This window comes from Rousettus aegyptiacus, unplaced genomic scaffold (assembly GCF_014176215.1).
Source record: "Rousettus aegyptiacus isolate mRouAeg1 unplaced genomic scaffold, mRouAeg1.p scaffold_m13_p_3, whole genome shotgun sequence".
Lineage (NCBI taxonomy): Eukaryota > Metazoa > Chordata > Mammalia > Chiroptera > Pteropodidae > Rousettus > Rousettus aegyptiacus.
This window is the reverse complement of record NW_023416306.1, coordinates 70,891,999-71,008,679: the sequence shown is the minus strand read 5'-3', so window position 1 is coordinate 71,008,679 and position 116,681 is coordinate 70,891,999. Positions and strand designations below refer to the sequence as shown.

Below are 116,681 nucleotides of genomic sequence, written 5' to 3'. Positions count from 1 at the left end.
GTTCAGGAAGGACTTCTGTGAATACATGGCACTTTGAGCTAAAACTTAAATGAAAAGTAAGAGCCAACCTTCAAAGATCAGGCTCTCCCTCCATTCCCGGGAAATAGCTAGTACAGATGTCCTGAAATGAAAAAGAGCCATGAGCTCGAAGAATAAACAGCATAACAAAGTAGAGGGACCAGCCTGTAGAAAACAAGGGAAGGAAGAATAAAGTGTGATGGTTATGTAGGGAGTAGCCAAATCCTCTTGGTGAGGAGTTTGGATTTAGCCTACGAGCTACCAAAGCCACAGAAGATGCTTAGACAATGAAGTCATATAATCTGAATTACGCTTTTAGAAGCTCACTTTGGATGCTGAAAGATGATCTTTAGTGGGTGGAGATGGAGAGTGGGCTTGACAACTGAAGCGGGGAGGAGTGAGACTATGGCAGTCATCCAAGAAGAGTGTCCCAGCGTTCAGTCCTTGGCCGTCTTCTCTTCTCTACTCATGCTCACTTGTTTAGAGACTTACCGAGTCTCCTGACTTTAAAGACTCTGTATACTGAGGACTCCCAAATGTACAACTTCAATGGTAACTCAGGCTGGTCATCTGGACTTGCATATTCAACTGCCTACTTGATCCCTCCACTTGAATGCTTAATAGGCATTTCAAGATTCATATGTCTAAAACTTGTTTCTGATATTATCTCCAGTTGTCAAAACCTACTCTTCTTGAAGACTTTCCTATCTCAGGAAATGACAACTCTTATCTTCTAGTTGTTTGGGCTAAAAACCTTGAAGATATCCTTGGTTCCTCTCTTTCTCTCGCATCCTATGCCAGTCTGCTTCCTGTTGGATTTGTTTCCAGTTTTAAATTATGCTGAAAAATATTGCTTCAGATTATCATATTTGTAATCTGCCACATATGTGCAAGTTCTTCTTAATGTCTTTCAATTAATTTTTATAGTGTCTTCAAAAATTTTTGCACTTAAAAAAATTTATATTGGTGTAGCCACTATAGAAAACAGTCTGGAGATTTCTTGAAAAATTAAAATTGGATATACCTTTTGACCCAGCTATTGAATTTCTGGGTATTTACCTAAAGAAAACCAAAACAATAATTCATAAAGATCCATGCACCCCAATATTCATAGCAGCACAATTTACAATAGTCAAGATATAGAAGCAATCTTAATGCTCATCAACAGACAATTGAATAAAGAAGCTATAGTTCATATATGCAATGGAATATTACCCAATGAAATATTACTCAATGGAATATTACCCAATGAAATCCTCTGTTTGCAATGGCATGGATGGACCTAGAGGTTATTGCATTGAGTGAAATAAGTCAGACAGAGAAAGATAAATACCGTATGATTTCACTTATATGTGGAATCTAAGGAACAAAAAGAACAAACTAATCAAAAATAGATTCACAAATATAGAGGATAATCTGTTGACGGACAGAGAGGGAAGTTGGGAGCCTGGGAGGATGGTGTGAAGGGTTAAAGAAGTACAAATTAGTAGTTGATAGATGGTCACAGGGATGGAGAACACAGCACAGGGAATGCAGTTAGGATTAATATATTGGCTAGGTGGAGAGCCAGGGGAAAGAAGGAGCAATTAAGGGGATCATTTTATAAGCTATATAAATGTCTAACCAATGTACTGTATACTAGAAATGAATAAATTTAAATTTAAAAATATATATTTATATTAAGAAAAATATCAAAAACATATAAAAATAGAGAGACTGATTTAATGAACTCATTTACACATTATATGGGTAACTGTAAGGACAGTTAATAATGAAATTTACTGTCATTTAATGTCCATTCTTACTTTGCACACACTCACTTTCCTTACCCCCTCCACCCCTAAAGTGACAAGAACTCTTTTTCTTAACTGAGGTAACGTTGATTTATAACATTACATAATTCTCAGATGTACAACGTTATAACTCAACATCTGTATACACTACAGCATACTCACCACCAAAGGTCTAGTTTCCATTTGTCACCATGCAATTGACTCCCTTAACCCATTTCACTTTTCTTCCCTACCCTTTCCCCTCTGGTAACCACCAGTCTGTTCTCTGCATCTATGAATTTATTTCGTTTTGTTTTTTTATTCATTTGCTTTTTTGTTTCATATTTCACATGTGAATTAAATCATACAGTATTTGTCTTTCTCCATCTGACTTATTTACCTAATACCTTCTAAATGTATCCATGTTGTTACAAATGTTAAGACTTGATCTTTTATGGCTAAGTAATATTCCATTGTACATATGTATCACATCTTCTTTATCCATTCATCTATTGATGGACATATAGGTTGTTTCCATGTTTGGGCTATTGTAAATAGTGTTGCAATTAACATAAGGGTACATATATCTTTTTAAATTAGTGTTTTCAGATTCTTTGAATAAATATCCAGAAGTGGAATAACTGAATCATATGGTAGTCCTAGTCTTAATTATTTGAGGAACCTCTGTACTATTTTCCAACCAACCACACCTTCTTCAACACCTGTAATTTCTCATCTTTTTGATAATATCCATTCTAATCAGTGTGAAGTGATATCTCCTTGTGACTTCAATTTGCATTTCCCTAATAATTAGTGACGCTGAACATCTTTTCCTGTGCTTGTTGACCATCTGTATGTCTTCTTTGGAAAAAATGTCTAATCAAATCCTTTATGGTACTGTTAATGGATTCGTTAGCAGAAAGTGTTGCATTTGCCCATTCATGTCAGGGATCAGTTAGGTTTTCAGCATATCCAGGAAGTAAACCTAGCCTGAAATAAAGAGTTTTCTAAATACCTTTATTTCAGGCCAGGTGAGATCTTTTCGTAACTTAGATAATCATGAGAATGTGGGGGTGCAAATGTGTAAGACTTATGTAGGTATTTGTGTCTAATTGAGCAAGTACAGTTATAATCAGAGAATAGTAAAAACATGGCACTGGGTGTTTTGACCATAAAGGCTGAACTAGGTAAGGGACTTCCAAGGGCAGAGAATGGCCAATCATAGTTTGTGGGGACATTGAGATAGAAAAGAAATTGGTCGCAGAGAGTACCAGGGGAGTCTCAGTACTATGGATAGATCAGAATCTCTGATGACAAATCCAGCAGACCAAAAGGCTACCACCCTTAACAATAGCCTGGGAAATATGACTAAGCACATTATCTTTCCAGGCCAATGTCAGAGTAAAGGAAAGAAAGAAAGAAATAGTTTCATGTTTAGTTTAAGTACGACATCTTGATCCAACATCTTGAGATGATGTCAGCTACCTCCCTTTCTCCTCAGTTTGATTCAAAGGTCTCCAGCATTTGCACTGGACCAGATGTCAGGTGGAGCCTTCTTCAGCTGTAAGATGTGTACCAAAGGCTCAATGCCTTTTATTTTTGCAGTAGCGTCCATTCAGAAGCTCTTAGTAAGGTCCGCTCCAATGAGGTTTGAGGGCTGTCTTCCTTTGATGACATTTCCAATATACCCAGTCACCAGGTTCCAGACTGTGACCAAATGGATCCTTTGAATTAAGATCCAGGAAAACTTCCCTAACCTGTCAATCATCAGCTTTAGTGCAACACATGAAAGACTTACAGTAACTGACTGCACCAGTATGAGATAGCAAGGGATTCACAGAAAGTCGTATACTAATATACATTAGTCTGCTGCTGCCTATCTCATGTGAAGGGGTTTTATGTTTCACAAAGGGGTTACTACAAACAGGCAGCAAGACCAGAGGCAACACCTGAGGCGTAGGGAGCCCAGTAGTTTCAGCAACCTTAGAGATTTTAAGTTTGAGAATCCCATAAGTTCTAACCTGGCCTGATGATTGAGAGTGATAGGAGTAAGGGTTATTCCAAGAAGTTTGTAAGGTTTTCATTAAAGCTTGTATGATTTGCCCAGTGAAGTGGATGCCTTGATCTCTGGAAACTGTGGAGGTACGCCCCAAGTGGGAGGCACATTTTCCATCAGTTTCTTGCCACTCTAAGTGCATCAGCCTTGCAGAAAGGGAAGGCTTCAACCCATCCAGAAAACATACATAAAATCACAAGGACATACTGATAACTCATACTAAATAGCAGTTGAATGAAGTCCAGCTGCAGGTGTTTAAAGGATCCAGAGAGAGGAGGTTTGAGACCTCTGGAAACAAAAATAGTTTTTCCAGGATTGTGGACCTGGCAGGTCACAACTTTGTGGTTAACTGTGCTTGCAGTTTTATAGAAATCTCCCTACCAATGTTTATTTATAATTTGAGTCATCTAAATTCCACCATGGTGGGTGAAGGAATCCAAAAATCAAAAGATGGGGTTTGCCAGGGAGCCTAAAAGAACCAACCAGCCATATAGGATTTCCCACAGCCCTGATTGTTCATTTAATTTACAATTACTGTTTACTCATCTGACTTCTCTGATTCAGGAGCAGACTGTTGCCATGTTACAAGGACATCAGTATGGCCAAAGTCTGGCAACAAAGGGTCATCTTTTTGCGGAAGCAGAATAGACTTCACCTACATGTGTCACAAACTTAACAGATTCTGTTGCTGCTGCCTTTGCATGAAAGTCAACTAGTATATTTCCCTGACACTCCAGTCCTTTTAGCGTGAGCCTCAATTTTGATGACAGCAATTTCAGAAGGTAAGAAAATAGCAGTAAGACCGTTGTTATTACTTGTTGCCCATTTTTGACTGGGGTCCTTGTAGACATAACAAAGCTCTTTTGTTTCCATAACATTCCCAAATCATGAAGGGCCTCAAAGGTACAACAGCTATCAGTGTAAATATTAACAATTTGTCATTTTGATAACTGGCATGTTCTGGGAAGGGCATGCAGCTCTGATTGTCAGTCTGATTTAGTTTATGGGAGGTTTCCTCTTCTGAGTAGTTCATAAAGGGTAGCAACAGTTAACTAGCTTGAAAATTCTCTTTTTCATTTTTCCAGTATGAACCATCAACAAACAAAATTAGATCACGATGTGTTAAAGCAGTGTCTTGTAAATCAGGACACAGTGTCACAAAACAGGCAGGGATAGTAACGTAGCAGGATTAAGAACATTGCAACATGTAAGATGAAGAGGTGATGGAATTAGAAGGATGTCATAGGTTAGTCTGCTTGCAGAGAAATGCTGAGTCGATTCAGGGTTAAGAAGACTTTAGACAACATGTGGATTTTGTAAGTACACGTTATTTCCTAAGGTTAAGTCCGCAAAGGCTTCCACTAACTTTGCAGCCCTGACTTTACCTTAAAGCAGCTGGGACAGGCACCAGCAACTGAATCCAGTTGTGTGCTCTAATAGGCAATGGCCTTGTTTATTGCGTGTTCTGGCATGAGCATTACCAGGGTTTGTTTATCTCTTTCATGTACAAATAAGGTGAAAGGTTTTGAATAGTTAGGTAACCCTAGGGCAGGCAGTTCTTACAGCACTTGTTTTAGTCTTCTAAAAGCCTGCTCATGTTTATCTTCATAAGGAAGGGGTACAGGGATTAAAATTTTAGTGAGTTCATAGAGTTTATAAAGAAACTTAATTTAATACAGTATTTTTTTCTGATTCAAGCTGGGTTTTGCCCAGATAATGGCACTGCGGCTCACTTGCTTCTTCTCCCGCCCCCCCCCCCCATCCTTATGCTCTGTAGTCCTGCTCCTTTAATCATTAAGCCTTAGGACATAAGATGAACCCAACCTCAGGTCTATAATCATGAGGTTGAGGTTGGACTTTAGACTAAGGGTAACATCTTGGCTTTAGATGTGTTTCAGCTCCAAGCCCATCAAGGCAAAACAACAACCTCACCAGCCATGGGACCAGACAGGATAGCATTGTGGCTGATCAGAACTGACACAACGATCAATTACCTCCGCCACCTCCAATCCTTCAATCAGTAGCACCCACCACCCTAACTCCCTTGGTTTCCATGATGACTTAATTTTTTCCTATATAATCTGTACTCCCAAGATACCTGGGAAGCCAGGCTTTTGAGCAATAGCTTGCCTCTGTCTCCAGGACTTGCAACTCTCTAATAAACCTTAAAGCGTTCTTTGCTGCAAAACCTGCACGTATCTCTTCTTTGGCTTAGACACGCATAGGCAGACAGACTCCTTTTTCTGTAGTGATAACAAAATCAATAGAGAAAAATTAGGAACCCATAATATGTAATAAACAGGTAGGCATAAAAATCCATGAAGCTGTTACTTAGTTGTGGGTCTAGGGAATTCTTAAATTAGCTTAATTCTTTTTGGCGATAGCTGAATACATACCTTCAATACTTAGATTATGACCCAGGTAATGAGCAGTGTCTAGAGATAATTGTAATTTCTCTTTAGAGACTTTGTGTCCCTTTCAGCAAACTGTCGTAGCAAATAAATTGAATCCTTAATGGATGCTTCTTTGGTAACTGAGCACAGCAAGAGCTTGTCAATTTATTGTAAAAGGGTCCATTTCCCAGGGAATAGGAGGGAGCTTAAATCTTGGTGGAGTACTTAAGGGAAATAAAAAAATATTTCAGTGAAGTGAACCCTGAGGCATGACAGTTTTCTTAAACATCATGTGTACGTACATGAAACTAGAGGACTAGCTTACTACCCACCTAGACTGCATAGTGCAGCCCATTACTCTCAAGCTACAAGCCTGTACAGCATGTTACTGTGTAAAACAACACGAGATTAAATCAAGCACAAGAGAAAATGATGCAACCAAGAGATGTATGAGGTTACAGCCAGCATAATATAACTGTTTTATAGCAAATTATTTTTAATAAGAAGAGAACACTCTAAAATAATGATAAAAAGTATAGTAAATATATAACATTGTCATTTCTTATCATCAAGAATTATGTACTGTACGTGACTGTGTATGTGCACGGTTGGTTTGCTTACGCCAGCATCACCACAAATGAGTGAGTGATGCTTTGCACTAAGATGCACAACAGCTGTGGTGTCATTATAAGCTTGCGGGACCACCATCGTATATCTGGCTGAGCATTGACTGAAACATTGTTATGCAGCACATGACTGTAAAGGCAAATAGACATTGGTTTTGGGGTCTACATGGATACCGAGAAAGAGTACAGAGAGGTCTTCAACTGAGAACCAACCTGAGTCCAGTGGAACTCGCGACAAAAAGATATTTGGGGGATGTGGTTCCATAGTGTAGCAGTTAGCATGTCTGCTTTACACACAGAAGGTCCTGGGTTGGCATCCTAGTGGAGGCACAGTCCATAGTCTATGGCCATGCCACCCTGAACAAGCCCGATGTCTGATCTTGGAGGCTAAGCAGGGTGGGACCTGGTTAGTACTTGGATGGGAGACCACCTAGGAAGACCAGGTGCTGTAGGCATTAATAATAATAATAGTGATAATAATAATAATAATAATAATAATAATGTATTTGGGTTTGGAACAACTGGGAAACGGGGAACAACTATCTTATTGACAGCACTTCAGTCCTGGGCAAGCTGCCATCCTTACCCATTTGGAAATAGGTTTCCATATTGTCAGGATCAGCCTGTTATAGGAGCTGATTAGCCCCTGGGTGATTAGGTCTACTATGGGTATGAGGTGCTACAGAAGATTGTGTGGTGTTTTAGAGTGTATTTCATTACACAGAAATTTTCTTGAGGTTAGAGGATGACCTAATGTCAATCTAACACATTCTGAGATGGAGACTCTGGGGAAATAAATTCCAGGCTGAATTTCTGGCCTTTCCTGAAACTCTGTGCTGTTCTACAAATAATATCACTGTTATGTAAGTGGTATAAGTCAAGGCAGGAACATGTAGACCAGGGGAAGAAGTATGTTTTGTGTTTTGATTACCTTTCTTTTGGCAAAAACTTGTTCCCATCCTTGCTGGGCCATAAATAGAGTCCCTTTGGTGTGTGCTGGAAGGGATGGGGGAGGGGGAAGCCATTCTGCTTGATTGCGTTTTAGCTTGGGGCCTGTTCCAAATGCCCCACTAGTTACAGAGGAGCCACTGTGGGAAAGCAGTGTGGGTAGGCTGGGCTGACAAAAACGAGGTGTTCCAGCCCCCATGCTGTCTCACATGAGATTTGTAGCCAGGGCCCGTTCTTCTTAGTGCAGTGACTGGATTGCAGATCTGATTAGACCTCTCTGGATAACAGGGTGTGGAGTCCTGAGTTAGAGGCAAGTCTGAATTGAGGCAAGACATTTTGCCTGGTTGAAGGTACGTGTATTATATAAAGCAGAAATATGAAATTGGTATCATTTTTAAAATTCTCCCTTTAAACTATGCCTTAGATAGAAGCAGTCACCAAAATCAACATTAAAAACAATTAATTCCTGTCAGTGATTTCTTTCCTTCTCATGCCGTCATCTCCATGGCACAGGCTCCAGAGAAAGACATTCTGGATGTGCATTTGACTCTGTCACGTGACTTGGACGAGCTAAACTTTCTGTCCCTCAAGTTATTCTTATAAAATGGGATTAATAAATACTTCTTCCTTTGCAGGACTATTGTGAAGACTAAGGAAATAACACCAATAAAAATGCAGGTGACTAAACAGTGTGGTCCCAATTGTTCTTTTAGATGTGGTGGTTAGTAGAAAAAAGCTCATAAGGATATGCACCAATATGTTAGTGACGCTTTTATATTGAGGTGGTAGGATTTATGTGTTATTTTTAAACTTACATCTTTGTGCTCTCATATTTTTTAAATTTCCACAATGAACATGTATTACTTTTGTAACTAAAAATCATAAACATCTTCTCAAGGTTGAGCTGCAGAGAGACGTATTCCAACCCGCTCATGTGTTTGCTGCCAGGATTGTCTCCCACACACAGCTGCTCCGTGCTACACAGACCTCTTCATAAAGCAGCTCACGAATGGCCACTTGCTTCATCAGATTGGGCAAGTGAGAAGAGTCAGAGATAAAGACAGAAGCCACACTCTTTTGAAACTGAATCTTGGAAGGAACAGCCCATCATTTTTGGTATATTCCATGCATGAAATGCAAGCCTGCATTCTAGGTCCAGCCCACATTCAAAAGGAGAATATAACACAGGATATAAATATAAGAGTGTAGGAACCTGTGAGATCCATTTCAGAAGTGACCTACCACAGGTACTACTACATGATGCAGTTTAAATAAATGCAAGTATAGGCAAACCTAATTTTCGGTAACATAAATCAGAACAGTAGTTTCTTGGTAGAGGTGCAAAGATTGACTGGTAAGGGTCATAAGGAACTTTTCCAGATTGACAAGATTTTCTATATTTTGGTAAGTATGTGTGTTCATGGAATTTTGTCTTTATCAAAACTCATTGCACAGTACACTTAAGGTTCTATAATCTACTGCATGTAAATTATATCTCAATTTTAAACAAATTTTATCCTGTAGTTATTTTTTGGGGGAGGGGGGATAGATAATTTTACCTTACATGTTACCAGAAATTGGAAGTAGCAATTCACTTGTGTGTTTGGTTTTAAACCAAGATTCCCACCTTTACTTTTCACCACCAAAAAATGTGTTCAATTCACATAATATACTAAAAAATTATATACCAATATCTGAGTATGAATTTGAAAAATCTTTTAAATAAATTTGTATTTTCCTACTCACAAGAGTACCTCAGTACATTTGAAAATTAAATTCTTCAATGTGAAATTAAATTCTTCAATGTGGAAACATGCAATTTTTTCCAGTCTGTTAGCTATTTTCTTCCCCATTCAAAAAATGCACATAAATGAGTACCGTTATTATAGCAATAAACATTAACTCCAACGTAAAACTTCTGAATACACTTTTTAATCTTTTTTAAAAAATATTATATTTTTTATAAAAACAACTTTATAAGTTGGAAAACCATCATAAGTATACTTAAATCAACATATTTTAAATGTTTAACTATTTTATTTTTTATTGAGGTATAACTGATATATAACATTAGTTTCAGGTATACGACATAATGATTTGATATTTGTATACACAGAGAAATGATCAACACAAGTTGTCAACATCTATCACCATACATAGTTATAAATTTTAAAAAATTTTTTCTTATGAGGGTTTTTAAGATCTACTCTTAGAAACTTTCAAATATACAATATAATATTTTAACTCTAGTGTTAACCTAAAATTAAAAAGCCAAAATGAGAGGCAACAAGTGTTTGAGATCAAAGAACTGCAATTTTGGAAGCACAGAAGCCCAAATCGTGTCCTGAATACAGGGTGAGGGACAAGGGGTTTTTAGGAGAAAAGGAAAGGAATACTTAGATGAAAAGAAGAAAAAATTCCTATTGGTGCTGACAAGCTGAGCTACTCTTGTCTATATTTGGTTGGTTACTGATTCTATCTTCAGATATAGGGTCCATAATCATCAGTCCTTGTGGTCAGGATGTCTCCTTTCCTGCTGGCTTTACAAACAATTGTTTTGAAGACCATGTTGCTTTGGCCCAATCAAAACAGTCCAAAGTTTCAAGGAGTAAGATGTGCAAGGTAGTTCCTCTGGAATAGCAGCTCGTACTCCATTTGGAAATAGGTCCATTGATGTCCTTTTTTACATTAGTCTTACATCACATCGCCATGACTTATTTTATGGCTGGCAGTTTGTACTTTTTTGACACCATTCACCCATTTCACCCACCCCCCTGGCAACCACCAATCCATTTCATATAAATACATTATTCTTAAAATTTACTAAATAGTTAACAATAACAACAACAAATGTCCTTGCCATAGATATCTAGCAATTCTGCATATTATGGAGACAAGCAGTTTGAGAAGTGGGCTTCTGGAACTGGGATCAAAATCTCAACTGCCTACAGTAAAGGCAGACAAGTAATATAAATTAATGAAGTAGGCCAGGCACCTTATGCTGTATTCGCTCAACACAGACACAAGGTAGGTAGAATTCTAATTTCTGCAAACAAATACTCTTGAAGCATTGGCTCTCTTGGGTTAGCTTTTATTTTCCTGCTTTCCTCTTAACTCTATTTTAAGAAAAACAACACTATAAGGACACTGATAGAGACTGACACTCAGCCACACCATCAGGAACACAACAGAGAATGGTGGAGAGCATGGCAAAATGGCAACTGTCCACCCAACCTCGGCTCCAGCTATTGTCCTGTGGAAATTCTGGCCCAGTCAGCAAGTGGTGATTTCTTTTAAGTGATGCTAGAAATCCAGTTTTTAATGCGATATTTCTCAATTTTTATTTTAAAATTTTATTAAAATGACAGACTGGAATATAAAGTACAAACTCAAAAAACACTTTAACACTGTATAAACTAAATAGAACACATCTGTGGAATAAAGTTGGCTCATAAACTAAAAGTGTAAGGTCTCAGATTAGAGAGATGAATTAATTTAGTTAATTGCAACATACCCATGTTTGGCAGTGGTAGGAGAAAGGATTGGAACTGTATAAAGAAACAGTGAATAGAGCTCAGTAACTAAGTCCACAAAGTAATCTTTCCCCATCATCACTTGTGGAGGGTAGGAGAGAATGGAGACCAGTAGAAATTCGAAATAGCTGGTAGCCCTTTGAAAAGCCACATTATATTTGGTAAGGCCTAGCCTAGATATGGGCCCAAAAGGAGCCCCAGATTCAGGACACAATGTCAAAGACAGAGGTCAAAGAACATCTTGGGGTAATAAACATGAGCAGAAAATTAAATACAGAGGTCATAAAACTAGTATGGAAATGTGTGAAATAATATTTAACCTCATACATTAGAAATACAAATTAAATGAAAGAATATTACATATGCATCCATTAGTAAACAGAGCTTCAAGTTGTTACTCAGAACTTGTAAAGATTCAATGGAACTGACATTCTCTTTCATACTGTAGTGATGGTAGATTAAGCTAGAAAAACTTTGTTGAAATGTACTGTATACGAAATACGTTAGCGGTTGCCTAGGGTGTAGGAATGGAGATTGACTATAAATGAGAGGGATCTTTTGGGGGTGATGGAAATGTTCTAAAACTGGATTGTGGTGATGGTTGCACAACTTTATAAATTTACCAAAAAATCACTATATCATACACTTACAACTGGTAAATTTTATGGCATTTAAATAATTCCTCAATAAATCTTTTAATTGGCAGGGCTAGAATGTGAACCTAGGCTGTCTGATTGCAGCAACATCTTCAGGTGGGTCCCTAGATAAAATATGCAAGTACTGGACCATTCCATTTGAAATGACACACGTGGTAACACTATCCATCCCAGCTCCTCAAGCCGGTACCCTCAATTTGAGATGAGAATGCATGAACAACTCAGTCTAAAAGAATTGTCCTAAATGAAAATCCCCAAGCCTCTGGGGAGTTTCTTTAAAATGGAATGCTCACCCTCAAGTAATTTTCAGAATCTCTAAAAAGCCAAATTTTCAGAATAGTTTTCCATCACGACGCCAGAAGGGCAAAGAGAGAGCACAGAGTGGCGTCTGGGGAGGAGAGGTACCGAAACGTGGAGCTTCTGCTGTTCTCTCTCCATGGAGTCAGAGCCCATGCTTCCCCAGCATGGAGGAATAACATGCATGAAGCTCACCCAAGCCTCGGTGTTCAGAGTTATTATTATATTCTAGGTTTTTGTATCATAGCTCCATTATATAGGCATGATTGATTGCCCATACGGTGACCTCAGACTCCAGCTCCGCCAAGCATCACTCACAGCTGCCACCTTAAACCGCATTATTAACCTCTCTGGTGTGGCCAGCCCCGCTCAGGCAAGGCCAGCCCTCATTTGAAATTACATTGTTAGACTATCCAGTAGGACCCAAAGTGCCGAGGCAAACAATGATATTTCTATAAGGCATAACACTCCAAAGGTTTAGGATTATCTCCCTGCCAAGGGCAAAGCTAGACATCTTTTTGGATAAGGTTAAAGCCTTTACTGCACAAACTGCTTCTTCTCGGCAAACTCTGTAAGCCACTACTCTGGGTGTTAGGTGGGCTGGTAGCCTCCGGTCTCGTTAGCTTGCCTCTCCCTGGCATGGAACCTCTGCCTTATAGACTTGGGGCAAGGGTGATTGGGAACCCAGTATTCCTGGCCTACTGCCTCTGGGATAGAGCTTCCATTCTATAGGAAGGGGCTTGGTAGAAGCCCTGTCCTTCAGCTGCACTCAGTAGTAACTGAGCCTCTTCAACTTGGAGATGGGAAATGCTGGTGGCCCCCCCTCCTGGTCAGATACCCTTGATAGGGAGCCAAGGAGAGAATGGGCCCATCTTCCTGGCCACACCCACCTTGGAGGGAGCTTCCACCAAGCTGAGCTGATGAAGGGCAGAGGGAGGAAGTGGGTCAAGGCTCCGATGCCACCTACTCTCACTATTCTTACCAAGTCATATGAGGTTTTCTTGAATCAATGTTTCTTCATTTGCTACATGACGTTAGGACAATTTCTAGAGACCCTAAATGGGTGTCTTTTTTATTATTGTTCTCTTGTTTTGCTTGTTTCACTGGAGAGCAAGCCCACAGAGCTCCTCATGCTGCCACTCACCTTTTCACAGACTTTTAACATTACACTCCAGGTAAGCAGTCACAGAATTCCGAGGCATTAAGGATCCACATCTCTGTTCTGATCATTGAATGAGGATATGCAGGGAAGCCTGGTTGCTCTGTCCTATTGCCCCTCTGGCCTTCCAGCTGTGGACAGCTGACCACCACTGGCCGGAGGACGACCCCCTCCCACCAGGTGGCAGATGCAAAAAAATGCCCCTGGGCTCATCTACACCCATTCAGGCAGCAACCCTCCACTGGTACTAAGGCGAAAAATGCAACAATTCCTGAGAAAACATATCAACTTGGAATGTTCTCTTTCCCTCTGAGGCAGGGGTCCTTACTTTTTCCAGTGCCGCAGACCAGGATGGCAGACAATGGATGGCTATAGTGTCCTTCTCTGGATCATTTTTAAATGCATAAAATAAAATACATAAAATTATAATAGAAATTACAAAAAAGTTATTTCCCAAATATTATGTACTAAAAATATGCTTCTTTATGAACATATTAAATAACAAAAACTAGGGCATAAATGATTTTTCTGCAAAAAGTGTAAGGTGATATGAAAATATCTCAACTTCTATTGATAACAAAGTGACAAGTACAGCTAGTACTACTGTGGTTTTGCCTACATTCAAATGAAAAGAAATGCTGAATTTTGGTTAGAGAAAATTAAGATGCCTTGCTTCCCTACCCAAGTTTACCAGCCCCTTAAATTCTGTGAATCCAAGTTAAGAACCCCTGGTACTAAAAGTAAATCTGGACCAATAGCCTGGGGCAGTGCTTCTCGAATCACCTGGGTTAAAATGCAGATTCTCATTCAGTGTGTGCACCCTGATAGTCTGTATTTCTAACAAGCCCCCAGGTAATGCTGGGGCTCTGGTCCAGGCAGCACACACTGTGGAGAAAGGATCTTAGGATCATGGTGGGAAACGTCAACCTGGGTGTAGGTGAGGGTTGGAAGGCACAGATGGTGTTTCCCAACCCTGAAAGTCCCCAGGCTTGGGGTCTACATCTGGGTTCACCCTAAAGGGCATGCTGTCTTCTTTCAGGTGTTTCAGTGTCTGATGACAGAAAGGAAATGTGGAGATTCTAAGCTGTTGGATGCCCTTGGTTCTCCAAAAACTACTGGGGAGTAGCACCTGCTGGTCAGCTAAGCTGCTGACCGTTGGCAAGTTGCAACACAAATACACATATCCATTCATGGAACACAAAAATGACTCAATAGTTTGAGTTGAAATGACTTAAAAGTTGAAATAATCATGCAAAAGGAGAAAAGTAACTAAGGACTCAGAAATGATTGACATATGTACCTTTGTCATTTTCCTGAGGGCACAGAAAATGAATATAAATACGGATAATGAAAAACATAATATATAGTTACATATAATACATATTATTGTATAATATCTATAAACTTAGTCTCTAAACTAGGTTTATTCTTTAAACAAACACAACTTTCACAAAACTCCTGTGCCCCTGTACTTGAGATATATTTAATATGTAGAAAAAACATTAAAACAGCAGGAAAAAAAAATACAAGTTAACAAATGATTCACTGTTATTGGTAGTACAATAGCCAGGAGTAAGCAAAATATCAAGGATATTAAACTAATTTTCTTTTCCCACCCAGAGTGCATTTTAAGATTTTATCAGTAAGAAAAAAAGAAATCTGGAGACTTGGGGCATTGGGCTACATTTCTTCTTCATCCTCTTTGGAGCTCATTGATCCATTTTGTACCACCTCTCCACATCCAACATCCTCACCTAAACTTAATCAAAAGCTAGACTGGAGCTCCCATCAGGCTCACACATCGGGAATCCGGTTCTATAGAGGTACAGCAGAAACTGCAAGTTTCGACCCAGCTACAAGAGCTGCTGGGCCACTCTTAGGGTGTCCTCTGCTGGCCACAGATGGAAGCAGGCGAAGTCTTCCCACATTTAAGAAATGAAGAAAGGTATTGGGGTGATTGCAAAAGAAAAAAAATTTAAATAAGAACTCCCAACCCCAAGCACCCTAGCCATGAAAACAGGATTGACCATATTACAACTTTAGAAAAATACAAAAGCATCTTCAAGAATTTTGAAAATAAAAATTAGAAAAAAAATTTTTAGAAGAAAGCAACAGCTTGTTCTTGTTTTGTCACTGAAAAAATGAGGAGTTAATGTTTACATTTTTCAAATAGCATTTTTGGTCTCTGGATTTCAGCAATGATGTTGACAATGCAAGAGATAGTAGTTACATAGCTTGGGAGCTCCAAGATCATACTCCAGAAACCTTTTAAAAGTAAAAAGTAAACTGAAACAATAAAGAACTCCTACAGCTCAACAGCAACAACAAAGACAAACAATCCAATTCAAAAACAGGCAAAGGACTTGATTGACATTTCTCTGGAAGACACACAAATGGCCAAAAAGCGCATGAAAAGATGCTCAACATCACTAGTCATTAGTGAAATGCAAACCAAAACTATAATGAGATATCACCTCGCAGCCATTAGGATGGCTAATACAAAAGAAAACAGAAAATAACGCGTGTTCAAATGTGGAAAAATTGGAAACCTTGCGCACTGTTGTGCAAGAAACATAAAATGGCTGGGAATGTGGGATGGTGCAGCCACGGTACACGTGTTACTGTGGAAAAGAGTAATGAAACCTAAACGATGGGGTTTGGAGAGCTTCCAGGTCCACGAGCACATTGATAGGTTGGGAGAGCGACACAGCTCGAGGGCATGGAAGCGCCAAACCACTTCCCACACAGCTTGTCCTGTGCATCTCTTCCCTTTGTTTTTTTTTTTTCTGAGTTATAATAATAATAATAAACTGAAAATAAACTGGTAATAGAAAATGAAGTACTTCCCTGATTTCTGTGACCTCTTCTAGCAAATTACTGAACCCAAGGAAGGGGAAACCCCTGATTTATGGCTAGTTGGTCAGAAGCACCAGTCACAACCTGAGACTTGGGAGTGGCATCTGAAGTGGGGGGCAATCTTGGAGGACTGAGCCCTTAATCTGTGGGGCCCACTATGGGTAATATCAGAATTAAATTGTAGGACATCCAATTGGTGTCCAGAGAGTTGGAGAACTGCTTAATGTGAAAAGGATCCAACACATTTGGTGTCAGAAATGCTCTGTGTATAGAGGAAACCAGCTTTATATTAATATTCAAAAGGAATTGAAAGCAGGGTCTCAAAGACACAGTTGTGAGCTCATGTTCGTAGCATTATTCACAAGTAGCCAAGAAGTGGAAGCAACCCAAATGTCCATGGGCAGAATGTCCACTGAATGGATAAAAAAAATGTGGTATATCCATATGATGGTGTATTATTCTGCCTTAACGGAGAAAACTCTGACACATGCTACAACATGGGTGAACCTTGAGAACATTATCCTAAGTGAAATAAACCAGCCACATAAAGACTGTGATTTCACATATATGAAGTATCCAGAACAGTCAAAATTTGTAGAGACAGAAAGTAGAATGGTGGTTGCCAGGGGCTGTGGGAAGAGTTATTGTTTAATAGATACAGAATTTCAGTTTTGCAAGATGAAAAAGTTCTAGAAATTGGTTACACACAGTGTGAATGTGTTTAACACTATAGAACTGTACACGCAGAAATGTTTAAGGTGGTAAATTTTATGTGTATTTTACAATAAAATTTTTTTTTGATTAAGTAAATTGAAACAACACAATCACTCCTTCATTTGCTGCCCTGCCCACATCTGGCTCAGCTTCTATAAACTCAGAAAGTTCGAGCTGGCAGGTATTTGAAGATCTAGTTCAATTTTACAGGTTAAAATAATGGAAGCCACAATGCAAGGTGACCTGTGAAGGTCTTGGTGGGTTAGCAGTGATGATAAGACTAGAAAGAAGGGCTCCTGTATCTCAAACTGGGGCCCTACCCTGCACCACAGCCCCGATGGGGACAGCCCACTTCCGGATGGAGAGAGTAATAATAACTCTCATCCACTCGGGCTCCTTCCCCCACACTATGGGTCTGGGAGGTCAGGCAGGCCTAAGAGGAACTACACCTTTGGCAACAGTCCACATGATCTGAATTTCTGAATTTCATAACCCTCTGAACAAGCCTGAAGGAGAAGAGAAAAATGACCTACTTAAATGCTGACAGGGCATACTGAGTCTTGTATGTTCCACGAGTCGTGCTGCGATTTTTCCCAACACGAACCTTAAAAGGAATATCACCCTTCGAGGAAGAGTGAAAAACTGACATACTGCTTTTCCACCTGTCTACAATAATATTAGAATAGGAGGCATACGTATAAAGTATTTTTTATTTTACTTTGGTGATTGGGAAAAGATATCAACATATAAGATCAAATCAAAGCTAATAGTAACTACTGGCAGTTAATAGGCTAATTTTATGAAAATAGAGACATATCTGTTTAAACTGGAAAAACATGTTCTCACTGGCACTTTGCTTTGGCTGGGATCTTTGAAATTAAGGCGAAGGTGTGAATAAGAAAATAATCACCCTCACATCACTGACCTTATACCTCCTCTGAAGCACACACGGCACCAGTGAACACAGCACAGACGTGTGGAGGAGCAAATGACCACGTGAGACCTCTGGTAACAATTCCTTCAACCAGTGGCTAATTTTGAGAAGCTGCTTTCGGCTGGTAAGGCTTCGCCTGGACACATTTCTAAGGTCGATAATGGCTCATTGTGCAGTGGCTTGTGAGGTAGATTCTCTTTCCATGGAGCAGACACTCCTGTTCATGCTTTAATGAGGGAGTGGCCTAAGTCCCAAAAGTCCAGCTTCACATTCCTCCATCTGAGAACATCCTCCCTAACCCCCAGACTGCAAGTCAGTCTGCAATTCTGCGCCAGAGTCTAACTCTTCAAATCTGAAGGGATGTTTTCTTCGTCCACGGGTTGTTTAGGTTTTAACTGGCTGCTTAGAGTTAAAAAGGAGTATCTCAAGCCCCCTGCCATGCTGAAAGGAAAGGGAAAAAAAAGAGTGAAAATAAAGAAATCCCATACGTGGAACCTCCAGCAGTTGCAGCCATCTTTATAAGCAGTAAGCTTAATTTGAAGGGAATTATTGAGTCCCCTGTTTTCTCCTCAAGTCTGTGGATTACTCTGTGAGAATTACTCCTCTTATTATGCAAATCTTTAGGGGCAGAAAAAAGAGTAGAGCAACTCTAATATAAACTTGGAGACAAAAATAAACACTTGATTATTACTGAATAAACTATATGTTATTACTGTCCCACGTCTGGGACCCCAAAATGCTTTTTAAAAGTATCTTAGTCACTCCTCTCAATATCCTTAGCATACAGTGCTTTGATGGAGCACAAGTTTAATGAGGTCCCCTTCCCAAATGGAAGACATAACTTAAGGGACTTTTCTGTGAGGAGGACACATGAATTAGGTTCAGATCATAGCCTCTTGAATTTTCGTTACTCTCATCCCCACGATCTACATAAGGGAGTATGTCATAAAAATGCATGAACTGAATGATTTAAGTAAAATTATCTTAGAAACTCTAACATCAAAACACCTGCTCTTTCACTTAATCAGACTTTTAAAAATTCATACGTTGCTAAAATGAATTCATTTAAAAATTCTACTTACCAAATATTTAACCCTACAAAGTTTAACACAGAGAAAATGTAGTCTCCGCCAACTAACATCCCAATATAGGCAATGGATACATTCTACAGAAAAAGAGAGAGGATTAGTCATTTTAAAAGTAAAGGATTTAGGGGGAAATACATGTATATGGTGAAATCTGAAACTAAGTATTTTAGTTATTTTGCACAGTCTTGTACATACTAAGTGTTCACAAGATGTTGAATGAATGAATAAAAAACCATTACCAAGGCTTTGTAAGAAATGAAGTAAACTATGACATGATAATCATAGAAAACTGCATTACTCATGCCCCCTTCCAATTCATACATAAGAAAAAGATGTAAGAGCTGGACTAAAATCAGCTTTCCATCCCATCTCTTTACCAACATTGGGCAGCGAATTTTAATCATATTAATCCTAAACTTCAACAGATTAGAGACATCTAAAAAAATCTAAGCAGTATTCTGTCCGGTGTATTCTAGGAGGCCTCAGGGCAGCCAACAGATAAGCCTACTGTGGAAGCATGCAGTATTTCTCACCCATTCCAAGTTCATGTGAATAGCTGTAGAATAGAACTCAGAACACCTTTACCTTTCTATTCACTTGTGTATATTTAAATGCACACGCACATACACACACACACACACACACACACACACACACAAATACCCACACACCAATCCAGGAGTTTATTGCTTTATAACTGAGTATTTACTTAGATTAAAACAGTTCTTCACAAGGATTCCCTTTCTTAGTTGGCAGATTCTCCCAGAAAACCAAATCGTAGATCACAAGGTATCTTGGTGAGTGCAGAAATTTGGAATTTATTCCAGCTTTTTTACTTCATGTTCCCAGACCATCCCCTCCCACCACTCCCAATTTAAAAGTCATAATTTGTCTCTCCTTTTTAAATTAGCTAGTCCTCCCTCCGTTTTATGGATTAGGAGATTAGGAAATGCAAAAAGGGATCACCCAGGTGCAGCTGAAATGCCACAAGCCTCCATTTCTACTACCACTGATAACAATAAAATCAAACTCTGATTGGATTCACAGTCAAGAACACAATTTGACTGAGCATCCCAAGGCTTCACTCGCTTACCTTGATGGCTCCAACCACTGCTGTCGTCAGGGCTGAGTTGTAATAGCTGCACAGCACCGTGGAGTACATCAACAGAAATCTGGGTGAGGAAGCAAACACTTGAGTGCATGCCTTATGGTGCTGATAACAAACTTTTAAGAAAACTCAGAGAGTGATCCACACACAAGTACTTTTAACAAATAAAAAAGAAAAACATAGATTTTATAACCTGTATGTTATAAATCTCCTTTCTAACTCCAACTTTTTACAGGAAAATGATCCGGTCGCGCATTTGCCAAACTTTCTACTTCAGGTGTACTTTTCATTTTGTCTGTCCCTTTTCCATCCATATTTCCTCAAAATGGGGTAAGGACAATGAGATTTTTTAAATGATGTGAAAAATTTTGTTTAATAACAATGTTACAACACTGGTTTGTAATCCTCTCTGTGCATGAGAATCACTTCGTGCACTTTTAACACACACTGTCTGGCAGAGGTTCTCATTCAACTGGTGTGAGGTGGGGCCCCAACCATGTGCAGTACCAAACCTCCACTGATGATTCTAATGTACAGCCAGTGCTGAGAACCCCTGGTGTTAAAAAGGACAATCAGCTGAGCAATTGCTGGCTTTGGACAAAGGAGACTGAAATGAATGAATTCCCTACCCTGTTACCAAAGTCAATTCAACAGGCATTCAATGCTAATCAGCATTTTGACATTTACTTGTCAATAAAATGACTGCAGAATTGTAACCAAGCACCAGACACGAAAATATGCATATCCAGGAAAAGAATATAAAATCCAATCAAAGGTAAAGAAATACATTCCCTTCAATCAAGAAGTAAAGAAAATTAGAAGATTCAAGATGACATAGAAGATAGAGGCTGTACATGCCTCCTCTAGCAACCACACCAAAATTATAACAAAACTACAGAGCAACCAGTACATGGAATCACCAGAGGTCTGTCTGAAAAGAAGCCCTACAACTGGCTCACCTCAAATAACAGGTCACCTCAAAATAGTAGGAGGTGTGGAGACGCAAAACAGCCTGGTCCCACAACTGCAAGTGGCGATCAAGAATCAAGAGGGCTATCTTGGCTAGAGAGTTCCCTACCCAACCTGAGGAGTGTGGGGTCCCAATGAGTCCTGGCTGCACACTGGGCTCCCCAGCACAGGATTTCAGTGCTGGGAAGAGAAGTCCCCATTACCTCTGGCTGCAAAACCAGCAGAGGTGCAGCTAAGTGAGACGGAGGACTACAGGAAGTAGAGACTTTCCTCTTAAGGGGCCCACGCCCAGCACTACTCATTAGTGGACTTGCTCGCTCTGAGCTCCAGCTCCGGGGCAGCTGTTTATGGGGTGCTCAGGACACACAGGGTGGCACTGAGGTATCGGGCCCTGTTAAAGTGAATCCTGCTCTAGAGGGTCAGTCCTAACAACCAATAAGCCCAAGGGTCAATTCCTTCCATTGAAGTACAATCAGCAATCAAGCCTCAACTACATCAGAAGGGCACATTCAACTCACACAAGGACACACTTTAAGCACCTTGCTCAAGTGACCAGGGAAGACTGTGCTACTGGGCCCCACAGGACACCTACTACATAAGGCCATTCTACTAAGACTTGGAGATGTAGGAGTCCTACCTAATACACAGAAACAGACACAAGGAGGCAGTCAAAATGGGGAGACAAGCATGTCCCATATGAAAGAACAGAACAAAGCTTCAGGAAAAGAATTCACCAAAATGGAGACAAGCAACATATCAGCTGTGGAGTTCAAAACACTGGTTATAAGGATGCTCAAGTAACTTAGGGGAAGAATAGATGAACTCAGTGAGAACTTTAACAGAGAGTTAAAAAACATAAAAATGGAGATGGAAAACATAATAGAGAGCCAGTCAGAAACGAAGACTACAATATCTGAGATGAAGAGTTTATTAGAGATAATCAACAGAGTGGATGAAATATAGGATCAAATAGACATAGTAGATGGGGTAGCAGAGGATACCCAATCAGAACAGCAACAAAAAAACTCCAAAAGAATGAAGATAGTTTAAGAAGCCTCTGGGACAACATCGAGCGTAACTTCATAGTGGTACCAGAAGGAGAAGAGAGCATGCAAGGAACTGAAAACCTATTTGAAGAAATAATGACAGAAAACTTCCTTAATCTGGTGAAGGAAATAGGCAGACAAGCCCAAGACAAACACAGAGTCCCAAACAAGATGAAGCCAAAAAGGCCCACACCAAGACACATCATAATTGAAATACCAAAGGCTAAATTCAAAGAGAGAATCTTTAAGGCAGCAAGAGAAAAGCAGTTAGTAACATACAAAGAAGCACCCATAAGACTGTCAGCCTATTTCCAATGGAAACATTATAGGCCAGAAGGGCTTGGCACAAAATATTTAAAGAAAACCCAGGACCTACAACCAAGATTACTTTACCCAGCAAAGTTATCACTTAGCATCAAAGGACAGATAAAGATCTTCCCAGGCAAGAAAAAGTTAAAGGAGATCATTATCACCAAACCAATATTACAGGAAATGTTGGAGGGACTTCGTTTAGATGAAAAAAAAAAAAAGTATGTATCAAAAGTCTAAACAAAGAATGGCAATAACTACATATCTGTCAACAGGTACTTCAACTTAAAAAGAATTAAGTGCTTGAGTGAAAAGAGAGGGTGGCTGAATGGATAAGAAAACAAGACCCTTATATACGCTGCCTACAAGAGACTCACTACAGCTGAAAAGACACAGAGATTAAATGTACGGGGATGGAAAAAGATATATCATGATACTCAGATAATATCTAGACAGTACTGTGCTGAGTGGAGTAAGTCAAATAGCGGAAGACAAATGTCATATGACTGCATGTATATGTAGAATCTAAAGAACAAAATAAACAAACAAACAGAAATAAACAAACAGAGACAAACTCATAGATACAGAGAACATTTTGAGGGTGGAAGGGGGATTGGAGGAGTTGGTGAAAAAGAGGGAGGGGATTAAGAAGTACAAATTGGTAGTTACAAAATAGTCACAGAGATAGAAAGTATAGCAAAAGGAATATAGTCAATAATATTGTAATGGTGTCAGAGAGGCACTCGATTTATTGGGGTGATCATTTTGTTAGTTATATAGATGTCTAATCACTCTGTTGTACACCTGAAACAAATATAGTATTGTATACCAACTATAACTGAAAAAAAAATATTATTAAAAAAAAAAAAAGGAGAAATGAAGAAAATCAGCTTCAACCTAAGTGTGGAGCAAAATGCCATCCACCTAAATCGGGGGATTAAATATTGAAAGAGATAATACTCAAAACTGGTTGAGAATGAAACTGGAAAAATAGAGAGAGCATAAGATGTGTTAGATTTTAAAGCTAGATCCTAGTTAGAAGGCAGGAGCTTGGATGCTCACTGACAGAGCAGAGGGTACCAGACTCCAAGAAAGGGCTCGGCCTGTGCACCTGGCCTTTGGTAGACAAACCCTGCAAGAATCTAGCACTCAGTCTGCGGTCTGGGCCCAAATCTCACATTGTTAGTGACAGAATCAGAATTGTAAATCAAGACAGTTACCGCTTTTGGCCTGAGAGTGTTTATTACTGTGAATGATAAAGAAAAAAAGTAGAGTTAAAATACGTCAAGGTTTACCCTAAAGTTGAGGAATAAACTAAATTACAATCTTAAATTCTGTAGTCTTCTGAATAATGTGTCTTTGTTATTAAGGTAATTACAACAATCTGATAAGCTAGAGAAGCCAACATGTTGGTCTTTGTGGTTTTAATTTGAAATGTGCAATTGGTATTAGACTTGCAATTTTCATCTGAAAGGAGTAAGGTGAGTAAGTTGGTACACAGTACTTGAATGTTTAAAAGAAGCTAATTTATCGCATTTCCAAGTTTGGTTTATTAGATTTCAAAGAGTTGCTTAAGTGTGTAAAGCAACATGGCCCATTAGCTTTGCTCTGGCCTCATTAGGGCTTGGAATTACTGGGGGAAAAATCATGTAAATCACACTTGTAAATGCAGTCTAACATGTTTAAAATTTTTTTAATTCACTAGATTGTAAATGAGACTAATTTACAGTAAATTGCTTAGGAGACTTTAATCAGTTAAACTTGAGTTAACAAACCATTAATCAAATAATGAAAGTAAACATTCTCATGCTTATACAAAAATTACTAGCTTTATAAATAGAGCAACAATATTTATAGATCAGGACTTACAAAAATTTAAGTTTTTTAAATTTTTACAATTTTAATAAATTCAACATTAATTTAGAGCCCCAAGGAACTATAAATAATCCTACTCATGCATAAAATAAAAAGATTAAAAAACTCAGCATGCTATTACTAAGTGCCAGCTTTGTTGGGCCTGGGTACATTACCCACAGCATCAACCCTGTTGGAGCCCAGAGTATACTACAATAATAGTGATTATTGCTCAGAGAAGAGGACTAACACAATTTAGGGACACAAAAAAGCTTCCGGCAGGCTTCCTAACCTGGAGTAGAGCCCTAAACCTAAGACCATCATGGATGTTTTTTATTTTTGCTTAAAAAATCCTAGTCCAGGGTTCCAATTGTGCAACATTTTATCCTATGTTTTAGTAAAAAACACCTTAGTCTGCATTCAGAATTTGCAGATCCTTTGCGTTTAAGATCATATATCCATCTACCATGAGTGTGGGCGACTAGGATACTCACCCACCAGATGGGAGTCCTGGGGAAATCTGCATTAGCAGCAGTCCTCAGTAACACACAGATGACTAGACAAGAAGTCTAGGTATCTATCTGTTTGTTACCTAGGTAACAGTCTAGACAGAAAGGCTGTACTTCTTAGTATAACGACTAGGTATCCCCAAAGAGGGTGACTATAAAATCACTAAGATCAAAGTAGAATTAAACTTTTCTTCTAAAAACATAATGTATTTTTACATGCAAACAAGTACCTATACAGTCCTTTGGTGAAAACCAAGTTTCTCTATTAACTCAGTACAAAGAAAACCACACTACTTTTAATACTAAAAATATCAACCTTCACATGACAGTTTTGATTTTAGCATCTGTGGATTAATAAAATGCGAATATATTGAAAAGCACTGCAAATGCTCAGTTGCTTTTTGCCATTCTGCATATTTTAATTTATATATCATCTGATACATTTGAAAATTAATAGCACATACATGTGATACACATTTGTTCAGATAGCAGATACCAGCTACATATTTTGGCTTATAGAGCCCAAGGGGTAGAGGTACCTATGTGGATACCCCTGGACCAGAAACCCTGCTCAAAGGTTTCTTTTTATTTCTGAAAATGGCACACAAAATTTACTCGATTTCCCCACGTATGTCTGGCACACTCATGACAGTCACAATCAGAACTCAAATGACCTCATTTACAACCTGTTCTTGGTTACCTTTTCATACACAAACATATACAGAAATCCAAATAATAAAAGGCCACTTTTACACTCCTTCCACCAACCACACGGTATCCAGCACTTTACTCTTTTTTCATTTCAGGTTTCAAAGAATTTTGAGAATTCTCATTTTGCCCATCTCTGGTAAGAACTCACTCTAACCCCAGGCCTCAGTGGTGTGCAAGGATGCCAAAGTCATGGGATAAATATGGTCAACGTTACTAAAACATCAATTTTATACTAAGGCTTGGTTTGCTAGGAAATTATGGGAATATCCTATGCCCAGCAATTCACAGAATCTTGTTTTCTCATGTATGCTACAACTCAGCAGTATTGGTGAAAGTTCAAAGAATAGAACTTTTTTTTTTTTTATCCTGTGAGTGGGGAAATTTGATACTTTTGTGTTTTTATTAAGAATTATAGTACTGCTTCCGTGGGATTAGAGGGCCTGCTACTGGGCCAGAAACAGCTTTGGATAATCATCTCCGGGCCTGGAGGTTGGTGCCAGCCACTGATATGAATTAACCAGAACCTGTCATTTCTCAGCAAGATTAAAAAGACCTACAAAGCTAGCTTTTTAAAATCCAGCTGGTCAACTTAAATTCCTGTCTACATTTTACCTTTGTCTGCATTAAATTATCTTAACTCCCACAATTCAGTTTACCTTCCTGACAAAATTTCACTCTATCATATGCTTTATTTATGAACTCCTGATTACAAATAGCATTTCTTAAAGCTGAGTCCTTCACCAAAACGCAAAAAAAAAAAAAAAAAAAAAAAAATTAAAAGTCTCTTTTTTCACCATTCCATTGGCTTTTAACATACATTTTTAAAGTATACATAATAGAAGAAAACTGTTGAAGCCATCTCTATAGGCAGAACCAAGTATGTCTGGGGTAGAAAGAGCACAGCCAAACTGACCTTCAGAAATATAAATATTAATTATAACAACAATAATAGTCAACACTTACTGAGCATTTTCTATGGGTCTAGCACTTATCTAAGTGCTCTTTACTCAAAATGATAATGCTTTCAGCATGTTTACTGACTTAATTACAATTACTATGCTTTTAGGACATTTTTATTTGCAAAGCGACTACTGATAAAATAATATATTAAGAACTCCTATCAAGAGAATATTTGCCTTCTAAGATGAAGATTATTAAACAGAAAAAAATGTATGGATTCGAACACAGATGAGGTCAAGCTTTTCATCGGCAAGCCCCAGAGAGTAACAGCTCACATCCAGCTGCTGCTGCCCACCACATCGCTCACTAGGAGAGCTGGTATCAGAGGGTTTACTTCTTGATTGCCTTCACTGAATGGTTAATTGGTAAAGTAAAAGAAAAAAGAAAAAAGAAAACAAAAACGGTATCTCCTCAAGTTTATAATAACAGGAGAAAAGACTTTGAAGCTTGGCTCATGTTCACAGGTGAATATGGGCTTAGGCAGGGGAAGGTACAGCTCTGAGTTTGTGTAATACGGGTTGAACTTTTTTTTAAAGAAAAAAAAAAAGATGTTTTGACAAACAGTAACTCACAAACACAGCTTAGTAGATTTTTTTTTTTTCAAAGTGAAATGTTTTCAGTTAACAACTGGGAAACTACAAATCTCTTACTAAATATATGCATCCAACAATGCCTACCTAAGTACTTTGAGTACTTAGTACTCTCCCATTGCAGAATAACCAATGCCTAGAAAGGACATATTATTTGAGAGATTGCTGGTCTTGAAAGAGGTACAAGAGGTTGCCCAAAATCACCCTTTTGAAAGAGGGGAAACTAGATATGAGTAGTAAGGAATTAGGGCCAAGCAAGAATCAGAGCAGCAGATGCAGCAGAACTGGGCTGCCTCAAGGCAGAAGCCATAGCAGAATGGCACTGTCTGGAAACTGAGCCTTGAGCCAAATTCTAGGTAGGGAGGACCACAGTAGCCCACTGAACCCAGGTCTCAAAAAGGTCTGAAGTGGTCCAGATCAAGGGCAACAACTGGCTACCAACTGGAGCAAAATCAATTTCTCCCTGTAGGAAAGATTCTCATATTCCAAATTTCAGCCCACAGGACTGATTAAGATTAAACAATATGCTCACAATCACAGGTCACCAAGCACACAAGAAAGCAAACCATAATGACAATCACAAACAACATATTTAATCAACAAAGTACAAATTTAGATTCTCGAGAACTGCAGATATTGGAATCATTGGGTACAGAATATAGAATAGCTATACATGTAACATTTAAAGAAATAAAAGGTGCAGTTACAAATATCACCAATGAAACAATGTTAAGAATAAGCAGATAGTAGGAAAAAAATGGCGTAGATGATAGAGGCTGTGTTCATCCCTCTGGCGACCAAATCAAAGTTGTGACAGAAACGAGGAGCAAACATCAAGGAAAAATCACCAGGGATCAAGATGAACAATCCATACAACTAGGGAGAAATCTAAGAAATCACCCTGCAACAGCAGAAGGCAGGATGGAGCAAGGATGCGGGGCTGCTTGGTCCCCAGCGGCTTAGTGGAACTGAGGCTACAGCAGCTGCAGATGCCTCTTAAAGGGGCCGTGCTCATGAGTGCATTTCTGTGGTGACGGACCTGCTCGCTCTGAGGACCAGTGCCAGTTCAGCAGTGCAGGGGGCACAAGAGACTTGCAGGGGTACACTGAGTTGTTGGAGGGCTGAGGCAAGACTAGCTCTCTACAGGAGTGCCGGCAGTATCCTCTGTTGAGCTCTCCCCGCTTCTGGTACACAGACACAGCTCTGCCACGGCGAGACTGACTTAATTACAATTACTATGTTTTTAGGACATTTTAATTTGCAAAGTGACTACTGATAAAATAATATATTAAGAACTCCTATCAAGAGAACTGGATAACAAACTGGATAACAGAGGTTGCTCTGCCCAGAAGATTCTGCCTCCCCCAACTTACGGCTCCACACAAGCCACACCCAAGTAAATCCTCAGAAGTCAGGTACTCCTTGCTGAGCAGAGCCTACACTTACACTGGAGGCAGCTGGCCTCAGTTTCTGGTGTGGACTTTTGAAGCAACTATAGGCACAGCCTCTGTGGATTGCTTGCTTAACAGGTGGCCCCAGAGGGGTAGAGGCTTGAGCTAAGTTTGGCCTGCAGCTGAATCCCTCTCAGGACTGTGCCACTGGACATCTACTTCACAAATCTGCACTAATAAGATTGGGAGACTTAGAAGCTTTGCTTAGTACATAGAAACAGACACGGAAAGGCAGCCAAAATGGGAAGCCAAAGAAGCAGAAACCATATGACAGAACAGAACAGAGATCCAGATATAATGGAGTCAAGTAATCTAACAGATGCAGAGTTCAAAACACTAGTTATAAAGATGCTCAATGAACTTTTGGGAAGTGTAAATAAATTTGGTGAGAGCTTCAAAAAAGAGGTAAAAAACAGAAAAATGGAAATGGAAATTATAAAAGGGAACCAATCTGAAATGAAGAACATATCTGAGATGAGAAGTATATTAAATGAAATAAACAAAGGAATGGTCAAAGTGAATAAAGAAAAGGATCAAATGCCCTATCTAGAGGATGGGAAAGCCAGGGACACTTAATCAGAATGGCAAGAGATAAGGTGCCAAGACTATAAAAATAATTTAAAGAGCATATGGGATACTATTAAAGGTCAAAATATCCATCTGATAAGCATACCTGAAGGAAACCAAGATGTTGAACAGCTGTTTTTAAGAAATAATGATGGAAAACTTCCACCACTTGATGAAGGAAAGAGACATAAAACCCCAGGAGGCTCAGAGAGTCCCAAAAATCAGGAACCCAAAGGGGCCAGCACCAAGATACATCATAATTAAAATACCAAAGGTTAAATGCAAAGAGAGAATCTTAAAAGCAGCAAGAGAAAAGCAGTTAGTTACCTACAAGGGAGCACCCATAAGACTGGCAGCTGATTTCTCAAAAGAAATTACGCAGAACAGAAGGGCTTGACACAAAATAGTCAACGTGATGAAGACCCAGGATCTACAACCAAGAATACTTTATCCAGCAAAGCTATCATTTAGAATTGAAAGACAGATAAAGAGCTTCCCAGACAAAAACTGGCTAAAGGAATGTATCACCACCAAACCAGTTATTACAAGAAATGTTGGAGGAACTTCTTTAAGAAGAAAAAAACATTTATCAGAAACAGGAATAAAGAATAGTAATAACTACATCCCTGACAGCAAGTACCTCAAATGGAAAAGAATTAAGTGCTCCAACCAAAAGATAGAGCGGCTGAATGGATAAGAAAATAAGACCCCTACATGTGCTGCCTACAAGAGACTCACTTCAGATTAAAAGACAAACATGGACTAAAAGGAAAGGAATGTAAAAAGATATTGCCTTGATGGACCTAGAAGGTATTGTACTAAATAAAATGGGTCGGATAGAGAAAGACAAATATCGCATGATTTCACATATATGTGGAATCTAAAGAACAAAATCAACGACAACATCGAAAGTGGAAATAAACTCATAGATACATAGAATATCTAGAGGGATACTAGATAGGAGGGGGACTGAGGAGACAAAATTAAAAGACAAAGGGATTAAGAGGTACAAATGTACAGGTGCAGAACAGACATGGAGATGTAGAGTGTAGCATGAGGAAGATGGTTAATAATGTAATAAATATGTAAGGGGGTACTAGATTTAGTGGGGTGATCACTTTGCAAGTTATGTGGATCTCTGATCATTATGCTATACAACTGAAACTGGTATATTACTGTGTGCCAACTATGAAAAAACTCATTGAATTATACAATGTAGATACAAGCAACTAACAGTCTATTATATTTCAATAAAGACATAAAGAGAAAAGAAGAATAAGCAGATAAGTTTGAAAAAAACTGTAGAACTTTTACAAATAAAATATAAAATTTTTAATTTAAATTCAAAACCAACAACATATTAAACATGAAATCAGAAAAAGCTAAAGAGAGAATTACTGAACTGGAAGGCATACATAAATAATTTTATTGTTTATGACTACATTACAGCACTTAAAGTTCAGATGAGAACTGAGTGTTGACCAGAGGTCATAAGTTGTCCTGGTTCACTGACATATAATTTAAAATTCATGGTTAAAAAAAGAGGGGAAATTCATCTTTCTTTACAGGAAAAAATCTTTTGATAAGTACTTCCCTCAGACAGTCATTCAAAGACCCTTTTATTTGGAAAAGGACAGTGCTATAGGACAGGGAAAAAGAAAAAGTGGGAGAAAAAAGAGAGAAGGAAGAAAACAAAGGAGGATGGCTTATGTTCCTTGTGCATTCTTTTGCAGCTTTTAGATTATTTACTAGTTGCATGTATTACCTATTCATGAAAAGGAATTTTCAAGTTTGAGGGGAAAAGAAAAAAAAAAGACAAGCTGCATGGCCTCTGACAGGAAGAAAGACTTAAGGAAAAATTTAAAAACAAAAGCCAAAAATTATTGGACAACATAACATCCTCAACATCTCTCTTCAGAAATTTCCCTTAATATAGCAAGTAAAGCACTACAAAAAATAGTTGTAATTCCCACATATTTAAATAAGGTAGAGATCTTGGAAAACCCAGGATGCTGTGACAAAAACAACACAATTATGAATTTAACATGTCAGCTGACTTAATTTCAAACTAACTTTTAGCACTCAACAGACAACACCACTTTGGAGTAAAATATAACATTTAGCATGGGCCCCAGTCTACCCCCTGCTGCAGGGGTACTTTCTTGAGAACACTGGAGAAGCACAAAGGGATTCTGACAGAGCAGACAAAATATATATATTTTGATTTGACTTGTCAAGAGATACTATAGTCCAATGTTTGTATTTATGTATCATTTCTTACCCTAAAAAACAGGACAGAAGAAACTGTATGATAAATAGAACATTCTTCCACTGGTTGAATTCAGTAGCCTATTATCAAAAAGAAAGAAAACAAATGGTTAGAGTTAATACTGTAGTTTAAATTTATTGGTTTTACCAAATTGCTCATTTTATTTAGTTCAGGAACCATTTTCCCAAACAGAAAATACAGTTTAAAAAATCCTAGGTAATATCAGTTATGTGACATTGGGCAATTACTTTTCTTCCCTGAACCTCACTTTCATGTTACAAAATGAGAACGTTTTTTAAAAGAGCATCCTCAAAAGACAGATATGATATGAGGATTTAATGAAGTTGTTTACAACCTCGCAAGGAGCAAGAGCAAAGTGATAGCTATTATTGCTGTGGCTATCATTAAATCTTAACTAAAACTATAGTCATAAAATCAGGGTTAAGCTTACTTTTTACAAAATAATCTTAGAAGAAAAAGTTTATTATAAAATTCATAATGTTGGCAAGACTAAAAAAACTTTTTCATAAACTGTTTTTAAGAATTTATAAACACTTAGGCAGTATCATTAACTATTTCCTATATACAAAGCCATAAAGTAATTTGGTGGACGTGCTGACATAGAAGCTTGACTCAGTTTCTTAGTCTCTAGCTGAAAAAATAAAATTAACCCTCTTGAAATTATAGACGACAAAAGAGTATTTTACTCATGATTTGTCCCCTACCGCCTCCAAAGATGATTTTAAAGTGACTCAAGACTATACATAAGTATGTGCTGATAACGTGATTAAGCATAAGTTCTACTCACTTTCTGTTAAGCAATACTTTGTTAGCCAAATATTAGTAACTTAATATGTTTAAAATTATTTAAATCTTAAGTTTACAATTCAAAAATTTTAAAACAATTAAAATGGAGTTCTCTCGTCTGATCGGTACAGACTTGTCACACTTTATTGTCATTGTTTCATTAGTAATATTTTGCCTACCTCTCTTATCAAAAAGATAAATACTAAATGTTGATAATTGTTGATAATTGTATATGGGGTTTGTTATACTATTCTCTCTCCTTCTGCCCAGGTTTGAAAGTTTCCATGTTAAAACTTCTTTGTAAAATGCTTACTTGTGAAAGAAAAAATATATAATGAGTTTAATTCTAATGGCCAAGCCCTAAGCCAATCAAAGGCATCTGACTAAAGATCAAGACCAAACAAAAACTATGGAAAACCTGTGTCTGAAAGTCAAATAAAATTGAGACTAGAAGAAAATCATACACTTGAAACTTTAAACCAAGGGTATAAAAACATTTATTTACTCAAAGAACTGCAAGTATTTATGTAAATAGCAAATAAAAGCTATATATTCCTGGCACCACATAAACCACTAAGAGTAATGGAACAATTTTTATAAGAACATATGGATTCCTTGCCACCTTAAATTTTGACAGATTTTAATTTTATTTTCTTTAATAATGATGAAGCTGTACAGGTGGAGTCTTTAAAAATAACAGCATATTTACTTTAAAACACAGAAAATAATTTATGATGAATAATAAGAAAGTACTTCTCCTTCCAGACATAGAATTGCTGTAAAAATGTTGGTAAAAATATGGTGGAGTATGAATCTTTTTGATTTTGCATTTATGGATTTTTTTAATCAGAAAAAAATTCCTATTATTTATTGCTACTCATCAACAATAATACACATAATGTATTTTGGCCAACTGCCAGTTATAAAAACAGTCACAGAGATGTAAAGTACAGCATAGGGAATGTAGTCAATAATACTGTGATAAATACTGTGATATGGTGTTAGGTGAGTATTAGACTTGGGTGATCACTTCAGAAGTGATATAAATGTTTAATCACTATGTTGTATACCTGAGACTAACACAATATTGCATGTCGACTGTAATTGAAAAACAGAAAATTTCTAATAAATTTTTAAAAATTAAAAAACAAATGTACTTTAGACCTATGATTCAATGATTCAGTGATTCAAAAAGGAAGTTCACCCACTGAGTGTTTTCCAGGGACCTAAATTTTTAACAATCAGTAACTCTGTTCATCAGAGAGAGTCAAGGTGTTGTGAGCAGACCTACTGACTGTGTAAGTCCAAGGTCCAGGAGTAAACAATGCAGTGAGTCACACACTGAGCCCTAACACAGAGTCTGACCCTCTCCAGTCACCAGGAAAAGTGACTCATTGAGATGCTCCTTCCACTGACAGGGAAAGTTAACACTTAGCTCTAATTCACTGGTCAACTTCCAGAACAAGCAAACCAAATTTGGCAAGTAAAATACAATTTTATATTGCAGACTAACACCTATGTACAGAAATTTGCTTCTTTATTGTATCTGATTCACAATCAAGATGGAAGGCAGCCATGGTTATAGTGAAAAAGCTCATCATTTTTTCTACAGGATTTTTTTTTTATTACTGATGACAGTAAGTGTCCCATATCTTCTGGTATCTTTTTAAATATAATAGTTTTAAATTAAAATATAGTCAAATTCTTAACTTTATGACTTTTGTAATTTGTCACTTTATAGAAGGTCATCCTTACAGTTATGTTTTTTTCTAATGATAATTATCCACATAAATCACTTAACTCCAATCTATCTGGAACTTCAGTGCATAGTAATCAAGCTGGAGCTCTAAGGCACCTCTAGGAACGTTTGTTTGAAATCTTAGGATTTTGGTCAAATAGTGAGACTAGACAGAGGCTAAATATTGAGATATTTCAGCATCTCAACTCAGAATTGGAGCATAATCTAGAATGCCAGGATTTAATAAATTAAAGTGTATATTAGGCCTCTTGTATTTTCTAAGATATATGTGATAGGTTATGTTTTTTTTTCATATGTGAGGGACACAATCACATACAAACAAAATAAATGTGACTACAGCAGAGGATGTGTTTCCAGAGCCAGACTGCCTGAAACTGTTACCTACCTACCGTCCTTGGAAGTTATTTAAACCCTGTGCCCTAGATTCCGTCTGTAAAATGGGGATGACAACATTATCCTCTCCTCTGAGGGTTGCTGTGGGAATGCAATGAGATGGCTCATGTATAACACTTTGAATGTCTAATAGGATGAATCCTCAAAAACAGTAGCTTTTAATTACATAAAACAGTTTAATAATTCTTCATGATACTCATTACAGGCAGGTGGCAACTTCTGAAAGCATCAAGCTACAAGTTTATAAGTCAATGATTTGAATCTGGGAACACATACTCCTATTGAAACAATGTTATTAACATGATATATCTAGTCTATTTTACTTCTAAGGTCCCTAAAACTCAGTTTCTGGTCACTGCCATTCGTAACATGTTCCTATGGGGAATATGCTTATAGTTCCAATCAGGTATTCACAGAGTTCCTAGGAATCTCTAAATTTCTATTCCTAGAAATATCTGAAACAGTTATAAAACACCAGAATTTTAGAATAAATTCCAATGCCTTAAAAAAACAAACCTCATTTCTATGATAATGAAATAAGACAAGCCACTAGGACTACTTCATTGAGGGTTCATAATTTCACTTTGTTTATGTAATGTCACTGACACTGAATGATTTAAAATCAACTGCTGGTAGCTGAAAAGTAAATATTGTGTTTCCAGGTATCCTGCCCTGTTCGTTATCACCAAAGAGGAGTGAGGTGCTTGTTCTACCTTCCAACAGTCTAAATCAACAGTGAGGGCCCAGCTCACACAATGAGAGCCCTTTATCAAATTGATATTTCTGAGTGGTTTTCAGTACAAACATATGGCAATGCTGTTTACCCTTCAGGAATTGCTGCTAAGCTTTTCTGCTCTTCCCTCATTCTGGAAGAGAAACTGCACAAGTGATAAAGTAAAGCTTGGAGAAAGAACAGTCAACCCTGACATCCACCCCATGAGTCCCCAGGCGCCCACAGCCTTCTAACATCATTCAATCCCCTAAAAGGGCTACAGATGATACTTACTCTCAATCAATGTGCACCACACAACCAAGCCGATTGATAAATACAGAAATACTGTCGTGGCAGGAAAACGGCTTCTGCAGAGGGCATCTCTGAACCCCATTCCTGGTCTAGCAGTGAGCGGGTTACCACGCAGCCAGTCAAGGGTTGGTTCTGTGAGTGGAGGCCCCACTGGTAGAAGATTTTGCCCAGCACCCTAGCTGCTCACAAGAACTTAAACATCTCGTTAGGGTACAGGCAAAATTCCTAGAAGTGGTGCGGCTGGCAACCCTCTGAAGAAGTAGGTAGCGGCTGGCAGGGCCAGCACACTTCAAGATGGCCACTGTGGGTTCATGTGGTGTACATTCACCCTCCTGAGAGACTGGCCTCATGGGTGTATACATCCTTCATGGGTGTATACAACATTAAGTGAGCAAGGCACACATCAAAAGAACGATACCATCACAACCCGAATGTAGATACTGGAATATTTAGAGGCAAAATGGCATGTCTGAAATCTGCTTCATGCTACTCCAGGAAAAAAAAAAGAAGTGAGAGCAGAAGGGAGTGATGAAATATGAATGGGAAAATCCCAAAAAGTGTTGAAGCTGGGTAGGTACATGACAGTTCATTAAATTATTCTACTTTGCATAAGTCCATAATCAAGGTACTTGAAAGAAATCCATGTTTTAAAATATCAAAATCCTTATCTAAGTTAAGTAGCTTGCTCAGGCTCTCACATCGGCTAAGTGTAGTGAGACTCAAACTCAGATTTCTATTGTTGTTTTCCAAAAAAGTTCCAGTCCAGAGTTCTTGTGACTACTTCCTGCTACTTCTCATGTGTCTAAAGGTAAATATCAATGAGAGAATAATGTCAAAGATATTACTGGGGATATTGAACATCTTGTTTTCATGGAATCCTAGATACCTTTACAGTTTTTATTTCATTGAGTATCGAAGGTTAAATATTAAAATTGGAAAAGACTGCTAAGTAAGAATGTAATGATTGTCATCAGCTCACCTGTTGAAGGTCTCCAGTAGAAATACTAAGGATAAGGGTCGGGATGATCATGAAGCTGGCATTGTAAAAAAGCACTCCATATTTCCCGAGCTCCTGCAAAAACAAAGAAACATGAACTATCGGATTTCCTGGAGCCATTTATACAACTGTGTATTTATGCAGAATTTGAATATGCATTCTGACCCACTCTGTATCAAAATATTTTCAGCAAATTTATGACATAAAATGCTTCATTTCAAGTATACTGTAATCTCAGAATAAACATTTGTTATACACGAAAATGACAGATAAAATGGATGGCAATAAATGGTCTCCGATGTTTCATCCATCTCTAACATTCTAATTTGTGTTTTAAAGCATGCTAATCAAAATGGGAAATCTGGAACAAAATAAAGATCATTAAAAATGTTAATACAAACAGAACTCCTTAAAAACATCTGCTCTTTCTATTAAAAAACAGCAGGGTTAAAACACCAGGTATCGCATCTTCTAATCTTGCATAAATTTACTTTTCATTAAAGTCGATACACCACTTCTCCTCTGCTTTCCATACAGGGTGACATATTGTGATTCTCAAAAGGCAATAAACCTGTTTTTGTAAAACTGCCACCATTAAAAAACAAACGGCTGTGGGGGGGAGGGGGGAGGGAACAGTGCTGTTAAAAAACAGCTCACAGAAATAAGCTTGTCCATCAGAGAGAACCCCTCACTCAACACAAAGAACTGGGAACAAAGAAACGTATGCCTGGCTCATCCTTGGGAGCTTTTCAGAACGGCTGGGGTAGGAGTGTGGGTTGGGGAGTCACCACACAGAGGCAGAACTCAGAAGAAAAGCTCATCTGCCCACCATCCCGTCATAACAGTGAAAGGCAGTTACTGTTGGACAGGACCTTATAAATTATCCATCCCAATGATCTATTCTACAGATAAGGAAACCGAGGTTTGGAGAAGTTATGGCTCAAAGTCACAATGACCAGTAAGCAGCAAAACTTTTATATGGAACCCACGTCTCTAGATTCTCAAGCTGGAGTTACTCTCAGAATACCCTGATGATAATGATTTTAAGAAAATTTTTTAATTTTAATTTGCCTTTCAAAATTATCCCTTTTACATATTCTGTCTTTGCATCAAAATAGTGGCATCTTTTTCCTTCCTATCTAATTTTCACCCTAAACTTTGTGAGACAAGGAGTAATAAACTATATAGACAAGGTCATTGAAAAGAAATTAGTGATTTATAATTCATATTATGTATATTAAATTACATGCCAAGTTTACAAATTCATTTTATTTTTTTCTGTAATTTCAGGGGCCAGATGATAAGACCTAGAAGCCATAGGAGTGATGATCTGGTACCTTTGGGTCCATTTTCTGTTTGGTATAAACTCCATTTGCTGCTGTGAAAATATCATTCAGGAATACAAAAATATAGCCTTCCAAGTTAAAAGCGAGGTCAGAACTGGGAGAGAGAACAGAAAAGTAAGATGATTATTCAGACACTCACAACTTGGCCTCAAAGTCTTTTTCCATCTTTCGCTAATCAAATCCATCTGTGAGGCTAGTAACTGCCTTCCTCTGGCATGTTTTCCCCTCTGTGTTGGTGAGTGGTTAACTCCTCTGCTTTGTCTCCATAAAAACAAAACCAAGCCATCAGGTGGCTTCCACTTAATCAGGAGGCTGAAAACCAGAGGGGCTTTAACCTTCTTTCTTTAACTGTACAGCCCTTTCTTTTGCTAACTGATAAATCAGCATGAGAATTGGTGAGCCCTGCTTTTCTAATGGGTGTGATTTGTCCAACACAGAGTGGCTTTGCTTATTGTAGTAAGCAGGGCAATCCCCAGAGTACAGCCCTGTGGGGACAGCTGGGCAGTGACTGGGGCGAGACCAGTCAATTGAGGAACTGAAACCTCCATCTGGTGCCTAGTCACATCCTCCACCAGCTCCCCCAGTACCCTGGCCAGCAAAGAGGCAAAGCAAGCACCCATCCCTTCTCTGTAACTACTCTATGGTTTCCTTCTTCCTATTCTTTTAAAACATCTTCTCTTTGATTTCCATTTAAATAAATAATACTAGTATACTAGTATAAAAATGTTGGAGGGGATATGGCATAGGGAAGAGGAATGAAAATTAAATATTAAAACCCAGCTATATGCAGAGCCTGCTATGTGCTGCCTATCATGGGTACCCTGATCGACATAGAGCCAGACAACCAGACAACAAAGAACCTACAGGAAGATTCCTGCTGAGATTACCAATACTACCTCCCCATGCCTTTGACAGACATGGGGGAAGGCGCAGTTTTAAACTGAATTCCTTGAACACTTGGGGTCCCTCTCATTCTGAGAGAAGACCATGCTCTGTCTATGGAGCATTATCCTATCTCTAATAAACTTTCCTTTTGGTCTCTCTCATTCTCTGTATCCAAGAGGAGAAACATGCTCTGTCTGTAGAACGTTATTCTATCTCTAATAAATTTTCCTTTAGACTAACTCTGGCGCGCACTTGAATTCTTGCCTGTGAGCAGTCAAGGAACCTCATGGACTCTCTCAGTGCAGGACCTGAGTCCCCACTTGGGGGGATTCGTGCTCTCCTGTATCTGGAGGAGAGAGAGAACAGCTGAGCCATGATGTGATTTATCCACCTGTATTTGACCTTGCAGACAGCACCAGACTCCTGTCATAATTCATATATATACATCGTCAAGGAGGTTTCCTCTACCCTCTTAGGTTCAGTGACTGGGGGGCCCGCAAATTTAACTGACAATAGACAGATTAACAAGAAAAAGGTATAGAAATTGTCGTAAGAATGTCACAGAGAAGCGAAACTCAAAGAAGCTATTAGACTCTGGGGCTTATATACCATTTTAACAAAGAAAAGGGTTTGGGTTTTGAGGAAAAAATTAAAGGAAAGAGACTAGGCAATGTATGGGGGAAACTCGTGGAAGGCAACAGTTATTTCAGTCAAGTCTGTTTGTGCAGACTCATCTTGGTGCTGCCTCACCACCTCTGGTGATAAGGCCTGCTTTCCTATGCCTGGCACAGGAGAGGGGGACACATTCACAAAGGGAATGGTGTCTGTCTTTAGGCAGAAAAGGGGAGGACAGAAAATTCTTACATCTGTTGATTCTTAATTGCCTTCAGCTCAAAAATAATGCTTATGCCAAAGCGGTGTATTTTGGAGCGGCATATTCTGATCCCCTTCCATATAAAAATAAGATCATTTCTAACCAAAGAGAAGGAAGTAGAGAAAAAACAAAAACTGCATCAAAATCTGAATACAAATTAAACCAGATTTTACTTGAGGCTTCCACTGGCATTATTATCTACAGATATATTTGTAAGAATGTAAATTAATTTTAGATCATCATAAATCAGAATTATCTGGCTTAATCACAAAAAATAGAATCTCTCAAAATAAGGGTTTTCCAAACCTCTTGCCTACATTCGGCTCAGTGTTTAAAAGCTGGCCGTTCCCTAAAATGATGGGTTAAATGAGCAGAAGGGCCAGGCTTCTAGAGGAACCAAAAGGAGGTGTTTCTCACTTTCTCAGAAAGGCTGAGAGAAATTCCCAGAGTTCTCATGTCTCCCACTGAGGTAGGGGTTGGGATGAGGGGTGGGAGGTAGAGGAGTTACCAACATCATTTATTGAAGTCAGTAGTGAAAACACAAAAGTTTGAGAAGAATTTACTTGTTTATAAATGAGCAGATTCATGGTTAACTCTTGTGGCTGTCATTTAGAGCTGTTCACAGATATTCTATTTCAACTTTTTCTGGGTATGTGACTTGCTTTGGCAAGTAAAATGTAAGAGGGATTAACACTTCGTCACTTCTGGGCAATAGATTGCAGAGTCAGTGCACAATTCCACACATGCCCCCTGCCAGCCTGGATAAGTAAGGAGGCCCCCTTTGAGGCAAGGGTCCCAAGGACCTGCATCCCACAGTAACTATATTGAGCAGATCACTCCCACAGCATTAATAGTAGTTGGTTTGCATGTATGTTAAACCACCGAGATGTGGGCACTGTTTGTTACAGCAGCATAAACTGGCTCATCCAGCTGAGCCCATTTTGAAATTACTTGCATTTGTATAAGTTAAATTCAGTGAGAGGAGAGAAGGATGGGGTCACAGAAGGCCTACAGCTAAGAAATGTACTTGTCACCCACCAGGATGTTATCCATTCTATGGGTGCTGAGGAAAGAGAAAGTAGAGAATTATTATTCCAAGCTGGCTCTTGGGTAAAAGTTAGATGCTTTGGGAAAAACCAGTTACCCTGACAGATCATCGGAGTATCATACACGTTAAACAAGAGCTGAATTTCTACGAACTGGTTCTGGAAATGTGCCTCCATACACAGAGCATCTGAAGTACCATTCCTCACCCAACACCTAACAGATATTTTTATAAATCATTTTTGTAAAAGTCTTCACTGGCTCTAAGTCAGTGGTTTTCAAATTGAACTCTAAGAAATCTAGAGGAGAGAGGCTGCCCGGGGGGAACCCCAGAGCGCTGTGGGAGAAGGGCACTTTTCAACAGAGCATCTCCTGTTTTGGGCTACTTTACTCATACAATTTTGTTTCAGCAAAAGTCTTCATGACTAAGAGGCTTGAAGTGCTGCTGCTTAATGTCTGTACTGGCACCACACCAGGGGCATGAAACACAGCACAGAAACCAAAGAGGCCCGCTAGGACTGAGGAAGAGGAAGGTACAGATAAAATTGTAAATAATAAATCTTGGTCTAGCCAGGAGGCTAAACACGTTTATAATAATAAAATTGTTATTATTGTCTGTCTTCATTTGGCATGCTATAGTTTTAAGTCTATTTCTTTTGGTTATTATCTGTCCACCAACTAGAATGGAAGTTCCATGAAAGCAAGGATTCCTGTCTGTTTGGTCAACTGCTGGATTCCCCAGCACCCAGAACAATGTCTGGCATACAAAAGACACTCAATACGTTTTTGTTGAACTTGGCCGCGCACTAGTATAAACCCTAGTTTATGATTATCTCATTTACTTCTCACAAGGACCCTATTAGGCAGATACTATTCTAATCTCTACTTTACAGTTAAAGTAACTGGGGAACAGAGAGGTTGAATAGCTCGTCCCTGATTACACAGCTAATGAGTGAGGAAGCTAGAATAAGATCCCAGAAATCCTGGCTCTGTAGCCCACACCTTTATTTAATTTACAATTAATGATCCAGAACTTGTTTCAAAATGAGTTAAGGAAACTAGTTTAATTAGAATTCCTCCAAATTCTTCATTCTTCCTTTCATTCAAGTAGGTTTTCATTTTCTATTTTCATCTTACTTTATAGATGAGGAAACTGAGGCACAGAAAGGCTGAGAAACAGTTGAAGGGGCAAGGCTACATTTTAAACCCAGGGAATATAACTGCACACAGGCTCTAACCACAATGTTATGAAAGATAGGAGTCTGAGTGCCTGCTTTCAAATGCAAACGTGGAGTCCTCATTCCTGGTTTTGCATATTAGTGAGTAAGATAGTAGAGTCATGCACTGGTATTGGTTCATGTCCCAAACATACAAATAAATATTTAATAAGACTATTCCACCCTTGGAAATACTGATTTTCAAGACACCACAGGATAAACAAATCAGCATTCAAGGACTTTATAACTCTTTTATTCTTCTTGATCAAATGTCTAAGAACTTTTCAAGTAAAATTTTTACATTGAAGACATTCAGTAATAGAAGTAAATGGTTCACTCCTTTTTATAAAGAAACGCTGTATTATTATCTTATAATGCTCTCTTTATATATTCTGAGAAATGTTCTGGTCAACTTCGAATCCAGTTTGACTTTCACAGGAACACATGGGGATCCCACTAACATCAACAGATTTGTCTCTTGGCTGCTCATTTCAACTGCAGCCAGATGGAAAATGAAAAATGAGTATGGGGCTGGGTCTATTATCAAAGACACAAAGAAGTTATTGAGCAGAAACTGTCCAAAGTCTTACCCAGCTGCTATGAAAGCCCCGAGAATGATGGCAAAGACACTGACAATGATGTTCAAGGAATACTGTTTCCTGTAATAAATAAATAGATGGGTAGAAGATAGATGAATAGAGAGAAAGACAAGGCAAGGAGGAGGAGAGAAAAGTATGTGAATTATATTTTTTAAATGAACTAAAAATAGACATTATTAAGTTTCATAGTTAAAATTTAATCGATAATGCTTTACCTAGACAAAGTGCTAAAAGCATGTGTTAAGTGAATTAGTAAATCAGACCAAATTTACTGCATTTCTTAAGCAGTTGTCTTAATTTAATTATAAACGTATTTCTCTGTTTTCACTAGAGAGACACAGACAAACTGCAGAAAGCTCCTACTAGTAGTGTAGTTGGTATGAACTTAGACCACACATTCAAAGATTAAGATAAAATTCAATACTAGGACTTAAAACATTGGGCTATCACCCAAATTTCATTGCAAAATAATCCTCAGAGCAAATTCAGGAATTACCTTTTTGGATATCAGCCTGAGTATCCTTATGAGAAATTTTTAAATCATTATAAAAATAACTTTATTCTGATGTTACATCGTAATCACCTCATCAGAATGGATTTCCCTGATTTCTGCACTCCTGTCCTATATTTATACGTTGGCAATTAATCCTCTGTATTCCAAAATCAGTGTCTATTCCATCTGGCTCAGGAAACAGATTTACATGTTTCAGAGTTGTTATAAATTTCTACCACAAACATGCATTATTTGAATAATGCAAATTAACTATTTAAAAAATCACTCATTAAGTTCATTAAAACAGGACACTCTTTTAAATTAATAAACTATTTGTCCTTAAGTTATTGCTACTAGCAAGTCAAATCAACTATTTGGGGAAAAAACAGATGTTGAGAATTTGCTATGTAAATATAATGCAGGGGAAGGGAAAGAGGGCACCAGAGGAACAGAGGAAAAACAAAAATCACCCGAGTATGACGGTTTCCAGGAGTAAAGTAAGTGGAATGGTAAATTTCCTGAGCACGGTGAACATTGGCAAGCTGTCAGGAAAAGATTGAAGCAGAATAACATCAGACATCAAAAAAATGTTAACACGTTTTACGGTTTTAATTAAGGCACTAATTTTCCAAATGAAATATAAGAAATTAACTTTAATTCACATGTATACTATTAACGAATGACATTAAAGAGTAAAAAAAATGATTAAAAATTTCATTCCATTTTCACTTATTAGCTATCTAAAATATCATACTATCCAACCACTACAAAGATTTTACTAAAACTAATATACAACGTGAACCAAAACACCCTTTGGCAAATCAAATTGGGACTATGTATCAAGAATCATTAAATGGTCCTAACCTTGGACCTAATTATTTCTTGCTGGGAAACTTATCCTAAAAAAAACTCAGCCAAAAAAGAGAAAAAAACACATGCTAAAATGTGTTCATTGCAGTAATGTCTTTGGGAGAAACATCAGAAACAACCAAATGTCAGGCAAGGCAATGATTAAATAAGCTATGATAAATCCAGTTGGGGAAACATTATGTATGTATGTATGTATGTATGCATGCATGCATGCATTTATGTATGTATGTACATACGTATGTAATATAATATAAAACTCTACCACTATTGGAAAGTAAATATTAACTAAAATGAGGAGGATACAAAATAATGTAGAGTCTGCAACTATAACAAGGTACATTCTGTATACGCAAAAAAGACAAAATAAATATTTAAAGTAGTGTATCAGTGATCAGAATTACCAATGACTTTTCCCTAAAAATTTTATGTAATGAGGTTACATTCAGTGCCTTTAAAAACATATTTAAGAACCTTTAACCCACTCTTAAAATCAGAGATTCTAGGACACAGCTCAGTGCACAGCCAACAGACTACCAGAGCTAGAAGAACCCGCCTCCATCTACTTCCAGATGTGACCCTGAGAAGACAGTGACCTTGGGAAGGAAAGTCAGAACCACAACCAAGAGGGAGAGTAGCCAGCTCCTCCCAACCAGACCTGCAGAGGGGTTTCACACTAACAGTGACACTGCAACCAGAGGCCAAGTGCAAAAAGAATGTTCAGGAACTTTATAGTCACACTTTAAGATACCTTATGAGACTGATTTGAACTGCCCTTCTCGAAGGAAGAAAAAAAAAATGTTATTATTTTCAATAGACTTCAAAAAGTAATTTTAGATAATGCCTTTTAAAAGCAGATAATGTATACTTAATGATCAAAAGCTACATGTTTTCCCCATAAGATCAGGAATAAGACCAGGAGGCTCTCTCTCACTACTATGTCTATTTACTATTGTACTTGAGGTTCTAGAAAGAGCAATTAGGTTAAAGAAAAGTAATTTATCTTTATTTGCAAGTGATAGATACAGAAAATCTTAAGGAACCCATTAAAAACTGTCATAACTGAGTTAAGCAAGTATGAAGAAAACAAAATGAATATACAGAAGTCAGTTGTATATACTAGCGATGAGCGATTCCAGAAGGAAATTAAAACTATTCCATTTCTGATAGCATAAAAAAGAACAAAATTCTTAGGAATAAATTTAACAAAAGAAGTATAACACTTATACAATAAAAACTACAAAATATTATTAAAAGGTTAAAGATGATTAAATGGAAAGACCCTCCATGTTTCTGGATCAGAAGGCTTAATGCTGTTAAAATGGAAATACTCCCCAAATGGATCTATAGATTCAACACAATCTCTATCAAAGTCTCAGCTGGCTTTCCTTCCCCCAGAAATTCACCAGCTGATGCTAAAATTAATATGGAAATGCAAGAAAACCAGAAAGCCAAAACAAAGTTTAAAAAGAAGAACAAAGTTGGTGTACCCAATTTCAAAACTCACTAGAAAGCTATGATAACCAGTACTGGTTTAAGGATAGCCATATAACCAATGGAATAAGCTTAATAATCAAGAAATAAATCCTTACAATTATGGTCAATTATTCTCAACAAGGTGCCAAGACAATAATACAACAGGGAAAGAACTGCCTTTTCAATAAATGATGCTGAGACAACTAAAGATCTACATGCAAAAGAATGAATCTGGATCCCTACTTCACACCACGCACAAAAAATTATCTCAAAATCTTTCAAAGACCTAAATGTAGGAGCTAAAACTAGAAAACTCTTAGAAGAAAACAGAGGAATGAGTCTTCATGACCCTGGGTTTTACAAAACATTCTTGGTACAATATCAGAAACATAAGCAACAAAAAACAGATATATTAGACTTCATCGCAATGTAAAACTTTTATAAAAGTAAACAAATGTGACATATACATATAATAGAATGTTATTCAGCCTTAAAAAGGAATAAAATTATGACGCATGCTACAACATGAAGCTTGGAAATGTGCAAATTGAAATAAACTAGGCATAAAAGGACAAATATTGTAAGATATTCTACTTGTACGAAATATCTGGAATAAACATAGAGAGTAACAGAGGTTCCCAAGGGCTGGAGAATGGGGAGTTACTGTTTAATAGGAACAGAGTTTCTGTTTGGGGTGATGAAAAAGTTCTAGAACAGACAGTGGTGATGGTTGCTCAACATCATGAATATACTTAATTGCCACTGACTTGTACACTTAAAAATGGTTAAAATGGTAAATTTTATGTTATATGTGTATATATATATATATATCACTTTTAAAATGTCTATGATTGAAATGGTACATTTTGTTATGTATATTTTACACTAATTGTTAATTAAATTTTTTAAAACTTGAAATTTTTGTGCTCTTAAGTTCACCATTAAGAGAGTAAAAAGACAATCTACAGAATGGAAGAAAATTTTGCAATCATATCTATAATAAGGGACCTGTATCTAGAATATACAAAGACTTACGACTCAATAATAAAAAGACAAATAACCTTATTTTAAAAATAGGCAAAAATCTGAACATACATTCCCCCAAAGAAGTTATATAAATGGCCAAAAAGCACATGAAAAGACATTAGCCATTATTAGTCATCAAGGAAGTAAAAATCAAAACCACAATGTGATACCACTTCAAAATCACTAGAATTGCTATAACCAGAAAGATAGACAATAACAAATTTGGCAAGAATTCAGAGAAACTGAAAGCCTCATACATTGCCTGTCAAAATGTAAAATGGTGTAGCCACCTAGGAAACAGTTTTGCAGCTCCTCAAAATGTCAAACACAGAATTGCCATATGACCCAGTAATCCTACTAGGTATAAATCCAATCGATAGTAATCCCATTCTTCCATATCCTCAGGCCAAAAATCATGAAGTCATCTTTGACTCATTTCTTTCTCTCAGGCCCCACATGGTATTCATCAGGATACTGTATTTCTTCAAAATACATCCAGCACCCCGATTATGGCCTCAAACTAACACTTAAAATAACCAGGGAATCCTTGGAGAAACAACAAGAAAAGTCTAGATAAGCCTGCGCCATTACGTACCAGAAAACAAGGAAGTAATCAAAAACTGCTGGAGCCCTAGAATATAAGAGGCTCCCAATGGGGCTCCCAATGGCCCGAAATGGTACAATTTGAGCATAAAAGAATTATTTCTTAATGAATTGAAACATGCGGTAAATGAAACAAATAGAACAATGGAACAGAATAGAGAGTCCTGAAATAAACCCATACAAATATAGTCAACTGATCATTGACAAAGGAGCAAACACCATTCAATGCAGAAAAGATAGTTTTTGCAACAAATGGTGCTCCAACAACTGGACATCCACAAGCAAAAAACTGAATCTAGACACAGGCCTTACATCTTTCACAAAGGTTAACTTTGTGATGATACAGCTAAATGTAAAATGTAAACTATAAAACTTACAGAAGATAACTTACGAGAAAATTTAGATGACCTTGGGTTTGGTAATGAGTTTTTAGATATAACACCAATAGCACAACCCATAAAAGAAAAAAATGAAAGTAGAACTTATTAAAATTTAAAATTGCTACCGTGAAAGACAGTGTTAAGAGAATAAAAAGACAAGCCATAGACTGAGAGAAAATATTTGCAAAACAAATATCTGATAAAGTACTTGTGTCAAGTTAATGAAAATTCATGAGTTCATAATGATAGCAAAAAAAAAAACACAACAAATAAAAACAACTCTCACTGGTCACCAATAAAAGTGACAGAACATTATTATTACTCTGAACATTTATAAATAAAGCTTTTATCCTGCCTTTGCTGTATAAAATGGTGAAAACTTGTATTTTTTGAAGTTTAGACAAAAATGCAGAAGGGGGTGGTTTAGTTAGAAAATCACCCTTTTTTTGCAATTTACAATGAAATAATGGATCTAGACAATGATCACCAATGGAAGCTAAAACTATTAGGTGAAAAACTGATGGGGAATTTTGTAATAAAGGGACCACAGTGACCCCTTAAAACCATTAAAAGTAGAAATGGCCAATTATATATCATGAAAAGTAGGATAAAACATTATGTGCCCCATGAGATGATACAGTAGAAAGAACCCAGCATCACCAATAAACTAATCTTTTCTGAAAAACTGAACCTAAATCTGATCTAGCCTCTAGAAATAACTACCAGTTATTGGATAATATGAGTGACAGATTAACACATTACATAACACCACGTATAAGAAATCTTTCTTCCTTCTTCCTATGTCTCATTTACTGGTTCACCCTCTTCCTCCAGATGAGGGCACCCAAGAAGCCCTCATCTGACCTGTTCTGCAGTGCATGCAGGAAAGTGTTATAAAAATGTTACTTAAGAACCCTACTTGCTTGCTACCTTGAAAACAGTGTTATATCACTGAATAGAAGTTACACCCAATCTGCAATACATGTAGAGAAATGTTAAATAACACTTGTGATGAAGATATTTCTACAAAATAATAAGATATCAAATACATTAAAAGGATCATATAGATGATCAAGTGGGTTCATTCCAGATATACAAGGATGGTTCAACATCCACAAATGAACCAATGTGATGCACCACATTAACAAAATAAAAGATAAAAATCATTTGATCATATCAACAGACACAGAAAAAGCAGCTGACAAGATACAACATCCACTTATAATAAAAGATATCCAATAAAATTGGTATAGAATGAAAGCACCTCAACATAATAAAGACTATACATGACAAACCCTCAACTAACATCATATTCAGTGGTGAAAAAATAAAAGCTTTCCCTCTAAGATCAGGAACATGACATGGATGCCCACTCTCGCCACTATTATTCAACATAGTACTGGAAGTCCTAGCCAGAGCAGCCAGTCTAGAAAAAAAAATAAAAGGCATCCAAATTGGAATGAAGAAGTAAAACTGTCAATATTAGCACATATAATCTATATAGAAAATCCAGAAGATTACACCCCCCCCAAAAAAACTATTAGAAAGAATAAACAAATACAGTAAAGTTGCAGAATATAAAAATCAATGTATTAAAACCCATTGCATTGCTATATACTAACAATGAAATAGCAGAAAGAGAAGTAAAGAAAATTATAGTCACTACAAAAAGAGTAAAATACCTAAGAATAAACTTAACAAAGTTTGTGAAGAACCTACTGAAAACTACAAGACGTTGCTGAAAGAAAATGAAGAAGGCATAAAGAAATGGAAAGATACTCCATATTCATGGATTGGAAGAATAAACATTGTTAAAATGGCCATATTACCTAAAGCAATATACAGAGTCAAAGGAATCCCCATCAAAACCCCAATGACATACTTGACAGAAATAAAACAAAAACTCCTCAAATTTGTATAGAACCATAAAAGATCCTGAATAGCCCAAGCAATCCTGAGAAAAAACAAAACTGAAGACATCACACTCCTTCACTTCAACTATACTACAAAGTTACAGTATTTAAAACAGTATAGTATGGCAGAAAAACAGACATACAGACCAATAGAACAGAATTGAGAGCCCAGAAATAAGCTCACACATTTATGGGAAACTAATTTTCTACAAAGCAGCCAAAAACATACAATGGAGAAAGGAAAGACTCTTCAATAAATGATGTTGGGAAAACTGTAATGCCACATGCAAAAGAATGAAACTAGACTGCTCCCTGACACCAGACACAAAAATGAACTCAAAATGGATTAAAGTCTTGAATATTAAGACTTGAAGCAATAAAATACATGGAAGAAAACACAGGCACTAAATTTATGGACCTTGGGTTTCAAAGGAGCTTTTGTGAACTTGACCCCAAAGCCAAGGAAAATAAAAGCAAAAATGAATGAAAGAGACTACATCAAACTAAAAAGCTTCTGTACAGCAAAAGAAACCATCAACAAAACAAAAAGACAATCACCCAAATGGGGAATTTGCAAATGATACCTCTTATAAGGGGTTATTATCCAAACCTGAATAGATACTTTTACAAAGAAGACACATAGATAGCCAAAAGATATATGTTCTCCTCTTTCTGATCTACCTCCTACCTGTCTCGTTTCCACTCTCACTATACAAACAGGTTTTCTTCCATTTCTATCACTCTTCGCACAAACTTAATTTTCTCATTAATGATGTCTTTGTCACAAGGTTGGTAACACTATTGTTTGTTTGTTAGGCTACATATTTCATACCACATTTTCTGATTTATAGGATGGCTTGGTCTTTCTATACTTCTGTTTCCATTTTTTACAGTGACTTTTAACAAAAGTAGTCAATTAAAGACCCTAAAATGAATGCAAATGAAAATTTCAGAAGTATATAGCACACACCTGAAAATAATTTATTTTGCACAGTACCAAAACTGACCTACACAAATCTGACAGAATGTTCCTGCTTTTTAAAACCTGTGATGATATCAAAAGTAACACAGAACCACATTGATATAAGTGAATCTTCCTGAATAAATCACCCTGTTATCTTGATTTCTAGGGATCTCATATTCTACATTCAGATTTGAACATAAACAATAACAAAAATCAAATTTTTAACATTTCTCAAAGCATTAGCAAATTTATCTCAAACTCTTGTTATTTTCGGAAATTATTAAATATTATTGCATTCTCTATGTAGTCCAAGCAATATCCTGAAAAATCAAACTTGGTCTGTGTACCATGAGAAGCAAATAAGCGAAGAACCTCCCATCAACCATTATCTTGAACTCTACCTTAATTTACTTGTGCTTGATAGTCCACTTATGTGGTTTCCAACGTAGAAGAGAGGCAGGGGAAACAGCTTCAATAAAAAGAGAAAGAACATTTGGTTAGAACTCCAATTACCTATTTTCCTTTATATATAAAAATGGTGACATTCACTCGCCAGCAGTAAGCAAATCACTGAGTTCCTTTCTATGCAATGACTGTGAACTGTACAAAATTCCAAACACCTTTACAAGTTTCTCCATGTGATCAAGTTAGGTGGGCATTGATATCCATAACTCTGGGGGGAGCTGGATAGAAACAGAAATCCTGACCTTGCTCATATTAGTAGACTATTTACCTATAGGACAAGGACCTTTTTGAGTAGAGACTCCTGGCTGGGTTGGTGAGTTGAGGATGGATGTTTACAGTTTAGATACGACATTCTAAAGGTCATAAAAAGGTATGCAAACTTCTGTTATCTGTGTACATACACACTCTTTTGGACGAAGGCAAAGGTTCATATCTTTCATTGGAATGTCACAAGGTTGGTGATCCCTTCAAAAAGTTGTATATACCAGCAACTCTACTCTGAAGTCACTTAGTTTTACAAGCCTAGAATGATTAAATATCTACCAAAGACAAACAATGTACCCTGTACTTGAATTACTGAACTCTGAGCTCCTGAATTATTTTCTGATTGTCAAGAGAAATATTGTTCAGAACATACTGAACAAACAAAATGTAACACCTGGTCTTCCTTAAGTGAAAAAAGTACATATCCTTTCGTAAGGTCATATGACAATTTTTAAGAACTTTCTGACACAATAGTTCACAGCGATCAAGGTAAGTGATGCCAACATTTCTTTTTCCACTAAAAAGACATTAAGCATGCAATCCAGATATCTAAGATATCCTTTGAAGCGTTCAGAAATACTGTTATGTGCCAAAAAAAAAAAAAATAGTTAGAGAATTCTATTATCAGTAGATTTGCTCAAGAAAGTATATTTAAGAAAGAGAGGCTAAGAGATCCAGGACCCTCCCCTATATTCATCAACATTCTGGTTAACAGCCTGAAACTGACTCAACAATAACACAGCTGGTGAAAATACAACTTTAGAAGTTCTCAGGCATTGAAAAGAATCAGTTGCCTCCATTTCCATAAAAAATTCAAAATGAAAACAATACTTACTTATAGTTTCTGGTAACAGTGGGCTAGATTATTTGTGCTAATCCCCCTGCTGAAAACAATTAAGAATTCTAGATAAAATAACTTAAAACCTTCATAAAAGCATGAAAGGATTGGGGAAATAGAAATTCCCAGGCCAAAAGTTAAAGGAAAACATAAACCCAGAGAGAAACAACAGAAACCAGAGGACGGCAGATTTGCAACTGCAAAATTCTGTCAACATATATACCGTTCAAAAACAAAAGAAAAATTTAAACTTTTTCAAACAAATAAAAACTAAGGGAATTCACCACCAGCAGACCATTCGTAAACGCGAAAGCAGCCATTCCCAACCTTTTTGGCACCAAGGATAGGTGCTCCTATGATAATCTAATGCCTGATGATCTGAGGTGGAGCTGAGGCGGTGATGCTAGCTCTGGGGAGTGGCTGCAAATACAGATGAAGCTTCCTCCTTGCCCACTGCTCACATCTTGCTGTGTGGCTTTGTTGCTAACAGGCCACAGACAGGTATCACTGGGGATTGGGGACCTCTGCTCTAAAGGAGGCACTTCAGTCAGGAGAAGAATGTGAAATGTAAGATGAAAAAGGGAAAGAAAACAAAGGAAACAGCAAATATATGGGTAAATATGAATAAACATTGATAGTTTTTTAAAAAGGAAATTAAAAATGTATTGTGAGATTTTAAATAAAGGTAGAGCATGTATTAAAGTACCTGCTGACAAGAGCATATAAGCTTGGAAGAGAGATAAATAGGTGAAAGTCCCTGCATTGTTGATGTGGAGAGCACATTTATTAATCAACTTTAGAATTTGATAAGCTAGGTATGTATAGTATAATTTCCAGGGTCACACTAAAAGAACTGAAAGAGAGGAGGTCCACTTCATATAATTATATGCTTTACTTCACCAGGAAGACTTAACTAGTTACATTTTTAGGCACTCAGTGACGAGCCTCAAAATAAATAAAACAAAACAAAAAAACTAACAGAAATGCCAAGAGAAATAGGCAAATCCACAATAAGAGATAATGGCTGTAACATCCCCTATTCCACATGCTCTTAAAATAAGACTGTGACACTTTCTTCCATCCAGAGATAGGCTCTGTAACCCTTCCTCATAAAATTGGATACAACTATTTCAAATAATAATGAAATGAAATGACACTGTGTGACCTCCGAGGTTAGGTCAGAAAAAGCAATGCGGTCTGGGACACTTGCTGAAACATTCTGACCCTTGAAGACTTTAGCCACCATTAGGACTCACCTGAGCCTGTCATTTTGTAAGGAAGCCCAAAATAGCCTACATGGGTCACCACATGGCCAGACTTGAGATTATATCTAGAGATATGTAACCAGCCCCCAGTTGCCCTGATCAACACCCATTCCCATCATTATTTCAGCTCTGCCTTCATTTATCTGCAACTATGGAGGCCCTAAGCTAGAACTCCCCAGTTGAAGCCTCCTGAATTCCTTAACCATAGTAACTGTGAGAAATAATACAAGAATTATTGTTTTGTCATTAAGTTATGCAGCAAATGATAAATGGATCACAAATGAAAGGTATCCACAAAAAAACTACAGCAAATGACATACTTAACAGCAAACTGTTAAAAGCTTTCTCTTTGAGATCAGACGACGATGCCCGGTATTACTGTTTCTATCAACATTGAACTGGAGGTCTTATGCTATAGAGAGTAAAGCAAGTAAAAAAAATGAGAATGTTGCAAAGAATGAAACAAAACTGTCACTTTTTGCAGACAACCCGATTGCAAATATAGACAAATCCAAAAGAAACTACAAATTATGGTTAACAGTCCATAATTTTGTGGATACAAAACAATACACAAAAGCTATATAAAAATATTTCTCTCTTATTTTTTGAATAATATATTTTCAAAAGATACATTCCATAGCAAAAACAGAATAAAATAAAATGAAGAAGTACCTTGCAATAAATCTAACAAAAAATGTTAGAACTCTGACAAAATTATAAAATTTACTGAAAAAAATTAAATAGGTGTATGTATACTATGTTCATGGATTGAAAACTTTAATACTTTAAAAATGTCAATTTATCCCAAATTGACTTATAGCTTTTACAAAATCCCAATCAAAATCGCAAAAGGTAATTTTTCTGAAGCTTGACAAGCTGCTTCCAATATTTATATAAAAATGCAAAGGACCAAGACCTGCTCTACCAAATAGCAAGACTTTTCAGAAAACTATAGTAATTGAGATTGTGTGGTAATGGTGCAGAAAACACAAACAAATAAAAAAGCGCACAGAGCCCAGAAACAGCCTAGGCATATGTGACGGTACCATAATATAAGTGGCAGACTTTTCAATTGAGTCTGTGATAACTGAGTGCTCATTTGAAAAAAAAAAAATGAAACTGGACTACGACCTCACACCATCCACAAAAATCAACTCTAAGCAGATTAAAAACCTAATTCTGAAAGATCACATACTTTATAATCTCAAAGTAGAGAAGGATTTCCTAAATAACAAAAATAGTGATTAATCATAAAGGAAAAGGCTGATAAAATTTAGTTATTTTAAAATTAAGATTCCTTTTCATAATAAGGGATATATGATAAAGAAATAAAATATTATTAAAAAATAAAAAGATACACCACAGAGGGGGAAAATGTATTTGTAATACCATTTATAACGAATAAGAGGAATATCATTAATGTATTTTTTATAATTCCTACACAAATCAATAAGAAAAAGATATCTGCCCAATAGAAAAATGGGCAAAAGTCTTAAACTAGCACTTCACAAAAGAGGATGCCCAGATGGGCATTAAAAAATGAAAAGGCATTCAACCTCATTAATAACTAGGGAAATTCAAATAAAAGTCAAACTGCTATCAGATTAGCACCCTTAAAAATTACTGACATACCAAGAATTGACAAGAAGAAGGAGCAACACAAGTGTACTTTTGTAGGGAGTGTAAACTAGTACAACCACTTTGAAGAACAGTTTGATATTACCTATTCAAGTCAAAGGTACACATACACTAGGTGCCAGCAGTTCCACTTCTGATATATCTCCTGGAGAAACTCATGCACATGTGCTGGTTTGGACTGAATTGTGTCCCCTCAAAATTCATATGTTGAAGCCCTAACCTCCAGGTAACTATATTGGAGATTTGGCATTTAAAGAAGTAATTAAGGTTAAATGAGGTCATAAGGGTGGGGCACTACTCCAACAGGACCAGTGTCCTTATAAAAGGAAGAGACATCAGGAGTGCATGCGCAGAGTAAAGGCCATGTGAGACAAGCCAACGAGGGAACTCTCACCAGAAACCAACTCTGCCTACACCTTGACCTTGGACTTCCTGCCTCCAGAATTGTGAGAAAATAAATTTCTGTTGTTTGAGCCACCCACTCTCTGGTATTTTGTTATGGCAGCCCTAGCTGACTATAATACATGTGCACAGGGATCTGACTATAAGTATGTTCAGAACAATACTTTTTGTTTTTCTAGCACCCAAACTAGAAACAATCCAAATTACCATAAACACTAAAACAGATAAGTAAATTTTAGTACTCTAGTCATACAATGAAAATAAAAGAAGACAACTACACAAAACAATGTGGATGAATCTTACCATAATATTAAGTAAAAAAATCAAGATACAAAAGAAAACAGAGTTTAATTCCCTTTATATAATGTTCAAAAATACGCAAAACTAAACTACATAATTCAGGAATGCATACAAATTTAGAAAAATTACATTAGAAAAGAAAGAAAATTATTATTACAAAAGTCAGAAGAATTTTTCAGTAAGGAGGATTTTGTGAACCCATCTCATGACCTAGGAAATGATTACAAGTAATTATTCACTCAACTACATATTCATGTTTGATACCTTTTTCGCTATGTATGAGTCATATTTCATAATTTTTAAATGTTTAAAGTATTTAAAAAATTATAGTATATCATAAACGAAGTGTAAGTAAGCCCAACAATATACTGATTTTTCCTAGGAAGACTGGGTCAATATTTTTCGCATACTTTGTCTTTCTCTTCATGTATATTGTCTTTCTTTTTCTGTGGATGTCCCTGATTACCAATGCCATAAATCAGTCTGATGAATAACCCAGTGCTAGATGCCAGCATTTTTCCAGACCTTGGAGACAGAGCAGTGAACACACCATGTGAGGTCCTCACTCTCAAGGAAATGACAGTCTGATTTAACCTCCAGAAATCCAAAAATGTCATCGTAATCCATTTAATACCACTGATTCTACAGGACTGCTCTAAGAATTCAATGCCTAGCCTAACACCTGACACCCAGCAACTGTTAAATAAGTTAGTTCCATTGCACATTCCCAAGAAGGAATGGCAGGTCTCATGTTTCTGGTTCCACATGGAAAAATATGCATATTTCTATATATATCAAATTGTATTATTCATTCCACTCATAGCTTTTATCAATTCAAGCTAAAAATGAAAACTTAAAACAGAGATCAGCAAACTAGTGACCTAATAGCCAAATCTGGCCCATCTCTTATTTATGTAAATAAAATCTTATTAGGACACAACTCCGCTGATTCATTTACATAGCATCTATGGCAGTTTTCATGGTATAGTTGCAACAGAAATGGTCTGGCCTACAAAGCCTAAATAGTTACCATCTGATCCTGTACCAAAAATGTTTGACAATCCCTGATACAGAATTTTGCCATTTCAGAAGACATACAATATCTAGTTAAATTCAAATGCTACACACATAGTTTTGCTATTATTATGCTACATTAATGGACAATCGAATGATATAAAATCTTAAGTAAGAAGTTTCTACCTAGTGCATGCAAGGAGAACAGTGTGTATAGAAATGGACTTGTACTCTAAGATCAATTTGAAATTCTATAGTATCATCATATCTTCCATAATACCTATACATACTTTTCATCACATACCTTTATAAGAATTTTCTTGTCAAAATCAGGGAAGTGAATTATTTTATTTAGCTTGGACACATACAATATCATTATGGTAGCTGCCATCTAAAGGAAAAAGAGGAAAAGAAACTTCAGCAAAATATCTGAATTGTTTGAGGTACAAACACATCATCAGAAAAAAACAGATTCATCAAAAAAATATATATCCAAAATCCATTTCCTAGGTTCCAAAAAATAACCATTTCTTGAAACATTAAAATTGTTTTTCTTGTTGCACTATGGATTCAATTAGAACTACGGGCAAAAAGCACATCAAATAAACTCACATATATACACACTATCTCAAGAGGCTCAAGGAACAATGACAGAGGGGAAAAGGAACAATGTCCCCAAAACTGACCAGAGTGACCACTGTCAGGGAGGCCACTCATTGATTCTGGACCATACTTCCCATGTACTAAGCATATAGTAACCTTCCCCCATAAAGTGAGGGTGAGGATATTGTTAGGGGGTACAAACTCCACACATAAACATATCTTTTATAAAGTCCAATATTTCACAGATGGCAAACTAAAACAGAAAAACAAATTTCAAAGGGGGTTAATTTTTGTCTTCAATCTAGCCAGTATTGTAAAAATGTCTTATTTGAATCCTATTAATCTAGAGCATACTAGGTATATTTTTAATACTCCAGATTATTATAAAACTGTAAAATTTTAACATCATTTTCATATGCAAATTTTAAAACTTACTCAATTTTCTCTATATTAGGATACAAAAATTTAAGGACTCCTTCAACATGATTATAATCCTAAACCTTGATCCTAATGAGTTTACAAATTTAATACTTAGAATAGATTTATATAACTGGAACCCATCCTGAATTATAATTGTGGTTAATGATTCACTTTATAATTCTTACAAAAATATACTACTTATTTAAAATATTCTATAATTCAAACTTTTAAAATTAGGTCTGTTGACCTCTTCCCCCAACAAATTACAAACCAAAATGGCTTTTTGAGTACAAACCAGTGAATTTATTTGCATTGGGGATTACAAAGGACACATTATCACATATTCACTAATCTTTTAAAGTGCTTTTTTTCTACATATTTTCGCATTGAAACTTAAAGATAATACATTTTTTGACCTAAGAAAATATATTGTTTCCTTGTTATTTATTCTTGCTAACATGTTACAACGAGTACCTTATTAGCAAAACATTTAACCAGAATGTTTAATCATGTAAATGACAGCTTTTTCCACATTCATAATTAGACATTTAGTTAACAGATACAATTTCCATAATTTTAATTTTTTCTCCCTATAAATTAAAGCAAACCAGGACAAAATAAAAAATCTCATATGCCTGTTACCACTTGTCTACTGAAAATCACCAGCATATGGCCAAAAGGAAGAAACAAGCCACAAATTAATATTAATGGGAAATTACAGAAACAGCCAAGTCGGTTAGTCTGAAAGCTTATCTTAGCTCAATCTTACACCTGAGAACAAAAATCACAAACCACTGGAAGCAAATATAAAGTTTTGCTTGGCCCAGAGAGAGTTTTGTACAAACTGGAATCCACTGCCAGCACTTAAGCATTGGGAGATCTGATGTAAAAATTCAAATTCTTTACTTCTTTTGAAAAAACTCCAGAGTTATAATGATGAGGGCATAGTGGGCTCCACCTCATCTGCCCAATGCTTTTTCCTCTCAGGCACAGTGGCTTAAACTGAGTAGCAGGTGCACAGCTTCATGGGGTAACTATGCTCCCAGATCCACCACGGCCCCAATCCACTCCTTCGTTACCCCCCAGGCTTTGCTTCTGGCCCCTTGCTTTAAAGTAATTAAATTCCATTAAGGAAATTAAAATGAGTAGTTGTTTCTCCTACAAATACAACTGTTCCTAAATTGTAGGATGAAACAAAGTGTGTCAATATTTCATACTATTTCACCAAGAGTACCATGACCCTCTGGTTCTTTGCCAGATGAATAAATGTATATACCACAGTCTTAAACAAAAGCACTTAAATTTCATCATGTATAGTGACAACTAATTAAGATTAATTTTTTTTACTTACCTGTCCAATTCCAAGAACAATTGGTGATGGGAAACTACAAAAAACACAGAATAACAAATAATTTTAGCTACTTATAAAAACTTGAAGACAGTCTATAAGTTTTAGACTTCTTTTTCAGTCTTACATGATGAAAATTTAGCAGCAAATTTGTTCACTTTTCACTTGTTCATTTCTTTTTCATTATTTAAACTGATGGCTGCTAAACCTGGCAAACATCTATTGCCCCCCTGAGGTGAACTGTCATTATATTAACAACATTGTGTACATAGAAAGCCAAAATAATTGGGAGATAAATTATTAGAATAAATAGCTTTAGTAAGATTACTGGATATAAGCTGAACACATGAAAAAGAACTACATACCAGAAAGACACAAAGAAAATAAAAATTTTAAAGACATTATTTACAACAGCACCATAAAACACCAAATCACACTAACTGGATTTTGAAAAATTATTTTTATTTTTTTAGGTATGAAATGATATTGGGTGGTATTCTTTTAAACAAAGGAGTCCTTATCATTTAGAAATACATACTGAAATAAATGCCTATGTTGATATATTTTTAATTTTCTTCAAATTAATCTGGAAGAAAACGGTCATAGTGAATGAAGAAGGGATATAAATGTAACAAAACTGTTGAAATTGGGTGATGGCTACATGGTGATTCATTATAGTGTTTGGTTTTTTAAATAATATACCCAGGTACAAATCTAATTAAAAGATATCCAAGAAACACCTCTACAAAGAAAACTATAAATCGATATTTAAAAAATTCAAGAAGCACTAAATAAAGTTCATAAATTGGAAATTCAATATTGCAATGAAGCCCATTACCTTCAAACTTATTTATGAAATCAATATACCCTCTGTAAAAACACCAGAAGGTATTTTGTGGAAACTGACAAGATAATCCTAAAACTGAAAGAAAAGGCAAAGAGCAAAATTACCCAAGATAATCTTAAAGAACAAAGATAAATAACTCTATTGGATGTCAGGATTCATTATGAAGTTAAATAAGACAGTGTGTCATGATAGTCCAATAAAATAATGGACGAGAACAGAGATGGGAACAGATACACACATATATGGATACTTGATTCATGACAAAGATGACAGTGGGGAAGAGATGGTCTTTCAACAGATGGCACTAGATAATTAGGATACAGAATCCTGCCCCCTACCTCACACCATGCTTAACAAGGCAGTACACCACTTCACCCGGCTCACTTAATTATTGCTCAACCCTTCTCTCGGTCTCAGTCATTCCTTCAGGCTACTACAAAAGGGGAAAATAAAAAAAACTCAGCTCGCCATGCACAGGGGTGCCTTGCCATTGCTGGAGAACTGCTATCCTGTGAGGCGGGCTGTGCCCTTGATAGAATAAAGAGCTAAGCCACAAAAAAAAAAAAAAAAAAAAAAAACAAAAAAAAAAAAAAAAAAAAAAACAAAACAAAACAAAATACTCAGCCATCAATCTACGTGTCAGAAGGAAACGCCTATTTCAGATAGGGTATGAAGAGAATAAAGAATTAGCCTATCTTTAACTACAGTGGATGGATGCTGGGTTGTGTCACCCGGATACCCGCTTTTGGACTGAAGTATTCAGCCCCCAGTTGCCCACGACCATCTTCAGCTGAAGAAAGCTGCCATGCCAATAGCATAGCGCCTTTCTGAGAGCAGCCTGCATTCCAACTGCTAGTCTATGCAGGGGTAGAAAGGCCAGGGCCCATCGCCCCAATTCACGACAACTCTGTAGAGCCATCCCAGCTCCAGAAGCTCTGGGATCATACTTAATTGTGATTGCAGCACAGCCCAACTGCTCCCTCTGTCTAACCCTGAATCCCTCACTCCCTCACTGTAGAGGCTCAGAAGAGCGCTCCTCAATATACTTCCTCAGAGTCTGCTTCTCAGAGAATACAACCTGGGACATCAAACGAAATAAGAATACACTATAAACAGTAAAAACAATAACAACAAAAGGTTACAGAAGACGAACAAAGAGCCAAGCTAGAAGAAAATATAATACATAAAGAGAAGGAACTCTTCATAATTGCTTCTGGCTACAGAATGCCTTAATAAGATGATGTCAATAAGACAAACATAAAAATTGAGATAATAAAACAGTCAAACAAAATGAAAAGGGAGCATATGGATCTAAGGAAACGGACTGAGGACTAAAACAATACACCTGCCACATGAATAAGTTAGAAACAACATGGAACTAAATGGTCACTGCTGGAGACTGAACTATCAGCACTGGAGGTAATGACAGTGAATGGAGAGGAAAAAGACAAATACCACCATATAAGGATAACTGCTGTATCTGGTGTGAACTCAATAAAAAGAGAAAATGATTCAAAGATAAAAGAAAAATTTGTGTTCTTGATATGAAGAAAATAAACTGCAACTTCACATCTAAAAGCACACTTGGTAGAGAACAATCTGTTAAGAATGCTTACGCAATTAATATAGCGGCCGTGAACTCTTAATAAAAATACTATCTGACAATGAAATCCACCAATCAGGAGTCAAATCAAAATAAGGAATTCTGGGAAGAAGGAAGATGGTAAAAGCAGGGTTCACTTCTTCCCAGGTCCACATTGAAATTACAGTCAAATTATAAAATAATCAATGTGGAGAATCGCCTGAAGTCCAACTGATCATAAAAAGTACTTCTGATAACATGAGGAAGGAGCCACATCGAAGCCAGTAGGAGGGGCAAAGTCACAAATTGGGTGGGACCCGCACCAGCAGGTGGTGGATCACTGGGATGGAGAGCGAGACTGAAGAAGGGGGTCCTGGCATCATTTGGGTGCTTCCCAGCCCAGGGAAGACGAGTTCTCAATAACTCAGACTGTAAAAACCAGAGGGGATTCTGGCCGTCTGGGTGACACAGAGACTGAAACCCTAGATGCTCCTTTGAAGGACCCACACACAGGCTCTCTGACCTGCGGACACTCAGCTAAGACACCGCTGGTGGGTCAGAGGTTCACACGGGATTCATACTGAGAAAGTCTGCTTTACCTGGTGCCAGAATAAGGGCTAGAAGGGCAGCCAGCATTGTGCTTTAGTCCTGCCGACCTACCTGGCAATCTACAGACCCTGCCAGCTAGACTGTGCAGACCCCTCCCACAGGAAGCCTTGGCCTGAGGATATCAGCCTACCCCACCCAACCTGCAGATTGTCCTGAGCTTTTGTTGCTGGATGGATGCCACAGGACCAAACATTCAGTGCTATGAGCATGCATTTCAGAGACAGTTTCAGGCAGATCACTGCTGCCAACACAAACTTGGGCAGATCTCAGGGATCCATGGGCCAGTCCCAGACAGCAGATAGTCGTGCAGTAATCTGGTACTCTTGTTGGGAACAGAGGAACAGTTACTGAAGTTACAGCAAGACTAAGGCTGTACTGACCTGAAGGCCATTGTCTCCCTGAGACCCCACCTCACCCAACCTGCAAACTGCCCCAGGCAGCCCATTGACAATGAACAGCCACCACCCTGCCCCTCCCTCCATGGTCTCCCAATCCACACAGGCAACAAACTTTGACTAGCACTAGGAGGGCACTGCAGAGAAACCAGTTGTAGGCAGACCTCCGCCAGCTGCATGAGTTGCAATACTGCCTCCTGGGAACACAGGGATCAGTGGGATTTCCCTAGGCAGCAGCTGATTTCACTGTGATCTTTGTCTACAGCGGGATCATGCTGGCACAGACGTTGCAGCAAAGCTGAGGCTGTATCAGCTGGATGGCCCTTGTCTCTCTGAGATCCCACTTCACCCAAGCCACAAAGTGTCTGCAGCCCATTGACAAGCAGCCTCCCATACCCTGCTTGGCTCTGGGGTTGGGCAGTCTGCACAGGCAACAGACCTTGGCTAGCACAGTGAGCGCATTTCGGGGAAAACAGCTGTGGGCAAACCACTGCTGCCTGTACAAGTTGCAATATCTCTTGAGAGGATCGCAGGGATCTGTGGGACTGCCCCAGATAGCAGCTTGTCTCCATGTGATCTGTGACTACTGCAGGAATGTGCAGACATAGAAATTGCAGAAAATAAGCTATTGGCCAGACGGTCCTTAACTCCCTGAGCCCCTGTCCCATCTAATACACAAAGTGCCTGCTGCACATTGATAGACAGCTAACCCTACCTCAGGGTAGCACATTCAGGTCCAAGGTGGGAAGCAGGTGACCTTGCTAAAGTTGGAAACTTGTATAGGGAGCTACCGAGACAGCACTGGCATGTAAAATGACACTGCAGGAGCAGGGGGAAATTTGCTCAACAGATTCAGGAGATTCCCAGGGTCCCTGCACCACCCAACACACATATCGCCCAGAGGCTATTCCAGTTTCAGACACTTTCAGGCAAATGACAGGCAGTGTCAGACCTGGAGGAGCACTGGTCCCCCTGCTAAACTGCCCTAGGTCAGGGACGGAGGATAACCAGACCACTGCCTATAGCATTGCCTCTTCCACTTACCTATAGACATGGCATAGGTAACAACCATTTGCGGATCACTGTGTAGCTCCCACAAGGTAGCCTTGAGCAATCAAAAGCAGTAGCTCACTTTGGCCTACAGAGGAGTCTTTCCCAAGGGGCCACAAAACCAAAGCATCTGGAGGCTGGCACCAGGCCACAACAGAGCAACTCCTAACTAGTTCCATTAGTGTTACACACAAAGAGTGGTTGCAACAAGTACACAAGCTTGCTAGGGCAAATCCCACTCAGTGGGGTCAGGCCACTCAGACTCTAACCCTGTGGGCGCAGACAATTCTCACAGTTAGCCAGGGCGTTAATCCCATCCACTGATGTACTAACAACAATAAAGTCTTGGAGACAACATAAGATCACACACAACCCACAAAAAGATCATGTCCAGAGCCCGTGGCATAGGTGAGGAGGGAGAGTGCACCACTGGGCCACACAGGACACCTTCCACACTAGGCCATCTGGCCAAGGCTGAGAGACAAAACAAAAACTCCTGACAAATAGAAATGAACAAAGAGAGACTAATAAAATGAGAAAACAAACATGCCATAAATGAAACAACAGGAGAAAACTCCAGAAAATAAGCTAAATGTAACGGAGGCAAGCAACCTACCAGAGATAAAGTTCAAAATAATGGTTATAAGTATGCTAAACGAACTTACGAGGAAAATGGATGAGCACAATGAGAACCTCAACAGAGAGATAATCTGTAAGCATAAAAAAGGACATAGAAACCATAAAAAAGAACCAGAGAGAAATGAAAAATACAATAACTAAAATGAAGAACACCTTAGAAGAATTCAACAGTAGATTAGATGAAGCAAAAGATCAAATCAGTGAATTAACTGGAAGACAAGGTAGCAGAATACACCCAATCAGAACAACAAAAAGAAAAAAGTTTTAAAAAATGAGGATAGTTTAAGAGACCTCTGGGACACATGAAGCATAAAAATATCCAAATCATAGGAGTACCCAAAGGAGTAGAGAGCGAACAAGGATTGAGAATCTATTTGAAGAAAGATGACAGAAAACTTCCCTAACCTGGCAAAGGAATTAGACAAACAAGTTCAGGAAGCACAAACAGTCCCAACCAAGAGGAATTCAAACAGACCTATACCAAGACACATCATAATTAAAATGCCAATGTCAAAGACAAAGAGAGAATCTTAAAACCAGTAAGAGAAAGGAAGCTTGTTACTTACAAGGGTACTTCCTTAAGAATGTCTGCTGATTTTTCAATGGAAACTTTGCAGGCCAGAAGGGACTGGCAAGAAATATTCAAAGTTATGAAAAACAAGAATCTACAACCACAAATTCTCCACCCAACAAGGCTTTCAATGAAAATGGAGGGTGAGATAAAGAGCTTCCCAGAGAAAAGCTTAAAAAATTCATCACCAACAAGTCTATATTACAAGAAATGTTAAAGGGTCTTGTAAAAAGAGAGGGGATAAAAGAGAAAATAGAACAAAAAAAATAGGACTAATAAAGTGAGAGTAACTATGTGCCTATCAGTAATCACTTTAAATGTCAATGGATTAAAGGCTCCAATCAAAAAACATAGGGTAGCCAAATGGATAAGAAAACAAGACTCATGCATATGCAATCTCAAAGAGACCCACTTCGGATCAAATGACACAGACTGAAAGTAAAAGGATGAAAAAACATATTTCGCACAAATGGAAATAAAAGAAAAAGCCAAGGTAGCAATACTTATATCAGATAAAATAGACTTTAAAACAAAGGCAATAATAAGAGATAAAGAAAGACATTACATAATGCTAAATGGATCGATAAATCAAGAGGACATAACCCTACTAAACATATACACACCCAACACAGGAGCACCTACATACATAAAGCAATTATTGACTGACAAAAAAGGAGAGATCAACAGTAATATATACATAGTAGGAGACTTTAACACCCCATTGACACCAATGAACAGATATTCCAGGCAAAAAATCAACCAAGAAACAATGAGCCTAAAAGACACACTAGACCAGATGGATTTAATAGATATTTTCAGAGCATTTTAACCCAAAGCGGCAAAATATGCATTCTTCTCAAGTGTACATGGAACACTTTCCAAGATAGACCACATTAGGACACAAAACAAGTCTCAATAAATTTAAGAAGAATGAAATCATATCAATTGTCTTCTTCGATCACAATTATATGAAACTAGAAATTAACTACAAGAAAAAAATGGAAAATACATTGATGGAGGCTAAATAACATGCTACTAAACAATAAATGAGCTATCAACAAGATCAAGGAAGAAATCAAAAAGATAACTAGAGACAAAAGAAAATGAAAACACAACAACTCAAAAATCTACGGGACACAGCAAAAGCGATCCTAAGAAGGAAATTCATAGCAACACAGGCCTACCTCAAGAAACAAGAAAACATGAACAATAGACTAGTGGTTACCAGAGGGTAGGGAGAAGGGGAGAGGTAGACGGGGTAAAAGGGGTCAAATATGCGGTGAAAGAAAGAAATCTCACTATGGGAAGTGAACACATGATGTAAATATATATATGCTTTACTGTTAAAATGTACACCTGAAACATTGGATTTCGTTAACCAATGTCACCATAAAAAAAAAAAAATACTCAATGGGAAAGGCTAAAAGCGTTTTCCTTAAGATCAGGAACAAGACAAGGATGCCCACTTTCACCACTCCTCTTCAACATTGTATTAGAAGTCTCAGCCACAGAATTAAGAGAAGAAAGAGAAATAAAAGGTATCTGAATTAGAAAGGAAGAAGTAAACTCTCATTATTTGCCAATGACATGATACTATACATAGAGAACCCTAAAGATTTCACCAAAAAAAAAAAAACAACTATTTGAACTGATAAATGAATTCAGTAAAGTAGCAGGATTAATATTCAGAAGTCAGTGCCGTTTTTATACACCAATGATGAACTCTCAGAAAGAGAAGTTAAGAAAACAGTCCCATTTACAATTGCATCGAAAACAATAACTAACCTGGGAATCAAATTTATCAAGGAGAGAAAAGAACTGTTCTCAGAAAATTATGTCATTGAAAAAACTTGAAGATACAAATACATGGAAGCATATACCATGCTCATGGAGGATCAACATCATTAAAACAGCCATACTACCCAAAGTAATCTGTAGATTCAGTGCAATTCCTATCAAAATACCAATGGCATTTTTCAGAGAGCTAGAACAAATAATCCTAAAATTTATATGGAATCATAAAGACCCCAATAGCCATGGCAATCTTGAGAAAGAAGAACAAAGTTGTAAATATCACACTACCTGATATCAAACTGTACTACAAGCCTACAGTAATCAAAACACATGGTACTGGCATAAAAACGTATACATTGATCAGTGGGACAGAACAGAGAGCCCAGAAATAAATCCACGCCTATATGTTCACATAATATATGACAAAAAGGTAAGAATATACAATGGGGTAAAGACAGTCTCTTCAGTAGATGGTGTTGTGAAAACTGGAGAGATACATGCAAAAAAAAAAATGAAATTGGACCATCTTCTTACACCTTTTACAAGAACAGACTCAAAATGGATTAAAGACTTAAATGTAGACTCAAAACCATAAAACTTCTAAAAGAAAACATAGGCAGCAAACTCTCTGATATTGTTAATAGTAATTTCTTTTCAGATATATCTCCTCAGTCAAGGGAAACAAACAAACAAAAAATGGGACTACATAAAACTAAAAAGTTTTTGTACAGCAAAGGAAACCATCAACAAAACAAAAGACTACCAACTGGGAGAAGATATTTGCTAATGATACATCTGATAAGGGGTTAATATCCAAAATACATAAAGAATTCATATAATACAACAACAATAAAACAAATAATCCAATTTAAAAATGAGCATAAGACCTGAACAGATACTTCTTCAAAGAGGAAATACAGATGGCCAATAGACATGTGAAAAGATGCTCAAGGTCACTAATCATCAAAGAAGTGCAAAGTAAAACCACAATGAGATAGCACCTGACACCTGTCAGAATGGCTATCATCAATAAATCAAAGAACAAGCGTTGGTGAGGATGTGGAGAAAAGAGAATCCTCATACATTGTTGGTGGGATTGCAAGTGGTACAGCCACTATGGAAAACAGTCTGGAGGCTTCTCAAAAAATTAAAATTGGATATACCTTTGACCCAGTGATTGCACTTCTGGGTATTTACCCAAAGAAAACCAAAACGATAATTTGTAAAGACCTATACATCCCAATATTCATGGCAGCACAATTCACAATAGCCAAGATATGGAAGCAACCTAAATGTCCATCAACAGACAATTGGATAAAGAAGTTATGGTTCATATATACAATAGAATATTACTCAGCCATTAAAAAAAAATGAAATCCTACCATTTGCAATGACATGGATGGACCTGGAGGTTATTATGCTGAGTGAAATAAGTCAGACAGAGAAAAATAAATACCATAGGATTTTATTTATATGCAGAATCTAAGGAATGAAAATAATAAACTAATCAAAAACAGACTCACAAATATAAAGGTCAATCTGGTGATAGACAGAGGGGAGGGGTTGAGGAGCTGGGAGAAAGGGGTGAAGGGTTAAAGAAGGTAAATTAGTAGTTGATAGATGGGCATGGGGATGGGGAGCATGGCATAGGAAATGCAGTTACCATTAATGCACTGGCTAGGTGGAGAGCCAGGGGAGAGAAAGAGCAATTAGAGGGATCATTTTATAAACTACATAAATGTCTAACCAATGTACTGTATGCTTCCAACTAAAAATACAATTTAAAAAAATATTAATAAATTCTGGAATGTAGACATTGTAGTAAAGGGCTGTTACTGATTACATCTAACTATAAAACAAATTCAAATGACTGTGAGATTATAATTACACAACAGGATGCTACATTATAAAAGAAGATATGGAGAGGAGGAGAGACAGGAAGAAGTATGCAAAACTCCTCATCTTTCATAGCGGAGATCATACATACTATTGAAAATTGAAAGATGTTTATAAAATAAACATAATAACTAACTTCTTGATGTTTTTCAGGGCCTCTTAAATTTAGAGGGATCTTTTAAGAAATGATAACCTTTAGTTAAGAAATATATATTTGAAAGTCAACAATTCTTTTAATTGTACTTTCTCTTTTCTCCATTCAATTCAGTTAAAACTAAATTTCAAATGTACATGCAACTTGCGATCTACACCCTACATGGCCCTTCAAATGCAGCCAGCATGACTACCGGTGGAACAACCCCTGATATGATGCAATATGAAGTCCAGAGGTCAGCTTTGAAGTGGTGTTGATTGAAATGTTTGATCTGAATGTAATCAGGCCTTCAGATCAACTTTCAGTTGGGAAACAGAGAAAAATAAGTTCAGCAAGACTTCAGAAAATAAGTCAGACAATCCATAAAGTACATTTTACCACACACCTGGCCAAGGCTCTTCCCCAATATCATGGGGAACAGGTGGAATGAGGGGATTTTCCAGACTAAAAAGACATAACTCTATGTAGTGCATGAAGCTTGACTCGATCTTGATTCAAATGTTTAAAACAACCATAAAAACATCTTGGGGACAATGGGGATGATTATAGATTTGGTTTTAGATTATTTTAGAAAATTACCGTTAAATTTGTTAAAAGTAAAAATGATACTACATAGGAGTATATCTGTATTTCAAGAGAGGCATGTTGAAGTATTTCAGAGTGAAGTGCCATGATGTTTGCAACTTACTTTCAATAGTTCTGGGGGAAACTGCAAATAGCAAAATGTTAATTATTGCATCTCAGTGGTGTGTATATGGGTGTTCATTGTTCTTTGCTTTCTATCTTTCTGTACGCTTAAAACTTTTCATAATAAAAAGTGATGGGGGTATTCTCAAAAAAAAGTAATTAAATGAAAGCTCTCTTTCCCAACTCTGTTTTGGATTAAAGAAAACAATTTATAAATAAATGAGTAAATATGTAACATCTATAGTACGGACACATTTATTTAAAAAGTAATTCAATCTATGCATCTATGTCTCCAATCCATCCATATATCTAGTCATCTGAAATCATTGCCTAATGTTAATTATGGTAATTTAAAATTTTCACCCTAAAATTTTTTTGTTTGAATTCTTTATAATGATCATAATTGAATGACTTTTTTTAAAAAAAATAGATATTTCAAGATATTGATTCTAGGTTGTAGGAATATAGATAATTATTCTTCTTTGTACACTCCTGTATTTAAATAAAATAACTCTCAAGTTTTTAGCCAAATTCTTGTAGAAGTGAATACAAAGAAATGAGGACAGTGTGTGTATACAACTCTGAGGAGTCTGACTCTGAAAGGAACTAAAAAATAGGGCCCATGTGGGATCCAGGGAAGGTTTTTGTTTGCTGATGGAGAGGCTGCTGATTTCAAAAAGAGGATGATTATTCAAGGAGGTGGGGAGAGGGAACGTCAAGAAGTGTGGGGCTGGCCCTTCCACAGAAACAACAATAAATTCTCTCCATTTTCGGAGGAAAGACAGGGAGGAACATTCTTTGATGGTTTCTATTAATGAACTATCACAGAAGGAGGTGGAGAACAGGGGTGTGGGAGGGTTCACAATGAAGGAGAAAGCCTGAAAGAGTGAGTCATTACTGGGACAAGATGAGCCAATTGAGGCTTGTGACCAACAATTTAAAGTCAAACCAGCCAGCTCAGAATGGTTTTTCTTTCAGGACAGACAAGCTGCTCAAGGACTGAAGGAAGGAGGCAGATGGTAGATTGTGCCCAACAAGTGACAGCCAAGGTGAGAACCGGAAGGAAGTCATGTGGCTTCCAGAGCTGCTCTCCATGGAACTGGAGGGAGTAGCTGCCAAAGCACGGAGGTGGTGACCATCCCTGCAGAGACTGGAGCACGGGCCCTGAGAGTGACCATGACAAGTGGGACAAGACCAGCTGCCATGGTTCAATTCGCGGATCCTGAAGCCCCAAAGGCTGACATCAGTCTAGGTTGACAGGAACATAGGCATCGTCACTAAATGAATGACAGGAGCCCAGGAGGCATCACAGAGAGGACTGAAAGTACGTGGGAAGGCTGGAGTCTCCATGGAGCATGCGCGGTGGGGAGCCACCAGACTGACCCCTGCTCCCGCCGCCGCCGCCCCTGGGGGCCTCAATCCCAGCACCCGGCCAGGGCCACATCTGGGGTGAGATCAGGATCCAGCTCCATTCCGGGTGACGACGGGAGCAGCATATTCAGCAGAAAGCAGGTTCTCATTAAAATGAGAAAATTAACAATTGATTTTGTTTTTTAGCATGGACTTTCAGTTCCCACCACTGGAGATTCCGAATCAATAGCTTTTATAAAAATCTATCCAAGTGAGTCACATGACAAGGATTCGTTTGGAAACCACTGTGTTAAATGATCTCAAAGCCCTAAGCTGTAGAAAGAAGTAGACACTCAGCAAATATTTGTGAACTGAATACTACTAGTTCTATAATTTTTAAGTATCATTTGTAAATGCTTGCATGTCGTAGAGAATAGTTTTTAAATGGCAACAACAACAAAACAACTCAAGACCACTTGCACAACCATCATGAATCTGATTCCCAAGAACCATTATGACCAACTGGCCACAGATTCTTAGGTAACCTTGCTTTTTCCCTCTCACCCCAACATAGTCTGAAAGTTCACATCCTTCAACCTCTCTGTCCAATCAGGAAAATCTAGCATTATATTGAACTAAAACAAATAACTAAGATCACCCATCAAGTCTTGTACCCCAACCAGAAACAATCTGTTCAAAATGGAAGAGAAAAAACATCCATTGAGCTACATTCCCATGACCCTGAAAATTAAGAAATTATCAAGGTCCTTCCTTCTAAGTGACAACACAACACTTTATCCTCAAACGGCTAATGCTTGGATCAGATTTCCACGGTTTATTGTTGTTATGAAATCACACCAACCCTCTTCCCCTCAAAACTGTATATTACTGAAATTTGAAACGTTTACTTATAAGAGTTATTAAGGGTTTTTTGCCTTGCTGAAACTAAAACTTGATTTTCTCCTTTAACCATGGAACTCAAAATTTTAAAGGTGGAAAGGCTAGAGCATGGGATGTCTCAGATAATAATTCTTCCTGGTGGGACACTGCCCTTCATCTGGTAAACACTGTCCTGTGTTTATCACTCCCTGCTTCCCACAAGAAGACGTGTTTCGGAGGCACTGAACGCCATGGCAGGAGAGCACACTGCTCACTCAAGTGCAGAAAGTGAAGAGTGAGGTTCAAACCACCCAACAAACTCCAGTCCACTCCCGAACAAGCCTATGAATAGCATTCTCTTGTTTCTTATCCTAGGCAATCTAGGTTTAGGCATAAGGTTATTCCAGTTTCTTTAAGGCAGGGTTTGCATTTTCCACAGATGCCAGCAAGCATGCTGCAGCACACTGGTAGAGACCTTGAAAAGAATACTGAGAGCCAGACTCACCGAAAAAGTATCCCAAATATAGCTCTTCCCTCCATATCCTTTGCTTACCCCTACCCCAGTCCAAGCCATATCTTAGAATTATCTGAAATACTACAATCACTTCCTAGCTCCTCTCCATGCTTCCATTACCATCCATCCATCACACAGATTATGTCATGTCGGCACATGCTAAAACTTTCCAAGGGACATCTGATTGCATTTAAACTAAAATTAAAACAATGTGTTTGGTTTGATGGTCTCCCTGCTTCCCCCTGGTCCCCCAATAACTGTCTCAACACAGCAGCCAGAGTGATTTAGATCATGTTACTCCTATGCTCTTCCCAGCGGCTCTCATCCCTCAGAGGCTCCAAGGTGGCTGCACAGGCCCTACATAATCTACCAATCCATTACCTGAGACCCATATAGTAGCATTCCCACTCAAACTCCTTACTCTTCCATACCTGGAATGTTCTCCCCCATCTCGCTCACCTCACTTGTTTTGGTTCAAATGTCACCCCCTCAGCGAGGCTTCTCTGATCACAATGAGATAGAATTCTCTCCCACGCCCACACTCCCTACCTCACTCCCTTTTCCTGCCTTACATTTTTCTTGTGAACACACAGCCATATTTGCCATGACAAAATTCTATCAGTTTACTTCTTACACTACTATAAAGCTTTATGTAAGCTCCAAGAGGAAGGATGTATGCTCCATAACATTTGGTTTTTTGACCTGCTTTATTCACTTCTGTATCCCAAGTGCCAAACATTGCCTGACACATAATAGGTGCTTAGTAAATATTACTGAATGAATTAGAGATCTGATCCTGCCTTCCCTGTCTCTCCTACCTTCTCCCACTTGTTCATTCAGTTCTGGCCACAGTGACCGTGACACCTCTGTTCCTCCAGCAGGCCAAGCTCACACCCCCTTCAGAACATTTCCATCTGTCTGGAATGCTGTAGTGCCAACCACTCCTCCACCTCAGCCACTCTCATTTCATACCTAAAAGTATCTCGATTATTCATGAACCCACTTGTTTATTTTCTGTCTCCATCAATAACATAGAATCTTCAGAGCAGGGGCTTTGTGTTGTTTACAGCTGCTTCCCTTGTGCCTGTGACAGGGTTGGCATGTAGTAAGCACTCAATAAGTTATGTTGTAGTTGTAACCAGCCAACTACAAGCAGTTGTAACCAGTCTCCACTTTCTAAAGTATAAAAGAAAAAGGCTGAAGATAATCTCTGAGGTCTCTTTGCACTCTTCATAAAATGCAGATTTTAAAGTATAGTTTACAAAGAGCCCTCACTTATGACAGCTCCAGCAAAGCTCTGGGAGGTAATTAACAGGCTTATAATAATTCAGCTTTCACATCTGAGAAAACTACTGACTATGGGACTGGCCCACAAGGCATAGCTATTAAGTGGTGGAACTATGTCTAAATCCATAACGCTTTCAATGCTGCTCTACTACGACAGCAAAATTAAACAAGATTTTCTAGTCCTTACAAATAGGTTCAAGGAACCACATATTTGCTGGCTTACTATAAACGCGTTCAAAAAAGAAAATCATGTGAACGTCTCATTGTTTTCCCCAATTTTCCATGAACATGCTGGTAATGTGAGAATGAATGATGGCTCAATACAAATGAACTCATCTGACTGTTGAACATGAGGATTTCTATAAAGAAATGTTCACTTGTTTCAGCTCATTGGTGCATTGGAAAGCGTTGGGATGCAGTGTCCTGCGGTAGTAAGTAGTGAAGTAAATAGTGGTGAGGCGTGCCCGCGATCATTGACAGGAGATTGACTTTGTTAGGTTGTAGTTGGGTTTTTAGAACGCTGCGACGGTCTCCGGCCTTGCGTAAACGTGGTCAAGGTGCGAAGCCCACAGCTACCCGCGCTGGCAGTGGGACTTGAGGCCCTCCGTCCCCACCTGCCCTGACCCGGGCGTGGCCTTAGGGCACGGAGAGTATGGGCAACCCGCCGCCCCCCACTCCCGAGGGGACGTCGCGTGTCCCGCCAGCGCGGTGCGGGAACTGGAAGGTACCAGGTCAGGCCGCCGCGGAGCAGCCGGGCGCCACCCGCGGATCTCGCCCGAACCCCTGGCGCCCGCCTCACCTATAGGTGGTCAGCAGCGCCTTGTTGACCAGCACAATGAGAAAGGAGCAGGTCCCGTAGAAGAGCGCGGACAGTAGCTGGGCCACCCCGGAGGGCGGCGGGGAGGGGGCGGAGGCGGGCTCGGCGCCCGCATGGTCACCCTGAGAGATCATGTCCCGCACCCCGGGCCGCAGCCTGCCGCCCGCCTCCACCGCCCTCGGGCCGGCCCCGCCCCAGTTCCGTCCCCGCCCCCGGCCGCCGTGAGAGAGCGCGGCCAAAACAGGAAGGGCTTGGGCGCGAACCCCACGTGCCCGCGCGCGCCCGGGGCCAGCGCCCCAAAGCTGTGCGCGCGGCGGGAGCTGCTTGGCAGGAGTTAGTCAGCCCTCAGGAATACACTAGGTCTAAGCGCTCCTTCTGACTATGAAAAGGGAGATCAGAAACGAGGTTGCGAGAAGTAAAAATCCCTACCGTCTTCCAGACTGTTCTCTTGGGGAGAAACGCTTCAGTTAAGTCTTAGAGCTGGTTTGGGGGGTTTTTCCTACTTTTTTAATGTATAATTTACATACAACGAAATTCACATTTTACGAGTCCACAGTGTAGTTTCGACTAATTCATACACCCATGTAACAATCCAAATCAAAACATTTCTATCACCCCAAAGTCCCTTTTTTTGCTCCACCTAAGCCAATCCCAACTCATTCTGATTCTACTATGGTAGATTTGCCTTTTCTAGAATTTTATGTAAATTTCATATACATTATGTCCTCTTAATCTTTTGCGCTTCATTTCTATTTTTGCAACTTTCCCATTTTGTTTTTTATAATTGTTGAGTAGTAACACGATATTTATCCATTCACCAATCAATGAGCATGTTGATTGTATCTATTTTAGGATTATTATAAAAAACTGCTTCCACAAACATTCGTGTACAAGTTCTTGTGTGAACCTGTATGTTTTCTTTTCCCTCCGGTAAGTACCTAAAAGTGGAATGGCTGGGGTAAGATGGGTGCAAAGTCTCAAGGCTTTCTTTGCCTCTGGGTGCTTTCTGACAGGTCGTCTCTTGAGGGCCCCTTCCCTATCTACCGGGATAGCAACTAAGCATCAGTGTGTGCTGTTCCCCTTAATTCTAGGAGAGCCTCCCGGAACTGCCTACTCTGACCAGAGTTCACTTGCTTTAGCTTTTTTTCAAGTAGGTGTCCTATATTTCCATTCTAAATGCTTAACTTTAAAAATCTGAAATCTTAGCTTTTTAGAAAAGCTAAAAATTTCAAGTTAAAGAGATGTTTGAGCCTAAGCATATCCATGCCGTACAATTTTTCTTTTTTATTGTAGGCACTGGTGAGAACTAAAGCAGAATTTTTTACAAAAAGCTTAAGCACTAAAAAAGCCAGAAAGGAGGAGTCCACATTATTCAAAACAAGAAACACATGTAGGACAGTTTTAAAATAAAAAATGAATTCATATCCAAGTTGAACCAAAATTCTAAACTCCAAGTCATTTTGGTTAATTTCCTCAAAAAGATCAATTTAGCTTCCAGTGAATCTCCAAATAAGTTTTGACTGCAAAACAGTAGTCACTTTTAATGACAGCCTTAATCATATTTGCATTTAATTTGCTTCTATGTACATACTTCCAAGACCCTTAAGTCACTATCAAAATCTCATCCTTACTATTTAAATCGTAACTCACAACTAAAGAGTTGCCTGTGCAATTCTTTAGCACAAAGCTTGGATGGTATGAACCTTGCCATTTAAAGCACAAGACTAAATATACACCAAAAATAACTAATGTAAAATTACACCAATTTGCTTGATCAGAAAAGTAAACAGGCCCTGAGTGGATTCTTGAGGAAGTGACCCCAGCTTTAACACATCCTGAATTTAAATAAAATGAAATCCCCCTGATTAATGTAAAGCCTGCAATAGGACTGGCACTAGTGTATTTTTAGCACTGTAATAATGAACCAAATGAGGAAGTGAAATAAATATCTGTAAGCAAAAAAACCATCATTTTAAAGAAAAAGCATTTCACACTATGGTTCCAATTATGCTAAAAAGATACTTGGTACTAAAATAATGATGGAAGAATGTAGGGCTATAGGTGACATTTCTATCTTTTTTATATCATGGGTGTTATATTTTTGAATGGAAAACAAATTATAAAAGGTTCAGGAATGAACTTGTAATTTAAACTGTAAATTAAAATAAAATTTTATTCAAAGCATCTTTTAAAATTACAGCATGTTTATTCTTATGCTGTTAATTCTGCCAAACTACAACTTAGCCATATGAAGCATAAAACACTTCAAAAACTTGAATGTAAACCACATTTTTAAAACAAAAAGCAGTCTTAACACACCTCAATTTTAAATGTCAATGTATTTTGTCCAAGTACATAGCTTATACCGAAAAAGAACATTTTAAATATTTCTATAGTAAATAGTTGTAATAATTTCTTAAACTTTCAATTATACAAATAAAAAATGTTTGTGAATATAACTATTATAGTTGACAAAAGCTGACCAGAGAAACAAAAACTCTTATTTTTGAAAGTCTTAAATTTTATTATCTTTGAATTGGCAAGTATTTGTATTTTTTAAATTCTTACTTCCCTTCCTTCTTTATGTAATTTCATCAAATTTTAAATTTCCCAAGATGATGAGTGTTGCTTTTTATAGTTCATTTAAGCAATATTTGAGAAGAAAAATTCTAGTGAAAATGTTGACCCTAAAACCAAAAAATTTCAACGCTATAGTCTTTCTTAACTGTGCTTATAAGTGCTCCAAGTTAAAATTCTATATATCAGATTACAAACAAAATTCTTAGGCCATTACAAATATAAATTTTCTTATTACAAAAAAATCCTTCAAAATTTACTGTACAGAGGATTACATTTGTAAAGTATGTCCTCATGATACACATTATTTGTTACTATCATCTTTCACACTTTCGGCTCCTTTTCAGACATCTACATTCCTCCCCTTCGCCATGGCTACATAAGTGAAACTGTATACTGCAGCACACTGGGATTTGGGGAGAAAGAAGCCTACCTTTCAGATAATGTTTAAACTACATCTGTACTACTTCAATTCAAAAAAGAAAATAAAGGCGCTGAAGAGCCCGTGTTTCCCTCTTATTCTGAGGTTTACTCCAATTAAAATTCATAAAATCACCATGCTATGCACGTTTAGTTCTGCTTAAAACAAAAGCTAAAATGAAGATAAAAGAGGTGAACTGCTCAGCTCCTGATTTTTATGTTCATGCTTCAATATATAAAGTGGTGTTTAAAAACTTCATCTATTTGGGAAATGGTTTAAAACCACCACACAAGTTAACACACTTGCAGTTAAAACTATTCCAGAAGCCTAGTTATTTGAGTAACTAATATTTTCTGCAGTGTTTAACTGATAGCTAAATTTAGTGAGCACAAAATAGCTTGGCATGTTATTCTGAAAAGCAAGAAGGTGGCTTTATGCACTGAAAATATAAATAGGAGGCTTCCATTTGCTAATAATCCTAAACAAGCAATTAAAATTTAGTGTTTGCTAACAAAAGATCTAAAACAGTTCACTACCAAACAACCCTGTAGATGTCCCTTTTATTAATAAAATCCAAGTGCCAAATCTCAATACAGGGCCCATAATATTAAAAAACAATTATCAGGTTACTTAGACTTTGCAAGATTAATCACTCAATTTCAGCAAATGAGAAATATGAAATGTGCAAAAGTTCCCAAGTTAACAAGCAAGGAATGACAAGTGCTTTTCAAATCTAAACATTATAGTAAGTTGTAAAGCCTCAGAAAGAGAATAAGACTGATTTTACTCCAATTCTGAAAATTCTGAACTATTATGCATCTTACCAAGATCCTCAAATATCTATTTTTCTTCTGAAGTCCATAACTTAGAACCTCTTCCAAAATAGTCAGTTTTCCATTTCTCTAGTCTTGTTAGTCACACTATTTTGCAATTTAAAAATATATCTTATACACATATCTTATATTTTCTTGCTTGCTTCAGTGTTTACAGTATTACTAAACATACTAATATATATTGTTAAAAATGATCTTATAAATAATCTATTTTAACCTTCTTTGGCTACATGTTTCATTCTGTTTTTCATATGAGTGTCTTATTCAGAAAGTGCTTCCTGTGAGAACTGCTTCCAATGAATGCATTAAACTTGCAAAATCTAGCTTCCCACAATATGTAGTTTCCTACCCTGTACTAAACTCCCATATTTACAAAATATTTTAAACTTTACAACAATCCATTACCATATAAAAAAAAAGTGCAATTCTCTCTCACCCCGTATTCTGAGGCAATGACATTCTTCATGAATTTCTACAAAATAGCAGCCTATGATAAGCAAATAAGGTGCTTAGCTTATGCCCAAGGATCTACTTTTGAAGTACGCTGGGCAGTACTTTTGTACAGTGGGAGAGTCCGTGTGCAGGCTACTGGCGGAGTGGCGCTCCTGTCAGGTTGGCGAGCTCTATGAGAGCGAGGGCTCCGTGCAGGCGTTCCCGCTGCTCCTGCAGTCGGCGCTGGGCACCGCTCTTCTCATCGTCCTCCTCGTCAGACTGAAGGTATTCCAAAGGGTCCTGCTGCTCCTGATCGGCCTTCTGAACGAGCTTTCCTTTCAAGGTAGGGGTACGCTGCTCTCTCGTTTCCCAATACCTATGGGAAATGCATTGCATTAGTCATATGATATACATGACATTCTCAAATGTTTACTTTGCTTTTTTAAAAAAGGTTCTTTACCACATATTAAATGTGTTTAAGTTTTAAAAGTTGTAAAGTGATTTCACATATATTTCCCATTACTAAAGAAACAATTCAACTTTGAGAAGTTGAGGGACTTGCTCAGATTTCCAAAATCAAAAACTGGCAGTTCTGGGTCTCATACTCAATAGTCTGATCATGTTTTTGCCATTAAACTATAGATGCCTTAAAGATCATATAGGAAATGCACTAAAGTATGGAAACAGTAGAATAATCATTAGAAACCTATTTATCCTATCCACAGAGGAATGGTGACTTCTGACACTTAACTATGAGAAACTTTAAACCCACAATATATGACACACGGATTAATATCTATAACACATAGAACTTATTCAAACATTTAAGAACACCACAATTATTCTATTAAACTGGTAATTCACAAAATGCAAATGTTATACCTTATAGGTAACTAAAGAAATGCATATTTAAATGACAGTAACATTACATCCAAAAATGTCCAGACTTTTATATTAATGTTCACAGCAGCTTTATTTGTAATAGCCAAAAACAACCCAATGCCTATCACTAGATGAATGAATAAACAAGTTGAGGTGTATCCATACAATGGATTATTACTCAGCAATAAAAAGGAGTGAACTGTTGATCACATTGAACAACATAGATAAATCTCAAAAAACTTATGTTGACTGAAAGAAGCCAGACAAACAGGAGTATTTATACAATTTAATTTTGTATAAAATCCTAGAAAATGCAAACTAGTTTATAGTTACAGAAAGCAGATCAGTGTTGTTTGGGGAAGAGGAAGGCAGGAAGGGGTGGGAGTGATGGATTATAAAGGGACCTAATGGATATGTTCACTGTCTTGATAGTGTTAATTTCACAGATGTCTACATATGTCCAAATGTATCAAATTGTATGCTTTAGATGTGTACAATTTATTGTATGTCAATTATACCTCAGCAAAGCTGTTTTTAAAATTACATACAAAAAAAAAATACAACTTCTGTATTTCAAGAAATCAAGACTACTTGAACTGAGAAAGTTTTTGGCAATATTCAGGTTTAAAAAAAGAAATACAGTATTACGTGAAATGCAACTAGGAAAGAAGAATGGCAAAAGAGAAGTTTAGCTAAGTCAGCCAGGACCAAGTAATGAAGGGCTGGGGATGCCATAGTAAAGGGCTTAGACTTCATATTGAGGATCACAGTAGCATTTTAGAAAGATCCCTCTGGCAGCAGCATGGAGAATGGATTGAAAGGGTTGAAGTGGCTGAATCTGAGAGTTTTAAGGAAGCAGAATCCGTAAGTTGGTCACTGAGTCGATGGAAGAAAGAGAGGATAAAGACAAAGATGACCAAGAAGTAATTATTTCTTAGAGATAATGGGGCAATGGAGGCCAGACCAGAAGGAGAGAGAGAAAGGAAGTGATGCAGCAAGCAAGACAAACATAATCCCTGCCCTTGTGGAGGTTATAGTCAAACAGGGAAGACAGACACTGAATGAATAAGTGTGTAATGAAGATTTTGGAAGGGAAAATACAGTGTGTTACAAAAGCATCTATTAAGTGAATCTAACCTTGTTTGTTTTGGGGGTTGGTGAACAGGTTAGGGAAGGACTTCCTGAAGTGATGTTAAACCTGAGTAAGAAATGAAAAATGAGCTGAGTGGCTAAGTAAAGAGGGAAAACAAGCATTTTCCACAGAGGTAGCAGTAAGCACAAACGCCCAGAAACCACAGGGTAAGTGATGTTGAGAAACCAGGAACCCAGATGGGCGGAGACTGTTGCATTGCAGGAAAGAGGTGGAACACCAGCAGTACAATCAGGGGAGCTAGACTTTCTCTCAAGTGCAGAGGAAGCCAGTGAAGCTAGGGAGTGGCACCATCAGCTGCTGCTGGTTTATATATGAGATGACTCCTTAAATCAAACTATTTTTAGAGAAATTTCTTTATACTGCCCCCTTGTTGCTCTTAAGGAAAACTAAAATTGATGCTTTTTAAGAACTTTAGAAGAACATCTCTCTCCATCTTTCACTCTCTCTATATATATAGATGGATGGATGGATGGATGCGTGGGTGGATACACACACACACACACACACACACACATATACTCATACAATAATCAGCACAGATCTAATTCTAACATAAAGAAAATGAAGATATGTTGCACTAACAACAAATGAAACACAATACGTATAAAACATTCTTTTAAAATGGGGGAAATTCTTGGTTTTAAAATAAATTGCGGTCTGGGCACTCAATACTAATTAATATCATATAGTAGTTCTCTATCACACATAGATCCTAATAACACTCCTAATGATTCAGTGGTTTAAGGAAATAAAAGCACCATTTCAAGTTATTATATAAAATGTGTATAAAATCAATTTATTTAAATTGAAAGGGATTCTGGGAAACATGGTAGAGTAAGAGATGTCTTCAGATCTCTCCCCTTGAAACAACAATAAGCTGAACATCTAAAACTCAATAAAAAACACTCAAACTGCACACCAGCACTTCTGAGTGTGGGATCTGTGCATAAAAGCTACCATAGGTCAGAATCCCAGTCATCAGGCAGTGGACGGGGAGAAATACAGAAGCTGCCAGAGCTCCCTGTAGAAGGAGGGAAGAAGGAATGGCGAATTCCCTGACCAGCCCTGCCTGGGAAAGCCCTGAGCTCCCCCCGAGGCGGCAGGGCCCAGTCATAAGGGCAGAAGGCAGAGAAACAGGACAGCAGAAAATCAACAGTTGATTTTTACCGGCCGTGGTCGCAAAACCGAGGCTGAGCCACAGCACTGAACCCGCAACCCAGAAGGCTCCTCTACCCATACCCTCCAAGATCAATCATCACAAAATCCCAGAGGAATCTGAGCAAATGCTGCTGAGACTGTTGTTGACACCGACAGTGACTGAAACTAAGGGTGGACAGCGTGATTAAATTACATCCGACATTGCAGAAATACAAAGGATCATGCAAGAATACTATGAAAAAGTAGATAATAACAAATTTAATAACCTAGAAAAAATGGACTCATACTTAGAAAAATACAATATTCCTAGACTGAATCAAGATCTGGAAAATCTAATCTGGAAAATTAGCAGTTTAGAAATTGAAACGATCATCAAAAACCTACCAAAAAGTAAAAGTCCAGGACCAGATGGCTTCACCAGTGAATTCTACCAGACATTCAAAGAAGATTTAATACCTATTCTCCTCAAACTCTTCCAGAAAATCAAAGGAGGCAATACTTCCCAACTCATTTTATGAGGCCAATATTATTCTGCTACCAAAACCTGGTAAAGATAACACACACAAAAAAAACTACAGACCCATATCTCTCATGCAAAAATCCTAAATAAGATATTAGCAAACCGAATACAGCAACATATTAAAAAGATTATACACCACAATCAAGTGGGCTTCATCCCAGGGGCAAAGGGATGGTTCAACATACGCAAATCGATCGATGTGATACACCACATAAACAAATTAAAAAATAAGAATCATATGATCATTTCAATAGATGTAGAAAAAGCCTTCGACAAGATACACCATCCATTTATGATAAAAACACTTAACAAAATCAGTATAGAAGGAAAGTACCTTAACATAATAAAGGCCATATATGACAAGCCCCAGCCAACATTATAATAATGGTGAAAAACTAAAAACCTTCGCTCTAAGATCAGGAACAAGACAAAGCCGTCCACTATCGCCACTGTTATTCAATATAACATTGGAGGTACTAGCAAGTGCAATCACACAAGAGAAAGATATAAAAGGCATCCAAATAGGGAGCAAAGAAGTCAAACTGTCACTATTTGTGGATGACATGATTCTCTATATAGAAAAGCCTAAAGACTCCCAAGAACACTAGAAACAATAAGCAAATAATACAGGAAAGTCTCTGAATACAATATCAACATTCAAAAATCTATAGTGTTCCTATACTCTAATAATGATGTGTCAGAAAAAGAAGTGGAAAAAATCCTTTTGCAATTGCAACAAAAAGAATAAAATACCTAGGAATAAATTTAACAAAACAGGTGAAGGACTTACATAATGAAAATTATAAGACCCTATTAAAAGAAATCAAAGAAGATACAAAGAAATGGAAAGATATTCCGTGTTCTTGGATTGGAAGAATCAACACAGTTAAAATGACCATATTACCTAAAGCATTATACAGATTTAATGCAACCCCCATTTTTAAAGAAATAGAACAAAAAATTATCAGATTTGTATGGAAGCGCAAAAGACCTGAATTGCCAAAGCCATCCTGAGAAGAAAGAATGAGGCTGGAGGCATCACTCTGCCCGACTTCGAATTATACTAAAAGCGACAGAAATCAAAATGGCATGATATTAGCAGAAAAAAAGACACACAGACCAGTGTAACAGAATCAAGAATCGAGAGGTAAACCCATATTTATATGGACAAATAATTTTTGACAAAAAGCCAAAAACATACAATGGAGAAAGGAAAGCCTCTTCAATAAATGGTGCTGGGATATCTGGAAGGCCACCTGCAAAAGAATGAAACTAGAGTGTTGTCTGTCACCACATACCAAAATTAACTCAAAATGGATTAAGGACCTGAATATAAGACCTGAAACAATAAAATGCATAGAAGAAAACATAGGAACTAAACTCAAGGACCTTGGACTTAAAGAGGATTTTAAGAGAGGTAAAATATATATGAGTCATCTCATATATAAACCAGCAGGCAAGGGAAGTAAAAACCAAAATAAATGAGTGGGGCTACATCAAACTAAAAAGCTTCTGCTCAGCCAAAGAAACTGTCAACAAGGTAAAGAGACAATCATCTGAATGGGAAAATATATTTGTAAGCATCACCTCCGATAAGGGCCTAATATCCAAAATATACAAAGAACTCATATGACTCAATAATGACAAAAAAAAAAAAAAAACAACGATCCAATCAAAAAACTAAGCAGAGGACCTGAACAGACACTTCTCCCTAGAGGACATACAAATAGCCAACAAATATATGAAAAGATGCTCAACATCACTAGCTATTAGTGTAGTGCAAATCAAAACCACAATGAGATACCATCTCACAACTGTTAGAATAACTATAATCAACAGGACAAGCAATAACAGGACAAGTAATAACAAATGCTGGAGAGGATGCAGAGAAATAGGAATCCTCACACACTGCCGAGACTGCAAATTCGTACAACAAGTATGGAGTTTCCTCAAAAAACTAAGACTTGATCCAGTAATCCCTCAACTGGGTATTTACCCCAAAGACTTGAAAACCCATATCCGAAAAGGTATTTGCACACAGATGTTCAGAGCAGCATTATTCACAGCGGCCAGGACATGGAAACAACTGAAGTGTCCTATGCTAGATGATTGGCTAAATAAACTGTGGTGTATACACACACACACACACACACACACACACACACACACACACACACACATACAATGGAATATTACTCAGCCATAAGAAGAGATGAAATACTACTATTTGCGACAACCTGGATGGACCTTGAGATAATCATGCTAAGTGAAATAAGCCAAACAGAAAAAGTTGAAAATCACATGATATCACTTACATGTGGGATATAAACCTAAAAGCAACAAACGAGCAGGACAAACAAACAGAGACTCACGGACATGGACAATGAACTAGTGGTTACCAGAAGGTAGGAGTGGGGGAGGAGGGGGAAAGTAGATGGTATAAAGGGGGTCAAATATATGGTAGCTGAAGGAAACTGGGCTTTGGGTGTAATCACACAATAGAATATATAGCATCAAATTATAATGTACACCTAAAAATTATATAATTATATTAACCAATGTTACCCCAATAAACTTAATAAAAAAAATAATAAAAAAATGAAATGAGAGAACTGTCCTAGTCCCTAGCCTCAGCCCTCACTCTGGTAGGTTTTCTGCAGTGGACTCCAAAGAAAGCCTTACTTTGCCAACCACTCAGCGGCAGCCTGGTTGTCCACAGCCTGGTGCTTACTGAGACCATCGGTGGGCTCCTCCCGCTTCAGCCTGGCATAAGGGTGCTTTGGACAGTGGCGGTTTGCATGGGTGAATCTGCTAAGGCAGCCTTCAAAACACAGAGGGAGACATTCATCAAAATCTGGACATCCAGCAGACATGCAAAACGGTCAGTCCCGCTAGTAACCAAGAAAAGTAAATTAAGACGAGAAATTTAGACAATAATATGCTTCCTTCAGTTTAATAGTTAAAAAGTTTAAAACCAAAGTAAATGCCTAATCTAAAGACTATATTTAATTTACAGACTTTTCTACTGCCTACCACTGGATATAGTATATTTAAGTGCCCTGTCAGATTTTCATCCAAAAAGGAGTACCTTATTCAAAACTCAATCTTTTCCCAGAAATTGAATATGGATCAAAATCAGCAAGAAAATTTATGATGTTTTATAAAACCTTGATCAAAAATCTCTCCTCTTAAAAAACTTAGGCAATAGATATTTTAACTATCAACTCACAACTAGTTATTACATATACTTAACTCCTAATACCATACCATTTTCTGAACAAACAAAAGGTTTCTCTCCGGTATGAAGACGTTGATGTGTTTTGAGCTGTCCACTCTGAACAAAAGCTTTTCCACAGTCTGGATAATCACACAGGTAGGGTCTCTCACCTAAGCAGAAAGATGTTATATATTATTTGATACAATGAAGTGAGAAGAAGGGGCAGGGGAAGAGAATCAACCTTTAGATAGATCATGACCCCAAACAACAATAAAACATGTCACAGCCTCTACAGAGCTTTAAGTGGAAATGCTAATAGTACTTCTATACCAAGCAGCTGTCCACTTGGACATACAATATTTTCTTTAGGCCTTGGGCTTTTAGGTACCCAGGTTCAAATCCTTGAAGCTATCATCTTCAGGTTATCCCATATTTTTTCTCCCCATAATCCAAATCACTAGCTCTTGCTGATACTTTAAAATATCTCCCACTCCTACTTCTTATTGCAACTTCCCCTGGTCAGACTAGCAGCCCCTCCCACCTAGAACAAATCCTAGCTAGCCTCTAGTCAATCCCTCTGCACACTACTTCCAAAGTAGCTGGCACAGAACTCTTGTTTTTGTCATACCAACTACCCCCTAAATCACTACGTCACCCTACTATCTATACTCCTTGGATAAATGAAAATTATCTGCTGACTTCTAAATGGCACCTAAGATCTATACTGTAGCTACTGGATTAGAGGGCAGGGTTTAACCTTCACTTCACTCCTGAGATTCATTTTAGCCAGAAGGCAGTTTTACCTCTTGTTCTACTACTTGAAAATCGTATCTTCTCTGCCCATTCAAATCTCAGTCCTGTAGGCGCTCAGTGAAACTCCCTTACCTCCAAATAATTGAGCTCTATATCCTCTTACTTAGTATCCCATGTTGTTCATGTATCATGGGACTCCTCCCTTTATACAAAAATGCATTGTACTCCGTTTCAATTCCTATACTAAACACCATGCTAGGCTCAAGAAAGCGCTCAAAAATGTTGATCATAATTAAACTTATTTCTTGAAATAATATTCTTTGATCAACAATTAAATACTGGTTCTTCCAATATGACTCAAAGAACAGTAACTAGTCTTCCCTAAAGTTCTCATTATTTAGAAATGTACTAAATGGTTATAATGTTGGACATACGTTAATATGACACAAAAGATAGGGAAGTTATTTAATATAGTAGCAGAAAAGCTTTTAACAAAGCAGATACTATTAAAACTAAACTATACCATGGAGACATTGGGCTCATTTCCCTGGCATACAGCATAGTAGGCTGAGGCCTGCAAATATCAGCTGATGCACAGTGGGTTAGTGGTAGATCAGGTCTTGAAGCTTATCTACATTGGCAACATGTACTCTATGGTCTACCCATCTCAATTTAAAATAGGAACATTTAAAGAGCGCAAGAGCTACATGCGCTACTGTAATGGCCAGCATAGATCTAGACTTCAGGTTATGAGAGATTGTAGGCAGTGGTATTTGGGTTTTGCTGCCTCAGTTTCTCATCTGTAAATTATTAGAATCATAGGCTCCTTCTTCTGAGGCTCTCTGTGAGAGGAACAAGGATTCTCTCCCTATTACTATTTTTCACTCTCTATATGGTATTTAAAATGCAAGTACAATTTCTCTATACAAATAAAGATGTATGATAGTCTTGGGATAACTACCTACTATACATTTAATTCTGAAAATTTATACTTCAGCTTAGATCTAATGGCTAGGTCAAACACTCTCAGGGCATACTGAGGACTCTAGAAATTCTATTTAAAAACTTGACAATTACTACTTTAGTATTTGACCTACAAATCAGTTTAAACAATTATACAGACAACTGAAGGGTATATCAAGTAAAAAACAAGTAGAAGAATAGAACTAAATTAAGCCACAACATTCCTGTGCTAACTAGATTAATTACCATAATAACCAAGTCACGTGGTACCAATGTTCAAAAAAACCATCCCTCTCCACCTAAAAAGAAACTGACTACACAGTGCCTATTTGGAAAAATTTTACAATAAGAAAATATAAGGCAACTAAAACGATATATAAACCCAAACATCAAATCAGATTTCAAGTATTATTTTTAGCATTCTCTATAATTTGCCCAACTTACCTGTATGAGTCCTTTTGTGAGCCTGGAGAGATTTTTCCCTTGGAAACACCCTGTTACAGATGTTACAACGGATTCTGCTGGACGAATGCTCTCCTTCATTTATTAAATCCCGGACAGTATCTGCTCTGGGTCTACCACGTCGAATTCCATCCTGTTAACAATTTGCATAAACATTAATCTAATTTCTTGGCCTCCGCACATTAAAGCAAAATATCATAATTTTAAAAAAATCTTTGACATCGCCAAAAATGATAGAGTAGATACTTCTAAGAACTCACCCCTTCACAGATCACTGAAAAAATCAAACTATCAGAATCAGCTTGGTCACAACTCCAGAAAATAGATATTTCCAGCAACTCAGCAAACACTGAATCAAGAAAAAGGCAACTTAAAACAGTAGAAAAGTTTTGCGTTTTTTTTTTTTGTTTTTTTTTTTTTTTTTTTTTTTACTTGCTCTTGCCTCTCCCACTCCTCCACAGCAGTCTTGAAAACAGCAGCCTTCATTCTCCCTGTGAAAACCCAGTCTCAGGTTTCAGAGAGAGCAGAACAGACCTTATAATGAAACACTATTTTGACCTGTCTGGGGGCTTCCTGAAGGACTGAGGCAAGGTGCTTCTCTTTGTTTTGCTTAACTTAGAACTCTCAGGGTGGAAGAGCCAACACAGAGAGCTCTGCTCAAAACCCTTGTAAGGCAAATGACAACTTGCTGCCACCTGGGGGTGAAAGAATTCAATTGAGCAAATATGCCAAAAGCCTGGGAGGAAAAGCTGGGGAGAGAGTTTCTTTGGGAAATTAGGGCATTGAAAAGTGCCCGTGAATCCTAAAGATAGGAATTTAGAAAGCCAAACACCAGCCCAAAGCAGGAAGCATGCTCAGAATAGACCCAAAGACCCTCGGCTTTCACCTCTGACTGATCTTAGGCTCAGCACATGCAGGAAGTGAAGGCTAAGGCAGAGTTGTAAACAGCCTGGTAGAGCACTGAAGGAAATTTATAGCACAGAGCTATTCTGTAAAAATTAGGAGTTTCCCCCCACCTTTTTTTGGGGGGTGGGGTCTCGAGGTATTCAAGGTGCTCTCTCTCAAAATGTAAGCCTACCACAAGCTAAAGAAACATACTTTAGAAAACAAACACAATAAATAGAGTTTACAAAAATAGTCTAGAAAAGTCACCAAACTAGAACCCACAGCGTGCAACAAAAAACAAACTTTGAGAGAAGAATGTGATTTCCAGAGTCTCCACATTATAATATTCAAACCATTCAGATTTCAACAAAATATTACAAGACATGCAAAGAAACAAAAGTATGATCCATACAAAGGAAAACTTAATAGCAACAGACCATGAGAACAGAAATAGAAACTGGAGTTACTAGACAGACTTTAAATAAACTGTCTTAGGTATGCCAAAAGGGGTAATGGAAACCATGGACAAAGAAGAAAAGGAAACCAAGAGAACACTTTCAACAAATAAAGAATATCAATAAAGAAACAGAAGTTATTTTTTAAAAAGAAATTCTGGAGCTAAAAAGTACAATGACAAACGAAAACTTAATTAGAGTTTTAATGGAAGATTTGAAATGGCAGGAAAAAAGAATCAACAAATCTGAAGATAAGTCAATTGAAATTATCCAGTCTGAGCAACAGAAAAAGAAAAAAATGAACAGAGCCTAAGACACCTGTAGAACATCAAGTGTTTTAGTCCGTTCAGACTGCTGTAACAAAGCACCACAGACTCGGTAAGTTACAAACAACAGAAATTTATTTCTCACAGTCCTAGAGGCTAGAAATTCCAACATCTAGGTGCCACCACAACCAGATAAGAGCCCTCCTTCTTGGTTCACAGCTAGTGCCTTCTCACCGTGTCCCCATGTGGTAGAAGGAGAAAGGATCTCTAAAACCTCTTTGATAAAGGCACTAATCTGACTCATGAGGGCTCCCATGACCTAAGCACCTTCTAATACCATCATCTTTGGGGTTCAGAGTCTCAACATACAAATTTTGGGATGGGTCACAAACATTCAGACCACAGCACCAAGTATACCAACACACACACAACTGGAAACCCAGAAGGCAAGAAAGATGCAGAAATAATATTTGAAGAAATAATGGCTACAAACCCCCCAATTTGAGAAAACACATCTAAACAGCCAAAAAGCTCAATGAACCTCAAAAAGAGATACACCTTGAGACATTTATCAAACCATCGAAAGACAGAATCTCAAAAGCAGCAAGAAGCAATTCATCACTCACAGGGGATCCACAAATAACATTAACAGCCGATTTCCCAAGAGAAACTGTAGAAAGCCATAGGAGACATATTTAAAGTGCAGAGAGGAAAAACAAAAGTCAACCAATAATCTTATATTCAACAAAATTATCCTTCAAAAATGAAGAAATTAAGCATTTCCACACAAACAAAAGCTAAAAGAGTTCATTGCTAGGAGACCTGCCCTATAAGAAAACAAAAGGGAGCTCTTCAGGCAGAAATAAATGGAAATTACACAATAACTCAAAGCCATACAAAGAAATAAAGAACACCAGTAAAGGTAACTACGTAAGCCAGAATTATTGTATTTTGGCTTGATTCCTCTTTCCTATATAATTTAAAAGACAAATGTATAAAAAGATGATAAATCTATATTAATGGAAACACAATATAAGAAAATGTAATTTGTGACAACAATAACAAAAATGGGGGAGGGAAAGAGCTATATAGGAAGAGTTTTTATATATTATTGAAACTAAGGTTTATTAATTCAAAATAGATTGTCTTACGTTTAAGAGTTAATTGAAAGTCCCAGGGTAATCGATAAAAAAAAAAAAAAGAAACAAGAGATGAAAATGCTACACTACAAAATAATCAGTTAAAACACAAAGGTAGTAATGGAAGAATGGAGAAACAAAATAGGTATATGACATATAGAAAATAAATAAAATGGCTGAAGTAAATTCCTCTTTATAAGTAATTGCTTTAAATGTAAATATTAAATTCTCCAGTTAAAAGGCAGAGATTGGCAGAATGGATTTAAAAAAACATGATCCAACTCTATGCTATCTTTAAGAGACTCATTTTAGATTCAAAAACACAAATAGGTTAAAAGTGACAGGATGGAAAAAGAGATACCAATTATAAACACATGCATACCTAACAACAGAGCCCTCAAACTATATGAAGCAAAAGTGGCAGAACTGAAAGAAGAGACAGTTCAAAATTGCTATAGACTTTCACTTTCAATTAATGGATACGACAACTAGATAGAAGGTCAACAAAGATATAGAAGACTTGAACAACACTATAAATCAACTAAATCTAACAGACATATACAGAACATTCCACACAAAAACAGTAAAATATACATTTTTCTCAAGTGTGCATGGAACATTGCCCAAGATAAAGCATATGTTAAGCCACAAAGCAAATATCAATAAATTTTTTAAAAGACAAAAATCATCCAAAGTACCTTCTCTGACACATATGGAATGAAATTATAAATCAATAACAGAAGGAAAACTAGAAAATTCACAAATATGGGTCAAAAAGCCAATGGGTCAAAGAAGAAATTACAAGGGACATTAGAAAAGACTTTGATAGGGATAAAAACAAAAACACAACAGATCAAAATTTGAGGGACACAGTTCTTATATTGGAAGGCTTAATAAAAGATAGCAATGCTATCCAAAGTGATCTGCAGATTCAATGCAATCCCTATTAAAATTCCAAATGCCTTTTATGCAGAAATGGAAAAAAGCAATCCTCCACTCTTATAGAATTGCAAGATAATCCAAATAGCCAAAATAATGTTTAAAAGGAACAAAGCAGGAGGACTCACACTTCCCTATTATACAGCTTACTACAAAGCAATAGCAATCAAGACAGTGTGATACTGGCATAAAGAAAGACATACAGACCAATGAAATAGAATTGAGTCAAGAAATAAACCTATATCTATGGCCAACTGATTTTTAACAAGGGTGCAAAATTTTCAACAAGAGTGCCAAGAACACTCGGTGGGAACAAACAGTCTCTCCAACAAGTGGTTCTAAGGTAACTGAATTTCTGCATGTAAAGGAAGGAAGTTAGACTCCTACTTCACACAATATAATAAAAAAAATTAACCCAAAATGCATCACACTCCAAAATGTCAGAGATAAAACTATAAAACTCTTAAAAGAAAACAGGGATGATTCTTCTTAACCTTGTATTTGGCAATGGATTATCAGATATGGCACCAAAAGCATAAACAACAGAACAATGAATAATGGGAGATATTTGCAAACCTTATATGTGATAAGGGTCTAGTATCCAGGATATATAAAGAACTTTTACAATTCAACAACAAAAATATAATTCAATTAAAATATGAGTAAAGGACTTGAATAGTCATTTCTCTATAGTAGTTATACAAATGGCCAGCAGGCCCATGAAAAGATGCTCAACATCATTAGTCATGAGGGAAATACAAATCAAAACCATAATGAGGTCAATTACACTTCAATCAAATCTCGAAGAAAAAATTTATTTCAAAAGACCACAATGAAATACTACTTCAAACCAAGTTATATTTTTAAGAATAGTAAGATAAGTAGAAACTAAAAGTGCTTTTAGGTAATGATGTGGAAAAATTGGTACCTCATATGTTGCTGGTGGGAATGTAAAGTGGTTTAATCACTGTGGAAAAGTTTGACAATGTGGTACAATGTACATATACATGGTCAATGGAATGCTGAGTCATAGAAATGATACATGCTACAAAGTAAATGAACCTCAAAAATGCTAAGTGAAATAAGCCAGACACAAAAGGTCACATATTGCCTCAGAGAGAACACCAAAAAAAAAAAAAAAAAAAAAAAAAGCCACATGTAATGAAATATCCAGAACAGGTAAGTCCATAGAGACAGAAAATAAATTGGTGTCTTCCAGAGACTAACTGTAAAGAGCAGAATTAGGGATACAGGGCTTTCTTTTGGAGTGATGAAAATGTTTTGGAACTTGAAATACGTGATGGTTGCATAACACTGTGAATTATTAAATGTCACTGAATTACACTTTAAAATGGTTAATTTGATGTTACGTGAATTTCAGCTCAATTTTAAAAAACTAAAGAAATCTGAATATACTATGGACTTCAGTTAATAATCATGTACCAATTCAGTTCATTAATTGAAGCAAATGTACTATACAAATGTAAAATGTCAGAAATATGGTAACTGGGTACATAGTTTAATGAGAACTCCCTGTACTATCTTAACATTTCTATGTCTCTAAAACTAATCTAAAATAAACATTTACTTGAAAAAAATATTTATTATTTCTCAGGTAAGTTAAATTTTTACACATACGAGTTACATGAAGAAAAATTCATAAAAGGATCATGTACAACTACAACCAAAAATGAAAATGCCTTTATTGCTTTTAATATAAAAACCTAAAGCCTTCCAAAAGCTTAAAAACATCAGCCTGAAAACTTGATGAACTATAGTAAAATTGCCTTCAATGAATTTTCACTTTGAAATAAAAGCTCAATCTTAAAATGGATGAGTTGTCTTAAAGGCAAAACCACGTTTAAAATTTTCTTATATATTAAAATTTATTTCCTAAGTAGTCAAGAGGTGGAAGCAATCTAAATGTCGATCAACAAATGAATGCATAAAGAAAATGTGGTATGTACAATACAACGGAATATTCAGCCTTAAAAAAGAAGGAAATCCTGCCATATGTTACAACATGGATGAACCTTAAGGACATTATGCTAAGTGAAATACGCCAGTCACGAAAGGAAAATTACTATTTGATTCCACTTATATGACGTATTTAAAGTAGTCAAACCCTTAGAAACAGAAAGTAGAATGGTGGTTGCCAAGGAGTGTGGGGAAGGAGAAAGGAGAGTTTAGTGGGTCTATTGTTTCAAGTTTGCAAGATGAAAAAGTTTCTAGAGATCTATCTATTGCACAACAATGTGTGTATAGCTAACACTGAAAAATGGTTAAGATGGTAAATTTTAAGTTGTGTTTTTGGCCACAAATGAAAAATAAAAAGGAATGTATAAAGGCACTGTAGCAGATTATGGTAAAAATAGTCACTGCCCTTCTCTCACTGTGGGCCCCAATGAGGCCAATTTAGCCATGTGACTTGCTTTGGCAAAAAAAAAAAAAAAAAAAATGTGGGTGGGAATTACATATGTGACTTCTGAGCAAAAGCTCTGAAAGGCCATCACATGGTTCTACCATTTCTCTTTTCTCTGTGCCTTGAGACCTACATGTCCCAGTCAGGGGATGTTCCTTCTGGGACCCAGATGAACAGGACGAGGAGCACATCTGCAATCAACCCTCACAGGACATACGTTAGCCATGTTTAGGCTGAGACTGAAACTTTGAGGTTGCATTCTGCAGTTTGCTTTAGGCATATTGTTAATAAACATTTATTGACGGGATAAAGATCTCACTAATCCTTTGTTGACACTGAGACTGCCAAAAGATGTACATAATTGATGTTTTTTTCCCAACCTTATAGAAGTTTCCATTATATTCCACTATATTTCCTTTAAGAAGTTTTAACTTATAATGAATAACAGGACCTTGACTTACTTAAATCCAAATTAGCAAGTCAACTTGGCAATTAATGCTGGTTATCAAATACTTTCACCTTCACTTTCTTTAGTCCTTGGCTGTGACCCTCGCTAGATACATTTATATACAATTTTCAGATAAAACTGTTCACCCAGCATCAATAAAGAGGGATCTAACCACGAATAAAATTAGAGAATCCACTGCCATCATTTACTAAGCCACAATAATTGTATGGATTATTGCTGGTTATGGTCATATCATGAATAATTGTTTTAAATATTGTTTTAAAAATGCTAAACAAATAAAACCAGCATCTATGATCCATAAAAATGGCTAGTGATTCTGTTAAGAAACCAGGGTAAAAACCATAATGATACAACAGCTCTGCCATGAAAGAATCCTTTTCCTAATATTTTTTTAAATACATAAAAACATTTTTTTGACTATTACAACTTGAGATAACTGATTAGTTAATTAGTATCAAAATTTCAAAATTACCCATTACTATTTTCTATGTTTCTGGTAAAAAAAAATAAACAAGCATGTTTAATAGGAAAGGATATATAAAAAAACATTAACCATTTGGCTGCCTCCCAGCAACTCTATAAGATGTTGTTTCAGCTACAAACCACACATTTATATTTTTCCAGATGAGAAATGAAGAGCTAAAAAATATAACATCCTAGCCATATACAAACAAGTAAGGCTTCACAAACTGCATTCTTTGAACTAAGAAAATTTGGCAAGGCAAATAATCATCTAATGCCCTAAATCAATGTATTAAGAGCATCTTTTAACCATACATATAAAAATAAGCAGTGCTACTTTAAAAAGATCATTTTCATTTTGGCCTTACCAATAAGAAAATGTTTCTAGGTACATTTTGACAATAATAGAGTGCTAATTCATCAGCAATCAAGTATACCTGTAGCCTAAAAGAGAAGTCTTGTTGAGACTGCTTGATTTGCAAGAATAAGTTAACAAGAAATTCTAAGACATCCCATTGCTATTATGTAACAACTGCTACAAAATAAGCTACTAGAAGATAAACGATTAAACTGCCAAAAACGTTTGCATACTTCAGTAAATTAATTTTTAAAATAGAATCCCAATACCTCCAGAAGGTAGCTTAGTGATTTTGAAACTCTTTTCTAAAATATTTCATTATAAGTGTTTTGGGTTCTCAATGTCATAACTAACTTTAAAACTGTTTAATAAAATTTGAGTTATTTCTCGAGCCCTTTAGTACCATGTATACATTTACCTAGGCTTTAGAAAAGTTATATACAACTTGGTATTCATGGGATGACTAAAAAAACTAGAAGTCCTTGACACATTTTTATAGTAAGTAAAATTGAAATAAAGTGCTCAAACACAACCTAGAAGAAAAATAGGTCGCAGAGGGGTGTGTACCTTGACAAGAAAATGAGAAAATGTAATTTATCATTTTTCTCTTTTTGAAGTTAGATTTAGATCCAAATTTCCCATAGCTCCCATATTTGCATCCTAACTCTACCTGCCATCTTGAGCTATCTGCAAAACTTTCCAAGTCTTAATTTATATTTATCTATTATGTTGTATGTACCCTGATAAAGTATCTCAATTGAGATAAATAGGTATAGTGTGTACATCATTAGGCTACTTGTATCAGCTTAATATTAAAATATAATAAATCCCTAAAGTTAATTTACACATCATATATACGAATAATACCATGTAGGGATTAAGAGCAAGGGCTCTGGAAGTTTCTTATCAGTTCTTCCATTTATTGTATGATGTTAACTACATTTAATCTTGGGACTCTTCTCTGATGACTCCTTCTTTGTCAAGTAAACAAGGCAAAATAAGGAATTAAAAATATTCAACACAGAGCACAGCGATTTGCTGTGCCAGGCAGTAAATGCTAGCTACAATGTTAACATGTAATGTTTAATATGGTAATTACTATGTACTAATCAGCTATTTGTAAGGCTTGTGTGCAGTCTAGATGGTTGAAGTGTGCAGGTTAGGAAGGGGAAGTAGGATAGGCAGCTGGCAAGTCCTGAAGGGTGAATGGTTATCTGAGGCTGAGTAGAGAAGCCAAACCACACAGCAGGTCCCACAGTGGAGATGTAACTTCATTAATGAAGTCTGAGTGGAGGGCACAAAGGCACATAGTGGGCAGGCTTGGAATATCCTATGGCAGAAGGAAATTAGGCTTGCTCCCTTCCCTCCCAAAATTCTACAACCTGGAGGATAGTGCCACATGTAATTATATCTCAAGAGTTCTAAGTAATCTTGCAACGAGGGACCAAAATAAAGGTAGATGATGTATATTCTCCCCACAGACAGGGGAGGCAGTGTTGGACAGGAACAAAGGAGACCAAGCAGAAGCTGACACCAGGTGTGCAGGACTCAGATGTTAACACCTCCCTTGGGAGCAGCAGCAACAAATAGACAGCCAATGAACACAAATGTTCTCAAAACCACAGCTGTCATTGCCTGTCACCTGCACACTGAAAAGTGGATAGAGGGGTGCATGTTACTGGCACCAGCCTTTTTGCAGACTTGTCTCCTATCTTCCCCAAAAGTCAACATGATTCACCCATGATGCATGTGGAGATAAAGAACGACTGGCACTTTCCCCAAGCAAAACAAAGGGGACTGGGACTCCCTACTTTTAGTCTAGAGTATACTGATCACAAATCAAACTTCCTTAAAGTTCCAGACTTCCTCTAACCCTCCCTTCCCCACAAGATGGGGAAGCTAAATGAGTGAAATTTTTGGAGCTGTATTTGGGTTGTTCCATTGATAAAAGGCAAAGTTAGGATCAATTCATCTAAAAATTTATCAGTTACAATACAAAAGACTGTGAGGAGGAAAAAAATGAAATATAAAACAGCCTTTTCACTTTAACATGTTCTTCATAACTTCTGGTATATTTTACCACCGAAAAGAGGTAGGCAAAGTAGAAATAAAATTCAAACTTATGCATTGTGTGAGCAACTTTTATAAAGGTTTGTGTAAAGATAGTCTGTTTAAAGCCAAAAAGAACATACCTGCAGATTTCATTATCTACAATATTAATCTTGGACAACCTGAAATTAGATTGTTATAATAAATAAAAAGTTTTCTACAAGTATTTGTGCATATATGCCTTTATGTTGTTCAACTATATTACTTAATGTTTTTTTTTAAAAATAAAAAAAAAAGGACTAAGCATGTAAATCTGTTAACACAGGAAAATATCTAGGATAACCATCCATCTTACTAATACTTAAGGGCTACCTAGAGATAGCCAACAGTAATTGGTCCCTTCACAAACTCATTCAGCACTATTATGAATATTTCTATTGCTTGTTCTTTCAAATTTTTACTGAAGTAGAGCTTCGGAGTCTAAGTGTGTCAAAGCACATAGTTTTATAACTTTATAGTTCTTTAATAACAATGCCATTAGTTACAAAGTGTATCAACATGGGAGTTTCCACATTTTTGCTACTGCATGTAAAATGATCAAACTTGTTTCAATTTATAAATACAGTATTTGCAAATACAGAAGCACTTTGCCACTAGGTGACTTCCTTGTTTTATCTTTGGCAAAGTGCTTATCTTATATAGCCACTTAACTAATAGAACCTTAATAGTAATCTTATTTTACACCATCCATTCATTACACATCTATTTAGTGAGCACCTTTATTCACTATTTATAGTGTGTAATGTATTAAAGTCAAATTGTCTACCGGAGAGAAATGACCTGGCCCCTCCTGGAGTTTAGTCTATAGAGGTAAGTTTATGTCCGCAGAGAGGCACTCAGGACACATGCTTCAAGCCTAGTAGCCATGGAAACTCAACTATAGGCCCAGCTTTTTCACCACCTATGTGACCTTGGGGAGATCCTTTCACCAATTCCTTTAAGCTTCAGTTGCCTGACTCAAAAAATGTAGGTTCGAATCAGGTAGTCACAACCATGTCAGCCCTAAACAGTCTGAGAGTGCGAGCAATTCGAGGTTGGCAACAACGGCGTCCCATTCTGCTGTGCTGTTCAGCACCTAGAAAAGTAGTACTCTGGATGAATGAAAGACAGCAAGGGCCCATCTTGCGCTGCGGGAGATTCCCCACCGTCCCTTCTCGCTCTTCAGCTATCTCTTCAGGGCATCTTTAGCGAGACCAGGGCCGGGGTATCTGCGGTGGTAGAGAACAAACTGTGCAACTCCCTCCCTTCCCGCACCCAGAACAGCTCAAGGAGATGGCTCCTTCCTCCCTCTCGGGCCAGAGAGGACTCAGCGGTCTGTCCAGGGGTTTGCAGGGAGGATTGACCCGCTTCCTCCGTGACCGCAGGCTGCGCTCCGGTCCACCGCACCTGCTGGCTCGTCGCCTCGGGTCGGCCCGGGCCCCACCAGCTGCCGTCACATGGACGCCTGCCCGCCTCCCCCTGCGGGGCCCGGTTTTTGGCGCGCGGCAGTGACGTCAATGTCCTGTCACCCGCCACCGCCCCGCCGCCGCCCCGGCGACCCCGCGTTTTAAACTCGGCCCCGCCCCGCCAGCAGCGTCCGCGGGCGCTGCCGGCTCCTCCGCTGCGCCGTTAACCGCCAGGCTGCCCCGCGCCCCGCCCGCCCGCGCCGCTCACCTTGAGGTGGCCGCTGTCCGGGCTGCTCGCTTCCTCCTCGTCCTCACCCGCCGAGGCGGCAGGCGGGGGCGCACCCCGGCCGCGAAGCCCCTGGTGCTGGGCGGCAGCGGCGGGCAAGGCTGCCGAGGCGGCGCCTCCCGCGGCTCCGGGGCTGAGCGTCACATTGTGCGCGTTCTCGCCCCAGCGCCACGGGTACACCATGAAGTCGCTGAAACCCGGACTGGTGGGGATGAGCGGCGGTGGCGGCTCCGGCTCCCCTCCGCCACCGCACGTAGGCTTGATCGGGGTCGTCCTGATGACTGACACCAGCACCCGCTTCGGGGAGTCGTGGCAGAAGATGACCGGCGGCGGCTGCGGTGGGTTGTCCGCCATCGGCGCCTCCACGCCCCGGATCATCGCCCGGCCCCGATCCGCAGCTCCGGCGGACACGGACCACACTCCCTGAGCCCGAGTCTAGCTCTTCGCTCCACTAGCCCGCGCTGCTCCGAGTCACTGGCTCTCAGTCCCGCGGGCTCATGGCCGGCGGACGTTTCCCGAATCCTCCTGAGCGGCAGCCAGAGAAGGAGCAGAGCAGCTCGGCGGTCACCGGGCGTCCAGGGCTGGACCCCAACCTTGAATCAAGCCCGTCCTTCGCTTTTTGTATTCCCCAAAGCAGGCTGCAGCGGCGGGAAGCAGTGGGCGGCCTGGCTTGCGGTGACAGGAAAGCAGGACTCAACAGCCCTGAACCCCCGAAAATAACAACCTGCCGCCGGGGTCCCTACTCCGGTTTTTCCCGCGTTACATTTCGCGCCTGGGCGGAACCAATCACCGCGAGGCCCCTTCCGGATGGCCGCAGCGACGAGTGACAGATTGCGCTAGCCAATGGCCGGGCCTAGACTTCTTTCTAGCAGAACGGGGCGGAGCTGGAGCAGTGCGCGGGTCCTTTCTGCAGAGCCATTGGCCGCCGCTCTCGTATTTTTTTTCCGCCTGGAGGGCCAACTGCGTTCGAAACTCCGGGAGAGCGCGCGACTTCGGCACTCGCCCAGACACACTGAGAGGAGTCCCGCCCCCGCCTTTCCTAGGCGCGGGTTGTGGGGGGGCGAACAGGGGCGGGCTGAAAGAGAGTTGCTGATTGGACAGGCATCGGCGAGGGGGCGGGGCCGAGACGGTCGTTGGCCGGCCGGGGTGCGCGCCCACCTGCCCCGCCTGTCGGCCCTGTCTGCCTGTGGCTGTTGGGCTGCGGTTCCCGCGCGCCGAGACTTTAAAGGGCTGGGGCCTGAGCCGCACCTCCAGCGCTCGGCTCCCGCCACCGACTCTGAGATTGAGGCTTTACTGCCGCACAGGTTTCCAGTAGACATCCAAAAGTGCTCGATTCCTTAATAAGCTTTGTTGAAATCGCTGTGAATTGACCCTGTCTGTGTTCCCTCACGTCCTCCCGGCGAGGTGGGCATCAGCCAGGACCTTCACCATCCGAGGCCTAGGTTTCCTACTGAGTAAAGTGAGGTAGTTATGGAAGTGGTCGTCTAGGTACGGGTTTGCTGCTCGCGGCGCGGAGGGGACACGAACATAAACGTATACACTCTCACATCCGGGACCTATGCCCCAAAGTCACCCCGAGGACCCCCGCATTCCCGCAACGGTTACCTCCCTGTCCCGGGGCCTCCCTTTCATCCGCGCGTCTGGACCTGCATGGAGCTCCAGGCTTCCCGCAGGGTTCCAGTCATTCCAGACTCCTCTGCGGGTCTTTGCTTCAGCACCCAACCTCGCACCACAGGGATCCTGGACAATCCAGAGCCTGTCAGCCAGCCACCGAGGGCCAGTGGGGCTCTGAAACACCACACCGCAAAGGATGGGGCAAAATGGAACGTACAGCCTCTTATTCACTAGAATGGGAAAGACGTGACTGTGCCTGTTTTGTTCTTGGCCAGAGTCTAACCTGACTCATGGTAGGCCTTCAATAAATATTTATTGAACGGATGGAATATCCAGTAGTTAAGGGTTAGAACTTGTAATTGGATTTAGGACACACCAGCTAACACACCCATACACACACACACATACAGCTATGCCTAAATTAATTTAGCCACAATTGTTTAAAAACTGATATGAATAACTAAGATACATTTTAAGTGATAAAAAGGAAACATGAAATAGTATGATTTCATTCATGTTTTTTAAAAAAAGCTGAGAATATACATTTTTGCTTTTAGATATACAGAATATATCAAGATATACAAACTGATACATCAGTTGACTACAAGGAGGGGAATTATGTGGCAGGTAAACAAGTGAAAAGATTTCAAAAGATACAACATATAACTGAATCTTTTGAACACCGAACCAAATGAAAGTATCTTCAATAAAATAGTATATAGTTACCACTTATGTATCTACTGATGTACATAATATAGATGGATGTTTCACTTACAATCTACTCAATTCTATGAGATCATTCTCCATTTTACAGATGAGAAAATGCGGCTTAGCTAAAATCACATAACTCAATAAATCTTTTGGAAGAATGGCTCTGAAAACTGCCTAGGATTATACCTCAGATCTGCTGATCAAAAGAGGCTAAAAACTGAGTTAAATTTATCATATTCCAAAACTTTTGGGGTTTAGGGGTTAAATCCAATTAGATGTCTTAATAGATGATGTGGAAAGCTGAAAGTTCACCTCTCATTTTTCTTAATTTAGTTAACATTCATTTTGTTTTTACAGTTTAATACCAAATGATTATGCCATATACTTCTGAATCTGTTGAAAGGGAAATGTAACCCAACTATTTTATATTTGAAAGAAAAAACAAAAATGTAGGCACTCAAGTTATGTATGAGTTGAGCAAGATTAAATAGATTAAGTGCCAGAGATAGTTAACTGTTTAACATTCATAACATGCCCCAGAGTGCACGATGAATCATTCAGAATCAGGACAGTGACTTTCGGTTTCCAAAAATTATTCTTCGTCAACAGTAACCTGGCAACTCCACTTGCTCTCTGCCACAAGAGAGTAAAAGACATGCCAGGAATGTGTGAAGAGGGCACGGGGTGATTCCAAGAGCAAAGCTGAGGTCGTGCAAGACCTACTTGTTTGGCTCCATTTTAATGAAACCAGAAAGCTGAAGTGTGTGGATCATCATATTTCTGGTGTCTTTGTTCTGCCCCAGACATGGTCAACAGCCTGTAGTATATACTAACGGAAGAATACTAAAACCATTCTCGGGACACTTACTATATGATTACAGTAGTCTCCCCAATCTCCCCAACTGTTAAAAATGTAAGCCCCTTCTGAGTAAACCATATACCTCAAACTCTTTTTTCTAAATATATTTTAAAATTTCAAGATAAAATCTGAAAAACAAAGCAAAACTTTTTCACTTGGAAAATAATATCAGAGTATTTGAAGCTGTTTGGTTGCAATGAAATCTTTTATCCTGGTTAGCATGGGAGACTGAGCATAACATAAATCTTTTTCAATGATTTGTCTCTACAGCTAAAAGTGCAGATAAAATAGCTTTGCAAATACATGTAGATGAAATATGATAAAAATATATAATCATTTGTTTTGAGTTTAACAAGAAGATGTTTTACCATAAAAATTCTCCAAAATAATTTTCTCAAAATTATTTTGTTCTACTTGGCAACAGACTCAAACCTGAGTTCCAAAATGTCTCTTACAAATGACAGAAATCTAGGAGGAAATGGTTTCCCATATTATTTCAATGGAATTTTTAAACTGTGACAATCTGAAAGGTACATTTTTCATCCAAAAGAGCCTTCCCAAAAAATATTTTCCAAGAACCTTGCCCTTGAGAGTTTCAAGTCCAGAGAATAAGGAAATAATTTTTAGCATAAATTTGCTATATCTACTGTCACAAACGCCCAAACATCTCATAATGAGCAATGATGGTGTTGCTACTTTTCTTAGAAATAGCTCTTTTGGTTTTAAATAGGAGATCTAACTTGGGTTACAAATAAAAGTCTGTCAGACCAGGTTAGAGAACAAAGAATTATTAAAAGGAAACAGGGGTGTCTAATGGACTCCAGAGTCAGGATTAGAACCTGGAACTGGTCATCATACCCTTTGGGGATACATGATTTCTAGCTCCTCTCTACAGATGTCTTTCATTCCACTAATCTCGAACTGTTTTATCTGATCCTTACCCAATTCTAATCAAGCATCTGTATTAAAGGACCTACCTTAAACCAAACTTCAAATTCTCAATAAGTTGACCTTCCCCTCTTTGAGACACTGCCAAAGCTGTAAGAAAGTGTGGTTCTTTCTTCCCAGTGTAAGTGATAAACTCAGCCCTGTCTTAGCAACAGGTGATATTTGGGAGCCATCACTCGGCAGGGCTAACAAAACACCACTATTCTGTGAGTTGCTTTTAGTAAATCGGGCTAGTAGAAATCAAGTAGATTGAGAGCACATAATAATTTATATCCTAACAATTAAGGGAATGAAATTGCGACCTCCCATCCTCCACAGACAGAGTATGACCTTGGCCAGAATTTAATAAACAACTTACAAGTACTGATTTTACAGATTCAGCTAAGTCAAGGGAGCAACCAGTAAAAGGTAGAGTTTATGGAATTGCTTTGTTTTCCTAGAAGATCTGTAAGGTCATAATTTGAAAGAGGGGTAGGGGGATAGTACTAATTGTATTATAATGTCTAGTAAGTAATGTACAGAACAGATCCCATTGATTGAGAAGTGACTTATAAATTATGAGTCAGCAGAAAAACGCTTCTCTTCTTCCTCATGGGTTTCCTGCACTACTTCTGAGAGTTAAAATTTTTCCTTGGGAGATGGCATGATGAAAATGATTATGTATTTGTATCTTTTATTTGGTAGTTAGCCTGGAAACTCCAGATAATAAGATATGTTCAACTCCTGCTGGTGGACAGACATCAAGAAAACCAGATTTTAAGTGATCTACATCCACTCTAAACTGCATCTTGAAACTTGGAGCACTGAAGTGGTCCCTCACTCTCATCCCCAACTGTTCTATGGGACTTGGAGAACCACCAACTCTTGTTCTCCAGGCTCCCTTCTGTGATGTGCTATTCTAATCTAGACTGAATAACTCATACTTGAGGACTTCAACTGCTAAGAGAGAAGTTATTTTCTCTCACATAAAATTGGATGTTATTAGTAGATGAAGACATTGTGAGGGTTCAACAAGTCTATAAAAATTTTATTTCGAAATTTCCCTTTTTACAAATCTATAGAGACAAAAAATAAATTAGTGGTTGCCCTGGGCTAAGGGTGGAAAAAAGAATTGACTGCTATGAGTAGAGGGGTCTTCTGGGGGTGAAGGAAAAGCTCTATAATTGGATTGCAGCAGTGGGTACACGATTTTGTAAATGTGTGAAACTGAATTGTGCACTTAAAACAGGATAATTTTGTGATATGAATTCTATACTTCAATAAAACTTTTAAACAAAACCCCAAATTGCACTTTTCAGTTAAAAAATACTTATTTAAAATCCTCATTTTATCAAAGAAACTTCCATATAAACATGCATTCTAAGTGCTGCCTGACCTTCAATCAGAGAAGAAATTAAGAAAAAAGTAATTCTAGGGCATTCTAGTTGAAGTGCCAAATTGATGACTTAACTGAAAATAGAATACACATTTATTTTTAAATAAATAAATAAATCATACCGACTTTTGCAACTCGTTGTGAAATATCTACTAATAATGAAGATTTTCCTCAACTACGTATGTAAAATATGTTGTTAAAGCACCTCTAGAGTAAACTGTTATTATCATGATGATTTTTCATGCCTTGGAAAACAGCTAAAACCAATGTGATCTTTGAAGATACATCCCTGAATTCTGACTGTAATCGAGTTCAGAAGTCCTTTTATCTTCAGACATCACAGCTGTCTGACTGAGCTCATCCATACCACAAACCCCTTCCTTCCTGTGCCTTGTGATCATAGTACATTTTTTTTCCTTTTTCTCTGAGACTTTGCATCTTCGTTCATTCTGTGCTCACTCCCCCTTCTCACCTCCCTCAATTCATTCACTTCTTCAGTTTTGTTTCTTCTCTCACAACTCTCATGAGACTTGATATTCAAAAGTCAATGATGTTCCAATTGCAAAATTCAATGGCTTTCTTTAAATTTGATTCCCATGCCAATCCCCAGACATAACTTTTGTTGTCCGTTTACTCTTTCCAGACCTTTTAAATGCACTTATAACATGTGCATAAATGCAAGGTCTATTTTGTAGCTTTCCTTAAAATATATAGGGATTAAACTGTTGCTTTCACTCTGTGACTTGATTTATCACTTAGAAAATTACATCCTAGAGAGCTCTCTATGTTGTACATTGAGCTTTGCCTCATTCTTTATGTTCACTGCCTAGTATTCCACAGTTTGTACAGTTTATTTGACAATATTATTCCATATTATTATTTTACTAACGAGCATTTAGATTGTTTAAATTTTTTCTAATAGTTTAAACAATAATACAATGAACATTCGTAGGTATCCTTCCTTGGGTGCATGTACACAACTGTTGCTGGGATGAAAAATTACTATCTTGAAAGCTATAGAAAATTTAAACTGAGAGATATAGCCAAATTATCTTTCTACAATGCGGTGACAATTTATAGTCTTTCCACTAGTATAATAGAGGTTCTATTTCCTCACATTCACTTTTATCCTGAACATTATAAATACCTTTTACTATTGCAAAACTGATGGCAAAAATCATTTATTATTTCAATTTGCATTGCCTTGATTATGTTGCATTTGAACACCCTTTTATATATTTGCTAGCTATTTGTTTTTTTTCTCCAGAAAAAATCAGAAAATTCCCTGTTCATATCACTGGTACATTTTCCCACTGAGTTGTTGTTTTCTCAATAATTTGTATGTACTACATATTTATCTGTTGTTAGTTATAAATGATGTAAATATTTTCTTCTGATTTGTTACTTTCTTTTTTTTTTCTTTTTATTTTTATGAAGTTTATTGGGGTAACATTGGTTAATACAATTATATAATTTTCGGATGTACATTATCATTTAACATATGTATATTCTATTGTGTGTTTACCACCCAAAGTCCAGTTTCCTTCAGCTACCATATATTTGATCCTCTTTACCCACTTCACCTTCCCCCAACTCTCTCCCATATATTTGACCCCCCTTTACCCTGCCTTCCTCTTCCCTCCTCCCCTAACCCCTACCCTCTGGTGACCACTAGTCCATTGTTCATGTCCCTGAGTCGCTGTTTATCCAGTTCATTTGTTGCTTTTAGGTGTATATACCACATATAAGTGTTATCATGTGACTTTCAACTTTTTCTATCTGGCTTATTTCACTTAGCATGATTATCACGAAGTCCGTCCAGGTTGTTGCAAATGGCAGTATTTCATCTCTTCTTATGGCTGAGTAATATTCCATTGTGTGTGTATATATACATATATATCATAGCTTCTTTAGCCACTCATCTATCATAGCACACTTCAGTTGCTTCCATGTCCTGGCCACTGTGAATGGTGCTGCTATGAACATCGGTGTGCAAATATCTTTTCAGATATGGGTTTTCAAGTCTTTGGGATAAATACCCAGTAGAGGGATCGCTAGATCACATAGTAGATCAATTCTTAGATTTTTGAGGAACCTCCATACTGTTTTCCATAGTGGTTGTACCCATTTGCAGTCCCACCAGCAGTATATGAGGGTTCCTTTTTCTCCACATCCTCTCTAACATTTGTTATTACTTGGCCTGTTGATAACAGCTATTCTAACAGGTGTGAGATGGTATCTCATTGTGGTTTTGATTTGCACTTCCCTAATAGCTAGCGATGTTGAGCATCTTTTCATATATTTGTTGGCCATTTGTATGTCCTCTAGGGAGAAGTGTCTATTCAGGTCCTCTGCCCATTTTTTGATTGGGTCATTTTTTTTTTTTTATCGTTATTGAGTCGTATGAGTTCTTTGTATATTTTGGATATTAGTCCCTTATTGGAGGTGTTGCTTGCAAATATATTTTCCTATTCAGATGGTTGTCTCTTTACCTGGTTGACAGTTTCTTTTGCTGAGCAGAAGCTTTTTAGTTTGGTGTAGTCCCATTCATTTATTTTGGTTTTTACTTCCCTTGCCTTTGAGGTCAAATTCATAAAATCCTCTTTAAGTCCAAGGTCCTTGAGTTTAATTCCTATGTTTTCTTCTATGCATTTTATTGTTTCAGGTCTTATATTCAGATCCTTAATCCATTTTGAGTTAATTTTGGTATGTGATGACAGACAACAGTCTAGTTTCATTCTTTTGCAGGTAACTTTACAGTTTTGCATTGGATCTATTCTATTCCATGATATATCTGTCTGTTCTTTGTTTATTGTGTCCTATGTCTTTTTTTTTGGAATTCTATTTTTATTCTGTTGGACTTAGTGCCATTCCTAAACCTGGACACTTGAGTCTCTGCCCTGGGTCCCCAGCTTTATAAACCTATGTTTCCTGTAGCCAAACTACTTCCCAGAGGGTGAAGAGTCCATGGGTGTGGATACAGGCAAGGGTGAAGAGTCAGCCTCTATTGTCATCACTATCTGGGTGTGTAAGTGCCCTCCTGTGGTACCCAGTACCAGATTTTGAAATATGCTGATAGAAATGTTCTCCAGTGCAGGCTATAAACCCACAAAAGACATTTTGTAACAAGAGGACTACTATTTCATACAAATAAAATGGACTTGTACATTTTGGGCCCATGTGCACCACATTAAAAGATAGTCTTACCTTCATGGGAGTATGGTAAAATTCTCTTTGTCTGACTTGAAAAACTAGATACAAATTACAGTCAAATAACAGTAGGAATAACCTGATAAACCTCAGCTTGTGATTGCCATATTCATAGTAAGATAAGAACATGAGGGATCCAGTTTTGGTTGGAAAGCAGTGCCAGGGGACTTGCCTTGACACTGTCGTTCATAGCAAACATGGTATTTTTACTTAGAGCATATGTTACATACCAATACGAAATAGCAAACACAAAATTTACATAAGATTAAAGCAGTTTCAATTATTTGCACAAATAAATTTTACTGTCATTACCACTACAATTGCTTTTGGTGAAACAGGTGGTGATTTGGGGGGCTAGCCTATCCCCTAAGCGCTCCTCCATACCCCACTGTCAGCAAGCATTAGGAGATGGGGCAGTTTTACCCTTCTACATAGTCTTGACCATGATTGAGTGATTATGAGGTAATAATATTGATTCTCTTACACTCCACAAAAGACATAAGCTTCTATTACAGACCCACATGATGAATTACCTCTGGATTTGGAATCAAGTTTAAAATGACATATGGCTAAACACTAAATAATACTAATTTGGCTTGTTAGAATAAAATCCAAAACAGATTTAAATGAAGCAGCTTAATGAGGGCAGCTGGTTAATAATGCTTTCAATAAGCACTTCAATCATGTAAGAGGTTATTGAACTGACTCTTGGGTTGGCTAGCTTTTTTGTCACACTGAGAATTTGTAGGTTTGTTGGGTGCCCTAGTTGTAAGCTTCTGCCAAAATTAATACATTGTGTATCTATTGAAACCTTCTGCTGTGGCACTTCATCTTAATCATTGTCATTTAATTAAGGTAAGTGAGCACAAATTCACTTTTAGTTTAAGTTCTATTCCTCTTCACTTCTTTGTGTCATAGGTTAACTTTGGAGAATGGCGTCAGTACAGTTGTTGCTTTTTTCGACTTACAGAAAATAGCACAGAGAGTTTCCATATGCCCTTCAGTCACCTTTCTCTAATACTGTCACTACAGCCAATGATCGAAACCAGGGAATTAACGTTAGGGTAATACTGTTAACTAAGCTACAGTTCTTACTTAAATTTCACCAAAATTCTATTTAGAATCATACAGATCACAGGTTATCATTTGTCTTTACTTCCTTCCAGTCAGTAAAAGTTTTTCAGTGTTTCTTTGTCTTTCATAATGCTGACCCTTTTTAAGCGAATTTATCGATTACATTGTTGAACATCCCTCAGCTTAGATTTATGACTCGCTTTTTTCACTTAGCATGTTTTGAAAGTTTAACCATGTTAAAATGGAAATCAGTTTTTATTCCTTTTTATGGCTGATCAAAATTTCATTGCATGGACAAATACAACATGTCGTTTATTCATTTATCAATTCATGGACATTTGGATTGTTTCCACTTTTTGACTTATGAAAAGCCATGATGCGAACATTCACGTGCAAGTTTTTATGTGGGTGTACGTTTTTATTTCTCTTGAGCAATACCTAGGAGTAGAACTCCTGGGTCATATGTCAACTGTAGTTTTTAACTTTTTGAAGAAGTGCCAAATTGTTTTCCAAAGCAACCACACTATTTACACTCCCACAAGCAGCCTACGAAGGTTCTGATTTCTTCACATCCTCACCAACATTTGCTGTTATTTTTTCTATTACAGCCATCCTCATGGGTATGAGGCCCTTCATTTTTTAAAAGTTCATTATATTATAGAATATTGGCCTTTTGTCTATGGTATATATGCTCTGAATATTTTCTCCCAGTTTGTCAGTTGTTTTTTGACTTGATTCAAGAAATTTTTGTCACACAAATTTATTAGAAATTTCATCTTTACCTTAGTGACTTGAGGTGCCATCTTTGTCACATACCATCTCCATAGGTATTTGGGTCTAATTTTAACTTTATGTTCTATTTTACCAGTCCATGTGCCTATTCATTCACCAGCACCACACTGTTTTAATTATAGTGACTTCTATGTTTTAATTATAGTGACTTATATGTATTAATACTTAGAAAAGCCAATCCCCACACAGTTTTTATTTTTCAGTGTTTTCTTGGTTATTCCTGCATGTATGTTTTTTTATATGAACTTTAGTATCAAATTTTCCAACTCTATAAAATGGCTCATTGGTATTTTTATTGGGATTGCATTAAATTTACAAATTAATTTAGTGAGAATTTATATCTTTATAATGTTCAATCATCCCATCCAAGAACAGAGGATGTCTTTCTGCTATTTTCAAGTCTATTTTCATATCTTTCAGCAGTGTTTTAACATTTCCTCATATAGTCATCACATATTTTTATATTAATACTTTTTATTTTTCAATTACTCACACATTTTTTTATTAAATTTAATCCTAAATACTTAATCTTGTTTGTTGCCATAGGAAATGAGATTATGTCTAACATGATGTCTTCTGTTTATTGTTTGTATGTATAAAGGCTGTTGATTTTTGTATGTTAATGTTATGCCCTGCTACTTCACTGAATTCTGTTATTGTTTAAATTAATTTCATCATTGATTTTTTTCTGGAGGTTTCCAGGTATACTATCATATCATCTGAAATATAGATAGTTTTACTTCTTTACCCATTCTGATGTCTCTAATTGATTTCTCTTGTTTAATTGTACAGGTTAATACCTCTAGTACAATGTTGAATAGTAGTAGACAGTGCACATCCTTGTCTTATTTCCAATCATAGGAAAATTGCCTATATTGTTTTTCCATTAACTAAGAAACTAGCTTCAGGAGTAAACACACACACACACACACACACACACACATTTATATTCTATTATGTTGATAGATACATATCATGTTAAAAAACTATTATTTAATTCCTATCTTCTTGAGTGTTTTTGTGATGAATACGTGTTGATTTATTCAAAGGTTTTCTCAGCTTCTATGGTGATAACAATATTTTTCTTAGATTTATTAATATAGTATATGACATTAATTTATTTCCAAATATTAAGCCATATTTGCATTTCTGGAATAAATCCCACTTGGTTATGGAATGTTATTTTCTTAATGTGGTATTGAATTCTTTTTGCTAATATTTTGTTTAGAATTTTTGTATCAATATTCATGAATGATATTTGCCAATAGTTTTTTTTTCTTTGTACTGTATGAAGTTTAGAAATCAGTGTTACGCTTGCTTCTTAAAAGAAATTAGGAAGTTTCCTTTCTTTTTAATACTTGAAATTAATGGTTTGGTAGAATTGCCTTGTGAAATCATATGGGCCTTGTGCTTTCTCTTGGAGTACTTAATAATTTTCTGTTTGTTCTATGGAAATCAGTCTCTTTAACCTTTCTAACTCTAATGGGTTTGATATTGCTAATCTGAATTTCCCTAGGAAATTGTCAATTTGCTCTAGGTTTTAAAATTTATTTACGTAGAAGTCTGCAAATAGTCTCATATGGTTTATAATTTTTTTGCATCAATGGTTGTTTCCCCCCCTATTGATATTCATTTATAGTGTGTTTGAAGAGAAATGTAATATAATGGGTGAAGGTATAAAAAGAGAATTTCTTCTTTTTTTGGGTATATTTCTGTTCTAGTGGAAATATTCATATATAACTTACATAAATTTTTAAAAAGCAGTATGGACAAAAGAATAAGGCCCAAAAAAGGCACACACACACATACACACACACAGAGGAGTGGTCTCTCACTGGTGTCTACTATATGGGGTTTATGGCTCAATCATACTCCCTGATATAAATTAACATGTCAAGATACAATCTGAGTCAGCCAATTCTTTCGAAAATTACATTTGTCTGAGGCATATTTTGGAAATGATTGCATTATTAGTTAAATGAGTACATTTTAATTTGCATGCTGCCCTCCCCTATCCCACGTGCTCAAAAGTTGATGACTGATTATCGCTTTGACATAATTATAACACCCTACATTATCACGATGCAAAGCGGTGCTACATATTTTATTTCTCCATCACAATATCTGTATTAAGTAGACATTTTTACAGCTGAAAAAAAATCTCAAAGATATTAAGTGGCTTTGTTCAGGCCATCTGGCTCAAACAGGGTGGGGTTAGGAGTGGCCCCAATTCCACTCCTCTTCCCTTTATGCCTTTACGTAGTGCTCAGCACAGCCCGACTTCTAGGCAGTGTTTTAATGGTATGCCCCATCACAACGTTTTTAAATGATAATGTCAATAGAAGAGATGTTATATAGGCAAAACAATTTAGAGATTGTGCTTTTAAATGCTCACTCAGCCTTAAGAGGGTAATTATGCAATAACTTAGGAAACCCAGCCACTTTAAAAGATTTACGATAATGGCAAAATGATTTTTGATACTAAGCAAAAGAATCAAGTGTACTGTATTGCTTAGCATTTCTATTTAGTAGAAAGCAAGTTTTTAGACATTCCACTCTCATTCATTCAACAAATATTTGTTGAGTGCCAGGTATGTGCCAATCACTTTTCTCAGCATTGAGGATAGGAAAAATAAAGTCTTTGTTCTCAGGTGCTTCACACTCTAGTGGAAGGAGACAGATGACAAACAAATGAACATATACAGTGGAAAATGCATGGAGGAAGATAAAGTGGGAAATGGAACTTCAGTTAGGTGGTCAGATAAGTCTCCCTGATAAGGAGACATCTGAGCAGGATGTAAGAGAATTTAGGGAGTGGGATATATTGGGGAAACCTAGCTCCAAGCATAGGAAACAATAGGTAGAAAGGTCCTGGAGCAGGAGAGAAAATTCTCTCAGTCATTCTTACCAGTGTAGAAGAGAAAGCAAGTTCTCATCCACAGAGGGCTGTCAGAGCTCAAAATTTTTCTCAAGATTAGAGAATTAGTGTGAACAGTGTCTTGTATTTACATGATTGCTTTTATTTAAAAAAAGGTTTCTAATAAATAGTAAAACTTGCGATACCTTTGTTGCCTGGACAATGTCATATATTTTAAAAAAGAAAATACTGACCATTTTATCATTCCTCTATTTTCATCTTCATAGCCTCACTGTTTTTTTTAATAAATTGAATTTTTACCTAAAGAACATACTCAAGCTACACACCATGAGGCTCTAGAAAAATTTCGTTGACCAGGGAAAATGACCAGAAGAGATATCTTTTAACCTAATCACTTGTTGAGCTGAACTGCCTTTGTTGTTACAGAAAGTACACTTCTTACTCAGGATATTTATCTACGATTCTCTTATGTTTTTCTCTACGCTAGGGAAATATCCAGGATATTTGGTGTCTGTGTTACTCACCTCACAGTCTAATGATCTCCAAACTCCAAACCCCAAATTCAATGATTTAAAACAACAACCATGCTACTATCTTATGATTCTGTGGATTGACTGAACTTTACTGGGCAGTTCTTCTGCTGGTCTTGCTCCGTGTGTCTCAGGCAGTTGCAGTCACATGGTAGATGGGTTTAAAGCCATCTTGAAGCTTGCCAGTAGTGCAGGAATGACTGAGTCTTTCTCCTTCCCCATCAAGTCTTAGAGCGTCTCCTCTCCATGTGGCCTTTTTCACATGGCTGTTTGGGCTTTCTCACAATATGGCAGATAGCTTCCAAGAAAAAGGAAATGGAAGCTTCCATTTCTCTTAAAGGTGAGACCCAGAATTTGCATAGCCTCATTTCCACTTCATTCTATTAGTTAACAGAGTCACAGTCAGTCCAGATTCAATGAGGAAGGGGACTGAACATTTACACAAATACTGGAAAGTGAAGTTCATTGTGAGTCATCTTCTCATCCATTCATAGCGTAACAAATGTACCACACTGGAGGGGTATTTGAACAGTAAGGAAGGATGTGCTGGGGGGTGAGGAAGGGAGTATAAGGGAAACCTCTGTACCTTCTGCTCAGTTTTGTCATGAATCTAAAATTGTTCTGAAAAATAAAGTCTATTAAATATTTTTAAAATACCAAAAAAATGCCAGTTGTTAATAATAATTTAGGGGAATGAGGAGGATGAAGAGCAAATTACGAGGATTTTTCTATCACATATTTTGGTGATATTTGGTTTCATTTTAATTTTTAATGTGTATAGACTTTTAATCAGAAAAAAATATGGTATATATGAGAAAACAAAAGTAAGGGATGACCAACTCCTCTGGGATGAATAATGAAAGATAACGGTGGGGGAATCTGCAAATGTGTTCTTTGTTTCATGTCAGCCAGCTCAACAAGACATTGAACTGGCTGAGACAGGGCCCAACCTCCCAGAAGCAAAAGCTGCCCCTTTGCCAGTAACTCCTACCTGGAACTTTTGAGGAGAAAGGACCTCAGAGGGTGTGTAGAGATACTGTAATATCTTGATTTACTGTCTTACTTCTCCAAATGTACCTTTTATTGCCACCTCTGCAAAAATAGATCTGGGCCATTTAATAATTTTTTGTTTGTTTGTTTGTTTGTTAGTAGATGTTAAGCTCTGACAGTAATGGCTGCTGGAAGGACACTGGAACAGAAAGTGTTTCTCTTTCTAGTTCTGTGGTAGATTATAGGATTGTAGCCAGGCCACTGCAGAACATATGTTTTTCTCCTTTGCTAATTCCAAGTGTTTTTTTTTCTACTCCCTGCTAGGCTTCCGGTGTTTCCATCTGTCAACACGGAGAGTGGCAGGATAGCCAGGAGCCCCAGAATGCATGGGCCTGTGTCCCAGCCAGGTGGCTGTTCCTGGCACCCTCTTCTCTGAGCCTTGTGTGCACACACCTAGCCCCTTTGGGACTAGGCATTTGGTGGGCCAGCCACAAGAACTTGTTCCTTGTATTTTCTAGAGTCTCCCCAGTCCAAGCCATACGTAGAAGAATACTGGATTCACGCAGAGCAAGATCTCCCCAGATTCTGGTTCCAGCAGTGTCAACAGCAGCACTGAACTCCCTTTGTGCACTCTTCCAACCCCCTAATCAGACTTGATTTGCCTGAGCCCTGGAGAGCTACTCCTGCTTTCCTAGTGATTTTGGACCATCTCTGCCCTGACAACCCAACAAACTTTTCCACCATTCAGGGGGGCTGTAAACACACCTTCCTCAAGAAAGTCTGAAATCCCTTCCAACTTCGTTGTTCCTTGGGTACCTTCACTCAGTTCTAAGGTACCTTTAGGATTCTTTTTCTATCTTTCTAATTACTCTCCTGTCGTAGTTTAATAATTCTCTAAATTAAGCTTCCCCTGTTTTACTGTGTGCTTCTGTCTTTTGATTGTACCCAAACTGATAAAGAAAACATTAGTGTACAGTGGAATATTTTGTGGCCATTAAAATAGTGACATAGATGTAGTTATTGACACAGAACTATGTCTATGACATCATTTAGTGAAAAAAGTAGATATGTAAATTTATATGTGTGTTTACATGCATGAAGAAGACTAGAAAGATGCTTAGAATGTGTGTTGGCAAGTGGTTATTTCTGAGTGGTGAGATTTCAGATGAGTTTTACTTTCTTTGTGCTTTTCACGGTTTTAACTTCTTTCTTTGAGTATGTAAAAGCAATAAAGTTAATTTCTCTCAACGTTAAAAAAACTGGGACACACTCTGGGTTTAAAAGATAAAATTCTAAACTCTTTACCACGCCACACAAAGTAATTCGAGGGCTGACTCATCCCTACTGGTGTAGCCCTATATTTTGCCACCCTACACAGAAATTATTTCTGATCTGAAGCTCCCAATTTCATATCTATGTGCTCACATACTTCTCCCTGGAATGGCTCAGTCAGTCATTCATCAAAGCTTCTCTCCTTTCTGGAGGCTTTCCTAATTCATTCCTTTTAACCTTGTATTACGGTGTAAGTTCATCAAAGAACAATGGAAGAAGTGGTCTGAGCCCCTGCTGGTGCAGGATCTCTGTCCTTCTTTGGGGTTCAGACAGTCTTCACTGTGTGCCTTGATCCCAGGCTGAGCACCTCAAACGTACCAGCTTCTAGATAACACTAAACATGTCAGTGACAAAAGACAATCAGTCTTCCAACAGATGACCCTGACAGATCCAATTGCTGGTTTGTATTTTTACTTTAGCTTAGCACTGCTCAAATTTCACTGCATGGATATCTCTTAGGGAAGTGCAGACACAAATATTGTAAAGTGCAGATTCTGATTCAGTAGCTCTGGGGCGGGCCTGAGAGTGTGCATTTCTAACAAGCTGCTGGGTGATGTGCAGCTGCTAGTCCTGGATCATTCTTAGAGAGTAAGGTATTAGCTTCTTTTAAAATACATTTCTAAAATATAATCCAAGCAGAAGAGTAGCCCTATTCGAACATCTTAGTCAATTCAACCTTAGTATGGACACAATATAGCTTTCACCTTGTAAAATGATATTTTGAGGGAATGAGGGTCTAAGTATATCATTTCCTCTCACTAGCGCCTCAGTAAGCATTCCTGCATATCATTTCTATTAGTGATATAATTATGGACTCCTTCTTAGCTCCCCCGTAGGGCTTAGGTGCACACTCACGTCCTCCACCTACTTGCAAGTAAAAACAACTTTAAGATATACTATTTTTAAAAATCTTTTTCAATTTATTTCTTTGGTTTTATCTTCTGATAAAACGTATGAGGAGCACAGAACCAATTATAATCATCCTAATTTTATAGAGGAGAAAAGTTAAGCAAGAAATGGCAGTAATCCAGTTGCAAAACAGAGTATATATAATGCAGCTCTTTGGTGATTCACAAAAACTCACACCTTTTACAGCCTGTCCCCTCCTCTTTGGCCCTCATCCAAGTGTTGTTCCCTATATGTTACTAAAAGTAATAAAGCAACATGTTTTTTAAATTTTCAACTGATATGTGTATTTCAGTCAATCTGGAAGATTTTAGTGTATTTTATTATTCTTAATGGAATTCATACATTAAATAACTCAAGGTAATTTACATTTCATATGTAAACTTGACTGCATTTCCATGGGAGCTAATAAATAAATCTCTAAGGAAGGGCCATTGGTATTATTCATTACTCACGCCTCACTGCTATTTTGGTATACCTTATTATGAAACCTTTATGGATGTGTGTGAAAGGCTTTCGTTGTTTTTTTTTTTTCCCTGTTTGGTATTATAATTACTAAAGATAGTTTTTATACCTTGGATTATTGGAAAGATCAGTCTGTTAAACTGACCACATTAAACATAATGTTGCAAGTAACTCATGCTAATGTGGTGAAGTTGCATTTTAGGAATGCATTTACGGATGCAATCTCTCAGCAGAAATACTGTCAGGAAAAAATGTGGGGCTGCTTAATAAGTTACCATCAGTAAGTACTATGTTAATCAACAGCCGCCTAAGAGCTAATACCAGTAGAGGCTACTCATCTCTATTTCAGTGGTCCTAAAGGTGTTCTTAATCCTAAAGCAACCAGGATTGGTTGATTTACAACTGCTTTAGGCAGTTATGATTTGGAAATTAGGATGGAGTGCTCACAGGGCATGTCTTAAGACCATGCTGTGGTTGGCTGTGTCAGAAAGGATAGGAGGAAAACAGGGAAGAGGAATGTTGCCAGAACTCCAGTAAGAAAATGACAGGCACTTCTCCTAAGTGGTAATGGTTCCTTGGTGTTGTGACTTGGTGATGGCGGCTTAAAGATGACAGAGACAAAGTTGGCTTGAAGCAGTGCTTCTCAATGTATGGTCTCTTGTGCCTATGGTGATTCAGGTGCATGAAGAGTCTTTGAAAATTTCATTCACTTAATAATACTGTAGTCTTATTATGACTCTCCCTAGTCTAAGGCCTGATTCAA

General features: G+C 37.7%; 2 protein-coding genes and 1 pseudogene across 4 annotated transcripts; 1 reads left to right on the top strand and 2 right to left on the bottom strand.

Annotated features, from left to right (window-relative positions):
- Nucleotides 1-7,204: 7,204 nt before the first annotated feature.
- Nucleotides 7,205-7,320, top strand: LOC118600589 (annotated as a pseudogene).
- Nucleotides 7,321-16,232: 8,912 nt separating this feature from the next.
- SLC35D2 (solute carrier family 35 member D2) lies at nt 16,233-73,848 on the bottom strand. Of its 3 annotated transcripts, none has more exons than XM_016125126.2 (12): nt 73,671-73,848; nt 58,621-58,654; nt 56,551-56,637; nt 50,462-50,529; nt 43,302-43,373; nt 42,330-42,398; nt 37,711-37,813; nt 36,356-36,448; nt 31,406-31,473; nt 20,144-20,222; nt 19,045-19,127; nt 16,233-18,403 (listed from the first exon to the last, which is right to left on the bottom strand). In XM_016125126.2, exons 1-12 carry the CDS (start codon nt 73,820-73,822, stop codon nt 18,301-18,303), a joined length of 1,011 nt encoding a protein of 336 aa, XP_015980612.2. In that variant the 5' UTR covers nt 73,823-73,848; the 3' UTR covers nt 16,233-18,300. The 3 variants fall into 3 exon arrangements, with proteins under 3 accessions (XP_015980612.2, XP_036073557.1, XP_015980613.2); XM_036217664.1 differs by lacking the exon at nt 73,671-73,848 and adding an exon at nt 59,456-60,011; XM_016125127.2 differs by lacking the exons at nt 42,330-42,398; nt 43,302-43,373.
- A 1,986-nt stretch (nt 73,849-75,834) lies between these two features.
- On the bottom strand, nt 75,835-99,238 carry ZNF367 (zinc finger protein 367). The gene is made up of 5 exons (XM_016125130.2): nt 98,217-99,238; nt 87,042-87,192; nt 84,932-85,051; nt 84,347-84,485; nt 75,835-78,327 (listed from the first exon to the last, which is right to left on the bottom strand). The coding sequence occupies exons 1-5, from the start codon at nt 98,610-98,612 to the stop codon at nt 78,105-78,107; spliced, it is 1,029 nt and encodes a 342-aa protein (XP_015980616.1). The 5' UTR covers nt 98,613-99,238; the 3' UTR covers nt 75,835-78,104.
- Nucleotides 99,239-116,681: the final 17,443 nt, after the last annotated feature.

Coding starts and splice junctions, on each gene's coding strand:
- ZNF367 (XM_016125130.2), bottom strand. CDS start 98,612: ATGATCCGGGGCGTGGAGGCGCCGATGGCGGACAACCCACCGCAGCCG. Junction 87,193..98,216: donor CGGACAGCGGCCACCTCAAG/GTGAGCGGCGCG, acceptor AATTGTTAACAG/GATGGAATTCGACGTGGTAG. Junction 78,328..84,346: donor GCCGCTGAGTGGTTGGCAAA/GTAAGGCTTTCT, acceptor CATTTCCCATAG/GTATTGGGAAACGAGAGAGC.
- SLC35D2 (XM_016125126.2), bottom strand. CDS start 73,822: ATGATCTCTCAGGGTGACCATGCGGGCGCCGAGCCCGCCTCCGCCCCC. Junction 20,223..31,405: donor CTTCTGTCCTGTTTTTTAGG/GTAAGAAATGAT, acceptor TTCCTCACCCAG/ATTTCTGTTGATGTACTCCA. Junction 19,128..20,143: donor CAGTGGTTGGAGCCATCAAG/GTAAGCGAGTGA, acceptor CTTTTTCTGTAG/AATGTATCCATTGCCTATAT.